The sequence below is a fragment of the Pristiophorus japonicus genome, unplaced genomic scaffold (assembly GCF_044704955.1).
Source record: "Pristiophorus japonicus isolate sPriJap1 unplaced genomic scaffold, sPriJap1.hap1 HAP1_SCAFFOLD_30, whole genome shotgun sequence".
In the NCBI taxonomy this organism is placed as follows: domain Eukaryota; kingdom Metazoa; phylum Chordata; class Chondrichthyes; family Pristiophoridae; genus Pristiophorus; species Pristiophorus japonicus.
In genome coordinates this window covers 7,740,536-7,882,883 of record NW_027252779.1, presented here as the reverse complement: position 1 = coordinate 7,882,883, position 142,348 = coordinate 7,740,536, and positions in this window count along the sequence as shown.

The following is a 142,348-nucleotide window of genomic DNA, read 5'->3' as shown; positions in this document are numbered from 1 at the left end:
GTGGAATGAAGATGTGGAATGATGTGTGTAATGAGGTGTGGAATGAAGTGTGGAATGTTGTGTTGAATGATATTTGGTATGTTGTGTGGAATGATATGTGGAATGATGTATTTAATGATGTGTGGAATGATGTGTGGAATAATGTTTGGAATGGTGTGTGGAATGATGTGTGGAGTGATGTGTGGAATGATGTTTGAAATGATGTGTGGAATGATGTTTGGAATGATGTTTGGAATGATGTGTGGAATGATGTATTGAATGATGTGTGGAGTGACGTGTGGAGTGATGTGTGGAATGAGGTGTGGAATGAGGTGTGGAATGAGCTGTGGAATATGGTGTGGAATGATGTGTGGAATGATGTGTGTAATGATGTGTGGAATGAAGTGTGGAATGATGTGTGGAATGATGAGTGGAATGATGTGTGGAATGATGTGTGGAATGATGTGTGGAATGATGTGTGGAATGATGTGTGGAATGAGTTGTGGAATCATGTGTGGAATCATGTGTGGAATCATGTGTAGAATCAAGTGGAGAATGACGTGTCGAATCATGTGTGGAATGAGGTGTGGAGTGAGGTGTAAATGATGTTTGGAAAGATGTGTGGAATGATGTGTGGAATGAAGATGTGGAATGATGTGTGGAATGAGGTGTGCAATGATGTGTGCAATGTTGTGTTGAATGATGTGTGGAATGAGGTGTGGAATGAGATGTGGAATGATGTGTGGAATGTTGTGTGGAATGTTGTGTGGAATGATGTGTGGAATGATGTGTGGAATGATGTGAGGAATGGTGTGTGGAATGATGTGTGGAATGATGTGAGGAATGATGTGAGGAATGATGTGTGGAATGATGTGTGGAATGATGTGTGGAATGGTGTGTGGAATGATGTGTGGAATGATGTGTGGAATGATGTGTGGAATGATGTGTGGAATGATGTGTGGAATGATGTGTGGAATGAGTTGTGGAATGATGTTTGGAATGATGTGTGGAATCATGTGTGGAATGATGTGGAGAATGACTTGTCGAATCATGTGTGGAATGAGGTGTGGAATGAGGTGTAAATGAAGTGTGGAAAGATGTGTGGAATGATGTGTGGAATGATGTGTGGAATGATGTGTGGAATGATGTGGGTAATGATGTGTGGAATGAGTGGTATGATGTGTGGAATGATGTGTGGAATGATGTGTGGAATGATGTGTGGAATGATGTGTGGAATGATGTTTGGAATGATGTTTGGAATGATGTGTGGAATGATGTATTGAATGATGTGTGGAGTGATGTGTGGAATGATGTGTGGAATGATGTGTGGAATGATGTGTGGAATGATGTGTGGAATGATGTGTGGAATGATGTGTGGAATGAAGTGTGGAATGATGTGTGGTATGAGGTGTGGAATGAGGTTTAAATGATGTCTGGAAAGATGTGTGGAATGATGTGTGGAATGAAGATGTGGAATGATGTGTGGAATGATGTGTGGAATGATGTGTGCAATGTTGTGTTGAATGGTGTGAGAATGAGGTGTGGAATGAGATGTGGAATGATGTGTGGAATGTTGTGTGCAATGATGTGTGGAATGCTGTCTGGAATGATGTGTGGAATGGTGTGTGGAATGTTGTGTGGAATGATGTGTGGAATGATGTGTGGAATGATGTGTGGAATGATGTGTGGAATGATGTGTGGAATGATGTGTGGAATGATGTGTGGAATGATGTGTGGAATGATGTGTGGAATGATGTGAGGAATGATGTGTGGAATGATGTGTGGAATCATGTGTGGAATCATGTGTGTAATGAGTTGTGGAATCATGTGTGGAATCATGTGTGGAATCATGTGTGGAATGATGTGGAGAATGACGTGTCGATTCATGTGTGGAATGAGTTGTGGAATGAGGTTTAAATGATGTCTGGAAAGATGTGTGGAATGATGTGTGGAATGAAGATGTGGAATGATGTGTGGAATGAGGTGTGGAATGATGTGTGCAATGTTGTGTTGAATGATGTGAGAATGAGGTGTGGAATGAGATGTGGAATGATGTGTGGAATGTTGTGTGCAATGATGTGTGGAATGCTGTCTGGAATGATGTGTGGAATGATGTGTGGAATGTTGTGTGGAATGATGTGTGGAATGATGTGAGGAATGTTGTGAGGAATGATGTGTGGAATGATGTGTGGAATGATGTGTGGAATGATGTGTGGAATGGTGTGTGGAATGATGTGTGGAATGATGTGTGGAATGTTGCGTGGAATGATGTGTGGAATGATGTGTGGAATGTTGTGTGGAATGATGTGTGGAATGATGTGTGGAATGATGTGTGGAATGATGTGAGGAATGATGTGTGGAATGATGTGTGGAATGATGTGTGGAATGATGTGAGGAATGATGTGAGGAATGATGTGTGGAATGATGTGTGGAATGATGTGTGGAATGGTGTGTGGAATGATGTGTGGAATGATGTGTGGAATGATGTGTGGAATGATGTGTGGAATGATGTGTGGAATGAGTTGTGGAATGATGTTTGGAATGATGTGTGGAATGATGTGTGGAATGAAGATGTGGAATGATGTGTGGAATGAGGTGTGGAATGATGTGTGCAATGTTGTGTTGAATGATGTGAGAATGAGGTGTGGAATGAGATGTGGAATGATGTGTGGAATGTTGTGTGCAATGATGTGTGGAATGCTGTCTGGAATGATGTGTGGAATGATGTGTGGAATGTTCTGTGGAATGATGTGTGGAATGATGTGTGGAATGATGTGTGGAATGATGTGAGGAATGTTGTGAGGAATGATGTGTGGAATGATGTGTGGAATGTTGTGTGGAATGATGTGTGGAATGATGTGTGGAATGATGTGTGGAATGATGTGTGGAATGATGTGTGGAATGATGTGTGGAATGATGTGTGGAATGATGTGTGGAATGATGTGAGGAATGATGTGTGGAATGATGTGTGGAATGATGTGTGGAATGATGTGAGGAATGATGTGAGGAATGATGTGTGGAATGATGTGTGGAATGATGTGTGGAATGGTGTGTGGAATGATGTGTGGAATGATGTGTGGAATGATGTGTGGAATGATGTGTGGAATGATGTGTGGAATGAGTTGTGGAATGATGTTTGGAATGATGTGTGGAATCATGTGTGGAATGATGTGGAGAATGACTTGTCGAATCATGTGTGGAATGAGGTGTGGAATGAGGTGTAAATGATGTGTGGAAAGATGTGTGGAATGATGTGTGGAATGAAGATGTGGAATGATGTGTGTAATGAGGTGTGGAATGATGTGTGGAATGATGTTTGGAATGATGTGTGGAATGATGTGTGGAATGATGTGTGGAATGATGTGTGGAATGATGTGTGGAATGATGTTTGGAATGATGTTTGGTATGATGTGTGGAATGATGTATTGAATGATGTGTGGAGTGATGTGTGGAGTGATGTGTCGAATGAGGTGTGGAATGAGGTGTGGAATGAGCTGTGGAATATGCTGTGGAATGATGTGTGGAATGATGTGTGGAATGATGTGTGGAATGATGTGTGGAATGAAGTGTGGAATGATGTGTGGAATGATGTGTGGAATGATGTGTGGAATGATGTGTGGAATGATGTGTGGAATGAGTTGTGGAATCATGTGTGGAATCATGTGTGGAATGATGTGTGCAATGTTGTGTTGAATGATGTGAGAATGAGGTGTGGAATGAGATGTGGAATGATGTGTGGAATGTTGTGTGCAATGACGTGTGGAATGCTGTCTGGAATGATGTGTGGAATGATGTGTGGAATGTTGTGTGGAATGATGTGTGGAATGATGTGAGGAATGATGTGTGGAATGATGTGTGGAATGTTGTGTGGAATGATGTGTGGAATGATGTGTGGAATGATGTGTGGAATGATGTGTGGAATCATGTGTGGAATCATGTGTGGAATGATGTGGAGAATGACGTGTCGAATCATGTGTGGAATCATGTGTGGAATGATGTGGAGAATGACGTGTCGAATCATGTGTGGAATGAGGTGTGGAATGAGGTTTAAATGATGTCTGGAAAGATGTGTGGAATGATGTGTGGAATGAAGATGTGGAATGATGTGTGGAATGAGGTGTGGAATGATGTGTGGAATGATGTGTGGAATGTTGTGTGCAATGATGTGTGGAATGCTGTCTGGAATGATGTGTGGAATGATGTGTGGAATGTTGTGTGGAATGATGTGTGGAATGATGTGTGGAATGATGTGTGGAATGATGTGAGGAATGATGTGAGGAATGATGTGAGGAATGATGTGTGGAATGATGTGTGGAATGATGTGTGGAATGGTGTGTGGAATGATGTGTGGAATGATGTGTGGAATGATGTGTGGAATGATGTGTGGAATTATGTGTGGAATGATGTGTATGGAATTATGTGTGGAATGAGTTGTGGAATGATGTGTGGAATGATGTGTGGAATCATGTGTGGAATGATGTGGAGAATGCCGTGTCGAATCATGTGTGGAATGAGGTGTGGAAAGGGTGTAAATGATGTGTGGAAAGATGTGTGGAATGATGTGTGGAATGAAGATGTGGAATGATGTGTGTAATGAGGTGTGGAATGAAGTGTGGAATGTTGTGTTGAATGATATTTGGTATGTTGTGTGGAATGATATGTGGAATGATGTATTGAATGAAATGTGGAATGATGTGTGGAATGATGTTTGGAAAGATGTGGGGAATGATGTGTGGAGTGATGTGTGGAATGATGTGTGAAATGAGTGGAATGATGTGTGAAATGATGTGTGGATTGATGTGTGGAATGATGTGTGGAATGATGTGTGGAACGTTGTGTGGAATGATGTGTGGAATGAGTTGTGGAATGAGTTGTGGAATGATGTGTGGAATAATGTTTGGAATCATGTGTGGAATGATGTGGAGAATGACTTGTCGAATCATGTGTGGAATGAGGTGTGGAATGAGGTGTAAATGATGTGTGGAAAGATGTGTGGAATGATGTGTGGAATGAAGATGTGGAATGATGTGTGTAATGAGGTGTGGAATGATGTGTGGAATGATGTTTGGAATGATGTTTGGAATGATGTGTGGAATGATGTATTGAATGATGTGTGGAGTGATGTGTGGAGTGATCTGTGGAATGAGGTGTGGAATGAGGTGTGGAATGAGCTGTGGAATATGGTGTGGAATGATGTGTGGAATGATGTGTGGAATGATGTGTGGAATGATGTGTGGAATGAAGTGTGGAATGATGTGTGGAATGTTGTGTGGAATGATGTGTGGAATGATGTGTGGAACGATGTGTGGAATGATGTGTGGGAGGATGTGTGGAATGAGTTGTGGAATCATGTGTGGAATCATGTGTGGAATCATGTGTGGAATCATGTGTGGAATGATGTGGAGAATGACCTGTCGAATCATGTGTGGAATGAGGTGTGGATAGAGGTTTAAATGATGTCTGGAAAGATGTGTGGAATGATGTGTGGAATATTGTGTTGAATGATGTGTGGAAAGATCTGTGGAATGATGTGTGGAATGAAATGTAAATGATGTGTGGAATGAGGTGTGGAATGATGTGTGGAATGTTGTGTGCAATGATGTATGGAATTCTGTGTGGAATGCTGTGTGGAATGCTGTGTCGAATGCGATATTGATTGATGTGTGGAATGATGTGTGGAATGATGTGTGGAATGATGTGTAGAATGATCTGTGGATTGATGTGTGGAATGGGTGGAATGTAGTGTGCAATGATGTGTGGAATGCTGTGTGGAATGATGTGTAGAATGATGTGTGGAATGATGTATGCAAGGATGCGTGGAATGAATTGTGGAATAGTGTATGGAATGAGATGTGCAAAGAAGCGTGGAATGATGTGAGGAATGATATGTGGAATGATGTATTGAAAGATGCGTGGAATGAGGTGTGGAATGAGATGTGGAATGAGGTGTGGAATGAGGTGTGGAATGAGGTGTGGAATGAGGTGTGGAATGAGGTGTAGAATGATGTGTGGAATGAGGTGTGGATTGAGGTGTGGAATGAGGTGTGGTATGATGTGTAGAATGATGTCTAGAATGATGTGTGGAATGATGTGTTAAATGATGTGTTAAATGATGAGTGGAATGATGTGTGGAATGAGATGTGGAATGATGAGTGGAATGAGGTGTGAAATGATGTGCGGAATGCTGTATGGAATGATCAGTGGAATGATGTGTGGAATGATGTATGAAATGATGTGCGGAATGATGTGTGGAATGAAGTGTAGGATGATGTGTGGAATGATGTGTGGAATGATGTGTGGAATGAGATGTGGAATGATGCGTGGAATGAGGTGTAAAATGATATTTGGGATGCTGTTTGGCATGATGTGTGCAATGATGTGTGGAATGCTGTGTAGAATGATGTGTGGAATGATGTGTAGAATGAAATGTGGAATGATGTATTGAATGATGTGTGGAATGATGTGTGGAATGAGATGATGAATGAGGTGTGGAATGAAGTGTGGAATGATGTGTGGAATGTTGTGTGGAATGAGGTGTGGAATGATGTGTGGAATGATGTGTGAAATGAAGTGCGGAATGACGTGTGGAATGATGTGCGGAATGATGTGTGGAATGATGTGTGGAATGATGTGTGGAAAGATGTTTGGAATGATGTGTGGAATGGTGTATGTAATGATGTTTGGAATTATGTATGGAATGAGGTGTGGAATATGTTGTGGAATGATGTGGATAATGATGTGTGGAATAATGTGTGGAATGATGTGTGGAATGATGTGTGGAATGAGTTGTGGAATGAGGTTTGGAATGATGTGTGGAATGTGTTGTGCAATGATGTGTGGAATGATGTGTGAAATGATGTGTGGAATGATGCGTGGATTTATGTGAGGAATGACGTGTGGAATGCGGTGTGGAATGATGTGTGGATAGAGGTGCGGAATGTGGTGTGGAATGATATGTGGAATGATGTGTGGAATGATGTGTGGAAAGATTTGTAGAATGTTATGTGGAATGAGGTGTGGAATTTTCTTTGGAATGTGTTTTGGAATGATGTGTGGAATTTTTGTGGAATGACCCGTGGAATGATGTGGGGAATGATATGAGGAATGAAGTGTGGAAAGCTGTGACGAATGATGTGTGGAACGATGTGCGGACTGAGATGTGGAATGATGCGTGGAATGATATGTGGAATGAGGCGTGGATGATATTTGGAATGTTTTTTGGAATGAAGTGTGGATCGATATGTGTAATGATGTGTGGAATGATATGTGGAATGATGTGTGTAATGATGTGAGGAATGATGTGTGGAATGAAGTGTGGTATAATGTGTGGAATGTTGTGGAATGATGTGTGGAATGATGTGTGAAATGATGTGTGGAATGATGTGTGGAATGATGTGTGGAATGATGTGTGGAATGTTGTATGTAATGATGTTTGGAATTATGTATGGAATGATATGTGGAATGATGTGTGGAATGACGTTTGGAATGAAGTGTGGAATGAAGTGTGGAATGTTGTGTGGAATGATGTGTTGAATGATGTGTGGAATGATGTGTGGAATGATATGTGGAATGAGTTGTGGAATGAGTTGTGGAATGAGTTGTGGAATGAGGTGTGGAATGAGGTGTGGAATGAGGTGTGGAATGAGGTGTGGAATGAGTTGTGGAATGTGACGTGGAATGATGCGTGGAATGATATGTGGAATGAGGAGAGGATAATATTTGGAATGTTGTTTGGAATGATGTGTGAATCGATGTGTGTAATGATGTGTGGAATGAGGTGTGGAATGATGTGTGGTATGATGTGTGGCATGATGTGTGGCATGATGTGTGTAATGATGTGTGCAATGATGTGTGGAATGTTATGGAATGATGTGTGGAATGAGGTGTGGAATGATGTGTGGAATGAGGTGTAGAATTATGTCAAGAATGATGTGTGGAATGATGTGTAAGTGATGTGTGGAATGAGGAGTGGATGATATTTGGAATGTTGTTTGGAATGATGTGTGAATCGATGTGTGTAATGATGTGTGGAATGAGGTGTGGAATGATGTTTGGAATGATTTGTGGAATGATGTGTGGAATGATGTGTGGCATGATGTGTGGCATGATGTGTGGCATTATGTGAGTAATGATGTGTGCAATGATTTTTGGAATGTTATGGAATGAGATGTGAAATGATGAGTGGAATGAGGTTCGGAATGATGTGTGGAATGCTGTGTGGAATGATGTGCGGTAAGCTGTGTGGAATGATGTGCGGAATGATGTGTGGAATTATGTGTGGAATGAGATGTGGAATGATATGTGGAATGAAGTGTGGAATGATATTTGGGATGCTGTGTCTAATGATGTGTGCAATGATGTGTGGAATACTATGTGGAATGATGTTTGGAATGATGTGTGGAATGAAATGTGGAATGATGTATTGAATGATGTGTGGAATGATGTGTGGAATGAGGTGAGGAATGATGTGTGGAATGAAGTGTGGAACAATGTGTGGAATGTTGTGGAATGATGTGTGGAATGATGTGGGAAATGATGTGTGGAATGATGTGTAGAATGATGTGTGGAATGATGTGTGGAATGATGTTTGGAATGATGTGTGGAATGATGTGTGGAATTATGTGTGGAATGATGTGTGGCATGAGTTGTGGAATGATGTGTGGAATGATGTGTGGAATTATGTGTGGAATGATGTGGAGAATGACGTGTCGAATCATGTCTGGAATGAGGTGTGGAATGAGGTGTAAATGATGTGTGGAAAGATGTGTGGAATGATGTGTGGAATGAAGATGTGGAATGATGTGTGTAATGAGGTGTGGAATGATGTGTGGAATGTTGTGTTGAATGATGTGTGGAAAGATCTGTGGAATGATGTGTGGAATGTTGTGTGGAATGCTGTATGGAATTATGTGTGGAATGATGTATGGAATGATGTACGGAATGACTTGCGGAATGTTGTGTGGAATGAGATGTGGATTGCGATATTGACTGATGTGTGGAATGATGTGTGGAATGATGTGTGGAATGATATGTGGAATGATGTGCAGAATGATCTGTGGATTGATGTGTGGAATGTGTGGAATGTTGTGTGCAATGATGTGTGGAATGCTGTGTGGAATGATGTGTAGAATGATGTGTGGAATGATGTATGCAAGGACGCGTGGAATGAAAGGTGGAATGGTGTCTGCAAGGAGGCGTGGAATGAAATGTGGAATGCTGTATGGAATGAGATGTGGAAAGATGCGTGGAATGATGTGAGGAATTATATGTGGAATGATGTATTGAAAGATGCGTGGAATGAAGTGTGGAAAGATGTGAGGAATGATATGTGGAACGAGGTGCGGACTGAGATGTGGAATGATGCGTGGAAAATATGTGGAATGAGGAGTGGATGATATTTGGAATGATGTGTGGATCGATGTGTGTAATGATGTGTGGAATGTTATGGAATGATGTGTGGAATGAGGTGTGGAATGATGTGTGGTATGATGTGTGGAATGATGTGTGGATTGATGTGTGGAATGAGGTGTGGAATGAGGTGTGGAATGAGATGTGGAATGAGGTGTGGAATGAGGTTTGGAATGAGGTGTGGAATGCGGTGAGGAATGAGGTGTGGAATGAGGTGTGGAATGAGGTGTGGAATGAGGTGTGGAATGAGGTGTGGAATGAGGTGTGGAATGAGGTGTGGAATGAGGTGTGGAATGATGTGTGGAATGAGGTGTGGAATGAGGTGTGGAATGAGGTGTGGAATGATGTGTAGAATGATGTCTAGAATGATGTGTGGAATGATGTGTTAAATGATGTGTTAAATGATGAGTGGAATGATGTGTGGAATGAGATAGAAACATAGAAACATAGAAAATCATTGCAGGAGTAGGCCATTCGGCCCTTCTAGCCTGCACCGCCATTCAATGAGTTCATGGCTGAACATTCAACTTCAGTACCCCATTCCTGCTTTCTCGCCATACCCCTTGATTTCCCTTGTAGTAAGGACCTCATCTAACTCCTTTTTGAATATATTTAGTGAATTGGCCTCAACAACTTTCTGTGGTAGAGAATTCCACAGGTTCACCACTCTCTGGGTGAAGAATTTCCTCCGCATCTCGGTCCTAAATGGCTTACCCCTTATCCTTAGACTGTGACCTCTGGTCCTGGACTTCCCCAACATTGGGAACATTCTTCCTGCATCTAACCTGTCTAACCCCGTCAGAATTTTAAATGTTTCTATGAGGTCCCCTCTCATTCTTCTGAACTCCAGTGAATACAAGCCCAGTTGATCCAGTCTTTCTTGATAGGTCAGTCCCGCCATCCCGGGAATCAGTCTGGTGAACCTTCGCTGCACTCCCTCAATAGCAAGAATGTCCTTCCTCAGGTTAGGAGACCAAAACTGTACACAATACTCCAGGTGTGGCCTCACCAATGCCGTGTACAACTGTATCAACACCTCCCTGCCCCTGTACTCAAATCCCCTTGCTATGAAGGCCAACATGCCATTTGCTTTCTTAACCGCCTGCTGCACCTGCATGCCAACCTTCAATGACTGATGTACCATGACACCCAGGTCTCTTTGCACCTCCCCTTTTCCTAATCTGTCACCATTCAGATAATAGTCTGTCTCTCTGTTTTTACCACCAAAGTGGATAACCTCACATTTATCCACATTATACTTCATCTGCCATGCATTGGCCCACTCACCTAACCTATCCAAGTCGCTTTGCAGCCTCATAGCATCCTCCTCGCAGCTCACACTGCCACCCAACTTAGTGTCATCCGCAAATTTGGAGATACTACATTTAATCCCCTCATCTAAATCATTAATGTACAGTGTAAACAGCTGGGGCCCCAGCACAGAACCTTTCGGTACCCCACTAGTCACTGCCTGCCATTCTGAAAAGTACCCATTTACTCCTACTCTTTGCTTCCTGTCTGACAACCAGTTCTCAATCCATGTCAGCACACTACCCCCAATCCCATGTGCTCTAACTTTGAACATCAATCTCTTGTGTGGGACCTTGTCGAACGCCTTCTGAAAGTCCAAATATACCACATCAACTGGTTCTCCCTTATCCACTCTACTGGAAACATCCTCAAAAAATTCCAGAAGATTTGTCAAGCATGATTTCCCTTTCACAAATCCATGCTTACTTGGACCTATCATGTCACCTCTTTCCAAATGCACTGCTATGACATCCTTAATAATTGATTCCATCATTTTACCCACTACCGATGTCAGGCTGACCGGTCTATAATTCCCTGTTTTCTCTCTCCCTCCTTTTTTAAAAAGTGGGGTTACATTGGCTACCCTCCACTCCACAGGAACTGATCCAGAGTCAATGGAATGTTGGAAAATGACTGTCAACGCATCCACTATTTCCAAGGCCACCTCCTTAAGTACTCTGGGATGCAGTCCATCAGGCCCTGGGGATTTATCGACCTTCAATCCCATCAATTTCCCCAACACAATTTCCCGGCTAATAAGGATTTCCCTCAGTTCCTCCTCCTTACTAGACCCCCCGACCCCCTTTATAACCGGAAGGTTGTTCGTGTCCTCCTTCGTGAATACCGAACCAAAGTACTTGTTCAATTGGTCCGCCATTTCTTTGTTCCCCGTTATGACTTCCCCTGATTCTGACTGCAGGGGACCTACGTTTGTCTTTACTAACCTTTTTCTCTTTACATATCTATTGAAACTTTTGCAATCCGTCTTAATGTTCGCTGCAAGCTTCTTCTCATACTCCATTTTCCCTGCCCTAATCAAACCCTTTGTCCTCCTCTGCTGAGTTCTAAATTTCTCCCAGTCCCCAGGTTCGCTGCTATTTCTGGCCAATTTGTATGCCACTTCCTTGGCTATAATACTATCCCTGATTTCCCTTGATAGCCACGGTTGAGCCACCTTCCCTTTTTTATTTCTATGCCAGAAAGGAATGTACAATTATTGTAGTTCATCCATGCGGTCTCTAAATGTCTGCCATTGCCCATCCACAGTCAACCCCTTAAGTATCATTCGCCAATCCATCCCAGCCAATTCACGCCTCATACCTTCAAAGTTAGCCTTCTTTAAGTTCTGGACCATGGTCTCTAAATTAACTGCTTCATTCTCCATCCCAATGCAGAATTCCACCATATTATGGTCACTCTTCCCCAAGGGGCCTCGCACAACGAGATTGCTAATTAATCCTCTCTCATTACATAACACCCAGTTTAAGATGGCCTCCCCCCTAGTTGGTTCCTCGACATATTGGTCTAAAAAACCATCCCTTATGCACTCCAGAAAATCCTCCTCCACCGTATTGCTTCCAGTTTGGTTAGCCCAATCTATGTGCATATTAAAGTCACCCATTATAACTGCTGCACCTTTATTGCACGCACCCCTAATTTCCTGTTTGATGCCCTCCCCAACATCACTACTACTGTATGGAGGTCTGTACACAACTCCCACTAACGTTATTTGCCCTTTGGTGTTCTGCAGCTCCACCCATATAGATTCCACATCATCCAAGCTAATGTCCTTCCTAACTATTGCCTTAATCTCCTCCTTAACCAGCAATGCTACCCCACCTCCTTTTCCTTTTATTCTATCCTTCCTGAATGTTGAATACCCCTGGATGTTGAGTTCCCAGCCCTGCTCATCCTGGAGCCACGTCTCCATAATCCCAATACATCATATTTGTTAACATCTATTTGCACAGTTAATTCATCCATCTTATTGCGGATTCTCCTTGCATTAAGACACAAAGCCTTTAGGCTTGTTTTTTTAACACCCTCTGTCCTTTTAGAATTTTGCTGTACAATGGCCCTTTTTGTTCTTTGCCTTGGGTTTCTCTGCCCTCCACTTTTCCTCATCCCCTTTCTGTCTTTTGTTTTTGCCTCCTTTTTGTTTCCCTCTACCTCCCTGCATTGGTTCCCATCCCCCTGATATATTAGTTTAACTCCTCCCCAACAGCACTAGCAAACACTCCCCCGAGGACATTGGTTCCGATTCTGCCCAGGTGCAGACCGTCCGGATTGTACCGGTCCCACCTCCCCCAGAACCGGTTCCAATGCCCCAGGAATTTGAATCCCTCCCTGCTGCACCATTGCTCAAGCCACGTATTCATCTGAGCTATCCTGCGATTCCTACTCTGACTAGCACCTGGCACTTGTAGCAATCCCGAGATTACTATTTTTGATATCCTACTTTTTAATTTAGCTCCTAGCTCCTTAAATTCATTTCGTAGGACTCATCCCTTTTTTTACCTATGTCATTGGTACCAACGTGCACCACGACAACTGGCTGTTCTCCCTCCCTTTTTAGAATGTCCTGCACCCGCTCCGAGACATCCTTGACCCTTGCACCAGGGAGGCAACATACCATCCTGGAGTCTCGGTTGCGGTGCAGAAACGCCTATCTATTTCCCTTACAATTGAATCCCCTATCACTATCGCTCGCCCACACTTTTTCCTGCCCTCCTGTGCAACAGAGCCAGCCACGGTGCCATGAACTTGGCTGCTGCTGCCCACTCCTGATGAGTCATCCAACTCAACAGCACTCAAAGCAGTATATCTGTTTTGCAGTGGGATGACCACAGGGGCCCCCTGCACTACCTTCCTTGCACTACTCTTCCTGCTGGTCTTCCATTCCCTCGCTGGCTGTGGACCCTTTTCCTGCGGTCAGACCAACTCACTACACGTGATACTCACGTCATTCTCAGCATCGTGGATGCTCCAGAGTGAATCCACCTTCAGCTCCAACTCCGCAACACAGACCGTCAGTAGCCGGAGGTGGACACACTTCCCGCACATGTAGTCGTCAGGGAAACTGGTGTTGTCCCCGTGTTCCCACATGGTACAGGAGGAGCATATCACATTACCGAGCTGTCCTGCCATGACTTAACCCTTAGATACATTTAAATTGCTGACAACAATGTTAAAAGTTACTGACTAATAAAGAAAAAGAAAAACTACTCACCAATCAGCAGCCAATCACTTACCACGTTGACTGTGACGTCACCTTTTGATTTCTTTCTACTTCTTTTTTGACATCTCTCAGCTGGAGCTGCACCGGTACGTGTCTCTCAACTCCCGGCTCTCTCGACGCTACCCGGACTGCTGAGCCTTTTATAGGCCGCTGCCTCTCTCGCCTCCCGCCTCTCTCGACGCTCCCCGGACTGCTGAGCCTTTTATAGGCCGCTGCCTCTCTCGACTCCCGCCTCTCTCGGCGCTACCCGGACTGCTGAGCCTTTTATAGGCCGCTGCCTCTCTCGACTCCCGCCGGACTGCTGAGCCTTTTATAGGCTGATGTGGAATGATGAGTGGAATGAGGTGTGAAATGATATTTGGGATGCTGTGTGGAATGATGTGTGCAATGATTTGTGGAATGCTGTGTAGAATGATGTGTGGAATGATGTGCGGAAAGCTGTGCGGAATGCTGTGTGGAATGATGTGTGAATGATGTGTGGAATGATGTGTGGAATGATGTGTGGAATGATGTGTGGAATGAGATGTGGAATGATGCGTGGAATGAGGTGTGGAATGATATTTGGGATGCTGTGTGGAATGATGTGTGCAATGATGTGTGGAATGCTGTGTAGAATGAAATGTGGAATGATGTATTGAATGATGTGTGGAATGATGTGTGGAATGAGATGAGGAATGAGGTGTGGAATGAAGTGTGGAATGATGTGTGGAATGTTGTGTGGAATGAGGTGTGGAATGATGTGTGGAATGATGTGTGGAATGATGTGTGGAATGATGTGTGGAATGAGGTGTGGAATGCGGTATGGACTGATGTGTGGAATAATGTGTGGAATAAAGTGTGGAATGTTGTGTAATGATGTGTGGAATGATGTGTGAAATGATGTGTGAACTGAAGTGCGGAATGATGTGTGGAATGATGTTTGAGATGATGTGTGGAATGGTGTATGTAATGATGTTTGGAATTATGTATGGAATGAGGTGTGGAATATGTTGTGGAATGATGTTGATAATGATGTGTGGAATGATGTGTGGAATGATGTGTGCAATGATGTGTGGAATGAGTTGTGGAATGAGGTTTGGAACGATGTGTGGAATGTGTTGTGCAATGATGTGTGGAATGATGTGTGGAATGATGTGTGGAATGATGCGTGGATTTATGTGAGGAATGACGTGTGGAATGCGCTGTGGAATGATGTGTGGAATGAGGTGCGGAATGTGGAGTGGAATGATGTGTGGAATGATGTGAGGAATGATGTGTGGAAAGATTTGTAGAATGTTATGTGGAATGAGGTGTGGAATTTTCTTTGGAATGTGTTTTGGAATGATGTGTGGAATTTTTGTGGAATGATGCGTGGAATGATGTGGGGAATGATATGAGGAATGATGTGTGGAAAGATGTGACGCGTGATGTGTGGAACGATGTGCGGACTGAGATGTGGAATGATGCGTTGAATGATATGTGGAATGAGGCGTGGATGATATTTGGAATGTTTTTTGGAATGATGTTTGGATCGATGTGTGTAATGATGTGTGGAATGAGGTGTGGAATGATGTGTGTAATGAGGTGAGGAATGATGTGTGGAATGAAGTGTGGAATAATGTGTGGAATGTTGTGGAATGATGTGTGGAATGATGTGTGAAATGATGTATAGAATCATGTGTGAAATGATGTGTAGAATGAGATGAGGAATGATGTGTGGAATGAGTTGTGGAATGATGTGTGGAATGACGTTTGGAATGAAGTGTGGAATTAAGTGTGGAATGTTGTGTGGAATGATGTGTTGAATGATGTGTGGAATGATGTGTGGAATGATATGTGGAATGAGTTGTGGAATGAGTTGTGGAATGAATTTGGAATGAGGTGTGGAATGAGGTGTGGAATGAGGAGTGGTATGAGTTGTGGAATGTGACGTGGAATGATGCGTGGAATGATATGTGGAATGAGGAGAGGATGATATTTGGAATGTTGTTTGGAATGCTGTGTGAATCGATGTGTGCAATGATGTGTGGAGTGAGGTGTGGAATGATGTGTGGCATGACGTGTGGCATGATGTGTGGCATGATGTATGTAATGATGTGTGCAATGATGTGTGCAATGTTATGGAATGATGTGTGGAATGAGGTGTGGAATGATGTGTGGAATGATGTGTGGAATGATGTGTGGAATGATGTGTGGAATAACGTGAGGAATGATGTGTGGAATGTGTTGTGGAATGATGTGTGGAATGACGTTTGGAATAATGTGTGGAATGAGGTGTGGAATGACATGTGGAATGAAGTGTGGAATGAAGTGTGGAATGTTGTGTGGAATGACGTGTGGAATGATGTGTAGAATGATATGTGGAATGATGTGTGCAATGATGTGTGGAATGATGTGTGGACAGATGTGTGGAATGTTATGTTGTATGAGGTGTGGAATGATGTGTTTATTGATGTGTGGAATGATGTGTGGAATGATGTGTGGAATGATGTGTGGAATGAGGTGTGGAATGAGGTGTGGAATGAGGTGTCGAATGAGGTGTGGAATGAGGTCTGGAATGATCTGTGGCATGATGTGTGGAATGATGTGTGGAATCATGTGTGGAATCATGTGTGGAAGGATATATGGAATGATGTGTGGAATGCTGTGTGGAATGAGGTGTGGAATGATGTTTGGAATGATGTGTGGAATGAGTAGTGGAGAGAGGTGTGGAATGAGGTGTGGAATGATGTCTGGAATGACGTGTGGAATGAGGTGTGGAATGAGGTGTGGAATGAGGTGTGGAATGAAGTGTGGAATAATTTGTGGAACGTTGTGGAATGATGTGTGGAATGATGTGTGAAATGATGTGTGGAATGATATGCGGAATGATGTGTGGAATGATGTGTGGAATGATGTGTGGAAGAATGTGTGGAATGATGAGTGGAATGATGTGTGGAATGTTATGTTGTATGAGGTGTGGAATGATGTGTTTATTGATGTGTGGAATGATGTGTGCAATGGTGTGTGGAATGATGTGTGGAATGCGGTGTGGGATGATGTTTGGAATGATGTGTGGAATGCTGTGTGGAATGATGTGTGGAATTATGTGTGGAATGATGTCTGGAATGAGGTGTGAAATGAGGTGTGGAATGAGGTGTGGAATGATGTGTGGAATGATGTGTGGTATGATGTGTGGAATGATGTGTGGAATGATGTGTGGAATGATGTGTGGAATGATGCGTGGAATGATGTGTGGAATGATGTGTGGAATGATGAATGGAATGATGTGTGGAATGAGGTGTGGAATGAGGTGTGGAATGATGTGTGGAATGAGGTTTGGAATGGGGTGTGGAATGAGGTGTGGAATGATGTGTGGAATGAGGTGTGGAATGAGGTGTGGAATGAGGTGTGGAATGCTGTGAGGAATGATGTGTGGAATGAGATGTGGAATGATGAGTAGAATGATGTGTGGAATGCTGTGCGGAATGAGGTGCGGAAAGCTGTGTGGAATGCTGTGTGGAATGATGTATGAAATGACGTGCGGAATGATGTGTGGAATGATGTGTGGAATGATGTGTGGAATGATGTGTGGAATGGTGTATGTCATGATGTTTGGAATTATATATGGAATGAGGTGTGGAATATGGTGTGCAATGATGTGTATAATGATGTGTGGAATGATGTGTGGAATGATGTGTGGAATTATGTGTGGAATGATGTGTGGAATGATGTTTGGAATCATGTGTGAAATGATGTGTAGAATGACGTGAGGAATGATGTGTGGAATGTGTTGTGGAATGATGTGTGGAATAACGTTTGGAATAATGTGTGGAATGAGGTGTGGAATGACATGTGGAATGAGTTGTAGAATGAGTTGTGGAATGAGGTGTGGAATGAGGTGTGGAATGAGGTGTGGAATGAGGTGTGGAATGTGATGTGGAATGATGTGTGGAATGATGTGATGAATGATGTGTGGAATGACGTGTGGAATGATGTGTGGAGTGATATGTGGAATGATGTGTGGAATGATGTGTGGAATGATGTGTGGACAGATGTGTGGAATGTTATGTAGTATGAGGTGTGGAATGATGTGTTTATTGATGTGTGGAATGATGTGTGGAATGATGTGTGGAATGATGTGTGGATTGAGGTGTGGAATGATGTTCGGAATGTTGTGTGGAATGATGTGTGGAATGATGTGTGGAATGAGGTATGGAATGAGGTGTGGAATGAGGTGTGGAATGAGGTGTGGAATGATGTGTGGCATGATGTGTGGAATGATGTGTGGAATGATGTGTGGAATGATGTGTGGAATAATGTGTGGAATGATGTGTGGAATGATGTGTGCAATGTTATTTAGTATGAGGTGTGGAATGATGTGTGTATTGATGTGTGTATTGATGTGTGGAATGAAGTGTGGAATGAGGTGTGGAATGAGGTGTGGAATGAGGTGTGGAATGAAGTGTGGAATGAGGATTGGAATTAGGTGTGGAATGAGGTGTGGAATGAGGTGTGGAATGATGTGTGGAATGATGTGTGGAATGATGTGTGGAAAGATGTGTGGAATGATGTTTGGAATGATGTGTGGAATGATGTGTGGAATGGTGCGTTGAAGGATGTGAGGAATGATGTGTGGAACGAGGTGTGGAATGAGGTCTGGAATGATGTGTTGAATGATGTGTGGAATGAGATGTGGAATGATGTGTGGAATGATATGTGGAATGTTATGTGGAATGATGTATTGAATGATGTATTGAATGATGTGTGGAATGATGTGTGGAATGAGGTGAGGAATGAATTGTGGAATGATGTGAGGAATGGTGTGTGGAACGACGTGTGGACTGAGATGTGGAATGATGCGTGGAATGATGTGTGGCATGATGTGTGGATTGATGTGTGTCATGATGTGTGGAATGTTATGGAATGATGTGTGCAATGAGGTGTGGCATGTTGTGTGGAATGATATGTGGAATGATGCATTGAATGATTTGTGGAATGAGGTATGGAATGATGTTTGGAATGATGTGAGGAATGATGTGTGGAATGAAGTGTAGAATAATGTGTGGATTGGTGTGTTGAATGATGTGTGGAATGATGTGTGGAATGATGTGTGGAATGATGTATGAAAGGACGCGTGGAGTGAAATGTGGAATGGTGTATGGAATGCTGTGTGGAATGATGTGTGGAATGAAGTGTAGAAAGATGTGTGGAATGATGTGTGTAATGAAGTGTGGAATGAAGTGTGGAATGATGTGTGGAATGGTGTGTGGAAGGATGTGAGGAATGATGTGTGGAACGAGGTGTGGAATGAGGTATGGAATGATGTGTGGAATGATGTGTGGAATGAGATGTGGAATGAGATGTGGAATGAGATGTGGAATGATGTATTGAATGATGTGTGGAATGATGTGTGGAAAGTTGTGTGGAATGAGGTGAGGAATGAAATGTGGAAAATGTGTGGAATGATGTGTGGAACGAGGTGTGGACTGAGATGTGGAATGATGCGTGAAATTATGTGTGGCATGGTGTGTGGATTGATGTGTGTCATGATGTGTGGAATGTTATGGAATGATGTGTGGAATGAGGTGTGGCATGTTGTGTGGAATGATATGTGGAATGATGCATTGAATGATGTGTGGAATGATGTATGGAATGATGTTTGGAATATTTTGCGGAATGATGTGTGGAATGAAGTGTAGAATAAGGTGTGGATTGATGTGTGGAATGATGTGTGGAATGAGGTGTGGAATGAGGTGTGGAATGTGGTGTGGAATGAGGTGTGGAATGAGGTGTAGAATGAGGTTTGGAATGAGGTGTGGAATGAGGTGAGGAATGATGTGTGGAATGTCGTGCGAAATGACGTGCGGAATGACGTGCGGAATGCAGTGCGGAATGATGTGTGGAATGATGTGTGGAATGATGTGTGGAATGATGTGTGGAATGATGTGTGGAATGATGTGTGGAATGATGTGTGGAATGATGTGTGGAATGATGTATGGAATGATATGTGTAATGGTGTGTGGAATGATGTGTGGAATGATGTATGGAATAATGTGTGGAATGATATTTGGAATGATGTGTGCAATGATGTGTGGAATGATATTTGGAATGATGTGTGCAATGATGTGTGGAGTGATGTGTGGAATGATGTGTGGAATGATGTGTGGAATGATGTGTGGAATGATGTGTGGAATGATGTGTGGAATGACGTGTGGAATGACGTGTGGAATGACGTGTGGAATGATGTGTGGAATGATGTGTGGAATGATGTGTGGAATTATGTGTGGAAAGATGTGTGGAATGATGTGTGGAATGAGGTTTGGAATGAGGTTTGGAATGAGGTGTGGAATTATGTGTGGAATAATGTGTGGAATGATGTGTGGAATGATGTGTGGAATGATGTGAGGAATGAAGTGTGCAGTGATTTGTGGAATGTTGTGTGGAATGAGGTGTGGAATGATTTGTGGAATGATGTGTGGAATGATGTGTGGAATGATGTGTGGAATGAAGTGTGCAATGATGTGTGGAAAGATGCGTCATTGTGGGATCATGGATCGGTTGCGGATAATGAATCAGTTTGGGTTGATGAGTCAGTTTGGGATGATGGGTCTGTTTTTGGTGATGAGTCAGTTTGTGGTGCTAAGTCAGTGTGGGGTGATAGTTCAATTTCGGGTCATGGGTCAGTTTCGCGTGATGAGTCAGTTTGGGGTGATGAGTCAGTTTCGCGTAATGAGTCAGTTTGGGGTGATGCTTCAGTTTGGGGTGATGAGTCAATTTGCGGTGATGAGTCAGTTTTAGATAATGGTTCATTTTGCGGTGATGGGTCAGTTTGGGGTGAAGGGTCAGTTTGGAGTGATGAGTCAGTTTGGGGTGATGTTCAGTTTGTGGTGATGAGTCAGTTTGTGGGTGATGCGTCATTTTGTGGTGTTTGGTCAGTTAGGGGTCATGAGTCAGTTTGTGCTGATGAGTCAGTTTGGGGCGATGAGTCAGTTTACGGTGATGTGTCAGTTTTTGGTGTTGAGTCAGTTTGTGGGTGATGGGTTAGTTTGGGATGAGGGGCCTGTTTTTGGCGATGAGTCAATTTGGGGTGATGGGTTAGTTTGGGGTAATGAGTCAGTTTGGGGTGATGAGTCAGTTTGTGGTGATGTGTCAGTTTGGGGTGATGAGTCAGTTTGGGGTGATGAGTCAGTTTGGGGTGATGCGTCAGTTTGGGGTGATGAGTCAATTTGCGGTGATGAGTCAGTTTGGGATAATGGTTCATTTTGCGGAGATGGGTCAGTTTTGGGTGAAGGGTCAGTTTGGAGTGATGGGTCAGTTTGGGGTGATGTTCTCTTTGTGGTGATGAGTCAGTTTGCGGGTGATGCGTCATTTTGGGGTGTTTGGTCAGTTAGGGGTGATGAGTCAGTTTGTGGTGATGAGTCAGTTTGAGGCGATGAGTCAGTTTGCAGTGATGTGTCAGTTTTTGGTGTTGAGTCAGTTTGTGGGTGATGGGTTAGTTTGGGATGATGGGCCTGTTTTTGGCGATGAATCAATTTGGGGTGATGGGTTAGTTTGGGGTAATGAGTCAGTTTGGGGTGATGAGTCAGTTTGTGGTGATGTGTCAGTTTGGGGTAATGAGTCAGTTTGGGGTGATGGTTCAGTTGGGGGTGATGGTTCAGTTGGGGGTGATGGGCCAGCTTGTGGGTGATGGGTCAGTTTTGCGGAGATGAGTCAGTTTGGGGAGATGAGTCAGTTTGGGCTGGTAGGTGAGCTTTTGGTGATTAGTCAGTTTGTGAGTGATCATTCAGTTGGGGGTGATGGGTCAGTTTGGGGTGATGGGTCACTATGCGGTGATGGGTCAGTTTTGGGTGATGGGTCAGAATGGGGTGATGTTTCAGTATGGGGTGATGGTTCAGTTTGGGATGATGGGTCAGTTTTAGTGATGAGTCAGTTTGGGGTGATTCGTCAGTTTGGGATGATGGGTCTGTTTTGGTGATGAGTCAGTTTGGGGCGATGAATCAGTTTCGGGTGATGAGTCAATTTGAGTTGATTCATTTAGGGGTCATGGGCAGTTTCGGATGATGAATCAGATTGGGGTGAAAGGTCAGTTTGGGATGATGGGTCAGTTTGGGGTGATGTGAAAGGTTGGGGTGATGAGTCAATTTGGGGTGATGAGTCAGTTTGCGGCGATGAGTCAGTTTGGGGTGATGGGTTAAGTTTTTGGTGATGAGTCAGTTTGGGGTGATGTGTCAGTTTGGGGTGATGTGTCAGTTTGGGGTGATGAGTCAGTTTGTGGTGATGAGTCAGTTTGGGGTTATGGATCAGTTTGGGGTGATGAGTCAGTTTGGGGTGGTCGGTCAGTTTCTGGTGATTAGTCAGTTTGTGGGTGATGCGTTAGTTTGGGGTGATGTGTCAGTTTGGGGTGATAAATTAGTTTGGTTCGTTGAGTCATTTTGGCGCGATGAGTCAGTTTTGGGTGATGAGTCAGTTTGGGGAGATGGGTCATTTTGGAACCATGGGTCCATTGCCGGTGATAAGTCAGTTTGGATTGATGAGTCAGTTTGGGGTCATGGGTCAGTTTTGCGTGATGAGTCAGTTTGGGATGATAAATCAGTTTGGGGTGATGCCTCAGTTTGGGTGATGGGTTAGTTGTTGTGCTGCGTCAGTTTAGGGTGATGAGTCAACTTGGGATGATGAGTCAGTTCGGGATGATGGTTCAATTTGGGGTGAGGGGTCAGTTTGGGGTGATGGGTCAGTTTCGGGTGATGGGTCAGTTTGTGATGATGGGCCTGTTTTTGGTGATGAGTCAATTTGGGGTGATGGGTCAGTTTGGGGTGATGGGTTTGTTTGGGGTGATGGGTTAGTTTGGGCTGATGAGTTAGTTTCGGGTGATGAGTCAGTTTGGGGTGATGAGTCAGTTTGTGGTGATGTGTCAGTTTGGGGTGATGGGTTAGTTGGGGTGATACGTCAGTTTGGGGTGATGAGCCAATTTGGGGTGATGAGTAAGTTTGGAATGATGTTTCAGTTTGGGGTGATGTTTCAGTTTTTGGTGATGAGTCAGTTTGTGGGTGATGTGCCAGTTTGGGGTGATGGGTTAGTTGGGGTGATGCGTCAGTTTGGGGTGATGAGTCAATTTGGGGTGATGTGTCAGTTTGGGGTGATGGGTTAGTTGGGGTGATGCGTCAGTTTGGGGTGATGAGTCAATTTGGGGTGAAGCGTTAATTTGGGATGATGGGCCTGTTTTTGGTGATGAACCAATTTGGGGTGATGGGTCAGCTGGGGTGATGAATCGGTTTGGAGTAATAGGTCAGTTTTGGTCAAGTGTCAGTTTAGGGTGATGAGTCAGTTTTGTGTGATTGGTTAGTTTGGGGTGTTGAGTCAGTTTGGGACGATTAGTCAGTTTGGGGTGATGGGTCAATTTTTGGTGATGAGTCAGTTTGTGGGTGATGAGTCAGTTTGGGGCGATGGGTCATTTTGGGGTCATGGGTCAGTTGCGGGTGATGAGTCAGTTTGGGTTGGTGGGTCAGTTTGGGATGATGGGTCTGTTTTTGTTGATGAGTCAGTTTGGGGTGCAACGTCAGTGTGGGGTGATGGGTCAATTTGGAGTCTTGGTTTACTTTCGCGTCATGAGTCAGTTTGGGTTGTTTGGTCAGTTAGGCGTGATGAGTCAATTTGTGGTGATGAGTTAGTTTGGGGCGATGAGTCAGTTTGGGGTGATGGGTCAGTTTGTGGTGATGCGTCAATTTGGGTGATGGTTTGGTTTGGGGTGATGGTTTGATTTGGGATGATGACTCAATCTGGGGTGATGAGTCAGTTTGGAATGATTGTTCATTTTGGGGTGGTGGATCAGTTTGGGGTGGAGGGTCAGTTTGGGGTGAAGGGACAGTTTGGGGTGATGGGTCAGTTTGTGGTGATGAGTCAGTTTGGGGCGATGAGTCAGTTTGGGGCGATGTATCAGTTTTTGGTGATGAGTGAGTTTGTGTGTGATGATTCAGTTTGGAGTGATGGGTCAGTTTGCGGTGATGGGTTAGGTTTGGATGCTGAGCCTGTTTTTGTGATGTATCAATTGGGGTGATGGGTCAGTTTGCGGTGATGGTTATGTTTCGGGTGATGGGTTAGTTTGGGGTGATGAGTCAGTTTGGGGTGATGAGTGAGTTTGTGTTGATGTGTCAGTTAGGGGTGATGAGTCAGATTGAGGTGATGAGTCAGAGTGGGGACATGGTTCAGTTTGTGTTGATGGGTCAGTTTAGCGTGTTGCGTCAGTTTGGGGTGATGGGTCTGTTTGTGAGGAGAGTCACTTAGGGGTGATGGGTTAATTTGGGGTGATGGTTCAGTTTGGGATGATGGGTCTGTTTTTGGTGATGAGTTAATTTAGGGTGATGGTTCAGTTTGGGGTGATGGTTCTGTTTGGGTGATGAGTCAATTTGGGGTGATGTGTCAGTTTGTGGCAATGAGTCAGTTTGGGGTGATGGGTGAATTTGGGGCAATGGGTCAGTTTGTCGTGATGAATCAGTTTGGTGTAATGGGTCAGTTATTGGTCAAGTGTCAGTTTGGGGTGATGAGTCAGTTTTGGGTGATGTGTCAGTTTGGGGTGATGGGTCAGTATGGGGCGATGAGTCAGTTTGTGGTGATGGGTCAGTTTTTGGTGATGAGTCAGTTTGTGGGTGATGAGTCAGTTTGCGGTGATGGGTCATTTTGGGGACATGGGTCAGTTGCGGATGATGAGTCAGTTAGGTTGATGAGTCAGTTTGTGATGATGGGTCTGTTTTTGTTGATGAGTCAGTTTGGGGTGCAAGGTCAGTGTGGGGTGATGGGTCAATTTGGGGTCGTGGGTTCGTTTCGCGTCATGAGTCAGTTTGGGGTGATATGTCAGTTTGTGGTGATGCGTCAGTTTGGGGTGATGGTTTGGTTTGGGGTGATGTGTTAGTTTGGGATGATGACTCAATTTGCGGTGATGTGTCAGTTTGGGATCATGGTTCATTTTGCGGTAATGGGTCAGTTTGGGGTGAAGGGTCAGTTTGGAGTGATGGGTCAGTTTGGGGTGATGTTCAGTTTGTGGTGATGAGTCAGTTTGTGGGTGATGCGTCATTTTGGGGTGATGGATCAGTTTGGGGTGAAGGGTCAGTTTGGGCTGATGTTCAGTTTGTGCTGATGAGTCAGTTTGGGGCGATGAGGCAGTTTGGGGCGATGGGTCAATTATTGGTGATGAGTCAGTTTGTGTGTGATGATTCAGTTTGGAGTGATGGGTCAGTTTGCGGTGATGGGTTAGTTTGGGATGATGGGCCTGTTTTTGTAATGTTTCAATTGGGGTGATGGCTCAGTTTGGGGTGATGGTTATGTTTGCGGTGATGAGTTAGTTTGGGGTGATGAGTCAGTTTGGGGTGATGAGTCAGTTTGTGTTGATGTGTCAGTTTGGGATGATGAGTCAGATTGAGGTGATGATTCAGAGTGGGGACATGGTTTAGTTTGTTTTGTTGGGTCGGTTTAGCGTGTTGCGTCAGTTTGGGAAGATGGTTCTGTTTGGGGTGATGAGTCAATTTGGGGTGATGTGTCAGATTGGGGCAATGAGTCAGTTTGGAGTGATGGGTGAGTTTGGGGAAATGGGTCAGTTTGTCGTGATGAATCAGTTTGGTGTAATGGGTCAGTTATTGGTCAAGAGTCAGTTTGGGGTGATGAGTCAGTTTTGGGTGATGGGTCAGTTTGGGGTGATGAGTCAGTTTGGGTTGATGGGTCATTTTGGGATCATGGGTCAGTTGCGGGTAATGATTCAGTTTGGGTTGATGAATCCGTTTGGTATGATGGGTCTGCTTTTGGTGATGAGTCAGTTTGGGGTGCATGGTCAGTGTGGGGTGATGGGTCAATTTGGGGTCATGGGTCAGTTTCGCTTGATGAGTCAGTTTGGAATTATGCGTCAGTTTGGGTGATGGGTTAGTTGGGGTGATGCATCAGTTTAGGGTGATGTTTCAATTTGGGGTGATGAGTCAGTTTGGGGTGATGGGTCTGTTTGGGGTGATGGGTCTGTTTGGAGTGATGAGTCAGTTTGTGGTGATGAGTCAGTTAGTGGTGATGGTTCAGTTGGGTGTGATGGATTTGTTTGGGGTGATGGGTCAGTTTGGGGTGATGGGTCAATTTGGGGTGATGACTCAGTTTGGGGTGATGATTCAGTTTGGGGTGATGACTAAGTTTGGGGTGATGACTCAGATTGTGGGTGATGCCTCAGTTGGGGTTATGGGTCAGTTTGGGGTGATGAGTCAGTTTGGGGTGATGGTTCACTTTGGGATGATGGGTCTGTTTTTGGTGATGCGTCTGTTTGGGATGATGAATCAGTTTGGGGTGATGAGTCAGTTTTTGGGTGATGCGTCAGTTTGTGATGATGTGTCAGTTTGGGGTGATGAATTAGTTTGGTTCGATGAGTTAGTTTGGCGTGATGAGTCAGTTTGGGATGATGGGTCTGTTTTTGGTGATGAGTCAGTTTGGAATGCAAGGTCAGTGTGGGGTGATGGGTCAATTTGGGGTCAAGGTTCAGTTTCACGTGATGAGTCAGTTTGAGATGATAAGTATGTTTAGGGTGATGCGTCAGTTTGGGGTGATGTATTAGTTTGGTTCGATGAGTCAGTTTGGGGCGCTGAGTCAGTTTTGGGAGATGAGTCAGATTGGGGTGATGAGTCAGTTTGGGGTGATGGGTCATTTTGCGATCATGGATCAGTTGCGGGTGATGAGTCAGTTTGGGTTGATGAGTCAATTTGGGACGATGGGTCTGTTTTTGGTGAGGAGTCAGTTTGGGGGTGCAAGGTCAGTGTGGGGCGATGGGTCAATTTGGGGTCATGGGTCAGTTTTGCATGATGAGTCAGTTTGGGATGATAATCTGTTTGGGTGATGGGTTAGTTGGGGTGATGCGTCAGTTTAGGGTGATGATTAAATTTGGGGTGATGAGTCAGTTTGGGATGATGGTTCAGTTTGGGATGATGGGTTAGTTTGGGGTGAAGGGTCACTTTGTGATGATGGGCCTGTTTTTGGAGATGAGTCAATTTGGGGTGATGTGTCAGTTTGGGGTGATAGTTTTATTTGGGGTGCTGGCTTAGTTTGGGCTGATGAGTCAGTTTGGGGTGATGAGTCAGTTTGGCGAGATGACTCAGTTTGGGGTGACGACTCAGTTTGGGGTGATGACTCTGTTTGGGGTGATGACTCAGTTTGTGGGTGATGCCTCAGTTTCGGGTTATGTGTCAGTCTGGGATGATGAGTCAGTTAGCGGTGGTAGGTCAGTTTTCGGTGTTTAGTCAGTTTGTGGGTGATCAGTCAGTTTGGGTTGATGGTTCAGTTTGGGATGATGGGTCTGTTTTTGGTGATGAGTCAGTTTGGGATGATGAGTCAGTTTGGGATGACGTGTCAGTTTGGTGTGATGAATTAGTTTGGTTCGATGAGTCAGTTTTGGGTGATGAGTCAGTTTGGGGTGATGAGTCAGTTTGGGGTGATAGGTCATTTTGGGATCATGGGTCAGTTACCGGTGATGAGTCAGTTTGGGTTGATGAGTCAGTTTCGGATGATGGGTCTGTTTCTGGTGATGAGTCAGTTTGGGGTGCAAGGTCAGTGTGGGGTGATGGGTCAATTTGGGGTCATGGGTCAGTTTCGCATAATGAGTCAGTTTGAGATGATAAGTATGTTTGGGGTGATGCTTCAGTCTGGGGTGATGGGTTAGTTGGGGTGATGAGTTAGTTTGGGATGATTGTTCAGTGTGAGGTGATGGGGCAGTTTGGGGTGAAGGATCAGTTTGGGGTGATGAATTAGTGTGATTCGATGAGTCAGTTTGGTGTGATGAGTCAGTTTTGGGTGATGAGAAATTTTGGGATCATGGATCAATTGTGGGTGATGAGTCAGTTTGGGTTGATGAGTCAGTTTGGGATGATGGGTCTGTTTTTGGTGATGAGTCAGTTTGGGGTGCAAGGTCAGTGTGGGGTGATGGATCAATTTGGGGTCATGGGTCAGTTTTGCGTGATGAGTCAGTTTGGGATAATAATTCAGTTTGGGGTGATGCCTCAGTTTGAGTGATGGTTTAGTTGTGGTGCTGCGTCAGTTTAGGGTGATGTGTCAATTTGGGGTGATGAGTGAGTTTGGGATGATGGTTCAGTTTGTGTTGATGGGTCAGTTTGGGGTGAAGGGGTCAGTTTGTGATGATGGGCCTGTTTTTGGTGATGAGTCAATTTGGGGTGTTGGGTCAGTTTGAGCTGATGGGTCAGTTTTGGGTGATGGCTTAGTTTGGGGTGACGACTCAGTTTGGGGTGATGACTCAGTTTGGGGTGATGACTCAGTTTGTGGGTGATGCCTCAGTTTCGGGTTATGGGTCAGTCTGGGATGATGAGTCAGTTAGCGGTGGTAGGTCAGTTTTTGGTGTTTCGTCAGTTTGTGGGTGATCAGTCAGTTTGGGTTGATGGTTCAGTTTGGGATGATGGGTATGTTTTTGGTGATGAGTCAGTTTGGGATGATGAGTCAGTTTGGGGTGATTAGTCAGTATGTGGGTGATGCGTCTGTTTGGGGTGATGTGTCAGTTGGGGGTGATGGGTCAGTTTGGGGTGAGTGGTTTGTTTAGGGTGATGAGTCAGTTTAGGGTGATGTTTCAATTTGGGGTGATGAGTCAGTTTGGGGTGATGGGTCTGTTTGGGGTGATGGGTCTATTTGGGTGATGAGTCAGTTTGTGGTAATGAGTCAGTTAGTGGTGATAGTTCAGTTGGGGGTGATGGGTTTGTTTGGGGTGATGGGTCAGTTTGGGGTGATGACTCAGTTTGGGGTGATGATTCAGTTTGGAGTGATGACTCAGTTTGGGGTGATGACTCAGTTTGTGGGTGATGCCTCACTTTCGGGTTATGTGTCAGTCTGGGATGATGAGTCAGTTAGCGGTGGTAGGTCAGTTTTCGGTGTTTATTCAGTTTGTGGGTGATCAGTCAGTTTGGGTTGATGGTTCAGTTTGGGATGATGGGTCTGTTTTTGGTGATGAGTCAGTTTGGGATGATGAGTCAGTTTGGGGTGATGAGTCAGTTTGTGGGTGATGCGTCAGTTTGGGGTGATGTGTCAGTTTGGTGTGATGAATTAGTTTGGTTCGATGAGTCAGTTTTGGGTGATGAGTCAGTTTGGGGTGATGAGTCAGTTTGGGGTGATAGGTCATTTTGGGATCATGGGTCAGTTACCGGTGATGAGTCAGTTTGGGTTGATGAGTCAGTTTCGGATGATGGGTCTGTTTCTGGTGATGAGTCAGTTTGGGGTGCAAGGTCAGTGTGGGGTGATGGGTCAATTTGGGGTCATGGGTCAGTTTCGCATAATGATTCAGTTTGAGATGATAAGTATGTTTGGGGTGATGCTTCAGTCTGGGGTGATGGGTTAGTTGGGGTGATGAGTCAGTTTGGGATGATTGTTCAGTGTGAGGAGATGGGGCAGTTTGGGGTGAAGGATCAGTTTGGGGTGATGAATTAGTGTGATTCGATGAGTCAGTTTGGGGTGATGAGTCAGTTTTGGGTGATGAGAAATTTTGGGATCATGGATCAATTGTGGGTGATGAGTCAGTTTGGGTTGATGAGTCAGTTTGGGATGATGGGTCTGTTTTTGGTGATGAGTCAGTTTGGGGTGCAAGGTCAGTGTGGGGTGATGGATCAATTTGGGGTCATGGGTCAGTTTTGCGTGATGAGTCAGTTTGGGATGATAATTCAGGTTGGGGTGATGCCTCAGTTTGAGTGATGGTTTAGTTGTGGTGCTGCGTCAGTTTAGGGTGATGTGTCAATTTGGGGTGATGAGTGAGTTTGGGATGATGGTTCAGTTTCTGTTGATGGGTCAGTTTGGGGTGAAGGGGTCAGTTTGTGATGATGGGCCTGTTTTTGGTGATGAGTCAATTTGGGGTGTTGGGTCAGTTTGGGGTGCTGGGTCAGTTTGGGGTGATGGCTTAGTTTGGGCAGATGAGTCAGTTTGGGGTGATGAGTCAGTTTGGCGAGATGACTCAGTTTGGGGTGACGACTCAGTTTGGGGTGATGACTCAGTTTGGGGTGATGACTCAGTTTGTGGGTGATGTCTCAGTTTCGGGTTATGGGTCAGTCTGGGATGATGAGTCAGTTAGCGGTGGTAGGTCAGTTTTTGGTGTTTAGTCAGTTTGTGGCTGATCAGTCAGTTTGGGTTGATGGTTCAGTTTGGGATGATGGGTATGTTTTTGGTGATGAGTCAGTTTGGGATGATGAGTCAGTTTGGGGTGATGAGTCAGTTTGTGGGTGATGCGTCTGTTTGGGGTGATGTGTCAGTTTAGGGTGATGAATTAGTTTGGTTCGATGAGTCAGTTTTGGGTGATGAGTCAGTTTGTGGTGATGGGTCAGTTGGGGGTGATGCGTCAGTTTGGGGTGAGTGGTTTGTTTATGGTGATGAGTCAGTTTAGGGTGATGTTTCAATTTGGGGTGATGAGTCAGTTTGGGGTGATGGGTCTATTTGGGGTGATGGGTCTGTTTGGGTGATGAGTCAGTTTGTGGTAATGAGTCAGTTAGTGGTGATGGTTCAGTTGGGGGTGATGGGTTTGTTTGGGGTGATGGGTCAGTTTGGGGTGATGACTCAGTTTGGGGTGATGATTCAGTTTGGAGTGATGACTCAGTTTGGGGTGATGACTCAGTTTGTGGGTGGTGCCTCAGTTGGGTTTATGGGTCAGTTTGGGGTGATGAGTCAGTTTGGGGTGATGGTTCAGTTTGGGATGATGGGTCTGTTTTTGGTGATGAGTCCGTTTGGAATGCAAGGTCAGTGTGGGGTGATGGGTCAATTTGGGGTCAAGGTTCAGTTTCATTTGATGAGTCATTTTGAGATGATAAGTATGTTTAGGGTGATGCGTCAGTTTGGGGTGATGTATTAGTTTGGTTCGATGAGTCAGTTTGGGGCGCTGAGTCAGTTTTGGGCGATGAGTCAGTTTGGGGTGATGAGTCAGTTTGGGGTGATGGGTCATTTTGCGATCATGGATCAGTTGCGGGTGATGTGTCAGTTTGGGTTGATGAGTCAATTTGGGACGATGGGTCTGTTTTTGGTGATGAGTCAGTTTGGGGTGCAAGGTCAGTGTGGGGCGATGGCTCAATTTGGGGTCATGGGTCAGTTTTGCATGATGAGTCTGTTTGGGATGATAATCTGTTTGGGTGATGGGTTAGTTGGGGTGATGCGTCAGTTTAGGGTGATGATTCAATTTGGGGTGATGAGTCAGTTTGGGATGATGGTTCAGTTTGGGATGATGGGTTAGTTTTGGGTGAAGGGTCAGTATGGGGCGATGAGTCAGTTTGTGGTGATGGGTCAGTTTTTGGTGATGAGACAATTTGTGGGTGATGAGTCAGTTTGCGGTGATGGGTCATTTTGGGGACATGTGTCAGTTGCGGATGATGAGTCAGTTGGGTTGATGAGTCAGCTTGTGATGATGGGTCTGTTTTTGTTGATGAGTCAGTTTGGGGTGCAAGGTCAGTGTGGGGTGATGGGTCAATTTGGGGTCTTGAGTTAGTTTCGCATCATGTTTCAGTTTGGGGTAATATGTCAGTTTGTGGTGATGCGTCAGTTTGGGGTGATGGTTTGGTTTGGGGTGATGTGTTAGTTTGTGATGATGACTCAATTTGGGGTGATGAGTCAGTTTGGAATGATGGTTCATTTTGGGGTGATGGATCAGTTTGGGGTGAAGGGTCAGTTTCGGCTGATGTTCAGTTTGTGGTGATGAGTCAGTTTGGGGCGATGAGACAGTTTGGGGCGATGGGTCAATTATTGGTGATGAGTCAGTTTGTGTGTGATGATTCAGTTTGGAGTGATGGGTCGGTTTGCGGTGATGTGTTAGTTTGGGATGATGGGCCTGTTTTTGTAATGTGTCAATTGGGGTGATGGGTCAGTTTGGGGTGATGGTTATGTTTGGGATGATGGGTTAGTTTGGGGTGATGAGTCAGTTTGGGGTGATGAGTCAGATTGATGTGATGATTCAGAGTGGGGACATGGTTTAGTTTGTGTTGATGGGTCGGTTGAGCGTGTTGCGTCAGTTTGGGGTGATGGTTCTGTTTGGGGTGATGATTCAATTTGGGGCGATGTGTCAGATTGGGGCAATGAGTCAGTTTGGAGTGATGGGTGAGTTTGGGGAAATGGGTCAGTTTGTCGTGATGAATCAGTTTGGTGTAATGGGTCAGTTATTGGTCAAGAGTCAGTTTAGGGTGATGAGTCAGTTTTGGGTGATGGGTCAGTTTGGGGTGATGAGTCAGTTTGGGGCGATGAGTTAGTTTGGGGCGATAAGTCAGTTTGGCGTGATGGGTCAGTTTTTGGTGATGAGTCAGTTCGTGGGTGATGAATCAGTTTGGGGTGATGGGCCATTTTGGGGTCATGGGTCAGTTGCGGATGATGAGTCAGTTTGGGTTGATGAGTCAGTTTGGGATGATAAGTACGTTTGGGGTGATGCGTCAGTTTGGGGTGATGGTTTAGTTGGGGTGATGCGTCAGTTAATGGTGATGAGTCAATTTGGGGTGATGAGTCAGTTTGGGATGATTGTTCAGTGTGCGGGTTATGGGTCAGTTTGGGGTGAAGGTTCAGTTTGGGGTGATGGGTCAGTTTGGGGTGATGAATTAATTTGGTTCTTTGAGTCAGTTTGGGGCGATGAATCAGTTTTGGGTGATGAGTCAGTTTGGGTTGATGGGTCATTTTGGGATCATGGGTCAGTTGCGGGTGATGATTCAGTTTGGGTTGAGGAATCAGTTTGGTATGATGGGTCTGCTGTTGGTGATGAGTCAGTTTGGGGTGCATGGTCAGTGTGGAGTGATGGGTCAATTTGGGGTCATGGGTCAGTTTCGCTTGATGAGTCAGTTTGGGATTATGCGTCAATTTGGGTGATGGGTTAGTTGGGGTGATGCGTCAGTTTAGGGTGATGTTTCAATTTGGGGTGATGAGTCAGTTTGGGGTGATGGGTCTGTTTGGGGTGATGGGTCTGTTTGGGGTGATGAGTCAGTTTGTGGTGATGAGTCAGTTAGTGGCGATGGTTCATTTGGGGGTGATGGGTTTGTTTGGGGTGATGGGTCAGTTTGGGGTGATGGGTCAGTTTGGGGTGATGACTCAGTTTGGGGTGATGATTCAGTTTGGGGTGATGACTCAGTTTGGGATGATGACTCAGTTTGTGGGTGATGCCTCAGTTGGGGTTATGGGTCAGTTTGGGGTGATGAGTCAGTTTGGGGTGATGGTTCAGTTTGGAATGATGGGTCTGTTTTTGGTGATGAGTCAGTTTGGGATGATGAATCAGTTTGGGGTGATGAATCAGTTTGTGGGTGATGCGTCAGTTTGGGGTGATGTGTCAGTTTGCGGTGATGAATTAGTTTGGTTCGATGAGTCAGTTTGGCGTGATGAATCAGTTTGGGATGATGGGTCTGTTTTTGTTGATGAGTCAGTTTGGAATGCAAGGTCAGTGTGGGGTGAGGGGTCAATTTGGGGTCAAGGTTCAGTTTCACGTGATGAGTCAGTTTGAGATGATAAGAATGTTTAGGGTGATGCGTCAATTTGGGGTGATGTATTAGTTTGGTTCGATGAGTCAGTTTGGGGCGCTGAGTCAGTTTTGGGCGATGAGTCAGTTTGAGGTGATGAGTCAGTTTGGGGTGATGGGTCATTTTGCGATCATGGATCAGTTGCGGGTGATGAGTCAGGTTGGGATGATGAGTCAATTTGGGACGATGGGTCTGTTTTTGGTGATGAGTCAGTTTGTAGTGCAAGGTCAGTGTGGGGCGATGGGTCAATTTGGGGTCATGGGTCAGTTTTGCATGATGAGTCAGTTTGGAATGATAATCTGTTTGGGTGATGGGTTAGTTGGGGTGATGCGTCAGTTTAGGGTGATGATTCAATTTGGGGTGATGAGTCAGTTTGGGATGATGGTTCAGTTTGTGATGATGGGTTAGTTTGGGGTGAAGGGTCACTTTGTGATGATGGGCCTGTTTTTGGTGATGAGTCAATTTGGGGTGATGTGTCAGTTTGGGGTGATAGTTTTATTTGGGGTGATGGCTTAGTTTGGGCTGATGAGTCAGTTTGGGATGATGAGTCAGTTTGGCCAGATGACTCAGTTTGGGGTGATGACTCAGTTTGGGGTGATGACTCAGTTTGTGGGTGATGCCTCAGTTTCGGGTTATGTGTCAGTCTGGGATGATGAGTCAGTTAGCGGTGGTAGGTCAGTTTTTGGTGTTTAGTCAGTTTGTGGGTGATCAGTCATTTTGGGTAGATGGTTCAGTTTGAGATGAAGTGTCTGTTTTTGGTGAGGAGTCAGTTTGGGATGTTGAGTCAATTTGGGGTGATGAGTCAGTTTGTGGGTGATGCGTCAGTTTGGGGTGATGTGTCAGTTTGGGGTGATGAATTAGTTTGGTTCGATGAGTCAGTTTTGGGTGATGAGTCAGTTTGGGGTGATGAGTCAGTTTTTTGTGATAGATCATTTTGGGATCATGGGTCAGTTGCCGGTGATGAGTCAGTTTGGGTTGATGCCTCAGTTTCAGATGATGGGTCTGTTTTTGGTGATGAGTCAGTTTGGGGTGCAAGGTCAGTGTGGGGTGATGGGTCAATTTGGGGTCATGGGTCAGTTTCGCATGATGAGTCAGTTTGAGATGATAAGTATGTTTGGGGTGATGCTTCAGTTTGGGGTGATGGGTTAGTTGGGGTGATGGGCCAGTTTGGGGTGATGAATTAGTGTGATTCGATGAGTCAGTTTGGGGCGATGTGTCAGTTCTGTGTGATGAGTAATTTTGGGATCATGGATCAATTGTGGGTGATGAGTCAGTTTGGGTTGATGAGTCAGTTTGGGATGATGGTTCTGTTTTTGGTGATGAGTCAGTTTGGGGTGCAAGGTCAGTGTGGGGTGATGGATCAATTTGGGGTCATGGGACAGTTTTGCGTGATGAGTCAGTTTGGGATGATAAGTCAGTTTGGGGTGATGCCTCAGTTTGAGTCATGGTTTCGTTGTGGTGCTGCGTCAGTTTAGGGTGATGAGTCAATTTGGGGTGATGAGTCAGTTTGGGATGATGGTTCAGTTTGGGTTGATGGGTCAGTTTGGGGTGAAGGGGTCAGTTTGTGATGATGGGCCTGTTTTTGGTGATGAGTCAATTTGGGGTGTTGGGTCAGTTTGGGGTGTTGGGTCAGTTTGGGGTGATGGGTCAGTTTGGGGTGATGGGTCAGTTTGGGGTGATGGGTCAGTTTGGGGTGAGTGGTTTGTTTGGGGTGATGCGTCAGTTTAGGGTGATGTTTCAATTTGGGGTGATGAGTCAGTTTGGGGTGATGGGTCTGTTTGGGAAGATGGGTCTGTTTGGGGTGATGAGTCATTTTGTGGTGATGAGTCAGTTAGTGGTTATGGTTCAGTTGGGGGTGATGGGTTTGTTTGGGGTGATGTGTCAGTTTGGGGTGATGGGTCAGTTTGGGGTGAATGAATCAGTTTGGGGTGATGATTCACTTTGGGGTGATGAGTCAGTTTGGGGTGATGACTCAGTTTGTGGGTGATGAGTCAGTTTGGGATGATGAGTCAGTTTGGGGTGATGAGTCAGTTTGTGGGTGATGCGTCAGTTTGGGGTGATGTGTCAGTTTGGGCCGATGAATTAGTTTCGTTCGATGAGTCAGTTTGGGGTGATGAGTCAGTTTGGGGTGATAGGTCATTTTGGGATCATGGGTCAGTTGCCGGTGATGAGTCAGTTTGGGTTGATGAGTCAGTTTCGGATGATGGGTCTGTTTTTGGTGATGAGTCAGTTTGGGGTGCAAGGTCAGTGTAGGGTGATGGGTCAATTTGGGGTCATGGGTCAGTTTCGCATGATGAGTCAGTTTGAGATGATAAGTATGTTTGGGGTGATGCTTCAGTTTGGGGTGATGGGTTAGTTGGGGTGATGAGTCAGTTTGGGATGATTGTTCAGTGTGAGGTGATGGGGCAGTTTGGGGTGAAGGGTCAGGTTGGGGTGATGGGTCAGTTTAGGGTGATGAATTAGCGTGATTCGATGAGTCAGTTTGGGGCGATGAGTCAGTTTTGGGTGATGAGTAATTTTGGGATCATGGATCAATTGTGGGTTGATGGGTCAGTTTGGGGTGAAGGGGTCAGTTTGTGATGATGGGTCTTTTTTTTGTGATGAGTCAGTTTGGGATGATGAATCAGCTTGTGGGTGATGCGTGAGTTTGGGGTGATGTGTCAGTTTGGGGTGATGAATTAGTTTGGTTCGATGAGTCAGTTTGGCGTGATGAGTCAGTTTGGGATGATGGGTCTGTTTTTGGTGATGAGTCAGTTTGGAATGCAAGGTCAGTGTGGGGTAATGGGTCAATTTGGGGTCAAGGTTCAGTTTCACGTGATGAGTCAGTTTGAGATGATAAGTATGTTTAGGGTGATGCGTCAGTTTGAGGTGATGTATTAGATTGGTTCGATGAGTCAGTTTGGGGCGCTGAGTCAGTTTTGGGCGATGAGTCAGTTTGGGGTGATGAGTCAGTTTGCGGTGATGGGTCATTTTGCGATCATGGATCAGTTGCGGGTGATGAGTCAGTTTGGGTTGATGAGTCAATTTGGGACGATGGGTCTGTTTTTGGTGATGAGTCAGTTTGGGGTGCAAGGTCAGTGTGGGGCGATGGGTCAATTTGGGGTCATGGGTCAGTTTTGCATGATGAGTCAGTTTGGGATGATAATCTGTTTGGGTGATGGGTTAGTTGGGGTGATGCGTCAGTTTAGGGTGATGATTCAATTTGGGGTGATGAGTCAGTTTGGGATGATGGTTCAGTTTGGGATGATGGGTTAGTTTGGGGTGAAGGGTCACTTTGTGATGATGGGCCTGTTTTTGGTGATGAGTCAATTTGGGGTGATGGGTCAGTTTAGGGTGATCGGTTTATTTGGGGTGATGGCTTAGTTTGGGCTGATGAGTTCGTTTGGGGTGATGACTCAGTTTGTGGTGACGACTCAGTTTGGGGTGATGACTCAGTTTGGGGTGATGACTCAGTTTGTGGGTGATGCCTCAGTTTCGGGTTATGGGTCAGTCTGGGATGATGAGTCAGTTAGCGGTGGTAGGTCAGTTTTTGGTGTTTAGTCAGTTTGTGGGTGATCAGTCAGTTTGGGTTGATTGTTTAGTTTGGGATGATTGGTCTGTTTTTGGTGATGAGTCAGTTTGGGATGATGAGTCAGTTTGGGGTGAGGAGTCAGTTTGTGGGTGATGCGTCAGTTTGGGGTGATGTGTCAGTTTGGGGTGATGAATTAGTTTGGTTCGATGAGTCAGTTTTGGGTGATGAGTCAGTTTGGGGTGATGAGTCAGTTTCGGATGATGGGTCTGTTTTTGGTGATGAGTCAGTTTGGGGTGCAAGGTCAGTGTGGGGTGATGGGTCAATTTGGGGTCATGGGTTAGTTTTGCGTGATGAGTCAGTTTGGGATGATAAGTCAGTTTGGGGTGATGCCACAGTTTGAGTGATGGGTTAGTTGTGGTGCTGCGTCAGTTTAGGCTGATGAGTCAATTTGGGGTAATGAGTCAGTTTGGGATGATGGTTCAGTTTGGGTTGATGGGTCAGTTTGGGATGAAGGGGTAAGTTTGTGATGATGGGCCTGTTTTTGGTGATGAGTCAATTTGGGGTGATGGGTCAGTGTGGGGTGATTGTTCAATTTCGGGTCATGGGTCAGTTTTGCGTGATGAGTCAGTTTGGGGTGATGAGTCAGTTTCGCGTGATGAGCCAGTTTGGGGTGATGAGTCAGTTTGGGGTGATGCGTCAGTTTGGGGTGATGAGTCAATTTGCGGTGATGTGTCAGTTTGGGATAATGGTTCATTTTGCGGTGATGGGTCAGTTTGTGGTGAAGGGTCATTTTGGAGTGATGGGTCAGTTTGGGATGATGTTCAGTTTGTGGTGATGAGTCAGTTTGTGGGTGATATGTCATTTTGGGGTGTTTGGTCAGTTAGAGGTGATGAGTCAGTTTGTGGTGATGAGTCAGTTTGGGGCGATGAGTCAGTTTGCGGTGATGTGTCAGTTTTTGGTGTTGAGTCAGTTTGTGGGTGATGGGTTAGTTTGGGATGATGGTTCAGTTGTGGGTGATGGGCGTGTTTGTGGGTGATGTGTCAGTTTGGGGTGATGGGTTAGTTTGGGGTGATGAGTCAGTTTGGGCTGGTAGGTGAGTTTTTGGTGATTAGTCAGTTGGTGGGTGATCAATCAGTTGGGGGTGATGGATCAGTTTGGGGTGATGGGTCACTTCGCGGATTTGGGTCAGTTTTGGGTGATGGGTCAGAATGGGGTAATGCTTCAGTGTGGGTTGATGGTTCAGTTTGAGATGATGGGTCAGTTTTAGTGAACAGTCAGTTTGGGGTGATTAGTAAGTTTGGGATGATGGGTCTGTTTTGGTGATGAGTCAGTTTGGGGTGATTAGTCAGTTTCGGGTGATGAGTCAGTTTGAGTTGATGGTTCATTTAGGGGTCATGGGCAGTTTCGCGTGATGAATCAGTTTGGGGTGAAAGTTCAGTTTGGGATGATGGGTCAGTTTGGGGTGATGAGTCAGTTTGGGGTGATGAGTCAGTTTGGGGCGATGAGTCAGTTTGGGGTGATGGGTTCAGTTTTTGGTGATGAGTCAGTTTGGGGTGATGAGTCAGTTTGTGGTGATGAGTCAGTTTGGGGTTATGTGTCAGTTTGGGGTGATGTGTCAGTTTGGGGTGATGAGTCAGTTTGTGGTGATGAGTCAGTTTGGGGTTATGGGTCAGTTTGGGGAGTTGAGTCAGTTTGGGGTGGTAGGTCAGTTTCTGGTGATTAGTCTGTTTGTGGGTGATGCGTCAGTTTGGGGTAATGTGTCAGTTTGGGGTGATAAATTAGTTTGGTTCGATGAGTCATTTTGGCGCTATGAGTCAGTTTTGGGTGATGAGTCAGTTTGGGGAGATGGGTCATTCTGGGACTATGGGTCAGTTGCCGGTGATAAGTCAGTTTGGATTGATGAGTCAGTTTGGGGTCTTGGGTCAGTTTTGCGTGATGAGTCAGTTTGGGATGGTAAGTCAGTTTGGGGTGATGCCTCAGTTTGGGTGATGGGTTCGTTGTGGTGCTGCGTCAGTTTAGGGTGATGAGTCAACTTGGGGTGATGAGTCAGTTTGGGATGATGGTTCAATTTGGGGTGATGGTTTAGTTTGGGGTGATGGGTCAGTATGGGATGATGGGTCAGTTTGTGATGATGGGCCTGTTTTTGGTGATGAGTCAATTTGGGGTGATGACTCAGTTTGGCGTGATGACTCAGTTTGTGGGTGATGCCTCAGTTTGGGGTTATGGTTCAGTCTGGGATGGTGAGTCAGTTCGCAGTGGTAGGTCAGTTTTTGGTGTTTAGTCAGTTTGTGGGTGATCAGTCAGTTTGGGTTGATGGTTCAGTTTGGGATGATGGGTCTGTTTTTGGTAATGTGTCAGTTTGGGATGATGAGTCAGTTTGGGGTGATAAGTCAGTTTGTGGGTGATGCGTCAGTTTGGGGTGATGTGTCAATTTGGGGTGATGAGTCAGTTTGGGGTGATAGGTCATTTTGGGATCATGGGTCAGTTGCCGGTGATGAGTCAATTTCGGTTGATGAGTCAGTTTCGGATGATGGGTCTGTTTTTGGTGATGAGTCAGTTTGGGGTGCAAGGTCAGTGTGGGGTGATGGGTCAATTTGGGGTCATGGGTCAGTTTCGCATGATGAGTCAGTTTGGGATGATAAGTCAGTTTGGGGTGATGCCTCAGTTTGAGTGATGGGTTAGTTGTGGTGCTGCGTCAGTTTAGGGTGATGAGTCAATTTGGGGTGATGAGTCAGTTTGGGATGATGGTTCAGTTTGGGTTGATGGGTCAGTTTGGGGTGAAGGGGTAAGTTTGTGATGATGTGCCTGTTTTTGGTGATGAATCAATTTGGGGTCATGGGTCAGTGTGGGGTGATGGTTCAATTTCGGGTCATGGGTCAGTTTGGGGTAATGACTCAGTTTGGGGTGATGACTCAGTTTGGGGTGATGAGTCAGTTTGTGGGTGATGCCTCAGTTTGGGGTTATGGTTCAGGCTGGGATGATGAGTCAGTTAGCGGTGGTAGGTCAGTTTTTGGTGTTTAGTCAGTTTCGCGTGATGAGTCAGTTTGGGGTGATGATTCAGTTTGGGGTGATGCATCAGTTTGGGGTGATGAGTCAATTTGCGGTGATGAGTCAGTTTGGGATAATGGTTCATTTTGCGGTGATGGCTCAGTTTGGGGTGAAGGGTCAGTTTGGAGTGATGGGTCAGTTTGGGATGTTGTTCAGTTTGTGGTGATGAGTCAGTTTGTGGGTCATACGTCATTTTGGGGTGTTTGGTCAGTTAGGGGTGATGAGTCAGTTTGTGGTGATGAGTCAGTTTGCGGACATGAGTCAGTTTGCGGTGATGTGTCAGTTTTTGGTGTTGAATCAGTTTGTTGGTGATGGGTTAGTTTGGGATGATGACTCAATTTGGGGTGATGAGTCAGTTTGGAATGATGGTTCATTTTGGGGTGATGGATCAGTTTGGGGTGAAGGGTCAGTTTCGGCTGATGTTCAGTTTGTGGTGATGAGTCAGTTTGGGGCGATGAGACAGTTTGGGGCGATGGGTCAATTATTGGTGATGAGTCAGTTTGTGTGTGATGATTCAGTTTGGAGTGATGGGTCGGTTTGCGGTGATGTGTTAGTTTGGGATGATGGGCCTGTTTTTGTAATGTGTCAATTGGGGTGATGGGTCAGTTTGGGGTGATGGTTATGTTTGGGATGATGGGTTAGTTTGGGGTGATGAGTCAGTTTGGGGTGATGAGTCAGATTGATGTGATGATTCAGAGTGGGGACATGGTTTAGTTTGTGTTGATGGGTCGGTTGAGCGTGTTGCGTCAGTTTGGGGTGATGGTTCTGTTTGGGGTGATGATTCAATTTGGGGCGATGTGTCAGATTGGGGCAATGAGTCAGTTTGGAGTGATGGGTGAGTTTGGGGAAATGGGTCAGTTTGTCGTGATGAATCAGTTTGGTGTAATGGGTCAGTTATTGGTCAAGAGTCAGTTTAGGGTGATGAGTCAGTTTTGGGTGATGGGTCAGTTTGGGGTGATGAGTCAGTTTGGGGCGATGAGTTAGTTTGGGGCGATAAGTCAGTTTGGCGTGATGGGTCAGTTTTTGGTGATGAGTCAGTTCGTGGGTGATGAATCAGTTTGGGGTGATGGGCCATTTTGGGGTCATGGGTCAGTTGCGGATGATGAGTCAGTTTGGGTTGATGAGTCAGTTTGGGATGATAAGTACGTTTGGGGTGATGCGTCAGTTTGGGGTGATGGTTTAGTTGGGGTGATGCGTCAGTTAATGGTGATGAGTCAATTTGGGGTGATGAGTCAGTTTGGGATGATTGTTCAGTGTGCGGGTTATGGGTCAGTTTGGGGTGAAGGTTCAGTTTGGGGTGATGGGTCAGTTTGGGGTGATGAATTAATTTGGTTCTTTGAGTCAGTTTGGGGCGATGAATCAGTTTTGGGTGATGAGTCAGTTTGGGTTGATGGGTCATTTTGGGATCATGGGTCAGTTGCGGGTGATGATTCAGTTTGGGTTGAGGAATCAGTTTGGTATGATGGGTCTGCTGTTGGTGATGAGTCAGTTTGGGGTGCATGGTCAGTGTGGAGTGATGGGTCAATTTGGGGTCATGGGTCAGTTTCGCTTGATGAGTCAGTTTGGGATTATGCGTCAATTTGGGTGATGGGTTAGTTGGGGTGATGCGTCAGTTTAGGGTGATGTTTCAATTTGGGGTGATGAGTCAGTTTGGGGTGATGGGTCTGTTTGGGGTGATGGGTCTGTTTGGGGTGATGAGTCAGTTTGTGGTGATGAGTCAGTTAGTGGCGATGGTTCATTTGGGGGTGATGGGTTTGTTTGGGGTGATGGGTCAGTTTGGGGTGATGGGTCAGTTTGGGGTGATGACTCAGTTTGGGGTGATGATTCAGTTTGGGGTGATGACTCAGTTTGGGGTGATGACTCAGTTTGTGGGTGATGCCTCAGTTGGGGTTATGGGTCAGTTTGGGGTGATGAGTCAGTTTGGGGTGATGGTTCAGTTTGGAATGATGGGTCTGTTTTTGGTGATGAGTCAGTTTGGGATGATGAATCAGTTTGGGGTGATGAATCAGTTTGTGGGTGATGCGTCAGTTTGGGGTGATGTGTCAGTTTGCGGTGATGAATTAGTTTGGTTCGATGAGTCAGTTTGGCGTGATGAATCAGTTTGGGATGATGGGTCTGTTTTTGTTGATGAGTCAGTTTGGAATGCAAGGTCAGTGTGGGGTGAGGGGTCAATTTGGGGTCAAGGTTCAGTTTCACGTGATGAGTCAGTTTGAGATGATAAGTATGTTTAGGGTGATGCGTCAATTTGGGGTGATGTATTAGTTTGGTTCGATGAGTCAGTTTGGGGCGCTGAGTCAGTTTTGGGCGATGAGTCAGTTTGAGGTGATGAGTCAGTTTGGGGTGATGGGTCATTTTGCGATCATGGATCAGTTGCGGGTGATGAGTCAGGTTGGGATGATGAGTCAATTTGGGACGATGGGTCTGTTTTTGGTGATGAGTCAGTTTGTAGTGCAAGGTCAGTGTGGGGCGATGGGTCAATTTGGGGTCATGGGTCAGTTTTGCATGATGAGTCAGTTTGGGATGATAATCTGTTTGGGTGATGGGTTAGTTGGGGTGATGCGTCAGTTTAGGGTGATGATTCAATTTGGGGTGATGAGTCAGTTTGGGATGATGGTTCAGTTTGTGATGATGGGTTAGTTTGGGGTGAAGGGTCACTTTGTGATGATGGGCCTGTTTTTGGTGATGAGTCAATTTGGGGTGATGTGTCAGTTTGGGGTGATAGTTTTATTTGGGGTGATGGCTTAGTTTGGGCTGATGAGTCAGTTTGGGATGATGAGTCAGTTTGGCCAGATGACTCAGTTTGGGGTGATGACTCAGTTTGGGGTGATGACTCAGTTTGTGGGTGATGCCTCAGTTTCGGGTTATGTGTCAGTCTGGGATGATGAGTCAGTTAGCGGTGGTAGGTCAGTTTTTGGTGTTTAGTCAGTTTGTGGGTGATCAGTCATTTTGGGTAGATGGTTCAGTTTGAGATGATGTGTCTGTTTTTGGTGAGGAGTCAGTTTGGGATGTTGAGTCAATTTGGGGTGATGAGTCAGTTTGTGGGTGATGCGTCAGTTTGGGGTGATGTGTCAGTTTGGGGTGATGAATTAGTTTGGTTCGATGAGTCAGTTTTGGGTGATGAGTCAGTTTGGGGTGATGAGTCAGTTTTTTGTGATAGATCATTTTGGGATCATGGGTCAGTTGCCGGTGATGAGTCAGTTTGGGTTGATGCCTCAGTTTCAGATGATGGGTCTGTTTTTGGTGATGAGTCAGTTTGGGGTGCAAGGTCAGTGTGGGGTGATGGGTCAATTTGGGGTCATGGGTCAGTTTCGCATGATGAGTCAGTTTGAGATGATAAGTATGTTTGGGGTGATGCTTCAGTTTGGGGTGATGGGTTAGTTGGGGTGATGGGCCAGTTTGGGGTGATGAATTAGTGTGATTCGATGAGTCAGTTTGGGGCGATGTGTCAGTTCTGTGTGATGAGTAATTTTGGGATCATGGATCAATTGTGGGTGATGAGTCAGTTTGGGTTGATGAGTCAGTTTGGGATGATGGTTCTGTTTTTGGTGATGAGTCAGTTTGGGGTGCAAGGTCAGTGTGGGGTGATGGATCAATTTGGGGTCATGGGTCAGTTTTGCGTGATGAGTCAGTTTGGGATGATAAGTCAGTTTGGGGTGATGCCTCAGTTTGAGTCATGGTTTCGTTGTGGTGCTGCGTCAGTTTAGGGTGATGAGTCAATTTGGGGTGATGAGTCAGTTTGGGATGATGGTTCAGTTTGGGTTGATGGGTCAGTTTGGGGTGAAGGGGTCAGTTTGTGATGATGGGCCTGTTTTTGGTGATGAGTCAATTTGGGGTGTTGGGTCAGTTTGGGGTGTTGGGTCAGTTTGGGGTGATGGGTCAGTTTGGGGTGATGGGTCAGTTTGGGGTGATGGGTCAGTTTGGGGTGAGTGGTTTGTTTGGGGTGATGCGTCAGTTTAGGGTGATGTTTCAATTTGGGGTGATGAGTCAGTTTGGGGTGATGGGTCTGTTTGGGAAGATGGGTCTGTTTGGGGTGATGAGTCATTTTGTGGTGATGAGTCAGTTAGTGGTTATGGTTCAGTTGGGGGTGATGGGTTTGTTTGGGGTGATGTGTCAGTTTGGGGTGATGGGTCAGTTTGGGGTGAATGAATCAGTTTGGGGTGATGATTCACTTTGGGGTGATGAGTCAGTTTGGGGTGATGACTCAGTTTGTGGGTGATGAGTCAGTTTGGGATGATGAGTCAGTTTGGGGTGATGAGTCAGTTTGTGGGTGATGCGTCAGTTTGGGGTGATGTGTCAGTTTGGGCCGATGAATTAGTTTCGTTCGATGAGTCAGTTTTGGGTGATGAGTCAGTTTGGGGTGATGAGTCAGTTTGGGGTGATAGGTCATTTTGGGATCATGGGTCAGTTGCCGGTGATGAGTCAGTTTGGGTTGATGAGTCAGTTTCGGATGATGGGTCTGTTTTTGGTGATGAGTCAGTTTGGGGTGCAAGGTCAGTGTAGGGTGATGGGGCAATTTGGGGTCATGGGTCAGTTTCGCATGATGAGTCAGTTTGAGATGATAAGTATGTTTGGGGTGATGCTTCAGTTTGGGGTGATGGGTTAGTTGGGGTGATGAGTCAGTTTGGGATGATTGTTCAGTGTGAGGTGATGGGGCAGTTTGGGGTGAAGGGTCAGGTTGGGGTGATGGGTCAGTTTAGGGTGATGAATTAGCGTGATTCGATGAGTCAGTTTGGGGCGATGAGTCAGTTTTGGGTGATGAGTAATTTTGGGATCATGGATCAATTGTGGGTTGATGGGTCAGTTTGGGGTGAAGGGGTCAGTTTGTGATGATGGGTCTTTTTTTTGTGATGAGTCAGTTTGGGATGATGAATCAGCTTGTGGGTGATGCGTGAGTTTGGGGTGATGTGTCAGTTTGGGGTGATGAATTAGTTTGGTTCGATGAGTCAGTTTGGCGTGATGAGTCAGTTTGGGATGATGGGTCTGTTTTTGGTGATGAGTCAGTTTGGAATGCAAGGTCAGTGTGGGGTAATGGGTCAATTTGGGGTCAAGGTTCAGTTTCACGTGATGAGTCAGTTTGAGATGATAAGTATGTTTAGGGTGATGCGTCAGTTTGAGGTGATGTATTAGATTGGTTCGATGAGTCAGTTTGGGGCGCTGAGTCAGTTTTGGGCGATGAGTCAGTTTGGGGTGATGAGTCAGTTTGCGGTGATGGGTCATTTTGCGATCATGGATCAGTTGCGGGTGATGAGTCAGTTTGGGTTGATGAGTCAATTTGGGACGATGGGTCTGTTTTTGGTGATGAGTCAGTTTGGGGTGCAAGGTCAGTGTGGGGCGATGGGTCAATTTGGGGTCATGGGTCAGTTTTGCATGATGAGTCAGTTTGGGATGATAATCTGTTTGGGTGATGGGTTAGTTGGGGTGATGCGTCAGTTTAGGGTGATGATTCAATTTGGGGTGATGAGTCAGTTTGGGATGATGGTTCAGTTTGGGATGATGGGTTAGTTTGGGGTGAAGGGTCACTTTGTGATGATGGGCCTGTTTTTGGTGATGAGTCAATTTGGGGTGATGGGTCAGTTTAGGGTGATCGGTTTATTTGGGGTGATGGCTTAGTTTGGGCTGATGAGTTCGTTTGGGGTGATGACTCAGTTTGTGGTGACGACTCAGTTTGGGGTGATGACTCAGTTTGGGGTGATGACTCAGTTTGTGGGTGATGCCTCAGTTTCGGGTTATGGGTCAGTCTGGGATGATGAGTCAGTTAGCGGTGGTAGGTCAGTTTTTGGTGTTTAGTCAGTTTGTGGGTGATCAGTCAGTTTGGGTTGATTGTTTAGTTTGGGATGATTGGTCTGTTTTTGGTGATGAGTCAGTTTGGGATGATGAGTCAGTTTGGGGTGAGGAGTCAGTTTGTGGGTGATGCGTCAGTTTGGGGTGATGTGTCAGTTTGGGGTGATGAATTAGTTTGGTTCGATGAGTCAGTTTTGGGTGATGAGTCAGTTTGGGGTGATGAGTCAGTTTCGGATGATGGGTCTGTTTTTGGTGATGAGTCAGTTTGGGGTGCAAGGTCAGTGTGGGGTGATGGGTCAATTTGGGGTCATGGGTTAGTTTTGCGTGATGAGTCAGTTTGGGATGATAAGTCAGTTTGGGGTGATGCCACAGTTTGAGTGATGGGTTAGTTGTGGTGCTGCGTCAGTTTAGGCTGATGAGTCAATTTGGGGTGATGAGTCAGTTTGGGATGATGGTTCAGTTTGGGTTGATGGGTCAGTTTGGGATGAAGGGGTAAGTTTGTGATGATGGGCCTGTTTTTGGTGATGAGTCAATTTGGGGTGATGGGTCAGTTTGCGGTGATGTGTCAGTTTTTGGTGTTGAGTCAGTTTGTGGGTGATGGGTTAGTTTGGGATGATGGTTCAGTTGTGGGTGATGGGCGAGTTTGTGGGTGATGTGTCAGTTTGGGGTGATGGGTTAGTTTGGGGTGATGAGTCAGTTTGGGCTGGTAGGTGAGTTTTTGGTGATTAGTCAGTTGGTGGGTGATCAATCAGTTGGGGGTGATGGATCAGTTTGGGGTGATGGGTCACTTCGCGGATTTGGGTCGGTTTTGGGTGATGGGTCAGAATGGGGTAATGCTTCAGTGTGGGTTGATGGTTCAGTTTGAGATGATGGGTCAGTTTTAGTGAACAGTCAGTTTGGGGTGATTAGTAAGTTTGGGATGATGGGTCTGTTTTGGTGATGAGTCAGTTTGGGGTGATTAGTCAGTTTCGGGTGATGAGTCAGTTTGAGTTGATGGTTCATTTAGGGGTCATGGGCAGTTTCGCGTGATGAATCAGTTTGGGGTGAAAGTTCAGTTTGGGATGATGGGTCAGTTTGGGGTGATGAGTCAGTTTGGGGTGATGAGTCAGTTTGGGGCGATGAGTCAGTTTGGGGTGATGGGTTCAGTTTTTGGTGATGAGTCAGTTTGGGGTGATGAGTCAGTTTGTGGTGATGAGTCAGTTTGGGGTTATGTGTCAGTTTGGGGTGATGTGTCAGTTTGGGGTGATGAGTCAGTTTGTGGTGATGAGTCAGTTTGGGGTTATGGGTCAGTTTGGGGAGTTGAGTCAGTTTGGGGTGGTAGGTCAGTTTCTGGTGATTAGTCTGTTTGTGGGTGATGCGTCAGTTTGGGGTAATGTGTCAGTTTGGGGTGATAAATTAGTTTGGTTCGATGAGTCATTTTGGCGCTATGAGTCAGTTTTGGGTGATGAGTCAGTTTGGGGAGATGGGTCATTCTGGGACTATGGGTCAGTTGCCGGTGATAAGTCAGTTTGAATTGATGAGTCAGTTTGGGGTCTTGGGTCAGTTTTGCGTGATGAGTCAGTTTGGGATGGTAAGTCAGTTTGGGGTGATGCCTCAGTTTGGGTGATGGGTTCGTTGTGGTGCTGCGTCAGTTTAGGGTGATGAGTCAACTTGGGGTGATGAGTCAGTTTGGGATGATGGTTCAATTTGGGGTGATGGTTTAGTTTGGGGTGATGGGTCAGTTTGGGATGATGGGTCAGTTTGTGATGATGGGCCTGTTTTTGGTGATGAGTCAATTTGGGGTGATGACTCAGTTTGGCGTGATGACTCAGTTTGTGGGTGATGCCTCAGTTTGGGGTTATGGTCCAGTCTGGGATGGTGAGTCAGTTCGCAGTGGTAGGTCAGTTTTTGGTGTTTAGTCAGTTTGTGGGTGATCAGTCAGTTTGGGTTGATGGTTCAGTTTGGGATGATGGGTCTGTTTTTGGTAATGTGTCAGTTTGGGATGATGAGTCAGTTTGGGGTGATAAGTCAGTTTGTGGGTGATGCGTCAGTTTGGGGTGATGTGTCAATTTGGGGTGATGAGTCAGTTTGGGGTGATAGGTCATTTTGGGATCATGGGTCAGTTGCCGGTGATGAGTCAATTTCGGTTGATGAGTCAGTTTCGGATGATGGGTCTGTTTTTGGTGATGAGTCAGTTTGGGGTGCAAGGTCAGTGTGGGGTGATGGGTCAATTTGGGGTCATGGGTCAGTTTCGCATGATGAGTCAGTTTGGGATGATAAGTCAGTTTGGGGTGATGCCTCAGTTTGAGTGATGGGTTAGTTGTGGTGCTGCGTCAGTTTAGGGTGATGAGTCAATTTGGGGTGATGAGTCAGTTTGGGATGATGGTTCAGTTTGGGTTGATGGGTCAGTTTGGGGTGAAGGGGTAAGTTTGTGATGATGTGCCTGTTTTTGGTGATGAATCAATTTGGGGTCATGGGTCAGTGTGGGGTGATGGTTCAATTTCGGGTCATGGGTCAGTTTGGGGTAATGACTCAGTTTGGGGTGATGACTCAGTTTGGGGTGATGAGTCAGTTTGTGGGTGATGCCTCAGTTTGGGGTTATGGTTCAGGCTGGGATGATGAGTCAGTTAGCGGTGGTAGGTCAGTTTTTGGTGTTTAGTCAGTTTCGCGTGATGAGTCAGTTTGGGGTGATGATTCAGTTTGGGGTGATGCATCAGTTTGGGGTGATGAGTCAATTTGCGGTGATGAGTCAGTTTGGGATAATGGTTCATTTTGCGGTGATGGCTCAGTTTGGGGTGAAGGGTCAGTTTGGAGTGATGGGTCAGTTTGGGATGTTGTTCAGTTTGTGGTGATGAGTCAGTTTGTGGGTCATACGTCATTTTGGGGTGTTTGGTCAGTTAGGGGTGATGAGTCAGTTTGTGGTGATGAGTCAGTTTGCGGACATGAGTCAGTTTGCGGTGATGTGTCAGTTTTTGGTGTTGAATCAGTTTGTTGGTGATGGGTTAGTTTGGGATGATGGGTTAGTTTGCGGTGAAGAGTCAGTTTGGGCTGGTAGGTATCTTTTTGGTGATTAGTCAGTTTGTGGGTGATCAATCTGTTGGGGGTGATGGGTCAGTTTGGGGTGATGGGTCAGTTTGCGGTGATGGGTCAGTTGGGGGTGATGGTCCAGTTTGTGGGTGATGGGTCAGTTTGGGGTGATGGGTTAGTTTGGGGTGATGAGTCAGTTTGGGCTGGTAGGTATGTTTTTGGTGATTAGTCAGTTTGTGGGTGATCAATCAGTTGGGGGTGATGGGTCAGTTTGGGGTGATGGGTCAGTTTGCGGTGATGGGACAGGTTTGGGTGATGGGTCAGAATGGGGTGATGCTTCAGTATGGGGTGATGGTTCAGTTTGGGATGATGGGTCAGTTTTAGTGATGAGTCAGTTTGGGGTGATTAGTCAGTTTGGGATGATGGGTCTGTTTTGGTGATGAGTCAGTTTGGGGTGATGAGTCACTTTGAGTTGATGGTTCATTTAGGGGTCATGGGCAGTTTCGGGTGATGAATTAGTTTGGGGTGAAAGGTCAGTTTGGGATGATGGGTCAGTTTGGGGTGATTTGAAAGTTTGGGGGTATGAGTCAGTTTGGGGTGATGGGTTCAGTTTTTGGTGATGAGTCAGTTTGGGGTGATGTGTCAGTTAGGGGTGATGTGTCAGTTTGGGGTGATGAGTCAGTTTGTGGTGATGAGTCAGTTTGCAGTTAGGGGTCATTTTGGGGTGATGAGTCAGTTTGGGGTGGTAGGTCAGTTTCTGGTGATTAGTCTGTTTGTGGGTGATGCGTCAGTTTGGGGTAATGTGTCAGTTTGGGGTGATAAATTAGTTTGGTTCGATGAGTCATTTTGGCGCGATGAGTCAGTTTTGGGTGATGAGTCAGTTTGGGGAGATGGGTCATTCTGGGACTATGGGTCAGTTGCCGGTGATAAGTCAGTTTGGATTGATGAGTCAGTTTGGGGTCTTGGGTCAGTTTTGCGTGATGAGTCAGTTTGGGATGGTAAGTCAGTTTGGGGTGATGCCTCAGTTTGGGTGATGGGTTAGTTGTGGTGCTGCGTCAGTTTAGGGTGATGAGTCAACTTGGGGTGATGAGTCAGTTTGGGATGATGGTTCAATTTGGGGTGATGGTTCAGTTTGGGGTGATGGGTCAGTTTGGGGTGATGGGTCAGTTTGTGATGATGGGCCTGTTTTTGGTGATGAGTCAATTTGGGGTGATGACTCAGTTTGGGGTGATGACTCAGTTTGTGGGTGATGCCTCAGTTTGGGGTTATGGTTCAGTCTGGGATGATGAGTCAGTTCGCAGTGGTAGGTCAGTTTTTGGTGTTTAGTCAGTTTGTGGGTGATCAGTCAGTTTGGGTTGATGGTTCAGTTTGGGATGATGGGTCTGTTTTTGGTAATGTGTCAGTTTGGGATGATGAGTCAGTTTGGGGTGATAAGTCAGTTTGTGGGTGATGCGTCAGTTTGGGGTGATGTGTCAATTTGGGGTGATGAGTCAGTTTGGGGTGATAGGTCATTTTGGGATCATGGGTCAGTTGCCGGTGATGAGTCAATTTCGGTTGATGAGTCAGTTTCGGATGATGGGTCTGTTTTTGGTGATGAGTCAGTTTGGGGTGCAAGGTCAGTGTGGGGTGATGGGTCAATTTGGGGTCATGGGTCAGTTTCGCATGATGAGTCAGTTTGGGATGATAAGTCAGTTTGGGGTGATGCCTCAGTTTGAGTGATGGGTTAGTTGTGGTGCTGCGTCAGTTTAGGGTGATGAGTCAATTTGGGGTGATGAGTCAGTTTGGGATGATGGTTCAGTTTGGGTTGATGGGTCAGTTTGGGGTGAAGGGGTAAGTTTGTGATGATGTGCCTGTTTTTGGTGATGAATCAATTTGGGGTCATGGGTCAGTGTGGGGTGATGGTTCAATTTCGGGTCATGGGTCAGTTTCGCGTGATGAGTCAGTTTGGGGTGATGAGTCAGTTTCGCGTGATGAGTCAGTTTGGGGTGATGCGTCAGTTTGGGGTAATGACTCAGTTTGGGGTGATGACTCAGTTTGGGGTGATGAGTCAGTTTGTGGGTGATGCCTCAGTTTGGGGTTATGGTTCAGGCTGGGATGATGAGTCAGTTAGCAGTGGTAGGTCAGTTTTTGGTGTTTAGTCAGTTTCGCGTGATGCGACAGTTTGGGGTGATGTGTCAGGTGGGGGTGATGAATTAGTTTGCTCGATGAGTCAGTTTTATGTGATGAGTCAATTTGGGGTGATGAGTCAGTTTGGGGTGATAGGTCATTTTGGGATCATGGGTCAGTTGCCGGTGATGAGTCAGTTTGGGTTGATGAGTCAGTTTCGGATGATGGGTATGTTTTTGGTGATGAGTCAGTTTGGGGTGCAAGGTCAGTGTGGGTTGATGGGTCAATTTGGGGTCATGGGTCAGTTTCGCATGATGAGTAAGTTTGAGATGATAAGTATGTTTGGGGTGATGCTTCAGTTTGGGGTGATGGTTTAGTTGGGGTGATGAGTCAGTTTGGGATGATTGTTCAGTGTTAGGTGATGGGGCAGTTTGGAGTGAAGGGTCAGTTTGGGGTGATGGGTCAGTTTGGGGTGATGAATTAGTGTGGTTCGATGAGTCAGTTTGGGGCGATGAGTCAGTTTTGGGTGATGAGTAATTTTGGGATCATGGATCAGTTGCGGGTGATGAGTCAGTTTGGGTTGATGAGTCAGTTTGGGATGATGGGTCTGTTTTTGGTGATGAGTCAGTTTTGGGTGCAACGTCAGTGTGGGGTGATGGGTCAATTTGGGGTCATGGGTCAGTTTTGCGTGATGAGTCAGTTTGGGATGATAAGTTAGTTTGGGGTGATGCCTCAGTTTGAGTGATAGGTTAGTTGTGATGATTGGCCAGTTTTTGGTGATGAGTCAATTTGGGGTGATGGGTCAGTGTGCGATGATGTTTCAATTTCGGGTCATGGGTCTGTTTCGCGTGATGAGTCAGTTTGGGGTGATGAGTCAGTTTGGGTTGGTAGGTATGTTATTGGTGATTAGTCAGTTTGTGGGTGATCAATCAGTTGGGGGTGATGGGTCAGTTTGGGGTGATGGGTCACTTTGCGGTGATGGGTCAGTTTTGGGTGATGGGTCAGAATGGGGTGATGCTTCAGTATGGGGTGATGGTTCAGTTTGGGATGATGGGTCACTTTTAGTGATGAGTCAGTATGGGGTGATTCGTCAGTTTGGGATGATGGGTCAGTATTGGTGATGAGTCAGTTTGGCGTGATGAGTCAGTTTGAGTTGATGGTTTACTTAGGGGTCATGGGCAGTTTCGGGTGATGAATCAGTTTGGGGTGAAAGGTCAGTTTGGGATGATGGGTCAGTTTGGGGTGATGTGAAAGTTTGGGGTGATGAGTCAGTTTGGGGTGATGAGTCAGTTTGGGGTGATGGGTTCAGTTTTTGGTGATGAGTCAGTTTGGGGTGATGTGTCAGTTTGGGGTGATGTGTCAGTTTGGGGTGATAAGTCTGTTTGTGGTGATGAGTCAGTTGGGGTTATGGGTAATTTTGGGGTGATGAGTCAGTTTGGGGTGGTAGGTCAGTTTCTGGTGATTATTCAGTTTGTGGGAGATGCGTCAGTTTGGGGTGATGTGTCAGTTTGGGGTGATAAATTAGTTTGGTTCGATGAGTCATTTTGGCGCGATGAGTCAGTTTTGGGTGATGAGTCAGTTTGGGGAGATGGATCATTTTGGGACCATGGGTCAGTTGCCGGTGAGAAGGCAGTTTGTGTTGATGAGTCAGTTTGGGATGACGGTTCTGTTTTTTGGTGATGAGTCAGTTTTGGGTGCAAGGTCAATGTGGGGTGATGGGTCAATTTGGGGTCATGGGTCAGTTTTGCGTGATGAGTCAGTTTGGCATGATAATCAGTTTGGGGTGATGCCTCAGTTTGGGTGATGGGTTAGTTGTGGTGCTGCGTCAGTTTAGGGTGATGAGTCAACTTGGGGTGATGTGTCAGTTTGGGATGATGGTTCAATTTGGGGTGAGGGGTCAGTTTGGGGTGATGGGTCAGTTTGGGGTGATGGGTCAGTTTGTGATGATGGGTCTGTTTTTGGTGATGAGTCAATTTGGGGTGATGGGTCAGTTTGGGGTGATGGGTTTGTTTGAGCTGATGGGTTAGTTTGGGCTGATGAGTCAGTTTGGGGTGATGAGTCAGTTTGGGGTGATGAGTCAGTTTGTGGTGATGTGTCAGTTTGGGGTGATGGGTTAGTTGGGGTGATGCGTCAGTTTGGGGTGTTGAGCCAATTTGGGGTGATGAGTCAGTTTGGGATAATGGTTCAGTTTGGGGTGTTTGGTCAGTTAGGCGTGATGAGTCAGTTTGTGGTGGTGAGTCAGTTTGGGGCGATGAGTCAGTTTGGGGTGATGTGTCCGTTTTTGGTGATGAGTCAGTTTGGGGTGATGAGTCAGTTTGTGGTGATGTGTCAGTTTGGGGTGATGGGTTAGTTGGGGTGATGCGTCAGTTTGGGGTGATGAGCCAATTTGGGGTGATGAGTCAGTTTAGGATAATGGTTCAGTTTGGGGTGTTTGGTCAGTTAGGCGTGATGAGTCAGTTTGTGGTGATGAGTCAGTTTGGGGCGATGAGTCAGTTTGGGTGATGTCTCAGTTTTTGGTGATGAATCAGTTTGTGGGTGATGAGCCAGTTTGGGGTGACGGGTCAGTTTGGGGTGATGCGTTAATTTGGGATGATGGGCCTGTTTTTGGTGATGAACCAATTTGGGGTGATGGGTCAGCTGGGGTGATGAATCGGGTTGGAGTAATAGATCAGTTTTGGTCAAACGTCAGTTTAGGGTGATGAGTCAGTTGTGGGTGATGGGTCAGTTTGGGGTGTTGAGTCAGTTTGGGGCGATGGGTCATTTTGGGGTCATGGGTCAGTTTCGCTTGATGAGTCAGTTTGGGATGATGCGTCAGTTTGGGTGATGGGTTAGTTGGGGAGATGCGTTAGTTTAGGGAGATTTTTCAATTTGGGATGATGAGTCTGTTTGGGGTGATGGGTCTGTTTGGGATGATGGGTCTGTTTGGGGTGATGGGTCTGTTTGGGGTGGTGAGTCAGTTTGTGGTGATGAGTCAGTTAGTGGTGATGGTTCAGTTGAGGGTGATGGGTCAGTTTGGGGTGATGGGTCATTTTGGGGTGATGACTCAGTTTGGGGTGATGACTCAGTTTGGGGTGATGACTCAGTTTGTGGGAGATGCCTCAGTTGGGTTGTGTGTCAGTTTCGGGTGATGAGTCACTTTGGGGTGATGGTTCAGTTTGGGATGATGGCTCTGTTTTTGGTGAAGAGTCAGTTTGGGATGATGAATCAGTTTGGGGTGATGAGTCAGTTTGTGGGTGATGCGTTAGTTTGGGGTGATGTGTCAGTTTGGGATGATGAATTAGTTTGGTTCGATGAGGCAGTTTGGCGCGATGAGTCAGTTTCGGATGATGGGTCTGTTTTTGGAGATGAGTCAGTTTGGAGTGCAAGGTCAGTGTGGGGTGATGGGTCAATTTGTGGTCATGGGTCAGTTTCGCGTGATGAGTCAGTTTGAGATGATCAGTATGTTTAGAGTGATGCGTCAGTTTGTGGTGATGTATTAGTTTGGTTCGATGAGTCAGTTTGGGGCGATGAGTCAGTTTTGGGCGATGAGTCAGTTTGGGGTGATGAGTCAGTTTGGGGTGATGGGTCATTTTGCGATCATGGATCAGTTGCGGGTGATGAGTCAGTTTGGGTTGATGAGTCAATTTTGGATGATGGGTCTGTTTTTGGTGATGAGTCAGTTTAGGGTGCAAAGTCAATGTGGGGTGATGGGTCAATTTGGGGTCATGGGTCAGTTTTGCATGAGGAGTCAGTTTGGGATGATAATCTGTTTGGGGGATGGATTAGTTAGGGTGATACGTCAGTTTAGGGTGATGATTCAGTTTGGGGAGATGAGTCAGTTTGGGATGATGGTTCAGTTTCAGATGATGGGTTAGTTTGCGGTGAAGGGTCACTTTGTGATGATGGGCCTGTTTTTGGTGATGAGTCAATTTGGGATGATGGGTCTGTTTTTGGTGATGAGTCAGTTTAGTGTGCAAGGTCAGTGTGGGGTGATGGGTCAATTTGGGGTCATGGGTCAGTTTTGCATGAGGTGTCAGTTTGGGATGATAATCTGTTTGGGGGATGGGTTAGTTAGGGTGATGCGTCAGTTTAGGGTGATGATTCAGTTTGGGGAAATGAGTCAGTTTGGGATGATGGTTCAGTTTGGGATGATGGGTTAGTTTGCGGTGAAGGGTCACTTTGTGATGATGGGCCTGTTTTTGGTGATGAGTCAATTTGGGGTGATGGGTCAGTTTGGGGTGATAGGTTTGTTTGGGGTGATGGCTTAGTTTGGGCTGATGAGTCAGTTTGGGGTGATGAGTCAGTTTAGGGAGATGACTCAGTTTGGGGTAATGACTCAGTTTGGGGTGATGACTCAGTTTGGGGTGATGACTCAATTTGTGGGTGATACCTCAGTTTGGGGTTATGGTTCAGTCTGGGATGATGAGTCAGTTAGCGGTGGTAGGTCAGTTTTTGGAGTTTAGTCAGTTTCGCGTGATGAGTCAGTTTGGGGTGATGAGTCAGTTTGGGGTGATGCGTCAGTTTGGGGTGATGAGTCAATTTGGGGTGATGCGTCAGTTTGGGGTAATGACTCAGTTTGGGGTGATGACTCAGTTTGGGGTGATGACTCAGTTTGTGGGTGATGCCTCAGTTTGGGGTTATGGTTCAGTCTGGGATGATGGGTCAGTTAGCGGTGGTAGGTCAGTTTTTGGTGTTTAGTCAGTTTCGCGTGATGAGTCAGTTTGGGGTGATGAGTCAGTTTGGGGTGATGCGTCAGTTTGGGGTGATGAGTCAATTTGGGGTAATGACTCAGTTTGGGGTGATGACTCAGTTTGGGGTGATGACTCAGTTTGTGGGTGATGCCTCAGTTTGGGGTTATGGTTCAGTCTGGGAAGATGAGTCAGTTAGCGGTGGTAGGTCAGTATTTGGTGTTTAGTCAGTTTCGCGTGATGAGTCAGTTTGGGGTGATGAGTCAGTTTGGGGTGATGCGTCAGTTTGGGGTGATGAGTCAATTTGCGGTGATGAGTCAGTTTGGGCTGTTAGGTATGTTTTTGGTGATTAGTCAGTTTGTGGGTGGTCAATCAGTTGGGGGTGATGGGTCAGTTTGGGGTGATGGGTTACTGTGCGGTGATGGGTCAGTTTTGGGTGATGGGTCCGAATAGGGTGATGCTTCAGTATGGGGTTATGGTTCAGTCTGGGATGATGAGTAAGTTAGCGGTGGTAGGTCAGTTTTTGGTGTTTAGTCAGTTTGTGGGTGATCAGTCAGTTTGGGTTGATGGTTCAGTTTTGGATGATGGGTCTGTTTTTGGTGATGAGTCAGTTTGGGATGATGAGTCAGTTTGTGGATGATGTGACAGTTTGGGGTGATGTGTCAGTTGGGGGTGATGAATTAGTTTGCTCGATGAGTCAGTTTTGTGTGATGAGTCAATTTGGGGTGATGAGTCAGTTTGGGGTGATAGGTCATTTTGGGATCATGGGTCAGTTGCCGGTGATGAGTCAGTTTGGGTTGATGAGTCAGTTTCGGATGATGAGTCTGTTTTCGGTGATGAGTCAGTTTGGGGTGCAAGGTCAGTGTGGGGTGATAGGTCAATTTGGGGTCATAGGTCAGTTTCGCATGATGAGTAAGTTTGAGATGATAAGTATGTTTGGGGCGATGCTTCAGTTTGTGGAGATGGTTTAGTTGGGGTGATGAGTCAGTTTGGGATGATTGTTCAGTGTGAGGTGAAAGGGCAGTTTGGGGTGATGGGTCAGTTTGGGGTGATGAATTAGTGTGGTTCGATGAGTCAGTTTGGGGCGATGAGTCAGTTTTGGGTGAAGAATAATTTTGGGATCATGGATCAGTTGCGGGTGATGAGTCAGTTTGGGTTGATGAGTCAGTTTGGGATGATGGGTCTGTTTTTGGTGATGAGTCAGTTTTGGGTGCAAGGTCAGTGTGGGGTGATGGGTCAATTTGGGGTCATGGGTCAGTTTTGCGTGATGAGTCAGTTTGGGATGATAAGTTAGTTTGGGGTGATGCCTCAGTTTGAGTGATGGGTTAGTTGTGATGATGGGCCAGTTTTTGGTAATGAGTCAATTTGGGGTGATGGGTCAGCGTGGGGTGATGGTTCAATTTCGGGTCATGGGTCAGTTTCGCGTGATGAGTCAGTTTGGGGTGATGAGTCAGTTTGGGCTGGTAGGTATGTTTTTGGTGATTAGTCAGTTTGTGGGTGATCAATCAGTTGGGGGTGATGGGTCAGTTTGGGGTGATGGGTCACTTTGCGGTGATGGGTCAGTTTTGGGTGATGGGTCAGAATGGGGTGATGCTTCAGTATGGGGTGATGGGTCAGTTTTAGTGATTAGTCAGTTTGGGGTGATTGGTCAGTTTGGGATGATGAGTCAATTTTGGATGATGGGTCTGTTTTTGGTGATGAGTCAGTTTAGGGTGCAAAGTCAATGTGGGGTGATGGGTCAATTTGGGGTCATGGGTCAGTTTTGCATGATGAGTCAGTTTGGGATGCTAATCTGTTTGGGGGATGGATTAGTTAGGGTGATGCGTCAGTTTAGGGTGATGATTCAGTTTGGGGAGATGAGTCAGTTTGGGATGATGGTTCAGTTTGAGATGATGGGTTAGTTTGCGGTGAAGGGTCACTTTGTGATGATGGGCCTGTTTTTGGTGATGAGTCAATTTGGGATGATGGGTCTGTTTTTGGTGATGAGTCAGTTTAGTGTGCAAGGTCAGTGTGGGGTGATGGGTCAATTTGGGGTCATGGGTCAGTTTTGCATGAGGTGTCAGTTTGCGATGATAATCTGTTTGGGGGATGGGTTAGTTAGGGTGATGCGTCAGTTTAGGGTGATGATTCAGTTTGGGGAGATGAGTCAGTTTGGGATGATGGTTCAGTTTGGGATGATGGGTTAGTTTGCGGTGAAGGGTCACTTTGTGATGATGGGCCTGTCTTTGGTGATGAGTCAATTTGGGGTGATGGGTCAGTTTGGGGTGATAGGTTTGTTTGGGGTGATGGCTTAGTTTGGGCTGATGAGTCAGTTTGGGGTGATGAGTCAGTTTGGGGAGATGACTCAGTTTGGGGTAATGACTCAGTTTGGGGTGATGACTCAGTTTGGGGTGATGACTCAATGTGTGGGTGATACCTCAGTTTGGGGTTATGGTTCAGTCTGGGATGATGAGTCAGTTAGCGGTGGTAGGTCAGTTTTTGGTGTTTAGTCAGTTTCGCGTGATGAGTCAGTTTAGGGTGATGAGTCAGTTTGGGGTGATGCGTCAGTTTGGGGTGATGAGTCAATTTGGGGTGATGCGTCAGTTTGGGGTAATGACTCAGTTTGGGGTGATGACTCAGTTTGGGGTGATGACTCAGTTTGTGGGTGATGCCTCAGTTTGGGGTTATGGTTCAGTCTGGGATGATGAGTCAGTTAGCGGTGGTAGGTCAGTTTTTGGTGTTTAGTCAGTTTCGCGTGATGAGTCAGTTTGGGGTGATGAGTCAGTTTGGGGTGATGCGTCAGTTTAGGGTGATGAGTCAATTTGGGGTAATGACTCAGTTTGGGGTGATGACTCAGTTTGGGGTGATGACTCAGTTTGTGGGTGATGCCTCAGTTTGGGGTTATGGTTCAGTCTGGGATGATGAGTCAGTTAGCGGTGGTAGGTCAGTATTTGGTGTTTAGTCAGTTTCGCGTGATGAGTCAGTTTGGGGTGATGAGTCAGTTTGGGGTGATGCGTCAGTTTGGGGTGATGAGTCAATTTGCGGTGATGAGTCAGTTTGGGATAATGGGTCATTTTGCAGTGATGGGTCAGTTTGGAGTGATGGGTCAGTTTGGGATGATGTTCAGTTTGTGGTGATGAGTCAGTTTGTGGTTCATACGTCATTTTGGGGTGTTTGGTCAGTTAGGGGTGATGAGTCAGTTTGTGGTGATGAGTCAGTTTTTTGGCGATGAGTCAGTTTGCGGTGATGTGTCAGTTTTTGGTGTTGAATCAGTTTGTGGGTGATGGGTTAGTTTGGGATGATGGGCCTGTTTTTGGTGATGAGTCAATTTGCGGTGATGGGTTAATTTGGGGTAATGAATCAGTTTGTGGTGATGTGTCAGTTTGGGGTGATGAGTCAGTTTGGGGTGATGGTTCAGTTGGTGGATGATGGTTCAGTTGGGGGTGATGGGCCAGTTTGTGGGTGATGGGTCAGTTTGGGTTGATGGGTTAGTTTGGGGTGATGAGTCAGTTTGGGCTGGTAGGTATGTTTTTGGTGATTAGACAGTTTGTGGGTGATCAATCAGTTGGGGGTGTTGGGTCAGTTTGGGGTGATGGGTTACTGTGCGGTGATGGGTCAGTTTTGGGTGATGAGTCAGTTTGTGGATGATGAGTCAATTTGGGGTGATGAGTCAGTTTGGGGTGATAGGTCATTTTGGGATCATGGGTCAGTTGCCGGTGATGAGTCAGTTTGGGTTGATGAGTCAGTTTCGGATGATGAGTCTGTTTTTGGTGATGAGTCAGTTTGGGGTGCAAGGTCAGTGTGGGGTGATAGGTCAATTTGGGGTCATAGGTCAGTTTCGCATGATGAGCAAGTTTGAGATGATAAGTATGTTTGGGGCGATGCTTCAGTTTGGGGTGATGGTTTAGTTGGGGTGATGAGTCAGTTTGGGATGATTGTTCAGTGTGAGGTGATGGGGCAGTTTGGGGTGAAGGGTCAGTTTGCGGTGATGGGTCAGTTTGGGTTGATGAATTAGTGTGGTTCGATGAGTCAGTTTGGGGCGATGAGTCAGTTTTGGGTGATGAGTAATTTTGGGATCATGGATCAGTTGCGGGTGATGAGTCAGTTTGGGTTGATGAGTCAGTTTGGGGTCATGGGTCAGTTTTGCGTGATGAGTCAGTTTGGGATGATAAGTTAGTTTGGGGTGATGCCTCAGTTTGAGTGATGGGTTAGTTGTGATGATGGGCCAGTTTTTGGTGATGAGTCAATTTGGGGTGATGGGTCAGTGTGGGGTGATGGTTCAATTTCGGGTCATGGGTCAGTTTCGCGTGATGAGTCAATTTGGGGTGATGAGTCAGTTTGGGCTGGTAGGTATGTTTTTGGTGATTAGTCAGTTTTTGGGTGATCAATCAGTTGGGGTTGATGGGTCAGTTTGGGGTGATGGGTCACTTTGCGGTGATGGGTCAGTTTTGGGTGATGGGTCAGAATGGGGTGATGCTTCAGTATAGGTTGATGGTTCAGTTTGGGATGATGGTCAGTTTTAGTGATTAGTCAGTTTGGGGTGATTAGTCAGTTTGGGATGATGGGTCTGTTTTGGTGATGAGTCAGTTTGGGGTGATGAGTCAGTTTGAGTTGATGGTTCATTTAGGGGTCATGGGTAGTTTCGGATGATGAATCAGTTTGGGGTGAAAGGTCAGTTTGGGATGATGGGTCAGTATTAGTGATGAGTCAGTTTGGGTTGATGAGTCAGTTTGGGATGATGGGTCTGTTTTTGTTGATGAGTCAGTTTCGGATGATAAGTCAGTTTGGGGTGATGCCTCAGTTTGGGTGATGGGTTAGTTGTGGTGCTGCGTCAGTTTCGGGTGATGAGTCAACTTGGGGTGATGAGTCAGTTTGGGATGATGGATCAATTTGGGGTGATGTGTCAGTTTGGAGTGATGGGTCAGTTTGGGGTGATGGGTCAGTTTGTGATGATGGGCCTGTTTTTGGTGATGAGTCAATTTGGGGTGATGGGTCAGTTTGGGGTGATAGGTTTGTTTGGGGTGATGGCCTAGTTTGGGCTGATGAGTCAGTTTGGGGTGATGAGTCAGTTTGGGGAGATGACTCAGTTTGGGGTAATGACTCAGTTTGGGGTGATGACTCAGTTTGGGGTGATGACTCAATTTGTGGGTGATACCTCAGTTTGGGGTTATGGTTCAGTCTGGGATGATGAGTCAGTTAGCGGTGGTAGGTCAGTTTTTGGTGTTTAGTCAGTTTCGCGTGATGAGTCAGTTTGGGGTGATGAGTCAGTTTGGGGTGATGCGTCAGTTTGGGGTGATGAGTCAATTTGGGGTGATGCGTCAGTTTGGGGTAATGACTCAGTTTGGGGTGATGACTCAGTTTGGGGTGATGACTCAGTTTGTGGGTGATGCTTCAGTTTGGGGTTATGGTTCAGTCTGGGATGATGAGTCAGTTAGCGGTGGTAGGTCAGTTTTTGGTGTTTAGTCAGTTTCGCGTGATGAGTCAGTTTGGGGTGATGAATCAGTTTGGGGTGATGCGTCAGTTTGTGGTGATGAGTCAATTTGGGGTAATGACTCAGTTTGGGGTGATGACTCAGTTTGGGGTGATGACTCATTTTGTGGGTGATGCCTCAGTTTGGGGTTATGGTTCAGTCTGGGAAGATGAGTCAGTTAGCGGTGGTCGGTCAGTATTTGGTGTTTAGTCAGTTTCGCGTGATGAGTCAGTTTGGGGTGATGAGTCAATTTGGGGTGATGCGTCAGTTTGGGGTGATGAGTCAATTTGCGGTGATGAGTCAGTTTGGGATAATGGTTCATTTTGCAGTGATGGGTCAGTTTGGAGTGATGGGTCAGTTTGGGATGATGTTCAGTTTGTGGTGATGAGTCAGTTTGTGGTTGATACGTCATTTTGGGGTGTTTGGTCAGTTAGGGGTGATGAGTCAGTTTTTGGTGATGAGTCAGTTTGGGGCGATGAGTCAGTTTGCGGTGATGTGTCAGTTTTTGGTGTTGAATCAGTTTTTGGGTGATGGGTTAATTTGGGATGATGGGCCTGTTTTTGCTGATGAGTCAATTTGGGGTGATGGGTTAATTTGGGGTAATGAGTCAGTTTGTGGTGATGTGTCAGTTTGGGGTGATGAGTCAGTTTGGGGTGATGGTTCAGTTGGTGGATGATGGTTCAGTTGGGGGTGATGGGCCAGTTTGTGGGTGATGGGTCAGTTTGGGGTGATAGGTTAGTTTGGGGTGATGAGTCAGTTTGGGCTGGTAGTATGTTTTTGGTGATTAGTCAGTTTGTGGGTGATCAATCAGTTGGGGGTGATGGGTCAGTTTGGGGTGATGGGTTACTGTGCGGTGATGGGTCAGTTTTGGGTGATGGGTCCGAATGGGGTGATGCTTCAGTATGGGGTTATTGTTCAGTCTGGGATGATGAGTAAGTTAGCGGTGGTAGGTCAGTTTTTGGTGTTTAGTCAGTTTGTGGGTGATCAGTCAGTTTGGGTTGATGGTTCAGTTTTGGATGATGGGTCTGTTTTTGGTGATGAGTCAGTTTGGGATGATGAGTCAGTTTGTGGATGATGCGACAGTTTGGGGTGATGTGTCAGTTGGGGGTGATGAATTAGTTTGCTCGATGAGTCAGTTTTGTGTGATGAGTCAATTTGGGGTGATGAGTCAGTTTGGGGTGATAGGTCATTTTGGGATCATGGGTCAGTTGCCGGTGATGAGTCAGTTTGGGTTGATGAGTCAGTTTCGGATGATGAGTCTGTTTTCGGTGATGAGTCAGTTTGGGGTGCAAGGTCAGTGTGGGGTGATAGGTCAATTTGGGGTAATAGGTCAGTTTCGCATGATGAGTAAGTTTGAGATGATAAGTATGTTTGGGGCGATGCTTCAGTTTGTGGTGATGGTTTAGTTGGGGTGATGAGTCAGTTTGGGATGATTGTTCAGTGTGAGGTGAAAGGGCAGTTTGGGGTGATGGGTCAGTTTGGGGTGATGAATTAGTGTGGTTCGATGAGTCAGTTTGGAGCGATGAGTCAGTTTTGGGTGATGAGTAATTTTGGGATCATGGATCAGTTGCGGGTGATGAGTCAGTTTGGGTTGATGAGTCAGTTTGGGATGATGGGTCTGTTTTTGGTGATGAGTCAGTTTTGGGTGCAAGGTCAGTGTGGGGTGATGGGTCAATTTGGGGTCATGGGTCAGTTTTGCGTGATGAGTCAGTTTGGGATGATAAGTTAGTTTGGGGTGATGCCTCAGTTTGAGTGATGGGTTAGTTGTGATGATGGGCCAGTTTTTGGTGATGAGTCAATTTGGGGTGATGGGTCAGTGTGGGGTGATGGTTCAATTTCGGGTCATGGGTCAGTTTCGCGTGATGAGTCAGTTTGGGGTGATGAGTCAGTTTGGGCTGTTAGGTATGTTTTTGGTGATTAGTCAGTTTGTGGGTGATCAATCAGTTGGGGGTGATGGGTCAGTTTGGGGTGATGGGTCACTTTGCGGTGATGGGTCAGTTTTGGGTGATGGGTCAGAATGGGGTGATGCTTCAGTATGGGGTGATGGGTCAGTTTTAGTGATTAGTCAGTTTGGGGTGATAGTCAGTTTGGGATGATGGGTCTGTTTTGGTGATGAGTCAGTTTGGGGTGATGATTCAGTTTGAGTTGATGGTTCATTTAGGGGTCATGGGTAGTTTCGGATGATGAATCAGTTTGGGGTGAAAGGTCAGTTTGGGATGATGGGTCAGTTTTAGTGATGAGTCAGTTTGGGTTGATGAGTCAGTTTGGGATGATGGGTCTGTTTTTGTTGATGAGTCAGTTTCGGATGATAAGTCAGTTTGGGGTGACGCCTCAGTTTGGGTGATGGGTTAGTTGTGGTGCTGCGTCAGTTTAGGGTGATGAGTCAACTTGTGGTGATGAGTCAGTTTGGGATGATGGATCAATTTGGGGTGATGTGTCAGTTTGGAGTGATGGGTCAGTTTTGGGTGATGGGTCAGTTTGTGATGATGGGCCTGTTTTTGGTGATGAGTCAATTTGGGGTGATGGGTCAGTTTGGGGTGATGGGTTTGTTTGGTGTGATGGGTTAGTTTGGGCTGAAGAGACAGTTTGTGGTGATGTGTCAGTTTGGGGTGATGACTCAGTTTGGGGTGATGACTCAGTTTGTGGGTGATGCCTCAGTTTGGGGTTATGGTTCAGTCTGGGATGATGAGTCAGTTAGCGGTGGTAGGTCAGTATTTGGTGTTTAGTCAGTTTCGCGTGATGAGTCAGTTTGGGGTGATGAGTCAGTTTGGGGTGATGCGTCAGTTTGGGGTGATGAGTCAATTTGCGGTGATGAGTCAGTTTGGGATAATGGTTCATTTTGCAGTGATGGGTCAGTTTGGAGTGATGGGTCAGTTTGGGATGATGTTCAGTTTGTGGTGATGAGTCAGTTTGTGGTTCATACGTCATTTTGGGGTGTTTGGTCAGTTAGGGGTGATGAGTCAGTTTGTGGTGATGAGTCAGTTTTTTGGCGATGAGTCAGTTTGCGGTGATGTGTCAGTTTTTGGTGTTGAGTCAGTTTGTGGGTGATGGGTTAGTTTGGGATGATGGGCCTGTTTTTGGTGATGAGTCAATTTGGGGTGATGGGTTAATTTGGGGTAATGAGTCAGTTTGTGGTGATGTGTCAGTTTGGGGTGATGACTCAGTTTGGGGTGATGGTTCAGTTGGTGGATGATGGTTCAGTTGGGGGTGATGGGCCAGTTTGTGGGTGATGGGTCAGTTTGGGTTGATGGGTTAGTTTGGGGTGATGAGTCAGTTTGGGCTGGTAGGTAGGTTTTGGTGATTAGTCAGTTTGTGGGTGATCAATCAGTTGGGGGTGATGGGTCAGTTTGGGGTGATGGGTTACTGTGCGGTGATGGGTCAGTTTTGGGTGATGGGTCAGAATGGGGTGATGCTTCAGTATGGGGTTATGGTTCAGTCTGGGATGATGAGTAAGTTAGCGGTGGTAGGTCAGTTTTTGGTGTTTAGTCAGTTTGTGGGTGATCAGTCAGTTTGGGTTGATGGTTCAGTTTGGGATGATGGGTCTGTTTTTGGTGATGAGTCAGTTTGGGATGATGAGTCAGTTTGTGGATGATGCGACAGTTTGGGGTGATGTGTCAGTTGGGGGTGATGAATTAGTTTGCTCGATGAGTCAGTTTTGTGTGATGAGTCAATTTGGGGTGATGAGTCAGTTTGGGGTGATAGGTCATTTTGGGATCATGGGTCAGTTGCCGGTGATGAGTCAGTTTGGGTTGATGAGTCAGTTTCGGATGATGAGTCTGTTTTTGGTGATGAGTCAGTTTGGGGTGCAAGGTCAGTGTGGGGTGATAGGTCAATTTGGGGTCATAGGTCAGTTTCGCATGATGAGCAAGTTTGAGATGATAAGTATGTTTGGGGCGATGCTTCAGTTTGGGGTGATGGTTTAGTTGGGGTGATGAGTCAGTTTGGGATGATTGTTCAGTGTGAGGTGATGGGGCAGTTTGGGGTGAAGGGTCAGTTTGGGGTGATGCGTCAGTTTGGGGTGATGAGTCAATTTGCGGTGATGAGTCAGTTTGGGATAATGGTTCATTTTGCAGTGATGGGTCAGTTTGGAGTGATGGGTCAGTTTGGGATGATGTTCAGTTTGTGGTGATGAGTCAGTTTGTGGTTCATACGTCATTTTGGGGTGTTTGGTCAGTTAGGGGTGATGAGTCAGTTTGTGGTGATGAGTCAGTTTTTTGGCGATGAGTCAGTTTGCGGTGATGTGTCAGTTTTTGGTGTTGAGTCAGTTTGTGGGTGATGGGTTAGTTTGGGATGATGGGCCTGTTTTTGGTGATGAGTCAATTTGGGGTGATGGGTTAATTTGGGGTAATGAGTCAGTTTGTGGTGATGTGTCAGTTTGGGGTGATGAGTCAGTTTGGGGTGATCGTTCAGTTGGTGGATGATGGTTCAGTTGGGGGTGATGGGCCAGTTTGTGGGTGATGGGTCAGTTTGGGTTGATGGGTTAGTTTGGGGTGATGAGTCAGTTTGGGCTGGTAGGTATGTTTTTGGTGATTAGTCAGTTTGTGGGTGATCAATCAGTTGGGGGTGATGGGTCAGTTTGGGGTGATGGGTTACTGTGGGGTGATGGGTCAGTTTTGGGTGATGGGTCAGAATGGGGTGATGCTTCAGTATGGGGTTATGGTTCAGTCTGGGATGATGAGTAAGTTAGCGGTGGTAGGTCAGTTTTTGGTGTTTAGTCAGTTTGTGGGTGATCAGTCAGTTTGGGTTGATGGTTCAGTTTGGGATGATGGGTCTGTTTTTGGTGATGAGTCAGTTTGGGATGATGAGTCAGTTTGTGGATGATGCGACAGTTTGGGGTGATGTGTCAGTTGGGGGTGATGAATTAGTTTGCTCGATGAGTCAGTTTTGTGTGATGAGTCAATTTGGGGTGATGAGTCAGTTTGGGGTGATAGGTCATTTTGGGATCATGGGTCAGTTGCCGGTGATGAGTCAGTTTGGGTTGATGAGTCAGTTTCGGATGATGAGTCTGTTTTTGGTGATGAGTCAGTTTGGGGTGCAAGGTCAGTGTGGGGTGATAGGTCAATTTGGGGTCATAGGTCAGTTTCGCATGATGAGCAAGTTTGAGATGATAAGTATGTTTGGGGCGATGCTTCAGTTTGGGGTGATGGTTTAGTTGGGGTGATGAGTCAGTTTGGGATGATTGTTCAGTGTGAGGTGATGGGGCAGTTTGGGGTGAAGGGTCAGTTTGGGGTGATGGGTCAGTTTGGGTTGATGATTTAGTGTGGTTCGATGAGTCAGTTTGGGGCGATGAGTCAGTTTTGGGTGATGAGTAATTTTAGGATCATGGATCAGTTGCGGGTGATGAGTCAGTTTGGGTTTATGAGTCAGTTTGGGATGATGGGTCTGTTTTTGGTGATGAGTCAGTTTTGGGTGCAAGGTCAGTGTGGGGTGATGGGTCAATTTGGGGTCATGGGTCAGTTTTGCGTGATGAGTCAGTTTGGGATGATAAGTTAGTTTGGGGTGATGCCTCAGTTTGAGTGATAGGTTAGTTGTGATGATGGGCCAGTTTTTGGTGATGAGTCAATTTGGGGTGATGAGTCAGTTTGGGCTGGTAGGTATGTTTTTGGTGATTAGTCAGTTTTTGGGTGATCAATCAGTTGGGGGTGATGGGTCAGTTTGGGGTGATGGGTCACTTTGCGGTGATGGGTCAGTTTTGGGTGATGAGTCAGAATGGGGTGATGCTTCAGTATGGGTTGATGGTTCAGTTTGGGAAGATGGTCAGTTTTAGTGATTAGTCAGTTTGGGGTGATTAGTCAGTTTGGGATGATGGGTCTGTTTTGGTGATGAGTCAGTTTGGGGTGATGAGTCAGTTTGAGTTGATGGTTCATTTAGGGGTCATGGGTAGTTTCGGATGATGAATCAGTTTGGGGTGAAAGGTCAGTTTGGGATGATGGGTCAGTTTTAGTGATGAGTCAGTTTGGGTTGATGAGTCAGTTTGGGATGATGGGTCTGTTTTTGTTGATGAGTCAGTTTCGGATGATAAGTCAGTTTGGGGTGATGCCTCAGTTTGGGTGATGGGTTAGTTGTGGTGCTGCGTCAGTTTAGGGTGATGAGTCAACTTGGGGTGATGAGTCAGTTTGGGATGATGGATCAATTTGGGGTGATGTGTCAGTTTGGAGTGATGGGTCAGTTTGGGGTGATGGGTCAGTTTGTGATGATGGGCATGTTTTTGGTGATGAGTCAATTTGGGGTGATGGGTCAGTTTGGGGTGATGGGTTTGTTTGGTGTGATGGGTTAGTTTGGGCTGATGAGTCAGTTTGGGGTGATGAGTCAGTTTGGGGTGATGAGTCAGTTTGTGGTGATGTGTCAGTTTGGGGTGATGGGTTAGTTGGGGTGATGCGTCAGTTTGGGGTGATGAGCCAATTTGGGGTGATGAGTCACTTCGGGATGATGGTTCAGTTTGGGATGTTTGGTCAGTTAGGCGTGATGAGTCAGTTTGTGGTGATGAGTCAGTTTGGGGCGATGAGTCAGTTTGGGGTGATGTGTCAGTTTTTGGTGATGAGTTAGTTTGTGGGTGATGAGCCAGTTTGGGGTGACGGGTCAGTTTGGGGTGATGCGTTAATTTGGGATGATGTGCCAGTTTTTGCTGATGAGTTAGTTTGTGGGTGATGAGCCAGTTTGGGGTGATGGGTCAGCTGGGGTGATGAATCGGTTTGGAGTAATTGGTCAGTTTGGTCAAGTGTCAGTTTAGGGTGATGAGTCAGTTTTGGGTGATGGGTCAGTTTGGGGTGTTGAGTCAGTTTGGGGCGATGACTCAGTTTGGGGTGATGGGTCAATTTTTGGTGATGAGTCAGTTTTTGGTTGATGAGTCAGTTTGGGGCGATGGGTCATTTTGGGTCATGGGTCAGTTGCGGGTGATGAGTCAGTTTGGGTTGGTGGGTCAGTTTGGGATGATAGGTCTGTTTTTGTTGATGAGTCAGTTTGGGGTGCAAGGTCAGTGTGGGGTGATGGGTCAATTTGGGGTCTTGGTTTAGTTTCGCGTCATAATTCAGTTTGGGGAGTTTGGTCAGTTATGCGTGATGAGTCAGTTTTTGGTGATGAGCCAGTTTGGGGCGATGAGTCTGTTTGGGGTGATGAGTCAGTTTGGGGTGATGGGTCAGTTTGTGGTGATGCGTCAGTTTGGGGTGATGGTTTGGTTTGGGGTGATGGGTCAGTTTGTGGTGATGAGTCAATTTGGGGTGATGGTTAATTTTGGGGTGATGGATCAGTTTGGGGTGAAGGTTCAGTTTGGGGTGAAGGGTCAGTTTGGGGTGATGGGTCAGTTTGTGGTGATGAGTCAGTTTGGGGCGATGAGTCAGTTTGGGGCGATGGGTCAGTTATTGGTGATGAGTGAGTTAGTGTGTGATGATTCAGTTTGGTGTGATGGGTCAGTTTCCGGTGATGGGATGGTTTTGGATGATGGGCCTGTTTTTGTGATGTGTCAATTGGGGTGATGGGTCAGTTTGGGTTGATGGGTCAGTTTGAGGTGATGAGTCAGTTTGTGTTGATGTGTCAGTTTGAGGTGATGAGTCAGATTGAGGTGAAGAGTCTGAGTGGGGACATGGTTCAGTTTGTGTTGATGGGTCAGTTTAGCTTGTTGCGTCATTTTGGGGTGATGGGTCTGTTTGTGACGAGAGTCACTTAGGGGTGATGGGTTAATTTGGGGTGATGATTCAGTTTGGAGTGATGGGTCAGTTTGCGGTGATGGGTTTGTTTGGGATGATGGGCCTGTTTTTGAAATAGGTCAATTGGGGTGATGGGTCAGTTTGGGGTGATGGTTATGTTTGGGGTGATGGGTTAGTTTGGGGTGATGAGTCAGACTGAGGTGATGAGTCAGAGTGGGGACATGGTTCAGTTTGTGTTGATGGGTCGGTGTAGCGTGTTGCCTCAGTTTGGTGTGATGGTTCTGTTTGGGGTGATGAGTTAATTTGGGGTGACGTGTCACTTTGGGGCAATGAGTCAGTTTTGAGTGATGGGTGAGTTTGGGAAAATGGGTCAGTTTGTCGTGATGAATCAGTTTGGTGTAATGGGTCAGTTATTGGTCAAAAGTCAGTTTGGGGTGATGAGTCAGTTTTGGGTGATGGGTCAGTTTGGGGTGATGAGTCAGTTTGGGGCGATGAGTTAGTTTGGGGCGATAAGTCAGTTTGGCGTGATGGGTCAGATTTTGGTGATGAGTCAGATTGAGGTGATGAATCAGTTTGGGGTGATGGCGCATTTTGGGGTCATGGGTCAGTTGCGGATGATGAGTCAGTTTGGGTTGATGAGTCAGATTGGGATGATAAGTATGTTTGGGGTGATGCGTCAGTTTGGGGTGATGGTTTAGTTGGAGTGATGCGTCAGTTAATGGTGATGAGTCAATTTGGGGTGATGAGTGAGTTTGGGATGATTGTTCAGTGTGCGGGTTATGGGTCAGTTTGGGGTGACGGTTCAGTTTGGGGTGATGGGTCAGTTTGGGGTGATGAATTAGTTTGGTTCGTTGAGTCAGTTTTGGGTGATGAGTCAGTTTTGGGTGATGAGTCAGTTTGGGTTGATGGGTCATTTTGGGATCATGGGTCAGTTGCGGGTGATGAGTCAGTTTGGGATGATGCGTCAGTTTGGGTGATGGGTTAGTTGGGGCGATGCGTCAGTTTAGGGTGATGTTTCAATTTGGGGTGATGAGTCAGTTTGGGGTGATGGGTCTGTTTGGGGTGATGGGTCTGTTTGGGGTGATGAGTCAGTTTGTGGTGATGAGTCAGTTAGTGGTGATGGTTCAGTTGGGGGTGATGGGTCTGTTTGGGATGATGGGTCAGTTTGGGGTGATGGGTCAGTTTGGGGTGATGACTCAGTTTGGGGTGATGAGTCAGTTTGGGGTGATGACTCAGTTTGGGGTGATCACTCAGTTTGTGGGTGATGCCTCAGTTGGGGTTATGGTCAGTTTGGGGTGATGAGTCAGTTTGGGGTGATGGTTCTGTTTGGGATGATGGGTCTGTTTTTGGTGATGAGTCAGTTTGGGATGATTAATCAGTTTGGGGTGATGAGTCAGTTTGTGGGTGATGCGTCAGTTTGGGGTGATGTGTCAGTTTGGGGTGATGAATTAGTTTGGTTCGATGAGTCAGTTTGGCGCGATGATTTAGTTTCGGATGATGGGTCTGTTTTTGGTGATGAGTCAGTTTGGAGTGCAAGGTCAGTGTGGGGTAATGGGTCAATTTGGGGTCATGGGTCAGTTTCACGTGATGAGTCAGTTTGAGATGATAAGTATGTTTAGGGTGATGCGTCAGTTTGAGGTGATGAATTAGTTTGGTTCGCTGGGTCTGTTTTTGGTGATGAGTCAGTTGGCGGTGCAAGGTCAGTGTGGGGTGATGGGTCAATTTGGGGTCATGGGTCAGTTTTTCATGATGAGTCAGTTTGGGATGATAATCTGTTTGCGTAATTGGTTAGTTGGGGTGATGCGTCAGTTTAGGGTGATGATTCAATTTGGGGTGATGAGTCAGTTTGGGATGATGGTTCAGTTTGGGATGATGTGTTAGTTTGGGGTGAAGGGTCACTTTGTTATGATGGGCCTGTTTTTGGTGATGAGTCAATTTGGGGTGATGGGTCAGTTTGGGGTGATGAGTCAGTTAGCGGTGGTAGGTCAGTATTTGGTGTTTAGTCAGTTTGTGGGTGATCAGTCAGTTTGGGTTGATGGTTCAGTTTGGGATGATGGGTTAGTTTGGGGTGAGGGTTAGTTTGGGCTGATGATTCAGTTTGGGGTGATGGGTCTGTTTGTGGTCATGAATCAGTTTGGGATGATAAGTCAGTTTGTGGTGATGTGTCAGTTTGGGGTGATGAGTCAATTTGGGGTGATGAGTCAGTTTGGGATGATGGTTCAGTTTGGGGTGATGGTTCAGTTTTGGGTGAAGGGTCAGTTTGGGGTGATGGGTCAGTTTGGGATGATGTTCAGTTTGGAGTGATGAGTCAGTTTGTAGGTGATGCGTCAGTTTGGGGTGTATGGTTAGTTAGGCGTGATGAGTCAGTTTGTGGTGATGAGTCAATTTGGGTTGATGAGTCAGTTCGGGGTCATGGGTCAGTTTTTATGATGCGTCAGTATGTGGGTGATGAGCCAGTTTGGGGTGACGGGTCAGTTTGGGGTGATGGGTTAATTTGGGATGATGGGCCTGTTTTTGGTGATGAGCCAATTTGGGGTGATGGGTCAGTTGGAGTGATGAATCGGTATGGAGTAATCGGTCCGTTGCGGGTGATGAGTAAGTTTGGGTTGATGAGTCAGTTTGGGATGATGGGTCTGTTTTTGTTGATGAGTCAGTTTGGGGTGCAAGGTCAGTGTGGGGTGATGGACAATTTGCGATCTTGGGTTAGTTTCGCGTCATGAGTAAGTTTGGGGTGATGTGTCATTTTGTGGTGATGCGTCAGTTTGGGGTGATGGTTTGGTTTGGTGTGATGGGTCAGTTTAGGACGATGATTCAATTTGGGGTGATGAGTCAGTTTGGAATGATGGTTCATTTTGGGGTGAAGGGTCAGTTTGGGGTGATGGGTCAGTTTGGATTGATGTTCAGTTTGTGGTGATGTTCAGTTTGTGGTGATGAGTCAGTTTGGGGCGATGAGTCAGTTTGAGGCGATGGGTCAGTTATTGGTGATGAGTAAGTTTGTGTGTGATGATTCAGTTTGGAGTGATGGGTCAGTTTGCGGTGTTGGGTTAGTTTGCGATGATGGGCCTGTTTTTGTGATGTGTTAATTGGGGTGATGGGTCAGTTTGGGGTGATGAGTCAGTTTGTGTTGATGTGTCAGTTTGGGGTGATGAGTCAGATTGAGGTGATGAGTCAGTTTGTGTTGATGTGTCAGTTTGGGGTGATGAGTCAGATAGAGGTGATGAGTCAGAGTGGGGACATGGTTCAGTTGGTGTTGATGGGTCAGTTTAGCCTGTTGCGTCAGTTTGGGGTGATGGGTATGTTTAGGGTGATGGGTGTGTTTGGGAGGAGATCACTTAGGGTGATGGGTTAATTTGGGTGATGGTTCAGTTTGGGATGATGGCTCTGGTTTTGTGATGTATCAATTGGGGTGATGAGTCAGTTTGGGGTGATAGAAACATAGAAACATAGAAAACATAGAAAATAGGTGCAGGAGTAGGACATTCGGCCCTTTTAGCCTGCAGCGCCATTCAATGAGTTCATGGCTGAACATTCAACTTCAGTACCCCATTCCTGCTTTCTCGCCATACCCCTTGATCCCCCTAGTAGTAAGGACCTCATCTAACTTCTTTTTGAATATATTTAGTGAATTGGCCTCAACAACTTTCTGTGGTAGAGAATTCCACAGGTTCACCACTCTCTGGGTGAAGAAGTTCCTCCGCATCTCGGTCCTAAATGGCTTACCCCTTATCCTTAGACTGTGACCTCTGGTTCTGGACTTCCCCAACATTGGGAACATTCTTCCTGCATCTAACCTGTCTAACCCCGTCAGAATTTTAAATGTTTCTATGAGGTCCCCTCTCATTCTTCTGAACTCCAGTGAATACAAGCCCAGTTGATCCAGTCTTTCTTGATACGTCATTCCCGCCATCCCGGGAATCAGTCTGGTGAACCTTCGCTGCACTCCCTCAATAGCAAGAATGTCCTTCCTCAGGTTAGGAGAACAAAACTGTACACAATACTCCAGGTGTGGCCTCACCAATGCCCTGTACAACTGTAGCAACACCTCCCTGCCCCTGTACTCAAATCCCCTTGCTATGAAGGCCAACATGCCATTTGCTTTCTTAACCGCCTGCTGCACCTGCATGCCAACCTTCATTGACTGATGTACCATGACACCCAGGTCTCTTTGCACCTCCCCTTTTCCTAATCTGTCACCATTCAGATAATAGTCTGTCTCTCTGTTTTTACCACCAAAGTGGATAACCTCACATTTATGCACATTTTACTTCATCTGCCATGCATTTGCCCACTCTATGAGTCAGATTGAGGTGATGAGTCAGATGGGGACATGGTTCAGTTTGTGTTGATGGGTCAGTTTACCGTGTTGCGTCAGTTTGGGGTGATGGAAATGTTTGGGGTGATGGGTCATTTTGGGAGGAGATCACTTAGGGTTGATGGGTTAATTTGGTGGATAGTTCAGTTTGGGATGATGGGTCTGTTTTTGGTGATGAGTTAATTTCGTGTGATGGTTTAGTTTGGGGTGATGGTTCTGTTTGGGGTGATGAGTCAATTTGGGGTGATGTGTCAGTTTGGGGCAATGAGTCAGTTTTGGGTGATGGGTGAATTTGGGATAATGGGTCAGTCTGTCGTGATGAATCAGTTTGGTGCAATGGGTCAGTTATTGGTCAAGAGTCAGTTTTGTGTGATGAGTCAGTCTTGGGTGATGGGTCAGTTTTGGGGTGATGGGTCAGTATGGGGCGATGAGTCAGTTTGTGGTGATGGGTCATTTTGGGGACATGGGTCACTTGCGGATGATGAGTCAGTTTGGGTGGATGAGTCAGTTTGAGATGATGGATCTGTTTTTGGTGATGAATCAGTTTGGGGTGCTAAGTCAGTGTGGGGTGATGGGTCAATTTGCAGTCATGGGTCAGTTTCGCGTGATGGGTCAGTTTGGGGTGATGAGTCAGTTTGGGGTGATGCGTCAGTTTGGGATGATGGGATAGTTTGTGGTCATGCGTCAGGTTGTGGTGATGACACAATTTGCGGTGATGAGTCAGTTTGGGATGATGGTTCATTTTGGGGTGATGGATCAGTTTGGGGTGGAGGGTCTGCTTTGAGGTGATGGGTCAGTTTTGGGTGATTGTTCAGTGTGCGGGTTATGAGTCAGTTTGGGGTGAAGGTTCAGTTTGGGGTGATGGGTCAGTTTGGGGAGTTGAATTAGTTTGGTTCTTTGAGTCAGTTTGGGGCGATGAGTCAGTTTTGGGGGATGAGTCAGTTTGGGTTAATGGGTCTTTTTGGGATCATGGGTCAGTTGCGGTTGATGAGTTAGTTTGGGTTGATGAATCAGTTTGGGATGATGGGTCTGTTTTTGGTGATGAGTCAGTTTGGGGTGCATGGTCAGTGTGGGGTGATGGGTCAATTTGGGGTCATGGGTCAGTTTCGCTTGATGAGTCTGTTTGGGATGATGCATCAGTTTGGGTGATGGGTTAGTTGGGGTGATGTGTCAGTTTAGGGTGATGTTTCAATTTGGGGTGATGAGTCAGTTTGTGGTGATGGGTCTGTTTGGGGTGAAGGGTCTGTTTGGGGTGATGAGTCAGTTTGTCGTGATGAGTCAGTTAGTGGTGATGGTTCAGTTGGTGGTGATGGGTCAGTTTGGGGTGATGGGTTAGTTTGGGGTGATGGGTCAGTTTGGGGTGATGACTCAGTTTGGGGTGATGACTCAGTTTGGGGTGATGACTCAGTTTGTGGTTGAAGCCTCAGTTGGGGCTATGGGTCAGTTTGGGGTGATGAGTCAGTTTGGGGTGATGGTTCAGTTTGGGATGATGGGTCTGTTTTTGGTGATGAGTAAGTTTGGGATGATGAATCAGGTTGGGGTGATGAGTCAGTTTGTGGGTGATGCGTCAGTTTGGGGTGATGTGTCAGTTTGGGGTGATGAATTAGTTTGGTTTGATGAGTCAGTTTGGCGCGATGAGGCAGTTTCGGATGATGGGTCTGTTTTTGGTGATGAGTCAGTTTGGAGTGCAAGATCAGTGTGGGGTGATGGGTCAATTTGGGGTCATGGGTCAGTTTCGCGTGATGAGTCAGTTTGAGATGATAGGCATGTTTAGGATGATGCGTCAGGTTGGGATGATGGGTTATTTGGGGTGATGAGTCAGTTTGGGATGATGGTTCAATGTGGGGTCAGTTTGGGGTGAAGGGTCAGTTTGGGGACATGGGTCACTTGCGGATGATGAGTCAGTTTGGGTGGATGAGTCAGTTTGAGATGATGGATCTGTTTTTGGTGATGAATCAGTTTGGGGTGCTAAGTCAGTGTGGGGTGATGGGTCAATTTGCAGTCATGGGTCAGTTTCGCGTGATGGGTCAGTTTGGGGTGATGAGTCAGTTTGGGGTGATGCGTCAGTTTGGGATGATGGGATAGTTTGTGGTCATGCGTCAGGTTGTGGTGATGACACAATTTGCGGTGATGAGTCAGTTTGGGATGATGGTTCATTTTGGGGTGATGGATCAGTTTGGGGTGGAGGGTCTGCTTTGAGGTGATGGGTCAGTTTTGGGTGATTGTTCAGTGTGCGGGTTATGAGTCAGTTTGGGGTGAAGGTTCAGTTTGGGGTGATGGGTCAGTTTGGGGAGTTGAATTAGTTTGGTTCTTTGAGTCAGTTTGGGGCGATGAGTCAGTTTTGGGGGATGAGTCAGTTTGGGTTAATGGGTCTTTTTGGGATCATGGGTCAGTTGCGGTTGATGAGTTAGTTTGGGTTGATGAATCAGTTTGGGATGATGGGTCTGTTTTTGGTGATGAGTCAGTTTGGGGTGCATGGTCAGTGTGGGGTGATGGGTCAATTTGGGGTCATGGGTCAGTTTCGCTTGATGAGTCTGTTTGGGATGATGCATCAGTTTGGGTGATGGGTTAGTTGGGGTGATGTGTCAGTTTAGGGTGATGTTTCAATTTGGGGTGATGAGTCAGTTTGTGGTGATGGGTCTGTTTGGGGTGAAGGGTCTGTTTGGGGTGATGAGTCAGTTTGTCGTGATGAGTCAGTTAGTGGTGATGGTTCAGTTGGTGGTGATGGGTCAGTTTGGGGTGATGGGTTAGTTTGGGGTGATGGGTCAGTTTGGGGTGATGACTCAGTTTGGGGTGATGACTCAGTTTGGGGTGATGACTCAGTTTGTGGTTGAAGCCTCAGTTGGGGCTATGGGTCAGTTTGGGGTGATGAGTCAGTTTGGGGTGATGGTTCAGTTTGGGATGATGGGTCTGTTTTTGGTGATGAGTAAGTTTGGGATGATGAATCAGGTTGGGGTGATGAGTCAGTTTGTGGGTGATGCGTCAGTTTGGGGTGATGTGTCAGTTTGGGGTGATGAATTAGTTTGGTTTGATGAGTCAGTTTGGCGCGATGAGGCAGTTTCGGATGATGGGTCTGTTTTTGGTGATGAGTCAGTTTGGAGTGCAAGATCAGTGTGGGGTGATGGGTCAATTTGGGGTCATGGGTCAGTTTCGCGTGATGAGTCAGTTTGAGATGATAGGCATGTTTAGGATGATGCGTCAGGTTGGGATGATGGGTTATTTGGGGTGATGAGTCAGTTTGGGATGATGGTTCAATGTGGGGTCAGTTTGGGGTGAAGGGTCAGTTTGTGATGATGGACCTGTTTTTGGTGATGAATCAATTTGGGGTGATGGGTCAGTTTGGGGTGATGGGTTTGTTTGGAGTGATGATCTTAGTTTGGCGTGATGACTCAGTTTGGTGTGGAAGGTCAGTTTTTGGTGTTTAGTCAGCTTGTGGGTGATCAGTCAGTTTGGGTTGATGGTTCAGTTTGGGATGATGGGTCTGTTTTTGGTGATGAGTCAGTTTGGGATGATGAGTCAGTTTGTGGTGATGAGTCAGTTTGGGGTGATGACTCAGTTTGGGGTGATGAGTCAGTTTGTGGGTGATTTCTCAGTTTGGGGTTATGGGTCAGTCTGGGGTCATGAGTCAGTTTGGGGTGGTAGGTCAGTTTTTGGTGTTTAGTCAGTTTGTGGGTGATCAGTCAGTTTGGGTTGATGTTTCAGTTTGGGATGATGGGTCTGTTTTTGGTGATTAGTCAGTTTGGGATGATGAATCAGTTTGGGGTGATGAGTCAGTTTGTGGGTGATGCGTCAGTTTGGGGTGATTTGTCAGTTTGGGGTGATGAATTAGTTTGGTTCGATGAGTCAGTTGGCGCGATGAGTCAGTTTTGGGTGATGAGTCAGTTTGGGGTGATTGTTCAGTGTGAGGTGATGGGTCAGTTTGGGGTGATGGGTCAGTTGCGGGTGATGAGTCAGTTTGGGTTGATGAGTCAGTTTGGGATGATGGGTCTGTTTTTGTTGATGAGTCAGTTTGGGGTGCAAGGTCAGTGTGGGGTGATGGGTCAATTTGGGATGATAAGTCAGTTTTTGTGGTGATGTGTCAGTTTGAGGTGATGGTCTAGTTGGGGTGATGCGTCAGTTTGGGGTGATGAGTCAGTTTGGGATGATGGTTCAGTTTGGGGTGATGGTTTAGTTTGGTGTGATGGTTCAGTTTGGGGTGATGTTTCAGTTTGGCGTGAAGGGTCAGTTTGTGGTGAAGGGTCAGTTTGGTGTGATGTTCAGTTTGGGGTGATGAGTCAGTTTGTGGGTGATGCGTCATTTTGGGGTGTTTGGTCAGTTCGGCGTGATGAGTCAGTTTGTGGTGATGAGTCAGTTTGGGGTGATGAGTCAGTTTGGGGTGATGAGTCAATTTCGGTGATGAGTCAATTTGGGATGATGGTTCTGTTTGGGGTGTTTGGTCAGTTCGGCGTGATGAGTCAGTTTGTGGTGATGAGTCAGTTGGGGCGATGAGTCAGTGTGGGGTGATGGGTCAGATTTTGGTGATCAGTCAGTTTGTGGGTGATGAGCCAGTTTAGGGTGACGGATCAGTTTGGGGTGAAGGGTCAGTTTGGGGTGATGGGTCAGTTTGTGGTGATGTTCAGTTTGTGGTGATGAGTCAGTTTGGGGTGATGAGTCAGTTTGTGTTGATGGGTCATTTTGGGGACATGGGTCAGTTGTAGATGATGAGTCAGTTTGGGTTGATGAGTCCCTTTGGGATGATGGGTCTGTTTTTGGTGAGGATCAGTTTGGGGTGCTCAGTCAGTGTGGGGTGATGGGTCAATTTGGAGTCATGGGTCAGTTTTGCGTGATGAGTCAGTTTGGGGTGATGAGTCAGTTTGGGGTGATGCGTCAGTTTGGGGTGATGTTCAGTTTGTGGTGATGAGTCAGTTTGTGGGTGATGCTTCATTTTGGGGTGTTTGGTCAGTGAGCGGTGATGGGTCAGTTTGTAGGTGATCAGTCAGTTTGGGGTGATGCTTCAGTTTGGGATGATGTGTCAGTTTTAGTGATGAGTCAGTTTGGGTTGATGGTTCATTTTGGGTCATGGGGAAGTTTTGGATGATGAATCAGTTTGGGGTGAAATGTCAGATTGGGGTGATGAGTCAGTTTGTGGTGATGAGTCAGTTTGGGGCGATGAGTCAGTTTGGGGCGATGAGTCAGTTTCGGGTGATGGGTCAGTTTTTGGTGATGAGTCAGGTTAGGGTGATCAGTTTGGGGTGATGGGTTAGTTTGGGGTGATGTTCAGTTTGTGGTGATGAGTCAGTTTGTGGGTGATGCTTCATTTTGGGGTGTTTGGTCAGTGAGCGGTGATGGGTCTTTTTGTAGGAGATCAGTCAGTTTGGGGTGATGGGTCAGTTTTAGTGATGAGTCAGTTTGGGTTGATGGTTCGTTTAGGGGTCATGGGGAAATTTTGGGTGATGAATCAGTTTGGGGTGAAATGTCAGTTTGGGGTGATGAATCAGTTTGTGGTGATGAGTCAGTTTGGGGCGATGAGTCAGTTTGGGGCGATGAGTCAGTTTTTGGTGATGAGTCAGGTTGGGGTGATCAGTTTGGGGTGATGGGTTAGTTTGGGGTGATGTTCAGTTTGTGGTGATGAGTCAGTTTGTGGGTGATGCGTCATTTTGGGGTGTTTGGTCAGTGAGCGTTGATGAGTCAGTTTGAGGTGATGAGACATTTTGGGGCGATGAGTCAGTTTGCGGTGATGGGTCAGTTTGGGGTGATGGGTCAGTTTGTGATGATGGGCCTGTTTTTGGTGATGAGTCAATTTGGGGTGATGAGTTAGTTTGGCGTCATGGGTCAGTTTCGCGTGATCAGTCAGTTTGGGGTGATGAGTAGGTTTGGGGTGATGGGTCAGTTTGGGGTGATGGGTCAGTTTGGGGTGATGGTTCAGTTTGTGATGATGAGTCAGTTTGGGGTGATGATTCACTTTGGGGCGATGGGTCAGTTTGGGGTGATGTGTCAGTTTGGGGTGATGGTTCAGTTTGTGATGATGGACCTGTTTTTGGTAATAAGTCAATTTGGGGTGAGGAGTTAGTTTGGGGTGATGGGTCAGTTTGGGATGATGGGCCTGTTTTTGGCGATGAGTCAATTTGGGTGATGGGTCAGTTGGGATGATGGTTCTGTTTGGGGTGATGTGTTAGTTTTCGGTGATGAGTCAGTTTGGGGTCTTGGTTCAGTTTGGGATGATGGGTCTGTTTTTGGTGATGAGTAAATTTTGGGTGATGGGTCAGTTTGGGGTGATGGTTCTGTTTGGGGTGGTGAGTCAACTTGGGATGATGCGTCAGTTTGGGGAAATGAGTCAGGTTGGGGTGATAGGTGAGTTTGGGCTAATGGGTCAGATTGTGTTGATGAATAAGTTTGGTGTAATGGGTCAGTTTTTGGTCAAGAGTCAGTTTGGGGTGATGAGTCAATTTTGGATGATGCGTCAATTTGGGGTAATGAGTCAGTTTGGGGCGATGAGTCAGTTTGGCCTGATGGGTCAGTTTTTGGTGAGGAGTCAGTTTGTGGGTGATGAGTCAGTTTGGGGTGATGAGTCAGTTTGGGGTGATGCGTCAGTTTGGGGTGATGAGTCATTTTGCGATGATGGTTCATTTTGGGATGATGGGTCAGATTAGCGGTGAAGGTTCAGTTTGGGGTGAAGGATCAGTTTGGGGTGATGAGTCAGTTTGGGGTGATGAGTCAGTTCGTGGTGATGTGTAAGTTTGGGGTGATGAGTGAGATTGGGGTGATGAGTCAGTTTGGGTTCATGGTTCAGTATAGGGTGAGGGGTCAGTTTGGGGTGATGTGTCAGTTTGGGCTGATGGGTCAGTTTGGAGTGATGAGTCAGTTTGGGCTGGTAGGTCAGTGTTTGGTGATTAGTCAGTTTATGGGTGATCAGTCATTTGATGGTGATGGGTCAGTTTGGGGTGATGGGTCACATTGCAGCGAAGGGTCAGTTTTGGGTGATACGTCAGTATGGGGTGATGGTGCAGTATGTGGTGATGAGTCAGTTTGGGGTGATTGGTCAGTTTGGCGTTATGAGTCAGTTTGGGGTGGTAGGTTAGTGTTTGATGATTAGTCAGTTTGTGGGTGATCAGTCAGTTTGGGGTGATGGTTCAGTTTGGGATGATGGGTCACTTTTAGTGATGAGTCAGTTTGGGGTGATTAGTCATTTTGCGGTGATGAGTCAGTTTGGTTCGATGAGTCAGTTTGGTGCGATGAGTCAGTTTTGGACGATGAGTCATTTTGAGATGATGAGTCATTTTGCGATCATGGATCAATTGCGGGTGACGAGTCAGTTTGGGTTGATGAGTCAGTTTAGGATGATGGGTCTGTTTTTGGTGATGAGTCAGTTTGGGTTGCAAGGTCAGTGCGGGTTGATGGGTCAATTTGTGGTCATGGCTCAGTTTCGCGTGATGAGTCAGTTTGAGATGATATGTATGTTTGGGATGATGCGTCAGGTTGGGGTGATGAGTTATTTCGGGTGATGAGTCAGTTTGGAATGATGGTTCAATGTGGGGTCAGTTTGGTGTGAAGGGTCAGTTTGTGATGATGGACCTGTTTTTGGTGATGAGTCAATTTGAGGTGATGGGTCAGTTTGTGGTGATGGGTTTGTTTGGGGTGATGATCTCAGTTTGGCGTGATGACTCAGTTTGTGGTGATGAATCAGTTTGTGGGTGATTCCTCAGTTTGGGGTTATGGGTCAGTCTGGTGTGATGAGTCAGTTTGGGGTTATGGGTCAGTCTGGTGTGATGAGTCAGTTTGGTGTGGTAGGTCAGTTTTTGGTGTTTAGTCAGTTTGTGGGTGATCAGTCAGTTTGGGTTGATGGTTCAGTTTGGGATGATGAGTCAGTTTGGGGTGATGAGTCAGTTTGGCGTGATGACTCAGTTTGGCGTGATGACTCAGTTTGGCGTGATGACTCAGTTTGGAGTGATGAGTCAGTTTGTGGGTGATTCCTCAGTTTGGGGTTATGGGTCAGTCTGGGGTGATGATTCAGTTTGGGGTGGTAGGTCAGTTTTTGGTGTTTAGTCAGTTTGTGGGTTATCAGTCAGTTTTGGTTGATGTTTCACTTTGGGATGATGGGTCTGTTTTTGGTGATGAGTCAGTTTGGGATGATGAGTCAGTTTGGGGTGATGAGTCAGTTTGTGGGTGATGCGTCAGTTTGGGTGATGTGTCAGTTTGGGGTGATGAATTAGTTTGGTTCGATGAGTCAGTTGGCGCGATGAGTCAGTTTTGGATGATGAGTCAGTTTGGGATGATTGTTCAGTGTGAGGTGATCGGTCAGTTTTTGGTGATGAGTAAGTTTGTGGGTGATGAGTCAGTTTGGGTTGATGGGTCATTTTGGGGACACGGGTCAGTTGTAGATGATGAGTCAGTTTGGGTTGATGAGTCAATTTGGAATGATGGGTCTGTTTTTGGTGATGATTCAGTTTGGGGTGCTCAGTCAGTGTGGGGTGATGGGTCAATTTGGAGTCATAGGTCAGTTTTGCGTGATGAGTCAGTTTGGGGTGATGAGTCAGTTTGGGGTGATGCGTCAGTTTGGGGTGATGGTCAGTTTGTGGTGATGAGTCAGTTTGTGGGTGATGCTTCATTTTTGGGTGTTTGGTCAGTGAGCGGTGATGGGTCAGTTTGTAGGTGATCAGTCAGTTTGGGGTGATGCGTCAGGTTGGGCTGATAGGTTATTTAGGGTGATGAGTCAGTTTGGGATGATGGTTCAATGTGGGGTCAGTTTGGGGTGAAGGGTAGGTTTGTGATGATGGACCTGTTTTTGGTGATGAATCAATTTGGGGTGATGGGTCAGTTTGGGGTGATGGGTTTGTTTGGGGTGATGATCTTAGTTTGGCGTGATGACTCAGTTTGGTGTGGTAGGTCAGTTTTTGGTGTTTCGTCAGTTTGTGGGTGATCAGTCAGTTTGGGTTGATGGTTCAGTTTGGGATGATGGGTCTGTTTTTGGTGTTGAGTCAGTTTGGGATGATGAGTCAGTTTGGGGTGATGAGTCAGTTTGTGGGTGATTCCTCAGTTTGGGGTTATGGGTCAGTCTGGGGTGATGAGTCAGTTTGGGGTGGTGGGTCAGTTTTTGGTGTTTAGTCAGTTTGTGGGTGATCAGTCAGTTTGGGTTGATGGTTCAGTTTGGGATGATGGGTCTGTTTTTGGTGATTAGTCAGTTTGGGATGATGAATCAGTTTGGGGTGATGAGTCAGTTTGTGGGTGATGCCTCAGTTTGGGGTGATTTGTCAGTTTGGGGTGATGAATTAGTTTGGTTCGATGAGTCAGTTGGCGCGATGAGTCAGTTTTGGGTGATGAGTCAGTTTGGGGTGATAGTTCAGTGTGAGATGATGGGTCAGTTTGGGGTGATGGGTCAGTTGCGGGTGATGAGTCAGTTTGGGTTGATGAGTCAGTTTGGGAGGATGGTTCAGTTTGGGGTGATGGTTTAGTTTGGTGTGATGGTTCAGTTTGGGGTGATGTTTCAGTTTGGAGAGAAGGGTCAGTTTGTGGTGAAGGGTCAGTTTGGGGTGATGTTCAGTTTGTGGTGATGAGTCAGTTTGGGGTGATGAGTCAGTTTGGGGTGATGAGTCAATTTCGGTGATGAGTCAATTTGGGATGATGGTTCTGTTTGGGGTGTTTGGTCAGTTAGCCGTGATGAGTCAGTTTGTGGTGATGCATGAGTTGGGGCGATGAGTCAGTGTGGGGTGATGGATCAGTTTTTGGTGATCAGTCAGTTTGTGGGTGATGAGCCAGTTTAGGGTGACGGATCAGTTAGGGGTGAAGGGTCAGTTTTGGGTGATTGGTCAGTTTGGGGTGATGTTCAGTTTGTGGTGATGAGTCAGTTTGGGGTGATGAGTCAGTTTGTGTTGATGGGTCATTTTGTGGACATGGGTCAGTTGTAGACGATGAGTCAGTTTGGGTTGATGATTCAGTTTGGGATGATGGGTCTGTTTTTGGTGATGATCAGTTTGGGGTGCTCAGTCAGTGTGGGATGATGGGTCAATTTGGAGTCATGGGTCAGTTTTGCGTGATGAGTCAGTTTGGGGTGATGTGTCAGTTTGGGGTGATGCGTCAGTTTGGGGTGATGTTCAGTTTGTGGTGATGAGTCAGTTTGTGGGTGATGCTTCATTTTTGGGTGTTTGGTCAGTGAGCGGTGATCGGTCAGTTTGTAGGTGATCAGTCAGTTTGGGGTGATGCGTCAGGTTGGGCTGATAGGTTATTTAGGGTGATGAGTCAGTTTGGGATGATGGTTCAATGTGGGGTCAGTTTGGGGTGAAGGGTAGGTTTGTGATGATGGACCTGTTTTTGGTGATGAATCAATTTGGGGTGATGGGTCAGTTTGGGGTGATGGGTTTGTTTGGGGTGATGATCTTAGTTTGGCGTGATGACTCAGTTTGGTGTGGTAGGTCAGTTTTTGGTGTTTCGTCAGTTTGTGGGTGATCAGTCAGTTTGGGTTGATGGTTCAGTTTGGGATGATGGGTCTGTTTTTGGTGTTGAGTCAGTTTGGGATGATGAGTCAGTTTGTGGTGATGAGTCAGTTTGGGGTGATGACTCAGTTTGGGGTGATGAGTCAGTTTGTGGGTGATTCCTCAGTTTGGGGTTATGGGTCAGTCTGGGGTGATGAGTCAGTTTGGGGTGGTGGGTCAGTTTTTGGTGTTTAGTCAGTTTGTGGGTGATCAGTCAGTTTGGGTTGATGGTTCAGTTTGGGATGATGGGTCTGTTTTTGGTGATTAGTCAGTTTGGGATGATGAATCAGTTTGGGGTGATGAGTCAGTTTGTGGGTGATGCCTCAGTTTGGGGTGATTTGTCAGTTTGGGGTGATGAATTAGTTTGGTTCGATGAGTCAGTTGGCGCGATGAGTCAGTTTTGGGTGATGAGTCAGTGTGGGGTGATTGTTCAGTGTGAGATGATGGGTCAGTTTGGGGTGATGGGTCAGTTGCGGCTGATGAGTCAGTTTGGGTTGATGAGTCAGTTTGGGATGATGGGTCTGTTTTTGTTGATGAGTCAGTTTGGGGTGCAAGGTCAGTGTGGGGTGATGGATCAATTTGGCATGATAAGTCAGTTTGTGGTGATGTGTCAGTTTGAGGTGATGGGCTAGTTGGGGTGAAGCGTCAGTTTAGGGTGATGAGTCAGTTTGGGAGGATGGTTCAGTTTGGGGTGATGGTTTAGTTTGGTGTGATGGTTCAGTTTGGGGTGATGTTTCAGTTTGGAGAGAAGGGTCAGTTTGTGGTGAAGGGTCAGTTTGGGGTGATGTTCAGTTTGTGGTGATGAGTCAGTTTGGGGTGATGAGTCAGTTTGGGGTGATGAGTCAATTTCGGTGATGAGTCAATTTGGGATGATGGTTCTGTTTGGGGTGTTTGGTCAGTTAGCCGTGATGAGTCAGTTTGTGGTGATGCATGAGTTGGGGCGATGAGTCAGTGTGGGGTGATGGATCAGTTTTTGGTGATCAGTCAGTTTGTGGGTGATGAGCCAGTTTAGGGTGACGGATCAGTTAGGGGTGAAGGGTCAATTTTGGGTGATTGGTCAGTTTGGGGTGATGTTCAGTTTGTGGTGATGAGTCAGTTTGGGGTGATGAGTCAGTTTGTGTTGATGGGTCATTTTGTGGACATGGGTTAGTTGTAGACGATGAGTCAGTTTGGGTTGATGATTCAGTTTGGGATGATGGGTCTGTTTTTGGTGATGATCAGTTTGGGGTGCTCAGTCAGTGTGGGGTGATGGGTCAATTTGGAGTCATGGGTCAGTTTTGCGTGATGAGTCAGTTTGGGGTGATGAGTCAGTTTGGGGTGATGCGTCAGTTTGGGGTGATGTTCAGTTTGTGGTGATGAGTCAGTTTGTGGGTGATGCTTCATTTTGGGGTGTTTGGTCAGTGAGCGGTGATGGGTCAGTTTGTAGGTGATCAGTCAGTTTGGGGTGATGCTTCAGTTTGGGATGATGGGTCAGTTTTAGTGATGAGTCAGTTTGGGTTGATGGTTCATTTAGGGTTCATGGGACAGTTTTGGGTGATGAATCAGTTTGGGGTGAAATGTCAGTTTGGGGTGATGAGTCAGTTTGGGGTGATGAGTCAGTTTGTGGCGATGAGTAAGTTTGGGGCGATGAGTCAGTTTGGGGTGATGGGTCAGTTTTTGGTGATAAGTGAGTTTGGGGTGATCAGTTTGGGGTGATGGGTTAGTTTGGGGTGATGTTCAGTTTGTGGTGATGAGTCAGTTTGTGATGATGGGCCTGTTTTTGGTGATGAGTCAATTTAGGGTGATGAGTTAGTTTGGGCTCATGTGTCAGTTTCGCGTGATGAGTCAGTTTGGGGTGATGAGTCAGTTTAGGGTGATGGGTCAGTTTGGGGTGATGGGTCAGTTTGGGGTGATGGTTCAGTTTGTGATGATGAGTCAGTTTGGGGTGATGATTCACTTTGGGACGATGGGTCAGTTTGGGCTGATGTGTCAGTTTGGGGTGATGGTTCAGTTTGTGATGAAGGGCCTATTTTTGGTAATAAGTCAATTTGGGGTGATGAGTTAGTTTGGGGTGATGGGTCAGTTCGGGATGATGGGCCTGTTTTTGGCGATGAGTCAATTTGGGTGATGTATCAGTTGGGGTGATGGTTCTGTTTGGGGTGATGTGTTAGTTTTCTGTGATGAGTCAGTTTGGGGTCTTGGTTCAGTTTGGGATGATGGGTCTGTTTTTGGTGGTGAGTCAATTTGGGATGATCGGTCAGTTTGGGCAATGAGTCAGGTTGGGGTGTTGGGTGAGTTTGGGCTAATGGGTCAGTGTGTGTTGATGAATAAGTTTGGTGTAATGGGTCAGTTTTTGGTCAAGAGCCAGTTTGGGGTGATGAGTCAATTTTGGGTGATGGGTGAATTTGGGGTAATGAGTCAGTTTGGGGCGATGAGTCAGTTTGGCCTGATGGGTCAGTGTTTGGTGATGAGTCAGTTTGTGGGTGATGAGTCAGTTTGGGGAGATGAGTCAGTTTGGGGTGATGCGTCAGTTTGGGGTGATGAGTCAATTTGCGATGATGGTTCATTTTGGGATGATGAGTCAGTTAAGCGGTGAAGGGTCAGTTTGGGGTGAAGGATCAGTTTGTGGTGATATGTCAGTTTGGGGTGATGAGTGAGATTGGGGTGATGAGTCAGTTTGGGTTCATGGTTCAGTATAGGGTGATGGGTCAGTTTGGGGTGATGTGTCAGTTTGGGCTGATGGGTCTGTTTGGGAGGAGAGTCAATTTGTGGTGATGGGTTAGTTTGGGGTGATGGTTCAGTTGGGGGTGATGGGCCAGTTTGTGGGTGATGGGTCAGTTTGGGGTGATGAGTCAGTATGGGGTGATGAGTCAGTTTGGGGTGATGGGTCAGTTTGGGATGATGAGTCAGTTTGGGCTGGTAGGTCAGTGTTTGGTGATTAGTCAGTTTATGGGTGATCAGTCATTTGATGGTGATGGGTCAGTTTGGGGTGATGGGTCACTTTGCAGCGAAGGGTGAGTTTTGGGTGAAGCGTCAGTATGGGGTGATGGTTCAGTATCTGGTGATGAGTCAGTTTGGGGTGATAGGTCAGTTTGGCGTTATGAGTCAGTTTGGGGTGGTAGGTTCGTGTTTGATGATTAGTCAGTTTCTGGGTGATCAGTCAGTTTGGGGTGATGGTTCAGTTTGGGATGATGGGACACTTTTAGTGATGAGTCAGTTTGGGGTGATTAGTCATTTTGCGGTGAGGAGTCAGTTTGGTTCGATGAGTCAGTTTGGTGCGATGAGTCAGTTTTGGACGATGAGTCAGTTTGAGGTGATGAGTCATTTTGCGATCATGGATCAATTGCGGGTGATGAGTCAGTTTGGGTTGATGAGTCAGTTTAGGATGATGGGTCTGTTTTTGGTGATGAGTCAGTTTGGGTTGCAAGGTAAGTGTGGGGCGATGGGTCAATTTGGGGTTGTGGATCAGTTTCGCGTGATGAGTCAGTTTGAGATGATAAGTATGTTTGGGATGATGCGTCAGGTTGGGGTGATGGGTTATTTGGGGTGATGAGTCAGTTTCGAATGATGGTTCAATGTGGGGTCAGTTTGGGTTGAAGGGTCAGTTTGTGAGTATGGACCTGTTTTTGGTGATGAGTCAATTTGAGGTGATGTGTCAGTTTGTGCTGATGGGTTTGTTTGGGGTGATGAGTGAGATTGGGGTGATGAGTCAGTTTGGGGTCATGGTTCCGTATAGGGAGATGGGTCAGTTTGGGGTGATGAGTCTGTTTGGGAGGAGAGTCAATTTGTGGTGATGGGTTAGTTTGGAGTGATGGTTCATTTGGGCGTGATGGGCCAGTTTGTGGGTGATGGGTCAGTTTGGAGTGATGAGTCAGTTTGGGGTGGTAGGTCAGTGTTTGGTGATTAGTCAGTTTGTGGGTGATCAGTCATTTAGGGTGATGGGTCAGTTTGGGGTGATGGGTCACTTTGCAGCGAAGGGTCAGTTTTGGGTGATGGGTCAGTATGGGGTGATCGTTCAGTATGTGGTGATGAGTCAGTTTGGGGTGATGGGTCAGTTTGGCGTTATGAGTCAGTTTGGGGTGGTAGGTTAGTGTTTGATGATGAGTCAGTTTGTGGCTGATCAGTCAGTTTGGGGTGAAGGTTCAGTTTGTGAGTATGGACCTGTTTTTGGTGATGAGTCAATTTGAGGTGATGGGTCAGTTTGGGGTGATGGGTTTGTTTGGGGTGATGATCTCAGTTTGGCGTGATGACTCAGTTTGGGGTGATGAATCAGTTTGTGGGTGATTCCTCAGTTTGGGGTTATGGGTCAGTCTGGGGTGATGAGTCAGTTTGGAGTGGTAGTTCAGTTTTTGGTGTTTAGTCAGTTTGTGGGTGATCAGTCATTTTGGGTTGATGGTTCAGTTTGGGATGATGGGTCTGTTTTTGGTGATGATTCAGTTTGGGATGATGAGTCAGTTTGGTGTGATGAGTCACTTTGGGGTGATGACTCAGTTTGGCGTGATGACTCAGTTTGGCGTGATGACTCAGTTTGGAGTGATGAGTCAGTTTGTGGGTGATTCCTCAGTTTGGGGTTATGGGTCAGTCTGGGGTGATGAGTCAGTTTGGAGTGGTGGGTCAGTTTGGGGTGATGAATTAGTTTGGTTCGATGAGTCAGTTGGTGCGATGAGTCAGTTTTCGGTGATGAGTCAGTTTGGCTTGATGGTTCAGTGTGAGGTGATGGGTCAGTTTTTGGTGATGAGTCAGTTTGTGGGTGATGAGTCAGTTTGGGTTGATGGGTCATTTTGGGGACATGGGTCAGTTGTAGATGATGAGTCAGTTTGGGTTGATGAGTCAATTTGGGATGATGGGTCTGTTTTTGGTGATGATTCATTTTGGGGTGCTCAGTCAGTGTGGGGTGATGGGTCAATTTGATGTCATTGGTCAGTTTTGCGTGATGAGTCAGTTTGGGGTGATGAGTCAGTTTGGGGTGATGCGTCCGTTTGGGGTGATGTTCAGTTTGTGGTGATGAGTCATTTTGTGGGTGATGCTTCATTTTGGGGTGTTTGGTCAGTGAGCGGTGATGGGTCAGTTTGTGGGTGATCAGTCAGTTTGGGGTGATGGTTCAGTTTGGGATGATGGGTCAGTTTTAGTGATGAGTCAGTTTGGGTTGATGGTTCATTTAGGGGTCATGGGGCAGTTTTGGGTGATGAATCAGTTTGGGGTGAAATGTCAGTTTGGGGTAATGAGTCAGTTTGGGGTGATGGGTCAGTTTTCGGTGATGAGTCAGGTTGTGGTGATCAGTTTGGGGTGATGGGTTAGTTTGGGGTGATGTTCAGTTTGTGGTGATGAATCAGTTTGTGGGTGATGCGTCATTTTGGGATGTTTGGTCAGTGAGCGGTGATGAGTCAGTTTGAGGTGATGGGTCAGTTTGGGGTGATGTGTTACTTTTCGGTGATGAGTCAGTTTGGGGTCTTGGTTCAGTTTGGGATGATGGGTCTGTTTTTGGTGATGAGTAAATTTTGGGTGAAGGGTTAGTTTGGGGTGATGGTTCTGTTTGGGGTGTTGAGTCAAATTGGGATGATGGGTCAGTTTGGGGCAATGAGTCAGGTTGGGGTGATGGGTGAGTTTGGGCTAATGGGTCAGTTTGTGTTGATGAATAAGTTTGGTGAAATGGGTCAGTTTTTGGTCAAGAGTCAGTTTGGGGTGATGAGTCAATTTTGGGTGATGGGTCAGTTTGGGGTAATGAGTCAGTTTGGGGCGATGAATCAGTTTGGCCTGATGGGTCAGTTTTTGGTGATGAGTCAGTTTGTGGGTGATGAGTCAGTTTGGGGTGATGAGTAAGTTTGGGGTGATGAGTCAGTTTGGGGTGATGCGTCAGTTTGGGGTGATGAGTCAATTTGCGATGATGGTTCATTTTGGGATGATGGGTCAGTTTAGCGGTGAAGGGTCAGTTTGGGGTGGAGGATCAGTTTGGGGTGATGCGTCAGTTTGGGGTGATGAGTCAGTTTGTGGTGATGTGTCATTTTGGGGTGATGAGTGGGATTGGGGTGATGAGTCAGTTTGGGGTCATGGTTCAGTTGGGGGTGATGGGTCAGTTTGGGGTGATGTGTCAGTTTGGTCTGATGAGTCTGTTTGGGAGGAGAGTCAATTTGTGGTGATGGGTTAGTTTGAGGTGATGGTTCAGTTGGGGGTGATGGGCCAGTTTGTTAGTGATGGGTCAGTTCGGCTGATGAGTCAGTATGGGGTGATGAGTCAGTTTGGGGTGATGGGTCAGTTTGGGGTGATGGGTCAGTTTGGAGTGATGTGTCAGTTTGGGGTGGTAGGTCAGTGTTTCGTAATTAGTCAGTTTGTGGGTGATCAGTCATTTGGGGGTGATGGGTCAGTTTGAGGTGATGGGTCACTTTGCAGCGAAGGGTCAGTTTTGCGTGATGGGTCAGTATAGCGTGATGGTTCAGTATGTGGTGATGAGTCAGTTTGGGGTGATGGGTCAGTTTGGCGTTATGAGTCAGTTTGGGGTGGTAGGTTAGTGGTTGATGATTAGTCAGTTTGTGGGTGATCAGTCAGTTTGGGGTGATGGTTCAATTTGGGATGATTGGTCACTTTTAATGATGAGTCAGTTTGGGGTGATTAGTCATTTTGCGGCGATGAGTCAGTTTGGTTCGATGAGTCAGTTTGGTGCGATGAGTCAGTTTTGGACGATGAGTCAGTTTGAGGTGATGAGTCATTTTGCGATCATGGATCAATTGCGGGTGATGAGTCAGTTTGGGTTGATGAGTCAGTTTAGGATGATGGGTCTGTTTTTGGTGATGAGTCAGTTTGGGTTGCAATGTCAGTGCGGGGTGATGGGTCAATTTGGGGTCATGGCTCAGTTTCGCGTGATGAGTCAGTTTGAGATGATAAGTATGTTTTGGATGATGCGTCAGGTTGGGGTGATGGGTTATTTGGGGTGATGAGTCAGTTTGCATGATGGTTCAATGTGGGGTCAGTTTGGGGTGAAGGGTCAGTTTGTGATGATGGACCTGTTTTTGGTGATGAATCAATTTGAGGTGATGGGTCAGTTTGGGGTGATGGGTCAGTTTGGGGTGATGATCTCAGTTTGGCGTGATGACTCAGTTTGGGATGATGAATCAGTTTCTGGGTGATTCCTCAGTTTGGGGTTATGGGTCAATCTGGGGTGATGAGTCAGTTTGGTGTGGTAGGTCAGTTTTTGGTGTTTAGTCAGTTTGTGGGTGATCAGTCAGTTTGGGTTGATGGTTCAGTTTGGGATGATGGGTCTGTTTTTGGTGATGATTCAGTTTGGGATGATGAGTCAGTTTGGGGTGATATGTTAGTTTGGGGTGATGACTCAGTTTGGCGTGATGACTCAGTTTGGCGTGATGACTCAGTTTGGAGTGATGAGTCAGTTTGTGGGTTATTCCTCAGTTTGGGGTTATTGGTCAGTCAGGGGTGATGAGTCAGTTTGGGGTGGTCGGTCAGTTTTTGGTGTTTAGTCAGTTTGTGGGTGATCAGTCAGTTTTGGTTAATGGTTCAGTTTGGGATGATGGGTCTGTTTTTTGTGATGAGTCAGTTTGGGATGATGAGTCAATTAGGGGTGATGAGTCAGTTTGTGGGTGATGCGTCAGTTTGGGGTGATGTTTCAGATTGGGGTGATGAATTAGTTTGGTTCGATGAGTCAGTTGGCGCGATGAGTCAGTTTTGGGTGATGAGTCAGTTTGGGTTGATTGTTCAGTGTGAGGTGATGGGTCAGTTTTTGGTGATGAGTCAGTTTGTGGGTGATGAGTCAGTTTGGGTTGATGGGTCATTTTGGGGACATGGGTCAGTTGTAGATTATGAGTCAGTTTGGGTTGATGAGTCAATTTGGGATGATCGGTCTGTTTTTGGTGATGATTCAGTTTGGGGTGCTCAGTCAGTGTGGAGTGATGGGTCAATTTTGAGTCATAGGTCAGTTTTGCGTGATGAGTCAGTTTGGGGTGATGGGTCATTTAGTGATGAGTCAGTTTGGGTTGATAGTTCATTTAGGGGTCATGGGGCAGTTTTGGGTGATGAGTCAGTTTGGGGTGATCAGTTTGGGGTGATGGGTTAGTTTGGGGTGATGTTCAGTTTGTGGTGATGAGTCAGATTGTGGGTGATGCGTCATTTTGGGGTGTTTGGTCAGTGAGCGGTGATGAGTCAGTTTGAGGTGATGAGAAATTTTGGGGCGATGAGTCAGTTTGGGGTGATGGATCAGTTTGGGGTGATGGGTCAGTTTGTGATGATGGGCCTGTTTTTGGTGATGAGGCAATTTGGGTGATGAGTTAGTTTGGGGTCATGGGTCAGTTTCGCGTGATGAGTCAGTTTGGGGTCATGAGTAAGTTTGGGGTGATGGGTCAGTTTGGGGTGAAGGGTCAGTTTGGGGTGATGGTTCAGTTTATGATGATGAGTCAGTTTGGGGTGATGATTCAGTGTGGGGCGATGGGTCAGTATGGGGTGATGGTTCAGTTTGTGATGATGGGCTGTTTTGGGTAATAATCAATTTGGGGTGATGAGTTAGTTTGGGGTGATGGGTCAGTATGGGATGATGGGCCTGTTTTTGGTGATGAGTCAATTTGGGTGATGGGTCAGTTGGGGTGATGGTTCTGTTTGGGGTGTTGAGTCAATTTGGGCTAATGGGTCAGTTTGTGTTGATGAATAAGTTTGGTGTAGTGGGTCAGTTTTTGGTCAAGAGTCAATTTGGGGTGATGAGTCAATTTTGGGTGATGGGTCAGTTTGGGGTAATGAGTCAGATTGGGGCGATGAGTCAGTTTGGCCTGATGTGTCAGTTTTTGGTGATAAGTCAGTTTGTGGGTGATGAGACAGTTTGGGGTGATGAGTCAGTTTGGGGTGAAGGATCAGTTTGGGGTGATGAGTCAGTTTTGGATGATGAGTCGGTTTGTGGTGATGTGTCAGTTTGGGGTGATGAGTGAGATTGGGGTGATGAGTCAGTTTGGGGTCATGGTTCAGTATAGGGTGATAGGTCAGTTTGGGGTGATGTGTCAGTTTGGTCTGATGAGTCTGTTTGGGAGGAGAGTCAATTTGTGGTGATGGGTTAGTTTGGGGTGATGGTTCACTTGGAGGTGATGGGCCAGTTTGTTATTGATGGTTCAGTTTGGGGTGATGAGTCAGTATGGGGTGATGAGTCAGTTTGGGGTGATGGGTCAATTTGGATTGATGTGTCAGTTTGGGGTGGTAGGTCAGTGTTTGGTGATTAGTCAGTTTGTGGGTGATCAGTCATTTGGGGGTGATGGGACAGTTTGGGTTGATGGGTCACTTTGCAGCGAAGGGTCAGTTTTGGGTGATGGGTCAGTATGGGGTGATGGTTCAGTATGTGGTGATGAGTCAGTTTGGGGTGATGGGTCAGTTTGGCGTTATGAGTCAGTTTGGGGTGGTATGTTCGTGTTTGATGATTAGTCAGTTTGTGGGTGATCAGTCAGTTTGAGGTGATGGTTCAGTTTGGTTCGATGGGTCACTTTTAGTGATGAGTCAGTTTGGGGTGATTAGTCATTTTGCGGTGATGAGTCAGTTTGGTTCGATGAGTCAGTTTGGTGCGATGAGTCAGTTTTGGACGATGAGTCAGTTTGAGGTGATGAGTCATTTTGCGATCATGGCACAATTGCGGGTGATGAGTCAGTTTGGGTTGATGAGTCAGTTTAGGATGCTGGGTCTGTTTTTGGTGATGAGTCAGTTTGGGTTGCAATGTCAGTGCGGGGTGATGGGTCAATTTGCGTTCATGGCTCAGTTTCGCGTGATGAGTCAGTTTGAGATGATAAGTATGTTTTGGATGATGCGTCAGGTTGGGGTGATGGGTTATTTGGGGTGATGAGTCAGTTTGGAATGATGGTTCAATGTGGGGTCAGTTTGGGGTGAAGGGTCAGTTTGTGATGATGGACCTGTTTTTGGTGATGAGTCAATTTGAGATGATGGGTCAGTTTGGGGTGATGGGTTTGTTTGGGGTGATGATCTCAGTTTGGCGTGATGACTCAGTTTGGGATGATGATTTAGTTTGTGGGTGATTCCGCAGTTTGGGGTGATGTGTCAGTTTGGGGTGAAGAAGTGGTTTGGTTCGATGAGTCAGTTGGCGCGATATGTCAGTTTTGGGTGATGAGTCAGTTTGGGTTGATTGTTCAGTGTGAGGTGATGGGTCAGTTTTTGGTGATGAGTCAGTTTGTGGGTGATGAGTCAGTTTGGGTTGATGGGTCATTTTGGGGACATGGGTCAGTTGTAGATGATGAGTCAGTTTGGGTTGATGAGTCAATTTGGGATGATGGGTCTGTTTTTGGTGATGATTCAGTTTGGGGTGCTCAGTCAGTGTGGGGTGATGGGTCAATTTGGGATGATGTTCAGTTTGTGGTGATTAGTCAGTTTGTGGGTGATGCTTCATTTTGGGATGTTTGGTCAGTGAGCGGTGATGGATCAGTTTGTGGGTGATCAGTCAGTTTGGGGTGATGGTTCAGTTTGGGATGATGGGTCAGTTTTAGTGATGAGTCAGTTTGGGTTGATGGTTCATTTAGGCGTCATGGGGCAGTTTCGTGTGATGAGTCAGGTTGGGGTGATCCGTTTGGGGTGATGGGTTAGTTTGGGGTGATGTTCAGTTAAGGTGATGAGTCAGTTTGTGGGTGATGCGTCATTTTGAGGTGTTTGGTCAGTGAGCGGTGATGAGTCATTTTGAGGTGATGAGAAATTTTGGGGCGATGAGTCAGTTTGGGGTGATGGGTCAGTTTGGGGTGATGGGTCAGTTTGTGATGATGGGCCTGTTTTTGGTGATGAGTAAATTTGGGTGATGAATTAGTTTGGGGTCGTTGGTCAGTTTCGCGTGATGAGTCAGTTTGGGGTGATGAGTAAGTTTGGGGTGATGCGTCAGTTTGGGGTGATGTTCAGTTTGTGGTGATGAGTCATTTTGTGGGTGATGCTTCATTTTGGGGTGTTTGGTCAGTGAGCGGTGATGGGTCAGTTTGTGGGTGATCAGTCAGTTTGGGGTGATGGTTCAGTTTGGGATGATGGGTCAGTTTTAGTGATGAGTCAGTTTGGGTTGATGGTTCATTTAGGGGTCATGCGGCAGTTTTGGGTGATGAATCAGTTTGTGGTGAAATGTCAGTTTGGAGTGATGAGTCAGTTTGGGGCAATGAGTCAGGTTGGGGTGATGGGTGAGTTTGTGCTCATGGGTCAGTTTGTGTTGATGAATAAGTTTGATGTAATGGGTCAGTTTTTGGTCAAGAGTCCGTTTGGGGTGATGAGTCAGTTTTGGGTGATGGGTCAGTTTGGGGTAATGAGTCAGTTTGGGGCGAAGAGTCAGTTTGGCGTGATGGGTCAGTTATTGGTGATGAGTCAGTTTGTGGGTGATGAGTCAGTTTGGGGTGATGAGTCAGTTTGGGGTGATGAGTCAGTTTGGGGTGATGCGTCAGTTTCGGGTGATGAGTCAATTTGCGATGATGGTTCATTTTGGGATGATGGGTCAGTTTAGCGGTGAAGGGTCAGTTTGGGGTGAAGGATCAGTTTGGGGTGATGAGTCAGTTTGGGGTGATGAGTCAGTTTGTGGTGATGTGTCAATGTGGGGTGATGAGTGAGATTGGGGTGATGAGTCAGTTTGGGGTCATGGTTCAGTATAGGGTGATGGGTCAGTTTGGGGTGATGTGTCAGTTTGGTCTGATGAGTCTGTTTGGGAGGAGAGTCAATTTGTGGTGAGGGGTTGGTTTGGGGTGATGGTTCAGTTTGGGGTGATGGGCCAGTTTGTTAATGATGGGTCAGTTTGGGGTGATGAGTCAGTATGGGGTGATGAGTCAGTTTGGGGTGATGGGTCAGTTTGGGGTGATGGGTCAGTTTGGGGTGATGAGTCAGTTTGGGGTGATAGATCAGTGTTTGGTGATGGGTCAGTATGGGGTGATGGTTCAGTATGTGGTGATGAGTCAGTTTGGGGTGATGGGCCAGTTTGGCGTTATGAGTCAGTTTGGGGTGGGAGGTTAGTCTTTGATGATTAGTCAGTTTGTGGGTGATCAGTCAGTTTGGGGTGATGGTTCAGTTTGGGATGATGGGTCACTTTTAATGATGAGTCAGTTTGGGGTGATTAGTCATTTTGTGGTGATGAGTCAGTTTGGTTCGATGAGTCAGTTTGGTGCGATGAGTCAGTTTTGGACGATGAGTCAGTTTGAGGTGATGAGTCATTTTGCGATCATGGATCAATTGCGGTGATGTGTCAGTTTGGGTTGATGAGTCAGTTTAGGATGATGGGTCTGTTTTTGGTGATGAGTCAGTTTGGGTTGCAATGTCAGTGCGGGGTGATCGGTCAATTTGGGGTCATCGCTCAGTTTCGCGTGATGAGTCAGTTTGAGATGATAAGTATGATTGGGATGATGCGTAAGGTTGGGGTGATGGGTTATTTGGGGTGATGAGTCAGTTTGGAATGATGGTTCAATGTTGGGTCAGTTTGGGGTGAAGGGTCAGTTTGTGATGATGGACCTGTTTTTGGTGATGAGTCAATTTGAGGTGATGGGTCATTTTGGGGTGATGGGTTTGTTTGTGGTGATGATCTCAGTTTGGCGTGATGACTCAGTTTGGGATGATGAATCAGTTTGTGGGTGATTCCTCAGTTTGGGTTTATGGGTCAGTCTGGCGTGATGAGTCAGTTTGGTGTGGTAGGTCAATTTTTGGTGTTTTGTCAGTTTGTGGGTGATCAGTCAGTTTGGGTTGATGGTTCAGTTTGGGATGATGGGTCTGTTTTTGGTGATGATTCAGTTTGGGATGATGAGTCAGTTTGGGGTGATGAGTCAGTTTGGGGTGATGACTCAGTTTGGCGTGGTGACTCAGTTTGGCGTGATGACTCAGTTTGGAGTGATGAGTCAGTTTGTGGGTTATTCCTCAGTTTGGGGTTATGGGTCAGTGTGGGGTGATGAGTCAGTTTGGGGTGGTAGGTCAGTTTTTGGTGTTTAGTCAGTTTGTGGTGATGAGTCAGTTTTGGTTGATGGTTCAGTTTGGGATGATGGGTCTGTTTCTCGTGATGAGTCAGTTTGGGATGATGAGTCAGTTAGGGATGATGAGTCAGTTTGTGGGTGATGCGTCAGTTTGGGGTGATGTTTCAGTTTGGGGTGATGAATTAGTTTGGTTCGACGAGTCAGTTGGCGCGATGAGTCAGTTTTGCGTGATGAGTCAGTTTGGGGTGATGAGTCAGTTTGGGGTGATGCGTCAGTTTGGGGTGATGTTCAGTTTGTGGTGATGAGTCAGTTTGTGGGTGGTGCTTCATTTTGGGGTGTTTGGTCAGTGAGCGGTGATGGGTCAGTTTGTGCGTGATCAGTCAGTTTGGGGTGATGGTTCAGTTTGGGATGATGGGTCAGTTTTAGTGATGAGTCAGTTTGGGTTGATGTTTCATTTAGGGGTCATGGGGCAGTTTTGGGTGATGAGTCAGGTTGGGTTGATCAGTTTGGGGTGATGGGTTAGTTTGGGGTGATGTGCAGTTTGTGGTGATGAGTCAGTTTGTGGGTGATGCGTCATTTTGGGGTGTTTGGTCAGTGAGCGTTGATGAGTCAGTTTGAGGTGATGAGAAATTTTGGGGCGATGAGTCAGTTTGCGGTGATGGGTCAGTTTGGGGTGATGGGTCAGTTTGTGATGATGGGCCTGTTTTCGGTGATGAGTCAATTTGGGTGATGAGTTAGTTTGTGGTCATGGGTCAGTTTCGCGTGATGAGTCAGTTTGGGGTGATGAGTAAGTTTGGGGTGCTGGGTCAGTTTGGGGTGAAGGGTCAGTTTGGGGTTATGGTTCAGTTTATGATGATGAGTCAGTTTGTGGTGATGATTCAGTTTGGGACGATGGGTCAGTTTGGGTGATGGGCCAGTATGGGGTGATGGTTCAGTTTGTGATGATGGGCCTGTTTTTGGTAATAAGACAATTTGGGGAGATGAGTTAGTTTTGGGGTGATGGGTCAGTTTGGGATGATGGACCTGTTTTTGGTGATGAGTCAATTTGGGTGATGGGTCAGTTGGGATGATGGTTCTGTTTGGGGTGATGTGTTAGTTTTCGGTGATGAGTCAGTTTGGGGTCTTGGTTCAGTTTGGGATGATGGGTCTGTTTTTGGTGATGAGTAAATTTTGGGTGATGGGTCAGTTTGGGCTGATGGTTCTGTTTGGGGTGTTGAGTCAATTTGGGCTAATGGGTCAGTTTGTGTTGATGAATAAGTTTGGAGTAGTGGGTCAGTTTTTGGTCAAGAGTTAATTTGGGGTGGTGAGTCAATTTTGGGTGATGGGTCAGTTTGCGGTAATGAGTCAGTTTGGGGCGATGAGTCAGTTTGGCCTGATGGGTCAGTTTTTGGTGATGAGTCAGTTTGTGGGTGATGAGTCAGTTTGGGGTGATGAGTCAGTTTGGGGTGAAGGATCAGTTTGGGGTGATGAGTCAGTTTGGGGTCATGAGTCAGTTTGTGGTGATGTGTCAGTTTGGGGTGATGAGTGAGATTGGGGTGATGAGTCAGTTTGGGGTCATGGTTCAGTATCGGGTGATGGGTCAGTTTGGGGTGATGTGTCAGTTTGGTCTGATGAGTCTGTTTGGGAGGAGAGTCAATTTGTGGTGATGGGTTAGTTTGAGGTGATGAGTCAGTATGGGGTGATGAGTCAGTTTGGGGTGATGTGTCAGTTTGGTCTGATGAGTCTGTTTGGGAGGAGAGTCAATTTGTGGTGATGGGTTAGTTTGGGGTGATGGTTCAGTTGGGGGTGATGGGCCAGTTTGTTAGTGATGGGTCAGTTTTGGGTGATGGGTCAGGAGAGGGTGATGGTTCAGTATGTGGTGATGAGTCAGTTTGGGGTGATGGGTCAGTTTGGCGTTATGAGTCAGTTTGGGGTGGTAGGTTATTGTTTGATGATTCGTCAGTTTGTGGGTGATCAGTCAGTTTGGGGTGATGGTTTAGTTTGGGATGATGGGTCACTTTTAGTGATGAGTCAGTTTGGGGTGATTAGTCATTTTGCGGTGATGAGTCAGTTTGGTTCGAATAGTCAGTTTGGTGCGATGAGTCCGTTTTGGACGATGAGTCAGTTTGAGGTGATGAGTCATTTTGCGATCATGGATCAATTGCGGGTGATGAGTCAGTTTGGGTTGATGAGTCAGTTGAGGATGATGGGTCTGTTTTTGGTGATGAGTCAGTTTGGGTTGCAATGTCAGTGCGGGGTGATGGGTCAATTTGGGGTCATGGCTCAGTTTCGCGTGATGAGTCAGTTTGAGATGATAAGTATGTTTTGGATGATGCGTCAGGTTGGGGTGATGGGTTATTTGGGCTGATGAGTCAGTTTGGAATGATGGTTCAATGTGGGGTCAGTTTGGGGTGAAGGGTCAGTATGTGATGATGGACCTCTTTTTGGTGATGAGTCAATTTGTGCTGATGGGTCAGTTTGGGGTGATGGGTTTGTTTGGGGTGATGATCTCAGTTTGGCGTGATGACACAGTTTGGGATGATGAATCAGTTTGTGGGTGATTCCTCAGTTTGGGGTTATGGGTCAGTCTGGGGTGATGAGTCAGTTTTGTGTGGTAGGTCAGTTTTTGGTGTTTAGTCAGTTTGTGGGTGATCAGTCAGTTTGGGTTGATAGTTCAGTTTGGGATGATGGGTCTTTTTTTGTTGATGATTCAGTTTGGGATGATGAGTCAGCTTGGGGTGATGAGTCAGTTTGGGGTGATGACTCAGTTTGGCGTGGTGACTCAGTTTGGAATGATGAGTCAGTTTGTGGGTTATTCCTCAGTTTGGGGTTATGGGTCAGTCTGGGGTGATGAGTCAGTTTGGGGTGGTAGGTCAGTTTTTGGTGTTTAGTCAGTTTGTGGGTGACCAGTCAGTTTTGGTTGATGGTTCAGTTTGGGATGATGGGTATGTTTTTGGTGATGAGTCAGTTTGGGATGATGAGTCAATGTGGGGTGATGTGTCAGTTTGGGGTGATGAAGTGGTTTGGTTCGATGAGTCAGTTGGCGCGATGAGTCAGTTTTGGGTGATGAGTCAGTTTGGGTTGATTGTTCAGTGTGAGGTGATGGGTCAGTTTTTGGTGATGATTCAGTTTGTGGGTGATGAGTCAGTTTGGGTTGATGGGTCATTTTGGGGACATGGGTCAGTTGTAGATGATGAGTCAGTTTGGGTTGATGAGTCGATTTGGGATGATGGGTCTGTTTTTGGTGATGATTCAGTTTGGGGTGCTCAGTCAGTGTGGGCTGATGGGTCAATTTGGAGTCATAGGTCAGTTTTGCGTGATGAGTCAGTTTGGAGTGATGAGTCAGCTTGGGGTGATGCGTCAGTTTGGGGTGATTTTCAGTTTGTGGTGATGAGTCAGTTTGTGGCTGATGCTTCATTTTGGGGTGTTTGGTCAGTGAGCGGTGATGGGTCAGTTTGTGGGTGATCAGTCAGTTTGGGGTGATGGTTCAGTTTGGGTTGATGGGTCAGTTTTAGTGATGAGTCAGTTTGGGTTGATGGTTCATTTAGGGGTCATGGGGCAGTTTTGGGTGATGAGTCAGGTTGGGGTGATCAGTTTGGGGTGATGGGTTAGTTTGGGGTGACGTTCAGTTTGTGGTGATGAGTTAGTTTGTGGGTGATGCGTCATTTTGTGGTGTTTGGTCAGTGAGCGGTGATGAGTCAGTTTGAGGTGATGAGAAATTTTGGGGCGATGAGTCAGTTTGGGGTGATGGGTCAGTTTGGGGTGATGGGTCAGTTTGTGATGATGGGCCTGTTTTTGGTGATGAGTCAATTTGGGTGATGAGTTAGTTTGGGGTCATGGGTCAGTTTCGCGTGATGAGTGAGTTTGGGGTGATGAGTAAGTTTGGGGTGATGGGTCAGTTTGGGGTGAAGGGTCAGTTTGGGGTGATGGTTCATTTTATGATGATGAGTCAGTTTGGGGTGATGATTCAGTTTGGGGCGATGGGTCAGTTTGGGGTGATGGGTCAGTATGGGGTGATGGTTCAGTTTGTGATGATGGGCCTGTTTTTGGTAATAAGTCAATTTGGGGTGATGAGTTAGTTTGGGGTGATGGGTCAGTTTGGGATGATGGGCCTGTTTTTGGTGATGAGTCAATTTGGGTGATGGGTCAGTTGGGGTGATGGTTCTGTTTGGGGTGATGTGTTAGTTTTCGGTGATGAGTCAGTTTGGGGTCTTGGTTCAGTTTAGGATGATGGGTCTGTTTTTGGTGATGAGTAAATTTTGGGTGATGGGTCAGTTTGGGGTGATGGTTCTGTTTGGGGTGTTGAGTCAATTTGGGCTAATGGGTCAGTTTGTGTTGATGAATAAGTTTGATGTAGTGGGTCAGTTTTTGGTCAAGAGTCAATTTGGGGTGATGAGTTAATTTGGCCTGATGGGTCAGTTTTTGGTGATGAGTCAGTTTGTGGATGATGAGTCAGTTTGGGGTGATGAGTCAGTTTGGGGTGATGAGTCAGTTTGGGGTGATGCGTCAGTTTGGGGTGATGAGTCAATTTGCGATGATGGTTCATTTTGGGATGATGGGTCAGTTTAGCGGTTAAGGGTCAATTTGGGGTGAAGGATCAGTTTGGAGAGATGAGTCAGTTTGGGGTGATGAGTCAGTTTGCGGTGATGTGTCAGTTTGGGGTGATGAGTGAGATTGGGGTGATGAGTCAGTCTGGGGTAATGGTTCAGTATAAGGTGATGGGTCAGTTTGGGGTGATGTGTCAGTTTGGTCTGATGAGTCTGTTTGGGGTGATGGGTCATTTTGGGGTGATGGGTCAGTTTGGAGTGATGAGTCAGTTTGGGGTGGTAGGTCAGTGTTTGGTGATTAGTCAGTTTGTGGATGATTAGTCATTTGTGGGTGATGGGTCAGTTTGGGGTGATGGGTCACTTTGCAGTGAAGGGTCAGTTTTGGGTGATGTGTCAGTTTTTGGTGAGGAGTCAGGTTGGGCTGATCAGTTTGGGGTGATGTGTTAGTTTGGGATGATGGGCCTGTTTTTGGTGATGAGTCAGTTTGGGGTGATGGGTCACTTTGCGGTGATGGATCATTTTTTGGTGATGGGTAAGTATGGGGTGGTGAGTCAGTTTGGGGTTGTAGGTTAGTGTTTGGTGATTAGTCAGTTTGTGGGTGATCAGTCAATTTGGGGTGATGGGTCAGTTTGGGGCGATGAGTCAGTTTGGGGTGATGGGTCAGTTTGGGATGATGGGTCTGTTTGGAGTGATGAGTCAGTTTGGGGTGGTAGGTCAGTGTTTGGTGATTAGTCAGTTTGTGGATGATTAGTCATTTGTGGGTGATGGGTCAGTTTGGGGTGATGGGTCACTTTGCAGCGAAGGGTCAGTTTTGGGTGATGGGTCAGTATGGGGTGATGGTTCAGTATGTGGTGATGAGTCAGTTTGGGGTGCTGGGTCAGTTTGGCGTTATGAGTCATTTTGGGGTGGTAGGTTAGTGTTTGATGATTAGTCAGTTTGTGGGTGATCAGTCAGTTTGGGGTGATGGTTCAGTTTGGGATGATGGGTCAGTTTTAGTGATGAGTCAGTTTGGGGTGAATAGTCAGTTTCAGATTATGGGTCTGTTTTTGGTGATGAATCAGTTTGGGGCGATGAGTCAGTTTCGGGTGATGATTCAGTTTGGGTTGATGGTTCATTTAAGGGTCGTGGGGCAGTTTTGGGTGATGAATCAGTTTGGGGTGAAAGGTCAGTTTGGGATGATGTGTCAGTTTTGGGTGATGGGTCAGTTTTTGGTGAGAAGTCAGGTTGGGCTGATCAGTTTGGGGTGATGTGTTAGTTTGGGATGATGGGCCTGTTTTTGGTGATGAGTCAGTTTGGGGTGATGGGTCACTTTGCGGTGATGGATCATTTTTGGTGATGGGTAAGTATGGGGTGATGAGTCAGTTTGGGGTTGTCGGTTAGTGTTTGGTGATTAGTCAGTTTGTGGGTGATCAGTCAATTTGGGGTGATGGGTCAGTTTGGGGCGATGAGTTTGTTTGGGGTGATGAGTCAGTTTGGGGTGATGAGTCAGTTTGGGGTGATGGGTCACTTTGGGATGATGGGTCTGTTTGGAGTGATGAGTCAATTTCGGGTGGTAGGTCAGTGTTTGTTGATTAGTCAGTTTCTGGGTGATCAGTCATTTGGTGGTGATGGGTCAGTTTCGGGTGATGGGTCACTTTGCAGTGAAAGGTCAGTTTTGGGTGATGGGTCAGTATGGGGTGATGGTTCAGTATGGGGGGGTGAGTCAGTTTGGGGTGATGGGTCAGTTTGGCGTTATGAGTCAGTTTCGGATGGTAGGTTAGTGTTTGATGATTAGTCAGTTTGTAGGTGATCAGTCAGTTTGGGGTGATAGTTCAGTTTGGGGTGATGGGTCACTTTGCAGTGAAGGGTCAGTTTTGGGTGATGGGTCAGTATGGGGTGATGGTCCAGTATGGGGTGATGAGTCAGTTTGGGGTGGTAGGTTAGTGTTTGGTGATTAGTCAGTTTGTGGGTGATCAGTCAGTTCGGGGTGATGGTTCAATTTGGGGTGATGGGTCTCTTTGCAGTGAAGGGTCAGTTTTGGGTGATGGGTCAGTATGGGGTGAGGGTTCAGTATGGGGTGATGGGTCAGTTTAGCGTTATGAGTCATTTTCGGGTGGTAGGTTAGTGTTTGATGATTAGTCAGTTTGTAGGTGATCAGTCAGTTTAGGGTGATGGTTCAGTTTGGGATGATGGGTCACTTTTAGTGATGAGTCAGTTTGGGGTGATTAGTCAGATTGAGTTGATGGGTCTATTTTTGGTGATGAATCAATTTGGGGCGATGAGTCAGTTTCGGGTGATGATTCAGTTTGGGTTGATGGTTCATTTAGGGGTCATGGGGCAGTTTTGGGTGATGAATCAGTTTGGGGTGAACGGTCAGTTTGGGATGATGTGTCAGTTTGGGGTGATGTGAAAGTTTGGCGTGATGAGTCAGTTTGGTGTGATGAGTCAGTTTGGGGCGATGAGTCAGTTTGGGGCGATGAGTCACTTTGGGATGATGGGTCAGTTTTTGGTGAGGAGTCAGGTTGGGCTGATCAGATTCGGGTGATGTGTTATTTTGGGATGATGGGCCTGTTTTTGGTGATGAGTCAGTTTAGGGTGATGGGTCACTTTGCGGTGATGGGTCAGTTTTGGTTGATGGGTCAGTGTGGGGTGATAAGTCAGTGTGGGGTGATGGGTCAGTATGGGGTGATGGGTCAGTTTGGCGTGATGGGTCAGTTTGGCGTGATGTGTCAGTTTGGGGTGATGAGTCAGTTTGGGTTGATGGTTCAGTTTGGGATGATGGGTCTGTTTTTGGTGATCAGTCAGTTTGGGAGGATGAGTCAGTTTGTGGTGATGAGTCAGTTTGGGGTGATGACTCAGTTTGGGGTGATGAGTCAGTTTGTGGGTGATTCCTCAGTTTAGGGTTATGGGTCAGTCTGGGGTGATGAGTCAGTTTGGGGTGGTAGGTCAGTTTTTGGTGTTTAGTCAGTTTGTATGTGATCAGTCAGTTTGGGTTGATGGTTCAGTTTGTGATGATGGGTCTGTTTTTGGTGATTAGTCAGTTTGGGATGATGAATAAGTTTGGGGTGATGAGTCAGTTTGTGTGTGATGCGTCAGTTTGGGGTGATTTGTCAGTTTGGTGTGATGAATTAGTTTGGTTCGAAGAGTCAGTTGGCGCGATGAGTCAGTTTTGGGTGATGAGTCAGTTTGGGGTGATTGTTCAGTTTGGGTTGATGAGTCAGTTTGGGATGATGGGTCTGTTTTTGGTGATGAGTCAGTTTGGGGTGCAAGGTCAGTGTGGGGTGATGGGTCAATTTGGGATGATAAGTCAATTTGTGGTGATGTGTCAGTTTGAGGTGATGGGCTAGTTGGGGTGAGGCGTCAGTTTGGGGTGATGAGTCAGTTTGGGTAAATGGTTCAGTTTGGGGTGATGGTTTAGTTTGGTGTGATGGTTCAGTTTGGGGTGATGGTTCAGTTTGGGGTGAAGGGTCAGTTTGTGGTGAAGGGTCAGTTTGGGGTGTTGTTCAGTTTGGGGTGATGAGTCAATTTGTGGGTGATGCGTCATTTTGGGGTGTTTGGTCAGTTCGGCCTGATGAGTCAGTTTGTGGTGATGAGTCAATTTCGGTGATGAGTCAATTTGGGATGATGGTTCTGTTTGGGGTGTTTGCTCAGTTAGGCGTGATGAGTCAGTTTGTGGTGATGAGTCAGTTGGGGCGATGAGTCAGTGTGGGGTGATGGGTCAGTTTTTGGTGATCAGTCAGTTTGTGGTTGGTGAGCCAGTTTAGGGTGACGGATCAGTTTGGGGTGAAGGGTCAGTTTGGGGTGATGGGTCAGTTTGGGGTGATGTTCAGTTTGTGGTGATGAGTCAGTTTGGGGTGATGAGTCAGTTTGTGTTGATGAGTCAGTTTGGGATGATGGGTCTGTTTTTGGTGATGATTCAGTTTGGGGTGCTCAGTCAGTGTGGGGTGATGGGTCAATTTGGAGTCATAGGTCAGTTTTGCGTGATGAGTCAGTTTGGGGTGATGTGTCAGTTTGGGGTGATGCGTCAGTTTGGGGTGATGTTCAGTTTGTGGTGATGAGTCAGTTTGTGGCTGATGCTTCATTTTGGGATGTTTGGTCAGTGAGCGGTGATGGTTCAGTTTGTAGGTGATCAGTCAGTATGGGGTGATGTTTCAGATTGGGGTGATGAGTCAGTTTGGGGTAATGAGTCAATTTCGGTGATGAGTCAATTTGGGATGATGGTTCTATTTGGGGTGTTTGGTCAGTTAGGCGTGATGAGTCAGTTTGTGGTGATGAGTCAGTTGGGGCGATGAGTCAGTGTGTGGTGATGGGTCAGTTTTTGGTGATCAGTCAGTTTGTGGGTGGTGAGCCAGTTTAGGGTGACGGATCAGTTTGGGGTGAAGGGTCAGTTTGGGGTGAGGGGTCAGTTTGGGGTGATGTTCAGTTTGTGGTGATGTGTCAGTTTGGGGTGATGAGTCAGTTTGGGGTGATGAGTCAGTTTGGGGCGATGAGTCAGTTTGGGGTGATGGGTCAGTTTGGGGTGATGTTCAGTTTGTGGTGATGGGTCAGTTTTTGGTGATGATTCAGTTTGTGGGTGATGAGTCAGTTTGGGTTGATGGGTCATTTTGGGGACATGGGTCAGTTGTAGATGATGAGTCAGTTTGGGTTGATGAGTCAGTTTGGGATGATGCGTCAGTTTGGGGTGATGTTCAGTTTGTGGTGATGAGTCAGTTTGTGGGTGATGCTTCATTTTGGGGTGTTTGGTCAGTGAGCGGTGATGGGTCAGTTTGTAGGTGATCAGTCAGTTTGGGGTGATGTTTCAGTTTGGGATGATGGGTCAGTTTTAGTGATGAGTCAGTTTGGGTTGATGGTTCATTTAGGGGTCATGGGGCAGTTTTGGGTGATGAATCAGTTTGGGTTGAAATGTCAGTTTGGGGTGATGAGTCAGTTTGGGGTGATGAGTCAGTTTGGGGCGATGAGTCAGTTTGGGGTGATGGGTCAGTTTTTGGTGATGAGTCAGGTTGGGGTGATCAGTTTGGGGTGATGGGTTAGTTTGGGGTGATGTTCAGTTTGTGGTGATGAGTCAGTTTGTGGGTGATGCGTCATTTTGGGGTGTTTGGTCAGTGAGCGTTGATGACTCATTTTGAGGTGATGAGACATTTTGGGGCGATGTGTCAGTTTGCGGTGATGGGTCAGTTTGGGGTGATGGGTCAGTTTGTGATGATGGGCCTGTTTTTGGTGATGAGTCAATTTGGGGTGATGAGTTAGTTTGGGGTCATGGGTCAGTTTCGCGTGATGAGTCAATTTGGGGTGATGAGTCAGTTTGGGGTGATGGGTCAGTTTGGGGTGATGGGTCAGTTTGGGGTGATGGTTCAGTTTGTGATGATGACTCAGTTTGGGGTGATGATTCACTTTGGGGCGGTGGGTCAGTTTGGGGTGATGGGTCAGTTTGGGGTGATGGTTCAGTTTGTGATGATTGGCCTGTTTTTGGTAATAAGTCAATTTTGGTTGATGAGTTAGTTTGGGGTGATGGGTCAGTTTGGGATGATGGGCCTGCTTTGGCGATGAATCAATTTGGGTGATGGGTCAGTTGGGGTGATGGTTCTGTTTGGGGTGATGTGTTATTTTTCGGTGTTGAGTCACTTTGGGGTCTTAGTTCAGTTTGGGATGATGGGTCTGTTTTTGGTGATGAGTAAATTTTGGGTGATGTGTCAGTTTGGGGTGATGGTTCTGTTTGGGGTGGTGAGTCAATTTGGGATGATGGATCAGTTTGGGGCAATGAGTCAGGTTGGGGTGATGGGTGAGTTTGGGCTAATGGGTCAGTTTGTGTTGATGAATAAGTTTGGTGTAATGGGTCAGTTTTTGGTCAAGAGTCAGTTTGGGGTGATGAGTCAATTTTGGGTGATGGGTCAATTTGGGGTAATGAGTCAGTTTGGGGCGATGAGTCAGTTTGGCCTGATGGGTCAGTTTTTGGTGATGAGTCAGTTTCGGGTGATGTGTCAGTTTGGGCTGATGGGTCTGTTTGGGAGGAGAGTCAATTTGTGGTGATGGGTTAGTTTGGGGTGATGGTTCATTTTGCGATGATGGGTCAGTTTAGCGGTGAAGGGTCAGTTTGGGGTGATGAGTCAGTATGGTGTGATGAGTCAGTTTGGGGTGATGGGTCAGTTTAGGGTGATGGGTCAGTTTGGAGTGTTGAGTCAGTTTTGGCTGGTAGGTCAGTGTTTGGTGATTAGTCAGTTTGTGGGTGATCAGTCAGTTGGGGGTGATGGGTCATTTTGGGGTGATGGGTCACTTTGCAGTGAAGGTTCAGTTTTGGGTGAAGGGTGATTATGGGGTGAAGGTTCAGTATGTGGTGATGAGTCAGTTTGGGGTGATTGGTCAGTTTGGCGTTATGAGTCAGTTTGGGGTGGTAGGTTAGTGTTTGATGATTAGTCAGTTTGTGGGTGATCAGTCAGTTTGGGGCGATGGTTCAGTTTGGGATGATGGGTCAGTTTGGCGTTATGATTCAGTTTGGGATGGTAGGTTAGTGTTTGATGATTAGTCAGTTTGTGGGTGATCAGTCAGTTTGGGGTGATGGTTCAGTTTGGGATGATGAGGCAGTTTTGGGTGATGAATCAGTTTGGGGTGAAAGGTCAGTTTGGGATGATGGGTCAGTTTGGGGTGATGGGTCAGTTTTTGGTGATGAGTCAGGTTGGGCTGATCAGTTTGGGGTAATGGGTTAGTTTGGGATGATGGGCCTGTCTTTGGTGATGAGTCAGTTTGGGGTGATGAGTCTGTTTGTGGTGATGAGTCGTTTGGGGTGATTGGTCAGTTTAGGGTGATGAGTCAATTTGGGGTGATGACTCAGTTTGGGGTGATGACTCAGTTTGGGGTGATGACTCAGATTGGGGTGATGACTCAGTTTGTGGGTGATGCCTCAGTTTGGGTTATGGTTCAGTTTGGGATGATGAGTCAGTTTGGGGTGATGACTCAGTTTGTGGGTAATGCGTCAGTTAGGGGTGATGTGTCAGTTTGGGGTGCCGAATTAGTTTGGTTCGATGAGTCAGTTTGGCGCGATGAGTCAGTTTCGGATGATGGGTCTCTTTTTGTTAATGAGTCAGTTTGGGGTGCAAGGTCAGTGCGGGGTGATGGGTCAATTTGGGGTCATGGGTCAGTTTCGCGTGATGAGTCAGTTTGAGATGATAGGTATGTTTGGGAAGATGCGTCAGGTTGTGATGATAGGTTAGTTGGGGTGATATGTCAGTTTGGGATGATGGGTCTGTTTTTGGTGATGAGTAAGTTTGGGATGATGGTTCAATGTGAGGTGATGGGTCAGTTTGGGATGATGAGTCATTTTGCGGTGATGAGTCAGTTTGGTTCGATGAGTCAGTTTGGTGCGATGAGTCAGTTTTGGACGATGAGTCAGTTTGAGGTGATGAGTCATTTTGCGACCATGGATCAATTGCGGGTGATGAGTCAGTTTGGGTTGATGAGTCAGGTTAGGATGATGGTTCTGTTTTTGGTGATGAGTCAGTTTGGGTTGCAAGATCAGTGCGGGGTGGTGGGTCAATTTGGGGTCATGGCTCAGTTTCGCGTGATGAGTCAGTTTTAGATGATAAGCATGTTTGAGATGATGCGTCAGGTTGGGGTGATGGGTTATTTGGGGTGATGGGTCAGTTTGGGATGATGGTTCAATGTGGGGTCAGTTTGGGGTGAAGGGTCAGTTTGTGATGATGGACCTGTTTTTGGTGATGAGTGAATTTGGGGTGATGGGTCAGTTTGGGGTGATGGGTTTGTTTGGGGTGATGAGTCAGTTTGGTGTGGTTGGTCAGTTTTTGGTGTTTAGTCAGTTTGTGGGTGATCAGTCAGTTTGGGTTGATGGCTCAGTTTGGGATGATGGGTCTGTTTTCGGTGACGATTCAGTTTGGGATGATGAGTCAGTTTGGGGTGATGAGTCAGTTTGGGGTGATGACTCAGTTTGGCGTGATGACTCAGTTTGGCGTGATGACTCAGTTTGGAGTGATGAATCAGTTTGTGGGTGATTCCTCAGTTTGGGGTTATGGGTCAGTCTGGGGTGATGAGTAAGTTTGGAGTGGTCGGTTAGTTTTTGGTGTTTAGTCATTTTGTGGGTGATCAGTTAGTTTGGGTTGTTGGTTCAGTTTGGGATGATGGGTCTGTTTTTGGTGATGAGTCAGTTTGGGAGATTAGTCAGTTTGGGGTGATGAGTCAGTTTGTGGGTGATTGTTCAGTGTGAGGTGTTGGGTCAGTTTTTGTTGATGAGTCAGTTTGTGGGTGATGAGTCAGTTTGGATTGATGGGTCATTTTGGGGACATGGGTCAGTTGTAGATGATGAGTCAGTTTGGGTTGATGAGTCAATTTGGGATGATGGGTCTGTTTTTGGTGATGATTCAGATTGGGGTGCTCAGTCAGTGTGGTTTGATGGGTCAATTTGGAGTCATGGGTCAGTTTTGCGTTATGAGTCAGTTTGGGGTGATGAGTCAGTTTGGGGTGATGCGTCAGTTTGGGGTGATGTTCAGTTTGTGGTGATGAGTCAGTTTGTGGGTGATGCTTCATTTTGGGGTATTTGGTCAGTGAGCGGTGATGGGTCAGTTTGTGGGTGATCAGTCAGTTTGGGGTGATGGTTCAGTTTGGGATGATGGGTCAGTTTTAGTGATGAGTCAGTTTGGGTTGATGGTTCATTTAGGGGTCATGTAGCAGTTTTGGGTGATAAATCAGTTTGGGGTGAAATGTCAGTTTGGGGTGATGAGTCAGTTTGGGGTGATGAGTCAGTTTGGGGCGATGAGTCAGTTTGGAGCGATGAGTCATTTTGGCGTGATGGGTCAGTTTTTGGTGATGAGTCAGGTTGGGGTGATCAGTTTGGGGTGATGGGTTAGTTTGGGGTGATGTTCAGTTTGTGGTGATGAGTCAGTTTGTGGGTGATGCGTCATTTTGGGGTGTTTGGTTAGTGAGCGGTGATGAGTCAGTTTTAGGTGATGAGACATTTTGGGGCGATGAGTCAGTTTGGGGTGATGGGTCAGTTTGAGGTGATGGGTCAGTTTGTGATGATGGGCCTGTTTTTGGTGATGAGTCAATTTGGGGTGATGAGTTAGTTTGGGGTCATGTGTCAATTTCGCGTGATGAGTCAGTTTGGGGTGATGAGTCAGTTTGGGGTGATGATTCAGTTTGGGGCGATGGGTCAGTTTGGGGTGATGGGTCAGTGTGGGGTGATGAGTCAGTTTGGGGTGATGAGTCAGTTTGGGGTGGTGGGTTAGTGTTTGTTGATTCGTCAGTTTGTGGTTGATCAGTCAATTTGGGGTGATGGGTCAGTTTCGGGTGATGAGTCTGTTTGTAGTGATGAGTCGTTTGGGGTGATGGGTCAGTTTAGGGTGATGGGTCCATTTGGGGTGATGACTCAGTTTGGGGTGATGAATCAGTTTGGGGTGATGACTCAGATTGGGGTGATGACTCAGTTTGTGGGTGATGCCTCAGTTGGGGTTATGGTTCAGTTTGGGATGATGAGTCAGTTTGGGGTGATGACTCAGTTTGTGGGTGATGCCTCAGTTGGGGTTATGGGTCAGTTTGGGATGATGAGTCAGTTTGGGGTGATGCGTCAGTTTGTGGGTGATGCGTCAGTTAGGGGTGATGTGTCAGTTTGAGGTGATGAATTAGTTTGGTTCGATGAGTCAGTTTGGCACGATGAGTCAGTTTCGGATGATGGGTCTGTTTTTGTTAATGAGTCAGTTTGGGGTGCAAGGTCAGTGCGGGGTGATGCGTCAATTTGGGGTCATGGGTCAGCTTCGCGTGATGAGTCAGTTTGAGATGATAGGTATGTTTGGGATGATGCGTCAGGTTGGGATGATGGGTTAGTTGGGTTGATGATTCAGTTTGGGGCGATGGGTCAGTTTGGGGTGATGGGTCAGTTTGGGGTGATGATTCAGTTTGGGGCGATGGGTCAGTTTGGGGTGATGGGTCAGTTTGGGGTGATGGGTCAGTATGGGGTGATGGGTCAGTTTGGCGTGATGGGTCAGTTTGGCCTGATGGGTCAGTTTTGGGTGATGAGTCAGTTTGGGGTGGTAGGTTAGTGTTTGTTGATTCGTCAGTTTGTGGTTGATCAGTCAATTTGGGGTGATAGGTCAGTTTGGGGTGATGAGTCTGTTTGTGGTGATGAGTCGTTTGGGGTGATGGGTCAGTTTAGGGTGATGGGTCCATTTGGGGTGATGACTCAGTTTGGGGTGATGACTCAGTTTGGGGTGATGACTCAGATTGGGGTGATGACTCAGTTTGTGAGTGATGCCTCAGTTGGGGTTATGGTTCAGTTTGGGATGATGATTCAGTTTGGGGTGATGACTCAGTTTGTGGGTGATGCCTCAGTTGGGGTTATGGGTCAGTTTGGGATGATGAGTCAGTTTGGGGTGATGCGTCAGTTTGTGGGTGATGCGTCAATTAGGGGTGATGTGTCAGTTTGAGGTGATGAATTAGTTTGGTTCGATGAGTCAGTTTGGCGCGATGAGTCAGTTTCGGATGATGGGTCTCTTTTTGTTAATGAGTCAGTTTGGCGTGCAAGGTCAGTGCGGGGTGATGCGTCAATTTGGGGTCATGGGTCAGTTTCGCGTGATGAGTCAGTTTGAGATGATAGGTATGTTTGGGATGATGCGTCAGGTTGGGATGATGGGTTAGTTGGGGTGATATGTCAGTTTGGGATGATGGGTCTGTTTTTGGTGATGAGTAAGTTTGGGATGATGGTTCAATGTGAGATGATGGGTCAGTTTGGGATGCTGAGTCATTTTGCGGTGATGAGTGAGTTTGGTTCGATGAGTCAGTTTGGTGCGATGAGTCAGTTTTGGACGATGAGTCAGTTTGAGGTGATGAGTCATTTTGCGATCATGGATCAGTTGCGGGTGATGAGTCAGTTTGGGTTGATGAGTCAGTTTAGGATGATGGTTCTGTTTTTGGTGATGAGTCAGTTTGGGTTGCAAGATCAGTGCGGGGTGGTGGGTCAATTTGGGGTCATGGCTCAGTTTCGCGTGATGAGTCCGTTTAAGATGATAAGCATGTTTGGGATGATGCGTCAGGTTGGGGTGATGGGATATTTGGGGTGATGAGTCAGTTTGGGGTGATGGTTCAATGTGGGGTCAGTTTGGGGTGAAGGGTCAGTTTGTGATGATGGACCTGTTTTTGGTGATGAGTCAATTTGGGGTGATGGGTCAGTTTGGGGTGATGGGTATGTTTGGGGTGATGAGTCAGTTTGGTGTGGTAGGTCAGTTTTTGGTGCTTAGTCAGTTTGTGGGTGATCAGTCAGTTTGGATTGATGGCTCAGTTTGGGATGATGGGTCTGTTTTGGTGATGATTCAGTTTGGGATGATGAATCAGTTTGGGGTGATGAGTCAGTTTGGGATGATGAGCCAGTTTGGGGTGATGAGTCAGTTTGGGGTGATGACTCAGTTTGGCGTGATGACTCAGTTTGGCGTGATGACTCAGTTTGGAGTGATGAGTCAGTTTGTGGGTGATTCCTCAGTTTGGGGTTATGGGTCAGTCTGGGGTGATGAGTAAGTTTGGAGTGGTCGGTCAGTTTTTGGTGTTTAGTCATTTTGTGGTTGATCAGTTAGTTTGGTTTGTTGGTTCAGTTTGGGATGATGGGTCTGTTTTTGGTGATGAGTCAGTTTGGGAGATTAGTCAGCTTGGGGTGATGAGTCAGTTTGTGGGTGATGCGTCAGTTTGGGGTGATGTGTCATTTTGGGGTGATGAATTAGTTTGGTTCGATTAGTCAGTTGGCGCGATGAGTCAGTTTTGGGTGATTGTTCATTGTGAGGTGATGGGTCAGTTTTTGTTGATGAGTCAGTTTGTGGGTGATGAGTCAGTTTGGGTTGATGGGTCATTTTGGGGAAATGGGTCAGTTGTAGATGATGAGTCAGTTTGGGTTGATGAGTCAATTTGGGATGATGGGTCTGTTTTTGGTGATGATTCAGTTTGGGGTGCTCAGTCAGTGTGGGGTGATGGGTCAATTTGGAGTCATGGGTCAGTTTTGCGTTATGAGTCAGTTTGGGGTGATGAGTCAGTTTGGGGTGATGCGTCAGTTTGGGGTGATGTTTAGTTTGTGGTGATGAGTCATTTTGTGGGTGATGCTTCACTTTGGGGTATTTGGTCAGTGAGCGCTGATGGGTCAGTTTGTGGGTGATCAGTCAGTTTGGAGCGATGGTTCAGTTTGGGATGATGGGTCAGTTTTAGTGATGAGTCAGTTTGGGTTGATGGTTCATTTAGGGGTCATGGAGCAGTTTTGGGTGATGAATCAGTTTGGGGTGAAATGTCAGTTTGGGGTGATGAGTCAGTTTGGTGTGATGAGTCAGGTTGGGGCGATGAGTCAGTTTGGAGCGATAAGTCATTTTGGGGTGATGGGTCAGTTTTTGGTGATGAGTCAGGTTGGGGTGATCAGTTTGTGGTGATGGGTTAGTTTGGGGTGATGTTCAGTTTGTTGTGATGAGTCAGTTTGTGGGTAATGCGTCATTTTGGGGTGTTTGGTTAGTGAGCGGTGATGAGTCAGTTTGAGGTGATGAGACATTTTGGGGCGATGAGTCAGTTTGGGGTGATGGGTCAGTTTGGGGTGATGGGTCAGTTTGTGATGATGGGCTTGTTTTTGGTGATGAGTCAATTTGGGGTGATGAGTTAGTTTGGGGTCATGGTTCAGTTTGGCCTGATGGGTCAGTTTGGGGTGATGAGTCAGTTTGGGGTGGTAAGTTAGTGTTTGTTGATTAGTCAGTTTGTGGGTGATCAGTCAATTTGGGGTGATGGGTCAGTTTAGGGTGATGGGTCCATTTGGGGTGATGACTCAGTTTGTGGTGATGACTCAGTTTGGGGTGATGACTCAGATTGGGGTGATGACTCAGTTTGTGAGTGATGCCTCAGTTGGGGTTATGGTTCAGTTTGGGATGATGAGTCAGTTTGGGGTGATGACTCAGTTTGTGGGTGATGCCTCAGTTGGGGTTATGGGTCAGTTTGGGATGATGAGTCAGTTTGGGGTGATGCGTCAGTTTGTGGGTGATGCGTCAGTTAGGGGTGATGTGTCAGTTTGGGGTGATGAATTAGTTTGGTTCGATGAGTCAGTTTGGCGCGATGAGTCAGTTTCGGATGATGGGTCTCTTTTTGTTAATGAGTCAGTTTGGGGTGCAAGGTCAGTGCGGGGTGATGGGTCAATTTGGGGTCATGGGTCAGTTTTGCGTGATGAGTCAGTTTGAGATGATAGGTATGTTTGTGATGATGCGTCAGGTTGGGATGATGGGTTAGTTGGGGTGATATGTCAGTTTGGGATGATGGGTCTGTTTTTGGTGATGAGTAAGTTTGGGATGATGGTTCAATGTGAGGTGATGGGTCAGTTTGGGATGATGAGTCATTTTGCGGTGATGAGTCAGTTTGGTTCGATGAGTCAGTTTGGTGCGATGAATCAGTTTTGGACGATGAGTCAGTTTGAGGTGATGAGTCATTTTGCGATCATGGATCAATTGCGGGTAATGAGTCAGTTTGGGTTGATGAGTCAGTTTAGGATGATGGTTCTGTTTTTGGTGATGAGTCAGTTTGGGTTGCAAGATCAGTGCGGGGTGGTGGGTCAATTTGGGGTCATGGCTCAGTTTCGCGTGATGATTCAGTTTAAGATGATAAGCATGTGTGGGATGATGCGTCAGGTTGGGGTGATGGGTTATTTGGGGTGACGAGTCAGTTTGGGATGATGGTTCAATGTGGGGTCAGTTTGGGGTGAAGGGTCAGTTTGTGATGATGGACCTGTTTTTGGTGATGAGTCAATTTGGGGTGATGGGTCAGTTTGGGGTGATGGGTTTGTTTGGGGTGATGAGTCAGTTTGGTGTGGTAGGTCAGTTTTTGGTGCTTAGTCAGTTTGTGGGTGATCAGTCAGTTTGGGTTGATGGCTCAGTTTGGGATGATGGGTCTGTTTTTGGTGATGATTCAGTTTGGGATGATGAGTCAGTTTGGGGTGATGAGTCAGTTTGGGGTGATGACTCTGTTTGGCGTGATGACTCAGTTTGGCGTGATGACTCAGTTTGGAGAGATGAGTCAGTTTGTGGGTGATTCCTCAGTTTGGGGTTATGGGTCAGTCTGGGGTGATGAGTAAGTTTGGAGTGGTCGGTCAGTTTTTGGTGTTTAGTCATTTTGTGGGTGATCAGTTAGTTTGGGTTGTTGGTTCAGTTTGGGATGATGGGTCTGTTTTTGGTGATGAGTCAATTTGGGAGATTAGTCAGTTTGGGGTGATGAGTCAGTTTGTGGGTGATGCGTCAGTTTGGGGTGATGTGTCAGTTTGGGGTGATGAATTAGTTTGGTTCGATGAGTCAGTTGGCGCGATGAGTCAGTTTTGGGTGATGAGTCAGTTTGGGGTGATTGTTCAGTGTGAGGTGATGGGTCAGTTTTTGTTCATGAGTCAGTTTGTGGGTGATGAGTCAGTTTGGGTTGATGGGTCATTTTGGGGACATGGGTCAGTTGTAGATGATGAGTCAGTTTGGGTTGATGAGTCAATTTGGGATGATGGGTCTGTTTTTGGTGATGATTCAGTTTGGGGTGCTCAGTCAGTGTGGGGTGATGGGTCAATTTGGAGTCATGGGTCAGTTTTGCGTTATGAGTCAGTTTGGGGTGATGAGTCAGTTTGGGGTGATGCGTCAGTTTGGGGTGATGTTCAGTTTGTGGTGATGAGTCAGTTTATGGGTGATGCTTCATTTTGGGGTGTTTGTTCAGTGAGTGGTGATGGGTCAGTTTGTGGGTGATCAGCCAGTTTGGGTTGATGGTTCATTTAGGGGTCATGGAGCAGTTTTGGGTGATGAATCAGTTTGGGGTGAAATGTCAGTTTGGGGTGATGAGTCAGTTTGGGGTGATGAGTCAGTTTGGGGCGATGAGTCAGTTTGGAGCGATGAGTCATTTTGGGGTGATGGGTCAGTTTTTGGTGATGAGTTAGGTTGGGGTGATCAGTTTGGCGTGATGGGTTAGTTTGGGGTGATGTTCAGTTTGTAGTGATGAGTCACTTTGTGGGTGATGCGTTTTTTTGGGGTGTTTGGTTAGTGAGCGGTGATGAGTCAGTTTGAGGTGATGAGACATTTTGGGGCGATGAGTCAGTTTGGGGTGATGGGTCAGTTTGGGGTGATGGGTCAGTTTGTGATGATGGGCCTGTTTTTGGTGATGAGTCAATTTGGGGTGATGAGTTAGTTTGGGGTCATGGGTCAGTTTCGCGTGATGAGTCAGTTTGGGGTGATGAGTCAGTTTGGGGTGATGATTCAGTATGGGGCGATGGGTCAGTTTGGGGTGATGGGTCAGTTTGGGGTGATGGTTCAGTTTGTGATGATGGGCCTGTTTTTGGTAATAATTCAATTTGGGGTGATGACTTAGTTTGGGGTGATGGGTCAGTTTGGGATGATTGGCCTGTTTTTGGTGATGAGTCAATTTGGGTGATGGGTCATTTGGGGTGATGTTTCTATTTGGGGTGATGATTCAATTTGGGATGATGGGTCAGTATGCGGCAATGAGTCAGGTTGGGGTGATGGGTGAGTTTGGGCTAATGGGTCAGTTTGTGCTGATGAATAAGTTTGGTGCAATAGGTCAGTTTTTGGTCAAGAGTCAGTTTGGGGTGATGAGTCAATTTTGGGTGATGAGTCAGTTTTGCCTGATGGGTCAGTTTTTGGTGATCAGTCAGTTTGTGGGTGATGAGTCAGTTTGGGGTGATGAGTCAGTTTGGGGTGATGCGTCAGTTTGGGGTGATGAGTCAATTTGCGATGATGGTTCATTTTGGGATGATGAGTCAGTTTAGCGGTGAAGGGTCACTTTGGGGTGAAGGATCAGTTTGCGGTGATGATTCAGTTTGGGGTGATGAGTCAGTTTGTGGTGATGTGTCAGTTTGCGGTGATGAGTGAGATTGGGGTGATGAGTCAGTTTGGGGTCATGTTTCAGTATAGGGTGATGGGTCAGTTTGAGGTGATGTGTCAGTTTGGGCTGATGGGTCTGTTTGGGAGGAGAGTCAATTTGTGTTGATGGGTTAGTTTGGGATGATGGTTCAGTTGGGGGTGATGGGCCAGTTTGTGGGTGATGAGTCAGTTTGGGCTGATGAGTCAGTATGGGGTGATTAGTCAGTTTGGGGTGATGGGTCAGTTTGGGGTGATGGGTCAGTTTGGAGTGATGATGCAGTTTGGGGTCGTAGGTCAGTGTTTGGTGATTAGTCAGTTTGTGGGTGATCAGTCATTTGGGGGTGATGGGTCAGTTTCGGGTGATGGGTCACTTTGCAGTGAAGGGTCAGTTTTGGGTATTTGGGTCAGTATGGGGTGATGGTTCAGTATGTGGTGATGAGTCAGTTTGTGGTGATGGGTCAGTTTGGCGTTATGAGTCAGTTTGGGGTGGTAGGTTAGTGTTTGATGATTAGTCAGTTTGTGTTGATCAGTCAGTTTGGGGTGATGGTTCAGTTTGGGATGATGGGTCAGTTTTAGTGATGAGTCAGTTTGGGGTGATTAGTCAGTTTGAGATGATGGGTCTGTTCTTGGTGATGAATCAATTTGGGGTGATGAGTCAGTTTCGGGTGATGAGTCAGTTTGGGTTGATGGTGCATTTAGGGGTCATGGGGCAGTTATGGGTGATGAATCAGTTTGGTGTGAAAGGTCAGTTTGGGATGATGGGTCAGTTTGGGTTGATGGGTCAGTTTTTGGTGATGAGTCAGGTTGGGCTGGTCAGTTTGGGGTGATGAGTTAGTTTGGGATGATGGGCCTGTTTTTGGTGATGAGTCAGTTTGGGGTGATGGGTCACTTTGCGGTGATGTATCAGTTTTGGGTGATGGGTCAGTATGGGGTGATGGGTCAGCTTGGCGTGATGGGTCAGTTAGGGGTGATGTGTCAGTTTGGGGTGATGAGTCAGTTTGTGGTGATGAGTCGTTTGGGGTGATGGGTCAGTTTGGGGTGATAGATCAATTTGGGGTGATGACTCAGTTTGGGGTGATGACTCAGTTTGGGGTGATGACTCAGTTTGTGGGTGATGCCTCAGTTGGGGTTATGGGTCAGTTTGGGATGATGAGTCAGTTTGGGGTGATGCGTCAGTTTGTGGGTGATGCGTCAGTTAGGGGTGATGTGTCAGTTTGGGGTGATGAATTAGTTTGGTTCGATGAATCAGTTTGGCGCGATGAGTCAGTTTCGGATGATGGGTTTCTTTTTGGTGATGAGTCAGTTTGGGGTGCATGGTCAGTGCGGGGTGATGGGTCAATTTTGGGTCATGGGTCAGTTTCGCGTGATGAGTCAGTTTGAGATGATAGATATGTTTGGGATGATGCGTCAGGTTGGGATGATGGGTTAGTTGGGGTGATGTGTCAGTTTGGGATGATGGGTCTGTTTTTGATGATGAGTCAGTTTGGGATGATGGTTCAAAGTGAGGTGATGGGTCAGTTTGGGATGATGAGTCATTTTGCGGTGATGAGTCAGTTTGGTTCGATGAGTCATTTTCGTGCGATGAGTCAGTTTTGGACGATGAGTCAGTTTGAGGTGATGAGTCATTTTGCGATCATGGATCAATTGCGGGTGATGAGTCAGTTTAGGATGATGGGTCTGTTTTTGGTGATGAGTCAGTTTGGGTTGCAAGGTCAGTGCGGGGTGATGGGTCAATTTGGGGTCATGGCTCAGTTTCGCGTGATGAGTCAGTTTGAGATGATAAGTATGTTTGGGATGATGCGTCAGGTTGGGGTGATGGGTTATTTGGGGTGATGAGTCAGTTTGGAATGATGGTTCAATGTGGGGTCAGTTTGTGGTGAAGGGTCAGTTTGTGTTGATGGAAATGTTTTTGGTGATGAGTCAATTTGAGGTGATGGGTCGGTTTGGGGTGATGGGTCTGTTTGGGGTGATGATCTCAGTTTGGCGTGATGACTCAGTTTGGGGTGATGAATCAGTTTGTGGGTGATTCCTCAGTTTGGGTTTATGGGTCAGTCTGGGTTGATGAGTCAGTTTGGTGTGGTATGTCAGTTTTTGGTGTTTAGTCAGTTTGTGGGTGATCAGGCAGTTTGGGTTGATGGCTCAGTTTGGGATGATGGGTCTGTTTTTGGTGATGATTCAGTTTGGGATGATGAGTCAGTTTGGGGTAATGAGTCAGTTTGGGTGATGACTCAGTTTAACGTGATGACTCAGTTTGGCGTGATCACTCAGTTTGAGTGATGAGTCAGTTTGTGGATGATTCCTCAGTTTGCGGTTATGGGTCAGTCTGGGGTGATGAGTCAGTTTGGAGTGGTAGGTCAGTTTTTGGTGTTTAGTCAGTTTGTGGGTGATCAGTCAGTTTTGGTAGATGGTTCAGTTTTGGATGATGGGTCTGTTTTTGGTGATGAGTCAATTTGGGATGATGAGTCAGTTTGGGGTGATGAGTCAGTTTGTGGGTGATGCGTCAGTTTGGGGTGATGTGTCAGTTTGGGGTGATGAATTAGTTTGGTTCGATGAGTCAGTTGGCGCGATGAGTCAGTTTTGGGTGATGAGTCAGTTTGGGTTGATTGTTCAGTGTGAGGTGATGGGTCAGTTTGCGGTGATGAGTCAGTTTGGGGTGATGAGTCAGTTTGTGGTGATGTGTCGGTTTGCGGTGATGAGTGAGATTGGGGTGATGAGTCAGTTTGGGGTCATGTTTCAGTATAGGGTGATGGGTCAGTTTGGGGTGATGTGTCAGTTTGGGCTGATGGGTCTGTTTGGGAGGAGAGTCAATTTGTGGTGATGGGTTAGTTTGGGGTGAAGGTTCAGTTGGGGGTGATGGGCCAGTTTGTGGGTGATGGGTCAGTTTGGGCTGATGAGTCAGTATGGGGTGATGAGTCAGTTTGGGGTGATGGGTCAGTTTGGGGTGATGGGTCAGTTTGGAGTGATGAGTCAGTTTGGGCAGGTAGGTCAGTGTTTGGTGATTAGTCAGTTTGTGGGTGATCAGTCATTTGGGGGTGATGGGTCAGTTTCGGGTGATGGGTCACTTTGCAGTGAAGGGTCAGTTTTGGGTGATGGGTCAGTATGGGGTGATGATTCAGTATGTGGTGATGAGTCAGTTTGGGGTGATGTGTCAGTTTGGCGTTATGAGTCAGTTTGGGGTGGTAGGTTAGTGTTTGATGATCAGTCAGTTTGTGGGTGATAAGTCAGTTTGGGGTGATGGTTCAGTTTGGGATGATGGGTCTGTTTTTGGTGATGAATCAATTTGGGGCGATGAGTCAGTTTCGGGTGATGAGTCAGTTTGGGTTGATGGTTCATTTAGGGGTCATGGGGCAGTTTTGGGTGATGAATCAGTGTGGGGTGAAAGGTCAGTTTGGGATGATGGGTCAGTTTGGGGTGATGGGTCAGTTTTTGGTGATGAGTCAGGTTGGGCTGATCAGTTTGGGGTGATGGGTTAGTTTGGGATGATGGGCCTGTTTTTGGTGATAAGTCAGTTTGGGGTGATGGGTCACTTTGCGGTGATGGATCAGTTTTGGGTGATGGGTCAGTATGGGGTGATGGGTCAGTTTGGCGTGATGGGTCAGTTTGGGGTGATGAGTCAGTTTGGAGTGGTAGGTTAGTGTTTGTTGATTGGTCAGTTTGTGGGTGATCAGTCAATTTGGTGTGATGGGTCAGTTTGGGGTGATGAGTCAGTTTGTGGTGATGAGTCGTTTGGGGTGATGGGTCAGTTTGGGGTGATGGCTCAATTTGGGGTGATGACTCAGTTTGGGGTGATGACTCAGTTAGGGGTGATGTCTCAGTTTGTGGGTGATGCCTCAGTTGGGGTTATGGGTCAGTTTGGGATGATGAGTCAGTTTGGGGTGATGCGTCAGTTTGTGGGTGATGCGTCAGTTAGGGGTGATGTGTCAGTTTGGGGTGATGAATTAGTTTGGTTCGATGAGTCAGTTTGGCGCGATGAGTCAGTTTCGGATGATGGGTTTCTTTTTGGTGATGAGTCAGTTTGGGGTGCATGGTCTGTGCGGGGTGATGGGTCAATTTTGGGTCATGGGTCAGTTTCGCGTGATGAGTCAGTTTGAGATGATAGATATGTTTGGGATGATGCGTCAGGTTGGGATGATGGGTTCGTTGGGGTGATGTGTCAGTTTGGGATGATGGGTCTGTTTTTGATGATGAGTCAGTTTGGGATGATGGTTCAAAGTGAGGTGATGGGTCAGTTTGGGATGATGAGTCATTTTGCGGTGATGAGTCAGTTTGGTTCGATGAGTCAGTTTGGTGCGATGAGTCGGTTTTGGACGATGAGTCAGTTTGAGGTGATGAGTCATTTTGCGATCATGGATCAATTGCGGGTGATGAGTCAGTTTGGGTTGATGAGTCAGTTTAGGATGATGGGTCTGTTTTTGGTGATGAATCAATTTGGGTTGCAAGGTCAGTGCGGGGTGATGGGTCAATTTGGGGTCATTGCTCAGTTTCGCGTGATGAGTCAGTTTGAGATGATAAGTAGGTTTGGGATGATGCGTCAGGTTGGGGTGATGGGTTATTTGGGGTGATGAGTCAGTTTGGAATGATGTTTCAATGTGGGGTCAGTTTGGCGTGAAGGGTCAGTTTGTGATGATGGACCTGTTTTTGGTGATGAGTCAGTTTGGGGTGATGGGTCACTTTGCGGTGATGGATCAGTTTTGGGTGATGGGTCAGTATGGGGTGATGGGTCAGTTTGGCGTGATGGGTCAGTTTGGCGTGATGGATCAGTTTGGGGTGATGAGTCAGTTTGGAGTGGTAGGTTAGTGTTTGGTGATTAGTCAGTTTGTGGGTGATCAGTCAATTTGGGGTGATGAGTCAGTTTGGGGTGATGAGTCAGTTTGTGGTGATGAGTCGTTTGGGGTGATGGGTCAGTTTGGGTTGATGGGTCAATTTGGGGTGATGACTCAGTTTGGGGAGATGACTCAGTTAGGGGTGATGACTCAGTTTGTGGGTGATGCCTCAGTTGGGGTTATGGGTCAGTTTGGGATGATGAGTCAGTTTGGGGTGATGCGTCAGTTTGTGGGTGATGCGTCAGTTAGGGGTGATGTGTCAGTTTGGGGTGATGAATTAGTTTGGTTCGATGAGTCAGTTTGGCACGATGAGTCAGTTTCGGATGATGTGTTTCTTTTTGGTGATGAGTCAGTTTGGGGTGCATGGTCAGTGCGGGGTGATGGGTCAATTTTGGGTCATGGGTCAGTTTCGCGTGATGAGTCAGTTTGAGATGATAGATATGTTTGGGATGATGCGTCAGGTTGGGATGATGGGTTAGTTGGGGTGATGTGTCAGTTTGGGATGATGGGTCTGTTTTTGATGATGAGTCAGTTTGGGATGATGGTTCAAAGTGAGGTGATGGGTCAGTTTGGGATGATGAGTCATTTTGCGGTGATGAGTCAGTTTGGTTCGATGAGTCAGTTTGGTGCGATGAGTCGGTTTTGGACGATGAGTCAGTTTGAGGTGATGAGTCATTTTGCGATCATGGATCAATTGCGGGTGATGAGTCAGTTTGGGTTGATGAGTCAGTTTAGGATGATGGGTCTGTTTTTGGTGATGAGTCAGTTTGGGTTGCAAGGTCAGTGCGGGGTGATGGGTCAATTTGGGGTCATGGCTCAGTTTCGCGTGATGAGTCAGTTTGAGATGATAAGTATGTTTGGGATGATGCGTCAGGTTGGGGTGATGGGTTATTTGGGGTGATGAGTCAGTTTGGAATGATGGTTCAATGTGGGGTCAGTTTGGCGTGAAGGGTCAGTTTGTGATGATGGACCTGTTTTTGGTGATGAGTCAATTTGAGGTGATGGGTCAGTTTGGGGTGATGGGTTTGTTTGGGGTGATGATCTCAGTTTGGCGTGTTGACTCAGTTTGGGGTGATGAATCAGTTTGTGGGTGATTCCTCTGTTTGGGGTTATGGGTCAGTCTGGGGTCATGAGTCAGTTTGGTGTGGTAGGTCAGTTTTTGGTGTTTAGTCAGTTTGTGGGTGATCTTCAGTTTGGGTTGATGGCCCAGTTTGGGATGATGGGTCTGTTTTTGGTGATGATTCAGTTTGGGATGATGAGTCAGTTTGGGGTGATGAGTCAGTTTGTGATGACTCAGTTTGGCGTGATGACTCAGTTTGGCGTGATGACTCAGGTTGGAGTGATGAGTCAGTTTTTGGGTGATTCCTCAGTTTGGGGTTATGGGTCAGTCTGGGGTGATGAGTCAGTTTGGGGTGGTAGGTCAGTTTTTGGTGTTTAATCAGTTTGTGGGTGATCAGTCAGTTTTGGTTGATGGTTCAGTTTGGGATGATGGGTCTGTTTTTGGTGATGAGTCAGTTTGGGATGATGAGTCAGTTTGGGGTGATGAGTCAGTTTGTGGGTGATGCGTCAGTTTGGGGTGATGTGTCAGTTTGGGGTGATGAATTAGTTTGGTTCGATGAGTCAGTTGGCGCGATGAGTCAGTTTTGGGTGATGAGTCAGTTTGGGTTGATTGTTAAATGTGAGGTGATGGGTCAGTTTTTGGTGATGAGTCAGTTTGTGGGTGATGAGTCAGTTTGGGTTGATGGGTCATTTTGGTGACATGGGTCAGTTGTAGATGATGAGTCAGTTTGGGTTGATGAGTCAATTTGGGATGATGGGTCTGTTTTTGGTGATGATTCAGTTTGGGGTGCTCAATCATTGAGGGGTGATGGGTCAATTTAGAGTCATAGGTCAGTTTTGCGTGATGAGTCAGTTTGGGGTGATGAGTCAGTTTGGGTGGATGCGTCAGTTTGGGGTGATGTTCAGTTTGTGGTGATGTGTCAGTTTGTGGGTGATGCTTCATTTTGGGGTGTTTGGTCAGTGAGCGGTGATGGGTCAGTTTGTGGGTGATGAGTCAGTTTGGGTTGATGTTTCATTTAGGGGTCATGGGGCAGTTTTGGGTGATGAATCAGTTTGGGGTGAAATGTCAGTTTGGGGTGATGAGTCAATTTGGGGTGATGAGTCAGTTTGCAGCGATGAGTCAGTTTGGGGCGATGAGACTGTTTGGGGTGATGGGTCAGTTTTTGGTGATGAGTCAGGTTGGGGTGATCAGTTTGGGGTGATGGGATAGTTTGGGGTGATGTTCACATTGTGGTGATGAGTCAGTTTGTGGGTGATGCGTCATTTTGGGGTATTTGGTCAGTGAGCGGTGATGAGTCAGTTTGAGGTGATGAGAAATTTTGGGGCGATGAGTCAGTTTGGGGTGCTGGGTCAGTTTGGGGTGATGGCTCAGTTTGTGATGATGGGCCTGTTATGGTGATGAGTCAATTTGGGGTGATGAGGTTAGTTTGGGGTCATGGGTCAGTTTCGCGTCATGAGTCAGTTTCGCGTGATGAGTCAGTTTGGGGTGATGAGTCAGTTTGGGGTGATGGGTCAGTTTGGGGTGATGGGTCAGTTTTGGGTGATTGTTCAGTTTGTGATGATGAGTCAGTTTGGGGTGATGATTCAGTTTGGGGCGATGGGTCAGTTTGGGGTGATGGGTCAATTCGGGGTAATGGTCCAGTTTGTGATGATAGGCCTGTTTTTGGTAATAAGTCAATTTGGGGTGATGAGTTAGTTTGGGGTGATGGGTCAGTTTGGGATGATGGGCCTGTTTTTGGTGATGAGTCAATTTGGGTGATGGGTCAGTTGGGGTGATGATTCTGTTTGGGGTGATGTGTTAGTTTTCGGTGATGAGTCAGTTTGGGGCCTTGGGTCAGTTTTGGATAATGGGTCTGTTTTTGGTGATGAGTAAATTTTGGGTGATGGGTCAGTTTGGGGTGATGGTTCTGTTTGTGGTGTTGAGTCAATTTGGGATGATGGGTCAGTTTGGGACAATGAGTCAGGTTGGGGTTATGGGTGAGTTTGGGCTAATGGGTCAGTTTGTGTTGATGAATAAGTTTGGTGTAATGGGTCAGTTTTTGGTCAAGAGTCAGTTTGGGGTGATGAGTCAATTTTGGGTGATGGGTCAGTTTGTGATGATGGGCCTGTTTTTGGTGATGAGTCAATTTGGGGTGATGAGTTAGTTTGTGGTCATGGGTCAGTTTCGCGTGATGAGTCAGTTTGGGGTGATGAGTCAGTTTGGGGTGATGGGTCAGTTTGGGGTGATGGCTCAGTTTGTGATGATGGGCCTGTTTTTGGTGATGAGTCAATTTGGGGTGATGAGTTAGTTTGTGGTCATGGGTCAGTTTCGCGTGATGAGTCAGTTTGGGGTGATGAGTCAGTTTGGGGTGATGGGTCAGTTTGGGGTGATGGGTCAGTTTTGGGTGATGGTTCAGTTTGTGATGATGAGTCAGTTTGGGGTGATGATTCAGTTTGGGGCGATGGGTCAGTTCGGGGTAATGGTCCAGTTTGTGATGATAGGCCTGTTTTTGGTAATAAGTCAATTTGGGGTGATGAGTTAGTTTGGGGTGATGGGTCAGTTTGGGATGATGGGCCTGTTTTTGGTGATGAGTCAATTTGGGTGATGGGTCAGTTGGGGTGATGATTCTGTTTGGGGTGATGTGTTAGTTTTCGGTGATGAGTCAGTTTGGGGTCTTGGGTCAGTTTGGGATAATGGGTCTGTTTTTGGTGATGAGTAAATTTTGGGTGATGGGTCAGTTTGGGGTGATGGTTCTGTTTGGGGTGTTGAGTCAATTTGGGATGATGGGTCAGTTTGGGGCAATGAGTCAGGTTGGAGTGATGGGTGAGTTTGGGCTAATGGGTCAGTTTGTGTTGATGAATAAGTTTGTTGTAATGGGTCAGTTTTTGGTCAAGGGTCAGTTTGGGGTGATGAGTCAATTTTGGGTGATGGGTCAGTTTGGGGTAATGAGTCAGTTTGGGGCGATGAGTCAGTTTGGCCTGATGGGTCAGTTTTTGGTGATGAGTCAGTTTGTGGGTGATGAGTCAGTTTGGGGTGATGAGTCAGTTTGGGGTGATGAGTCAGTTTGGGGTGATGCGTCAGTTTGGGGTGATGAGTCAATTTGCGATGATGGTTCATTTTGGGATGATGGGTCAGTTTAGCGGTGAAGGATCAGTTTGGGGTGAAGGATCAGTTTGGTGTGATGAGTCAGTTTTGGGTGATGAGTCAGTTTGTGGTGATGTGTCAGTTTGGGATGATGAGTGAGATTGGGGTGATGAGTCAGTTTTGGGTCATGGTTCAGTATAGGTTGATGGGTCAGTTTGGGGTGATGTGTCAGTTTGGTCTGATGAGTCTGTTTGGGAGGAGAGTCAATTTGTGGTGATGGGTCAGGTTGTGGTGATGGGTTTCTTTGGGGTGACGAGTGAGATCGGGGTGATGAGTCAGTTTGGGGTCATGGTTCAGTATAGGGTGATGGGTCAGTTTGGGGTGATGTGTCAGTTTGGTCTGATGAGTCTGTTTGGGAGGAGAGTCAATTTGTGGTGATGGGTTAGTTTGGGGTGATGGTTCAGTTGGGGGTGATGGGGCAGTTTGTGGGTGATGGGTCAGTTTCGGGTGATGAGTCATTATGGGGTGATGAGTCAGTTTGGGGTGATGGGTCAGTTTGGGGTGATCGGTCAGTTTGGAGTGATGATTCAGTTTGGGGTGGTAGGTCAGTGTTTGGTGATTAGTCAGTTTGTGGGAGATCAGTCATTTGGGGGTGATGAGTCAGTTTTGGGTGATCGTTCAGTTTGTGATGATGAGTCAGTTTGGGGTGATGATTCAGTTTGGGGCGATGGGTCAGTTTGGGGTGATGGGTCAATTCGGGGTAATGGTCCAGTTTGTGATGATAGGCCTGTTTTTGGTAATAAGTCAATTTGGGGTGATGAGTTAGTTTGGGGTTATGGGTCAGTTTGGGATGATGGGCCTGTTTTTGGTGATGAGTCAATTTGGGTGATGGGTCAGTTGGGGTGATGATTCTGTTTGGGGTGATGTGTTAGTTTTCGGTGATGAGTCAGTTTGGGGTCTTGGGTCAGTTTGGGATAATGGCTCTGTTTTTGGTGATGAGTAAATTTTGGGTGATGGGTCAGTTTTGGGTGATGGTTCTGTTTGTGGTGTTGAGTCAATTTGGGATGATGGGTCAGTTTGGGACAATGAGTCAGGTTGGGGTGATGGGTGAGTTTGGGCTAATGGGTCAGTTTGTGTTGATGAATAAGTTTGGTGTAATGGGTCAGTTTTTGGTCAAGAGTCAGTTTGGGGTGATGAGTCAATTTTGGGTGATGGGTCAGTTTGGGGTCTTTGGTCAGTGAGCGGTGATGAGTCAGTTTGAGGTGATGAGAAATTTTGGGGCGATGAGTCAGTTTGGGGTGATGGGTCAGTTTGGGGTGATGGCTCAGTTTGTGATGATGGGCCTGTTTTTGGTGATGAGTCAATTTGGGGTGATGAGTTAGTTTGGGGTCATGGGTCAGTTTCGCGTGATGAGTCAGTTTGGGGTGATGAGTCAGTTTGGGGTGATGGGTCAGTTTGGGGTGATGGGTCAGTTTTGGGTGATGGTTCAGTTTGTGATGATGAGTCAGTTTGGGGTGATGATTCAGTTTGGGGCGATGGGTCAGTTCGGGGTAATGGTCCAGTTTGTGATGATAGGCCTGTTTTTGGTAATAAGTCAATTTGGGGTGATGAGTTAGTTTGGGGTGATGGGTCAGTTTGGGATGATGGGCCTGTTTTTGGTGATGAGTCAATTTGGGTGATGGGTCAGTTGGGGTGATGATTCTGTTTGGGGTGATGTGTTAGTTTTCGATGATGAGTCAATTTGGGGTCTTGGGTCAGTTTGGGATAATGGGTCTGTTTTTGGTGATGAGTAAATTTTGGGTGATGGGTCAGTTTGGGGTGATGGTTCTGTTTGGGGTGTTGAGTCAATTTGGGATGATGGGTCAGTTTGGGGCAATGAGTCAGGTTGGAGTGATGGGTGAGTTTGGGCTAATGGGTCAGTTTGTGTTGATGAATAAGTTTGTTGTAATGGGTCAGTTTTTGGTCAAGAGTCAGTTTGGGGTGATGAGTCAATTTTGGGTGATGGGTCAGTTTGGGGTAATGAGTCAGTTTGGGGCGATGAGTCAGTTTGGCCTGATGGGTCAGTTTTTGGTGATGAGTCAGTTTGTGGGTGATGAGTCAGTTTGGGGTGATGAGTCAGTTTGGGGTGATGAGTCAGTTTGGGGTGATGCGTCAGTTTGGGGTGATGAGTCAATTTGCGATGATGGTTCATTTTGGGATGATGGGTCAGTTTAGCGGTGAAGGATCAGTTTGGGGTGAAGGATCAGTTTGGTGTGATGAGTCAGTTTTGGGTGATGAGTCAGTTTGTGGTGATGTGTCAGTTTGGGATGATGAGTGAGATTGGGGTGATGAGTCAGTTTTGGGTCATGGTTCAGTATAGGTTGATGGGTCAGTTTGGGGTGATGTGTCAGTTTGGTCTGATGAGTCTGTTTGGGAGGAGAGTCAATTTGTGGTGATGGGTCAGGTTGTGGTGATGGGTTTGTTTGGGGTGACGAGTGAGATCGGGGTGATGAGTCAGTTTGGGGTCATGGTTCAGTACAGGGTGATGGGTCAGTTTGGGGTGATGTGTCAGTTTGGTCTGATGAGTCTGTTTGGGAGGAGAGTCAATTTGTGGTGATGGGTTAGTTTGGGGTGATGGTTCAGTTGGGGGTGATGGGGCAGTTTGTGGGTGATGGGTCAGTTTCGGGTGATGAGTCATTATGGGGTGATGAGTCAGTTTGGGGTGATGGGTCAGTTTGGGGTGATCGGTCAGTTTGGAGTGATGTTTCAGTTTGGGGTGGTAGGTCAGTGTTTGGTGATTAGTCAGTTTGTGGGTGATCAGTCATTTGGGGGTGATGGGTCAGTTTGGGGTGATGGGTCACTTTGCAGCGAAGGGTCAGTTTTGGGTGATGGGTCAGTATGGGGTGATGGTTCAGTATGTGGTGATGAGTCAGTTTGGGGTGATGGGTCAGTTTGGCGTTATGAGTCATTTTGGGGTGTTGGGTTAGTGTTTGATGATTAGTCAGTTTGTGTGTGATCAGTCAGTTTGGGGTGATGGTTCAGTTTGGGATGATGGGTCTGTTTGTGGGTGATGCGTCAGATAGGGGTGATGTGTCAGTTTGGGGAGATGAATTAGTTTTGTTCGATGAGTCAGTTTGGCGCGATGAGTCAGTTTCGGATGATGGGTTTCTTTTTGGTGATGAGTCAGTTTGGGGTGCATGGTCAGTGCGGGGTGATGGGTCAATTTGGGGTCACGGGTCAGTTTCGCGTGATGAGTCAGTTTGAGATGATAGGTATGTTTGGGATGATGCGTCAGGTTGGGATGATGGGTTAGTTGGGGTGATGTGTCAGTTTGGGATGATGGGTCATACCTGCAAGCTTACTTTCAATCACTGGTGCACAAAGACACCCAGGTCTCATTACACCTCCGCTTGCACTAATCTGTCACGATTCATTTAATATTCTGCCTTCCTGTTTTTGCAAGCAGAGTGGATAACCTCACGTTTATCGACATTGTATGACATCTGCCATGCGTTTGACAACTCACAAATCCTTTCCAATTCCCCCCTGCAGCCTCTTAGCATCCTCCTCACAGCTCACACTGCCAACCAGCTTAGCGTCATCTGCAACGTTGGAGTTATTACATTCAGTTCCTTCGTCTAATTCATTAATATATATTGAAAAGAGCTGGGTTTGCAGCACTGAAACGTATAATATCCTACTAGTCGCTGCTTGTCATTCTGAAAAGAACCGTTTATTCCCACTCTTTGCGTGTTTTCTGTCAACCAGTTCTCTATCCACGTCAATACATTAACCCAATCCACTGTGCCTTAATTTTGCACACTAATCTCTTGTGTGGAACCTTGTCAAAAGCCTTTTGAAATTACAAATACACCACATCCTACGGTTCTCCCTTATCCATTCTACTGTTACATGCTCACAAAATTCGAGAAGATTTGTCAAGCATGATTTCCCTTTCATAAATCCATGCTGACTTAGACCGATCCTGTGACGGCTTTCCAAATGCATTGCATTCCACCTGCCTTCGGAAGCGCCACAGGGTCCCACTCCTGCATTCAATGAGCTGTTTGGACGGTAGTCTATCCAGGCTGTGCGTGGTCACCCCGAGCACATCAGACGAGTTCTGGGCATTTCCCCCCTTCCTTCTTCCTCTTCTCTACGTCACTTTGCTTTTATTTCAATATTTATTCGACTGTCGCACTTTCTAATGTTTATAAGGAAACAAAATATTAAATACACTTCACTGTAGAGCAGTTTCTTATACTCAAAGTTAGTTCAAGGCAGCTCGCCATTGATATTCAGGTTCAGATATAAATATATATATATTAATATTTACACAATTATCGTTGGCTACTCCCTCGTGGTCCAGCTCACTAACGCGGTTTCGATTCTCAATCAGAATATCACATAAATATAATTGAGATCTATGAGACGTTTAATAATTGCTTTAATCGCTGTGAATAAACCCCAATATTTGCTGTTACAATCCGAGCTTACAGTCTCTGCTGCTTCTCCGAGCGTTTCCGGGACTCTTGTTCCAGGATTAATTTTACAAACGGTGTGAGTTCGCTGAACACAGTGAGAAGGCAGGAGTCTCTGTGGATGCACTATAGAAATGTGGATGCTAACGGTGTGGGGAAGGGGTGCGTTTGCAGTGGCATTGCTGTAAATAGCACCGGAGGAAAATTGAGATATTTTCGAGCTCGCGATTGCTAGTATGTACAGAAGTAGATGGATTGAGCAAACGAAAGCATAGCTGGAGAGATGGCGCAGGAGGGAAGGCTTTAAATTCCTGAGGCATTGGGAATGCTTCTTGGAGATGTGGAACTTGTACAATAGGGACGGGTTGCACCGCAACAGAGGTGGCACTAATGTCCTCGCGGGGGTGGGGATGGGGGGGGCGAGGGTTTAAACTAGCTTCGCAGTAAGATCGAAACCTGAGGTTACTTTCAGTAGGGAAGGAAGTAAAGCTGCAATTGGAAAGCATAAACTGTAGCAAATGATTTTGAAGGAGAGAGGATAAAATGGCTAGAATGTAGTCAACAAGGAGGATTGGCTGCATTAAATAGCATATACTTCAATATAAGATGTATAGCAAGTGAAGCAGATGGGCGGGCTGAGAGCACATTTAGACACTTGGTTGTATAATATTATAGAAATTACAGAGACATGGCTGAAAAAGGGGTAGGAATGGCAGCTCAACATTCCTGGTTACAGGATTTTAGATGGGATAGAGTGAGGGGTAAATACGTAGTGGGGTCAGGGTTTTCATTAAATAAACTATTCCAGCTGTGAGGAGGAATGATATGTTTGAGTGATCCTCAACCGAAGCCATATGGGTCGAATTGAAAAACAAAAATGGGCGATCACATTGCTGGCAGAGTTCGAAAGATCCTCAGACAGTGAGAAGAGCAAATATCTAGACATATTCCTGATAAGTTACAACAAATATAGGGCAGGAATAATAGGGCATTTCAACTACCCTAATATTAACTTGGATAAAGTTAGTTTGAAGGTATAGACGGTGTGGAATTCCAAAAATGCAGTCAGGAAAACATTTCTAGCCACTATGTCGCAAAGCCAACACTGGAATGTGCGGTTTCGCATTTAGTTTTAGGGAATAAATTGGAACGTCTATCACTGGGAGATCATGCAGCTACCAGTGACCAAAATGCAATTCGACTTAAGGTTGTTCTGGAAAAGGAGAAGGATAGACCAGGAATAAGTGTTATACTTTTGCGAAAATTCAATTTTGCTAAGAACATAAGATGTACGACTGGGTGTAGGCTATTTTGCCACTTAATCTGCTCTACCGTTCATTACGATCATGGCTGATCAATTAATGCATTCAGTTCCCCTCCCTGCCCGCTCCCTATAATCCTTCACTCCCTTATAGCTGAAAAATCTGTCTATTTCCGACTTTAATATATTCAATGACCCAGCGTGACAGCTCTCTGGGGCACAGAATTCCAGAGATTTTAATCCATCTGATAGAAGAAAGATCTCCTCATCTCAGTTTTAAGTGGGCGGCCACTTATTCTAAGACGATGTACCCTTAATTTTCCCTTGAGTCGAAATACCCTCTTTGCATCTACATAGTCGAGCTTCCAAATTATCTATTAATTTTCAATTTGTTCACCTGTCATTCTTACAAAATCCTATGGTTAAAGGCCCAACCATTTCAAACTATCGACATAACTGAAACTCCTCATTTCCGGAATGAACCGACTGCATCTTCTATGAACAGCCTTCACAGCAAGTATGTCCTTTCTTAAATAAGGAGGCCAAACTGCATGCAGAATTCCAGGTGTGCCGCCCCCCCCTCCCCCCGCCAATAACCTGCACAGTTGAGACTGCTCTGTTTTATACTTTATACCCCTTGCAAGAAAGGCCAACATTACATTTGACTTCGTGATTAGTTGCTGCACCTGCATACTAACGTCTTTCTGTTTGATGCACAAGGACCCGGATTTCTCGCTGTAATTCAGCACTTTGTAATGGTCCTCCATTTAAAATATTGTTTGCTTTTATATTTTTTCTGTCAAATTGGATGACCTCACATTTTCCCATCTGATACTCCACTGCCAAGTTCTTGTCCACTAAATTAGTCGGCCTATCTACCTTTGCAGAATTTTTGTGGCCTCCTCAGAATTTGTTTTCCCACCCATCTTCGCACCATCAGCAAAATTGGCTACATTATACTCGATCCCTTCATCCAAGTCATTGATAAAGATTGTAAATAGTTGAGGACCCAGCACAGATTACTGCAGCAACCCACTAGTCACTGTTTGCCAACCGCAAATTGACCCATTTAACACCATACGTTGTTTTTTGTTAGTTAGCCTATCCACTGTTCATGCTAATATACTACCGTAACCCAGTGAACACTTATCCCTGACTTTTAGCTGCTCTTTGCGGACACTACGGCTACACTGCTGGAGGCAATCAAAGTGAGCCAGGCATTCACAATATCAGTCTGCGACTGGAAGAGGATGAACCCTCACCCCCAGTACTCTAACCCTACACTCAACCGAATGGGTCAGAGACAAGGCTGCTGCCAAGAGTACCGCAACCCTGAGTCCGCCACTTCGGGGCAACCGACTAGCCCCGTGCTGACGCTGTGGAGGAAACCACAGTGACAACCAGTGCCACCAGTGCCAAAGACTATACTTGCAAAGGATGTAAAACTATCGTTCATCTCGAGCGAATGTGTAGAAGAAAATTTACTCACCGAGACGCTGATGAGTTCGCTGATCACCAGGGTTCCAGCGCTGATGAAGACAAATTGGTTCAGCCCCTGAAAGGGCTGTACAGAGTATATACCTTCTCCACCGAGAGGACCCCGTGGAAAATTGAAGTCGAAGTCAACGGTGTTGCAGTCTCGATGGAGATCGATACAGGGGCGAACCAGTCGCTGATGAATACACAGCCTTTGAGTAACTCTGGGACAATCCCGCCAAACGACACGAAAGGTTCCCAATGCAAACGAAGCTGCTCCCTTACACAAAAAACAGCACCCCAGTCGTGGGCACCATGGATGTCCAGGTGTCGCATTGCGGCGAGATGCACAAGCTTCCTTTGTGGATCGTTGCCAATGATGGTCCAACGCTGTTGGAACAAGATGGATGAGTCAAATCCAAATATGTTGGAGCGGCGAAAGGCTCCAGTCCCTTGCGATTGCCGTGCTACGTGGCCCCAAACTGGGATCAATCGCAGCACCTGGAAATCCTGCATTGCGATGACATGGACTGCACAAATCAAAGTCGAGTTGATTCAACCTGAACGACCAGAACACACGTTCCGGCTCCAGTGGCAGGACTCTGATGGAAGAAGATCAGTGCAGAAGGTAGATTCGCGTCTTCTGTTGCAAGAACGTGGAAGAAAAGGATCACCACTGCCTACCTCGTGCAGACAAAGAAGATGGCACCCACAGCACTAGGTGAAGCACCAGAAAACAAGATCGCCGTCACAAGCGCAAGAGGGGCAGTGTTGAGGGAGCAACACGTGATGCCGAGCAGTGAACCAGATTGGGGTAAAGATTGCATGGCCCTCTTAAAGGAGACAGGCAACCCATAGCAATTAAAGGGACATTTGATCACTTGGGACTGCGATGCAGGTGACACCCATGATGAAGGTACAATTAACGAATGCAAGTATATAAATATACTGTTGGACACTGATGCCGGTAAAGCTAATGAAAAGAAATGTAAGTAACAAAGGCAGAAATCCAATTGTAACCTTGCACACATATACTTATAGTACACAGGAACGTGTTGCAATGGACAAATGTGAAAGTGTAAACACAAATAACAATGTCCAGTCATCTGGTTGTGGTCGGAGCCAATGTATCATGAATGCTAATGATAAAATGAGAAATTCTGCTGCGTTATACAAGTATGCCGACAATGCCAAAGGCAATCTCCCGTCGGAAACACCCAGGTCCAGATGCTACACGATCATGTAGCCTGCTCCTCCAGGACCAAATTGATGCCGCAGCGAGGGTGCACACACACACACATTGGGAGCATACCCAGAGCATGGCCTGCGATCAATGGACGACACAGCTTCCACTACTGTCAACCTGCCCAAGATCGGCCCTACCCCCACCGGCCACCAGGGCCGCACAGGGAGGAAGACGTCAGTACCCTCCAGCTTTCCCTGCGATAACCAGACTTCCACCACCAATGAAGTGCAGCAGGTTGATCCTGCAGCCCTAAATGAAGGGCAGGGAGTCCACACCAGCCTACGGTTCTGCCCACCACTCAACGTCCTCACCCACCTATATAATATAATGCATGTACCTTACCTGTTACATGTATTTGCTCCACCACTGCTGAACTCAAAAACAGTGACTTAACCAACCTGATCCCTAACTCACTCTACATTTGAGCCACTGCAGGTGTTGAGCCACACACATGGTCTATGTTTCTGCGGGGGGGGGGGGGGATGAATGTATGTAGACATGATCACATGGATCAAATCCAGAACCCATACAACCCTCACTACAGATTCCAACCGTCCACTGCCGACCAATTCCCAATATCCTGGCAATATGCACTTGGGGTTCCACAGGGAGAGAGCCATTCCAAGCAATGACAAATGCATGGGCTTTGGCTCACAAGTCAAGGAGCAGATAAAACCGTACATAAGTCTATGGCACAAGACTGAGGTGTGAGTTTTGTTTTGTATGTTAATTTATGTATTGTAACACTGGACCATTGAATGTACCTTCACATTGAATAAACCATACCTGTACCACTAGAGGGTGCTACTGGTGGAGACCTAAGGGTCACCTGCACATTACAGGTAACCAATTAAAAAATGGAGCTCACCTCATTGAGTCCTCACTCAAGGAGCTGCAATAAACGGACTATGGTCACTACAGTTCAAGGACAATACCCTTACCTCGTGGATTCGTTATAAGAGTGCTTGCATATACTACAATAAGTATGTTCTAACTGTGTAAAGCGTTACCCTCCTTCCCTTACAGGGCCCGCTCTGATTCTTAAATGATGATCCCCTCACTTCCACACTACAATTTGGAGCCTGTCTATTCCAATTGAAAGCACATGTGTCTTTTGAATAGTCATCTAAAGCAAGGCACAAATAAGGGCATTTTCATTTTTACTACATAGCTGCAGGTTTGATTTTCCTCAAGTTAATTCTTCTCATTGGACTAACCATTTGGATGCTTTCAGGAATCGACTAGTGACATTTCCATTCACCACTGCTATATTTTCTGCTTTGAACAGATGAATATGCGCGGTTTGATCAACAGGTCTGCAAATTCGTACTATTTTTCCCAATAGTTTCTTGTTCCCGACCTCGGGATATTCTTGATTTACTGGATGGCGCTCAATTAATTTCCGAATATACATTGTTCTTTATCATCATGATAACGAGATAGTCCTGAGAAAATTGTATTCGTTGCCCAAGTGGGGAGGCGTCCCTTCGTAATAATTTCTAGATTTCCCGGAATTGTTTGACAAACCAATTCCGGCACGTCATTTTGAGCTGCTTGGTCAGAGGCATTTATGTCCTCCCTGATAAGATCATTATTTCTTTTGGCATGAATTCCTACCTCCTGTACAATATCCTTCTGCTGTATGGACTTTATTTTTTTTCTGTTTAGTGTCTCACTTTCCATGTTGTTATCGTTAATGAGTATACCTTGCAATTCTCCTCTGAAGTTTTATAAATATACCTGCAAGTCCAGATAATTGACTTCTGAAATGAATGTATTAAAAGCGATGAGTACATCATGTATTAAGCTTCTTTTCGTTCTATCTCTTTCTTGACTTGTTTCATTGTTAGTGTTATTCTTGTCGTGAAATGCATGCTGTACTTGTTCTACCCGTGTGGACAAGGCAGCCTTTATACAATATGGATTAAAAACGTGGTACTGCATTTCCTGAGCTAACTGTATTGTGTTTTGCGACGCCATTCTGAAAATACTAAGTCAGTTATATTTAGAATAAGAGGGACCACTTCTGGTGTAACTTGCTGATATACCACTTATGGGTAGGGTTAATTATGAGACCATATCGATCCTGATTCTAAATGGGGATATTGTCCCATCGTTCCCTGATCCTGACAGTCTGAACTATTATTTTTCTCATTTGTTGTGAGCATAACGCTGTAAAAGTTTTCGTCCTTAATGCATCCGGTTACTGCATCTTCAAATCCAATCATGACGCTACCTGCACCACCACCATCACTTTTAGTGCCAGTCTAATATACCCAATAATTACAGGTTGCCACAAAGGGGGCATTTTTATCCCCATTGGCACAACTGTTATTGGGTGTGATGTTGTATCCAATGTAAGATTACTGGCCTTTAAGTTTATCCAACCATTGAGGTCAACACAGTTCTATACATCCCTTGCCTTTTGATGCTATTGGGCTTTGATTTGAGTCCTTTAACATTTCCCAGTTACCATTATTCTTTTTCAGCAATGTCGATACCTTCGGGACTTTGCCATCTTTTACCTTGCACTTAATATCCATTCAATACCTTTCTTATTTTTCCCACTTGTCAACGCTTCCCTGAAGAGTACCACACTTCGTCCCATATTATTGAGATATTTTATCCCTTGTAATATTCCTTATTCAAATCGAGAGATCTCCATTATATGTTTCGTATGAGTTAATGCAGTCAGTTGATTTTCTGTGCCCACCAAGAATCTGAGGTGCTGTTCGGAAAATTGTGAGTGAAGCACATTCACTACCTTCGCCCAGTGTGCAGCTGGTAATCCTTATTTCAAACGTTTTCTCGTAGATGTTTGTGCTCGCCGCAACATCAAACAGCAACAAAAGCGTGTATGTCCACATCCTTCTCCTGTGTAGAGACCAAACGTAACATCTTCATTCTTAAGAGTTTTGATATGGTTTATATGTCACCACTGATATTTGGGTTCCATTTTTTGACTATAAGCTTTTTAGTTTCTCAATTATGGTTTGGGCGAGGGGCGAAGGGGTGATCGATAGAAACATAGAAACATAGAAAATAGGTGCAAGAGCAGGCCATTCGACCTTCTAGCCTGCACCGCCATTCAATGAGATCATGGCTGAACTTGAAAAATCAGTACCCCATTCCTGCTTTCTCGCCATAACCCTTGATCCCCCGAGTAGTAAGGACTTCATCTAACTCCCTTTTCAATATATTTAGTGAATTGGCCTCAACTACTTTCTGTGGTAGAGAATTCCACAGGTTCACCACTCTCTGGGAGAAAAAGTTTCTCCTCATCTCGGTCCTAAATGGCTTACCCCTTATCCTCATACTGTGACCCCTGGTTCTGGACTTCAGCAACATTGGGAACATTCTTCCTGCATCTAACCTGTCTAAACCCGTCAGAATGTTAAACGTTTCCATGAGGTTCCCTCTCATTCTTCTGAACTCCAGTGAATACAAGCCCAGTTGATCCAGTCTTTCTTGATAGGTCAGTCCCGCCATCCCGGGAATCAGTCTGGTGAATCTTCGCTGCACTCCCTCAATAGCAAGAATGTCCTTCCTCAAGGTCGGAGACCAAAACTGTACACAATACACCAGGTGTGGCCTCACCAAGGCCCTGTACAGCTGTAGCAACACCTCCCTGCTCCTGTATTCAAATCCCCTCGCTATGAAGGCCAACATGCCATTTGCTTTCTTAACCGCCTGCTGTACCTGCATGCTAACCTTCATGACACCCAGGTCTCGTTGCACTTTCCCTTTTCCTAATCTGTCACCATTCAGATAATAGTCTGTCTCTCTGTTTTTACTACCAAACTGGATAACCTCACATTTATCCACATTATACTTCATCTGCCATGCATCTGCCCACGCACCTAACCTATCCAAGTCACTCTGCAGCCTAAAAGCATCCTCCTCGCAGCTCACACTGCCACCCAACTTAGTGTCATCCGCAAATTTGGAGATACTGTATTTAATCCCCTCGTCTAAATCATTAATGTACAAAGTGAACAGCTGGGGCCCCAGGAGAGAACCTTGCGGCACCCCACTAGTCACTGCCTGCCATTCTGAAAAGTACCAGTTTACTCCTACACTTTGCTTCCTGTCTGACAACCAGTTCTCAATCCACGTCAGCACACTAACCCCAATACCATGTGCTTTAACTTTGCACATTAATCTCTTGTGTGGGACCTTGTCGAAAGTCTTCTGAATGTCCAAATATACCACATCAACTGGTTCTCCTTTATCCACTTCACTGGAAACATCCTCAAAAAATTCCAGAAGATTGTCAAGCATGATTTCCCTTTCACAAATCCATGCTGACTTGGACCTATCATGTCACCATTTTCCAGATGCAATACTATGACATCCTTAATAATTGATTCCATCATTTTACCCACTACTGAGGTCAGGCTGACCGGTCTATAATTCCCTGTTTTCTCTCTTCCTCCTTTTTTAAAAAGTGGGGTTACTTTGGCTACCCTCGACTCCATAGGAACTGATCCAGAGTCAATGGAATGTTGGAAAATGACTGTCAATGCATCCGCTATTTCCAAGGCCACCTCCTTAAGTACTCTGGGATGCAGTCCCTCAGGCCCTGGGGAATTATCGGCCTTCAATCCCATCAATTTCCCCAACACAATTTCCCGACTAATAAAGATTTCCCTCAGTTCGCCCTCCTTACTAGACCCTCTGACCCCTTTTATATCCGGAAGGTTGTTTGTATCCTCCTTAGTGAATACCGAACCAAAGTAATTGTTCAATTGGTCTGCCATTTCTTTGTTCCCCGTTATGACTTCCCCTGATTCTGACTGCAGGGGACCTACGTTTGTCTTTACTAACCTTGTTCTCTTTACATACCTATATAAACTTTTGCAATCCGCCTTAATGTTCCCTGCAAGCTTCTTCTCGTACTCCATTTTCCCTGCCCTAATGAAACCCTTTGTCCTCCTCTGCTGAGTTCTTAATTTCTCCCAGTCCCCAGGTTCTCTGCTATTTCTGGCCAATTTGTATGCCACTTCCTTGGCTTTAATACTATCCCTGATTTCCCTTGATAGCCACAGTTGAGCCACCTTCCCTTTTTTATTTTTATGCCAGACAGGAATGTACAATTGTTGTATTTCATCCATGCGGTCTCTAAATGTCTGCCATTGCCCATCCACAGTCAACCCCCTAAGTATCATTCGCCAATCTATCCTAGCCAATTCACGCCTCATACCTTCAAAGTTACCCTTCTTTAAGTTCTGGACCATGGTCTCTGAATTTACTGTTTCATTCTGCATCCTAATGCAGAATTCCACCATATTATGGTCACTGTTCCCCAAGGGGCCTCGCACAATGAGATTGCTAATTAAACCTCTCTCATTACACAACACACAGTCTAAGATGGCCTTCCCCCTAGTTGATTCCTCAACATATTGGTCTAGAAAACCATCCCTTATGCGCTCCAGGAAATCCTCCTCCACCGTATTGCTTCCAGTTTGGCTAGCCCAATCAATGTGCATATTAAAGTCACCCATTATAACTGCTACACCTTTATTCCATGCACCCCTAATTTCCTGTTTGATGCCCTCCCCAACATCCCTATTACTGTTTGGAGGTCTGTACACAACTCCTGCTAACGTTTTTTGCCCTTTGGTGTTCTGCAGCTCTACCCATACAGATTCCACATCATCCAAGCTAATGTCTTTCCTAACCATTGCATTAATCGCCTCTTTAACCAGCAATGCTACCCCACCTCCTTTACCATTTATTCTATCCTTCCTGAATGTTGAATACCCCTGAATGTTGTGTTCCCAGCCCTGATCATCCTGGAGCCACGTCTCCGTAATCCCAATCACATCATATTTGTTAACATCTATTTGCACAATTAATTCATCCACCTTATTGCGGATACTCCTTGCATTAAGGCACAAAGCCTTCAGGCTTGTTTTTTTAACACACTTTGTCCTTTTAAAATTTTGCTGGACAGTGGCCCTTTTTGTCCTTTGCCTTGGGTTGTCTGCCCTCCACTTTTCCGCATCTCCTTTGTGTCTTTTGCCTTTGCCTCCTTTTTGTTTCCCTCTGTCTCCCTGCATTGGTTCCCATCCCCCTGCCATATTAGTTTAAATCCTCCCCAACAGCACTCGCAAACACTCCCCCTCGGACATTGGTTCTGGTCCTGCACTGGTGCAGACCGTCCAGTTTGTTCTGGTCCCACCTCCCCCAGAACCGGTCCCAATGCCCCAGGAATTTGAATCCCTCCCTGTTGCACCACTGCTCAAGCCACGTATTCATCTGCGCTATCCTGCGATTCCTACTCTGACTATCACGTGGCACTGGTAGCAATCCCGAGATTACGACTTTTGAGGTCCTACTTTTTAATTTAGCTCCTAGCTCCTTTAATTCGTTTCGTAGGACCTCATCCCTTTTTTTACCTATGTCGTTGGTACCAATGTGCATCACGACAACTGGCTGTTCTCCCTCCCATTTCAGAATGTCCTGCACCCGCTCCATTATATATCAAAGGTTATTTCTTTGCTGAAAAATTCTGCAACGTCACTTTTTTCCCAACCTCATTTCGTATTGGCTAACGCTCTTATAAAAACTTCGTTTGACCTTATTTAGGGGCCTGCCCATCTTCATTGGCACCAGTCTGTTTACTTCGTACACATAGTCTATCAGTGTCTGTAATCAGGTCTCAATACAAGACTGCAATGTTACTGGCGTGTTATTCCACAAGCTAACTGTCCCGTCATACACATTTGTCTCGCAGTCAGAGCCTCAAATGGACTTACTCCTGTTGCATTGTCGGGGGTCGTAGCTCGGTCGAACCTATTGCCATTAAAGAGAGAGCTATCAGGTTAGTCCATTGTGTAGGGTGTTCAGTGCATAATTGACACAACATGCTTTTCAAGATCTGATACCCCTTTCCACAATTCCTGATGATTGTGGGTGAAGGGCAATGTGCAATACATGCATTATGTGGGGCATTTCCTGTAATCTAGTACAAATTTCTCCAGCAAAGTGTGGACCCCGGTCGATATCCACCTGTACAGATTTTCACGTTCTACAGAACGCCACACTTAAAGAGATTGGTGCTGCATAATGCGCCTTATTGTCCGTCGTTGGAATGTACTCTCTCTATTTGTAAATTGGTCAAACACTACAAGATCAATAACATCGGCCTGTAAATGTCTTTGTGGCCATCAGGCGAAGGTTACGACCCGAGTAGGGCCTGATTAAAACAAGAAGCTGGGTTCATTTGCAAGCATCGATTAAAATATTCCTATACATGATGTTCCATTTCTGGCCACAAGCAGAAGCGTGTTAACTTTGTAGCTCGGTAGGGGATGTATAACGTACAACCGCTGGGTACGAGTGAAAGAAGATTAACATGCTGCCTTTAAGTTGTGGAAGAATGGAATAAATAAATTACCATCCTTGTCATTAATCATACGCTGGGAGTGGCTGACTCCATCGCTATGCTGGAACAGAGTGCCCTGGGGTGTGTTGTGGTAGTGGCCATCCCTGATACTGCCACGTTTTAATTTGATCATATGGAATATGCAAAGTTTGTAGTTCTATGAAATCGATGGCTTTTACTATATTTGCGGGTGCAACAACAGGTGCCTGTAATTTATCCATCATCCACCAGGGTACTGTCAATTAATTATTGCGGATTCCTTAGCAAACAGATCGGCTGCTTTGTTGAATCGGGTGTGGGTAATGAATCGTTCTGAATGGCTGCTATCTTTCCGACATGACGGGGGGCGACTCGTATTGGAGCACTTCTCATAGCTTTTGGAGGAGACCAGAATGTAGTGAAAGTTTACCATATGATAAACAGTTCTCATTGTTTGACACAGAGGCAAGGCCATGTCTGCGTTGCAAACATAACTGCTGTCAGGACAAATATTACTTGTTGCAGATGCGGTAACTTGGGCGGCATGAGCAACTCTATCACTTCTGTTTCTTGGAATTCCAACGACCAATTGAAAGCATATATATCAGCCATGGCGCACCCCGTTTTCGGGTGGCCGTCAATATCGTAAGACAAGCAATCCACATACATATTGCGAGCTTCTGAAATAACATTGCTTTTATTGGGTTTAAGTCCATTTCCAACACAGGGTAGGGAAACTGGCGTGGACTTACCTCACAAGCGAGCAAAAGAGGCAGAAGCGTTGTTCAGGTGTTGTGGTCAGGTGAAATCTCGCTGCAATGATTCAAGTGGACATTTACTTATCTTTTGTGCGGACACCTTGTTGTCACTTGGATTTAAGAGGATGTTAAGAGTTGTATGTATGTGGCGATGGGAGGATAACTGTCTGAAGCTCGGATCTGTGAATACAAACATCGACCTGCCAAAAGTTGGGCAACAGGCGAGGTTCGCATGCTGAATAGGCTCCGCTGCTCTGAAAATACGGG